General features: G+C 36.4%; 6 protein-coding genes across 10 annotated transcripts; 5 read left to right on the forward strand and 1 right to left on the reverse strand.

The window, feature by feature from the left end:
* The first annotated feature begins 594 nt into the window (after nt 1-594).
* Nucleotides 595-10,137, forward strand: LOC140157266 (ER lumen protein-retaining receptor 2). Its single transcript, XM_072180397.1, has 5 exons — nt 595-796; nt 2,634-2,893; nt 3,665-3,737; nt 4,836-5,015; nt 6,948-10,137. Exons 1-5 carry the CDS (start codon nt 706-708, stop codon nt 6,980-6,982), a joined length of 639 nt encoding a protein of 212 aa, XP_072036498.1. The 5' UTR covers nt 595-705; the 3' UTR covers nt 6,983-10,137.
* A 4,326-nt stretch (nt 10,138-14,463) lies between these two features.
* LOC140167527 (uncharacterized) lies at nt 14,464-26,401 on the forward strand. The gene is made up of 6 exons (XM_072190834.1): nt 14,464-14,576; nt 22,440-22,545; nt 23,054-23,089; nt 23,223-23,375; nt 24,887-25,032; nt 26,101-26,401. The coding sequence occupies exons 2-6, from the start codon at nt 22,455-22,457 to the stop codon at nt 26,152-26,154; spliced, it is 480 nt and encodes a 159-aa protein (XP_072046935.1). The 5' UTR covers nt 14,464-14,576; nt 22,440-22,454; the 3' UTR covers nt 26,155-26,401.
* Nucleotides 26,402-32,586: 6,185 nt separating this feature from the next.
* On the reverse strand, nt 32,587-110,195 carry LOC140157336 (N-acetylglucosamine-1-phosphotransferase subunit gamma-like). Of its 3 annotated transcripts, XM_072180502.1 has the most exons (12): nt 50,279-50,408; nt 48,629-48,686; nt 48,258-48,322; nt 47,478-47,532; nt 46,689-46,772; nt 45,235-45,328; nt 44,582-44,696; nt 44,005-44,087; nt 43,126-43,272; nt 42,567-42,633; nt 41,524-41,571; nt 32,587-32,880 (listed from the first exon to the last, which is right to left on the reverse strand). In XM_072180502.1, the coding sequence occupies exons 1-11, from the start codon at nt 50,352-50,354 to the stop codon at nt 41,561-41,563; spliced, it is 855 nt and encodes a 284-aa protein (XP_072036603.1). In that variant the 5' UTR covers nt 50,355-50,408; the 3' UTR covers nt 32,587-32,880; nt 41,524-41,560. The 3 variants fall into 3 exon arrangements, with proteins under 3 accessions (XP_072036603.1, XP_072036612.1, XP_072036594.1); XM_072180511.1 differs by lacking the exons at nt 41,524-41,571; nt 50,279-50,408 and adding an exon at nt 110,077-110,195; XM_072180493.1 differs by lacking the exon at nt 41,524-41,571.
* LOC140157287 (7-dehydrocholesterol reductase-like) lies at nt 52,430-63,840 on the forward strand. The gene is made up of 7 exons (XM_072180432.1): nt 52,430-52,557; nt 56,128-56,256; nt 56,439-56,661; nt 58,318-58,459; nt 58,974-59,338; nt 61,324-61,455; nt 62,879-63,840. The coding sequence occupies exons 2-7, from the start codon at nt 56,129-56,131 to the stop codon at nt 63,344-63,346; spliced, it is 1,458 nt and encodes a 485-aa protein (XP_072036533.1). The 5' UTR covers nt 52,430-52,557; nt 56,128; the 3' UTR covers nt 63,347-63,840.
* On the forward strand, nt 67,866-75,187 carry LOC140168680 (7-dehydrocholesterol reductase-like). Its single transcript, XM_072192094.1, has 5 exons — nt 67,866-67,996; nt 70,703-70,925; nt 72,248-72,389; nt 72,926-73,422; nt 73,758-75,187. The coding sequence occupies exons 1-5, from the start codon at nt 67,866-67,868 to the stop codon at nt 74,220-74,222; spliced, it is 1,458 nt and encodes a 485-aa protein (XP_072048195.1). The 3' UTR covers nt 74,223-75,187.
* LOC140157317 (uncharacterized) lies at nt 78,428-102,718 on the forward strand. Of its 3 annotated transcripts, none has more exons than XM_072180480.1 (3): nt 78,428-78,634; nt 80,567-82,148; nt 102,517-102,718. In XM_072180480.1, the coding sequence occupies exons 2-3, from the start codon at nt 80,635-80,637 to the stop codon at nt 102,656-102,658; spliced, it is 1,656 nt and encodes a 551-aa protein (XP_072036581.1). In that variant the 5' UTR covers nt 78,428-78,634; nt 80,567-80,634; the 3' UTR covers nt 102,659-102,718. The 3 variants fall into 3 exon arrangements, with proteins under 3 accessions (XP_072036581.1, XP_072036564.1, XP_072036572.1); XM_072180463.1 differs by lacking the exon at nt 102,517-102,718 and adding an exon at nt 82,860-83,792 and having other exon boundaries at nt 78,430-78,634; XM_072180471.1 differs by lacking the exons at nt 78,428-78,634; nt 102,517-102,718 and adding exons at nt 79,511-79,732; nt 82,860-83,792.
* Nucleotides 110,196-114,813: the final 4,618 nt, after the last annotated feature.

Raw genomic sequence — 114,813 nt, forward strand, 5'->3', positions numbered from 1 at the left:
GCGTAGATCGAGGGGGGGGGGTCTAGTATTTTGATAGGGGGTGCTCCATACAATGGCAGCTCCTCCAATGTTGATTTCTAACCAAAATGAACCTCAATTTGGCTATTTTAGAATAAAAGTGCCACTTATCAACCCAGCTACATAGTAAATATCATTAAGTTTACAAAGTTTACTTTGAGGACTGTTTTAAATAACAATATAAAACTATGAGCTAAAAATTATTTTTTTTAAATCAATTTTATGCCATAACATGTGTTTCATATCGCGAGTTTCAAAAAGAAAAAAAATTGATGAGAAGAACAGTACAATAAGAAAAAATTCCTCGTATTCAGAATGTAATTCGATATGTCTGACGCTCTCATGTCACACAAAAAATACTGTCCAAAGTTAACGTTGCTACAGGAGCCCTTAATTGAAATAAATATGTGAAATGCTTGTAAATTAGACGTGAATGCATGGAATCAAAAGGGCATGGTGTTCACGAAACAAAACAAAAAAAAGTGTAGGCCCTATCTATTATATTTTGGAAGTTGAGCGATTTCCGAATGAATTTTAAGGGCAAGACATCATCGCTAATAGGTAAAAATAGGCTGGCAACTTCGCTCCTCGGACACGTCTCGCCACGTCAACGTGTTTAACATTTCCATAGGTGCAGACTTTGGACATTAGTGTTTATCAAATAAATTTGTCCTTCTGCCGCTCAAAATGAATATCTTCCGTCTTGTAGGAGATTTATGTCATTTATTAGCAATTCTTATTTTATTATGGAAAATATGGAAGACGAGGTCTTGTGCAGGTAAGTGATATGAAGTGATGCTTGCTTTATTATTATTTTTAAGCTTACCTGTTCGTTGACTGTCATGACTGTGTTTATGTGTTGAAAAATAATGTAAACATGACCATGTCAAGCTTCTCTATATAGTATTCAACAAGGTCCTTCATGTCCTTCAGCAGCACCCGACTGCTCTCCCTGATTATGGCGTAAAACATGTAAAAAGAGCAAGGTCCCGCCAGGTTGAGGTTCAATGCATGTGATGTGTTGGCAGTTGCATGCCATTGCCATTGCTGGAGGCCCCAGTCCAATTCAAATTCAAGTTGAATACATGTACTTCTCAATGCCTTATTAGGGCCAGGCAAGAAGGATTTTGGTGTGCGCTGCGTGAAACGATGTTATGCTGTGACTTCTTTCCTGTAACTGTAATTCACTCTGCTTTTTAGCGCTCCCAACAATTACAATGCCCCCCCCGAAAAAATTCCCCATGGTGCCGCCACTGGAATAAAGTCAGTTTCCTCATAATTTCCTAAATTCTTAAATGTTGGAGCTGACCATCGCTATGCATGTACCCCGGCCCTGTTTGTGTAATAGTTTGATTTTTTGTTCCACGTCATTGGCTCAGATTGGAATGATTCAGGAAGTATTAATTAGTTTTAAACTACGTTGCCCAGTTTCCTGATTGCACTTGCACCTGCTGCTTTATAACCTTAAATGTATGATTATAGTTGAAATTAAAAACAAAAATATAGTTGAGGTACCGGTACCGGTATAAGGCTAACTCAAGTTTAAGTTCTGTGCATGTGGAATGAAAACCTGTAAAATGCCAAAGACGTTTTTTAATTCTGTTTTTTTTTTCAGTTTAAAAAATTTAGAGTGAGGGTGAAAATACCATTTTTCATTGTTAAATTACTTTAGTGCAGAGTAGGTTCTAAGATTTAAGGTAATTAATTTAATTTGAGGAAAATTATAAATTGATTTTCAGGATAAGTGATTTCATATTGCCTGTAATCCAATTTATGATCGATAAAAATATTAAGGGGGTACTACACCCCTGCCCAATTGTGTGCCTATTTTTGCATTTTTCTCAAAAAAAATATTATAGTGCATTGGGGACAAGTAAGATACGATAGGGGCAAGGACTACAACTACTTCACTGGAAATTTTATTTCAGCACAGGCCACAGGCCACAGACAACAGTTGTGGAGTTACAGTCAAAAATGAGGGAAAACCAATATTTGATCAATTCAATCAATAACTACTTGCTTTGAGTGACTGAATTTTCAGTACAGTAGTTGTAGTCCTTGCCCCTATAATATACATATCTTACTTGTCACCAATGTGCTATAATTTTGAGAAAAATGCAAAATAGGCACAAAATTGGCCAGGGTGTGTAGTACCCCTTGCTTAAAACAAAAATTTTTGAAACTAAATTTTTCAGTATTTCTCAAATCAGAAATTGAAATAGGGGTAAAATTGCTCCCAAAAATGAAATGTGCGCACTGCCGCACCTAGTCACCTACAGGAAACAAACTTTTGTTGTTTTAAGCCTTCATGATACTTAACATTTAATGTGTCATACAATGTATGCTTGGCAAATTATCATGCATGAACAAAGGCCAACATGTTTTTCTTGGGAACATTATTACAAAGAAATGTAAATTACTAGAAAGATAAACCAAATATTATTTACCCCCATATTTCCTGGGATGATTTGCAGTCCTGTGGTAGTAGTGGTTATGCTAGGCCCACAAAATGTGATATAATGTAAATTGTAAAATTCATCTGACTTTGTTTCATTTTAAAACATTTTGGTTACCCCCATATTTAACTAGCTATGATGTTGTGTTGTTTCTTACAGGTATCTCTGGCAAAAGCCAGGTCATGTTTGCCCTAGTCTTCACTGCACGTTACCTGGATCTCTTCACAAACTTTATATCTGTGTATAACACCAGCATGAAAGTCATCTACATTTCATGTGCCTTTGCCACTGTCTATCTTATTTACATTAAGTTTAAAGCTACTTATGACAGCAACAGTGACACTTTCCGCATGGAATTTCTGATCGTACCTGTGGGTGGGCTTGCGTTTCTGGTTAACCATGATTTTAGCCCCCTTGAGGTAAGTACTTAATATGCAGAACATTCACAAGACTTTCTGGATTGAACCTAAGTTTTCAATTCTGGAAGAAAATAACAGAGAACTGAGTCATTCCATCTCAACTCACTCAATGGGTTGGCTGGTCACCCTCTCATATTTTGTTTTAAATCACTTATATATCAATGCCCTACGGGTCAAATGAACACATTTCAAATTGTAGGTCTCAACTCTTTGTCGTTGAGTCCTACCGTTTGAAGTGTGTTCATTTGGTCCATAGGGTTATGAATATGATATAAGTGATTTTAAACAAAATCTGAGAGGGTGACCAGCCAACCTTTTCTGAAAATTGGGTGAGTTGATATGGAATGACTCAATTGGATTTTGCAACTTGCAAATATTTAGACTGATAGAATTGAACAAATAGTCCACAAAGACACAAAATTCTTTTATTATTGGCATTGGTAAACAATACAAGAGTTGATTTATAAACTTTTCATGTGCTATGTTGTAGATAGGAGTTTTAACGAAAAACCAAGAATATGAGAACCTTTTTCTTGTGAAATGTGGCATCTGGAATAAAAAATTCAGGGGTCCATGACAAAGATTTATGATTCATCTTACATGGATGTGGTATATCAATCATAAGATCCATTGTAAGGCTTTGTTCATGAGACACGGGGCCCAGGTCTGAATGAGGAATTTGGTTAATTTGGGTTAAATGAGGAATGTGGAAGTGTATTACAAATAAACCACTATGCAGTTTGCTCACCATGCATTCCATTTCTCTTATAGATCTTGTGGACATTCTCCATCTATTTGGAATCTGTTGCTATCTTGCCTCAGCTATTCATGATCAGCAAAACAGGTAAGTAAAATGGCCGAATTCTCAAGGGATCTAGATGCCTGAAAAGCTAGTAAATGAGTGAGCCCTCTCAAGGGATCTAGGTGCCTGAAAAACTAGTAAATGGGTGATTCCTCTCAAAGGATCTAGGTGGATGAACACTACATGCCTTTCATTTGTGCTGTGCTATAGAGAAGTTGCCCTGCACGTATCTTTGAAGATTGCTATTCAAAGAATTCACAAACTTGATTCTATTAATTAGGGAGAGAACAAGTAGAAGAACTTGTTCTTGTCCATACAATCCCCAACAATAGGGTTACTTGGCTGACATTTTTGGCTATGCAAAATATCTAATTCTCAATCATGAGAGGATACCTTCTGCGTCAGCGTACTTTTTGTGGAATAATACGATCACGCGACCTACATGTACATGACCGAAACCTGACTTTGCCTAGTGACGACCGTATACAAAAAACATGATTGGTCAGTTCACAAAAGCTGTGTTTGTGCTGTAAGTGTGTGGTCATTGACTAGTACATTCGTTGCAAATATCTGCATACCCAAGTTGGCTCGCATGATCGAAAATTAGATATTTTGCCTATACATGTAGTAGATAAAATGTAGCAAGTGCTATTATTTTAGATAAACTTAATTCAGTTCCTTTAATGGTAAATTTGGAATTTAACCATGAGAGTGCTCTGCCCCTAGTATGTGATATGTCCCAATAGATCCTAATTAAATGCATCCAAGGTGACCGATATATGAAAAGCAACACTTAGACACTGATTAACATGTCAATAAATCTACCAAAGAAAAGACAGAATGAACTAACTGTGATGTAATTTGTAATGAAGGTGACTACATGTATTATCTGGAATTTGCTTGAAATTTGTGCATAGACAATTGGATGCTCGATCCTGTTGTTAGGTCAACATTGGGAAAAAATGGCAAATCAATGTTACTTCTGAAGTTCTGACTGTATGAAGTACAAATTAATGGATTTGATATGTATTTTACCTTTCACTACATTCAGTTTTAGTTGAAGACAATCAACTTGCCTTACTAAAAATCTATCTTTGAAGTATAGATGTTTGAAAGCTTTCTTTCATCTCAACCATACAGGTGAAGCTGAGACAATAACCAGTCACTACCTATTTGCACTTGGAGCATACCGTGGTCTCTACATTGTCAACTGGGTTTACCGCTTTTACTTTGAAGGTTTCTTTGATCTGATTGCAATTGTGGCTGGATGTGTACAGACGATACTTTACTGTGACTTTTTCTATCTCTATATTACCAAAGGTGAGATCAAGATGGGCCATTTGTTATCATCCGACAAACAACCTGCCACTTCATCTAATCAAGCTAAGCAACTGGAGATAGTGTAGCATATATTGCGTATAGATACGCAGTGTTTATACCGTTGTGGGTTTATCATACTGACAAATTCCAGCTAACTAAAGACCATCCCTTTATATTATACTGACTGTAGAGGGCGACATGGTCCCTACCTGTGTTCCTGAATTGGAAAAGGTATATGTTATATAGGGACAGGTTATAGTATGGAATTCATCAGTATGCGCAAAACTCAATGTATACAATTAGTAATCAAACTATACAAAATTTAATTTTGAACAAATTAAAAACAGTATTCACTGGGAACTTTTCAAGGAAGTTAGTGTGCCCTTGTAGTGTTTTTTCCATGAAAATGTGTGGTTTCAGACTTCAAAATTCAGAGAGTCCACCTTAGAAGCCATGCCTATGTTGCCCTTAGTGTACTGAGTTCAATGAGTTGGCTCTGGTGTTCCTCGATTCAAAGTGGGCTTCATGCCCTTTGCCCATTAGCCATGAAAATGAGTGCCCTTGAAAAATTAATTTTGAGGCCTGTGTGGGTTCATTGGTGAGAAAAGAACAAGTCCAGAATTCTGTTGTGTTTGCTTAAATTGTATATAATAATGTATGTAGATCTATATAACTTTAAAGTGTGTGTCACAAACTTAATTTTACACTGTTGGTAGGAAGTAGTTTTTCTGTATCTTGTTCCAGTTTGGAATACTATTTTGTTTGGTGCTATTGATCTTTTATAATGAGAATCCAAGTACCTCTAACCTCAATGAATTAGCACCTTCATGACTCCTGTTGTTATGTCCATGACTCCCAGCATGACCTGAATTGACTAACTTCTGTTATACATGTAGTTGTTGGCAAAGATAAACTCAGAATATTGCGTCTGACATCTCATCAAGCGGACGAAATAGTCAGTAATGCACAGATTGGCAATCAGTCACATGACAGCACGCCTCTGCCCTGACGTTTGACACAACATTCCAAGTTTATCTCTGATGGCAACTATAGATCCAGCCATACTCCCCTGATCATTGCATGTAAACCCTAGCCTTGCCAGCATGTTTTCCTGATTGATGTGTATGAATCCCAGCATGTTAACATCATATGAATGTGAAGATCACAGCAGAATTGCAACTACTACTTTACCAATGACAGGTTATGGGAAGTAATTTTGTGTCTTGCATGCTGTGACAGTGAGTGTCATTAAATTTGATTGCTCGATTTAATTACCCCATCGACTCCAACTTGTCGCCTTACAGTGTCGAAGCCAGTGCCTTCACCTGTCACTGCCGGGCCCTGATATATTTTTTTTGCAGTAGTGCAAGCAAGTATGCTTGCCAATCATTAACCACCCTTGTAAGTGTTCTCCAGGTACTGTCACTGATTTTCCTACACATCAAAAATTTACCACTTTCCCCTAAATGTGACAAGTGGTAAATGGTAATGAGTAATGCATGCCTTTTGTCTGTGTGTGATTAATATTATCATTCCTTGTTTCCTAATAATTCCTTCCCTAACAATCCCTAACCAACAAATGTGACATGGGTGGTTTGTTACTAAAATTGATTTTGAGATAAAATTTCAAAGAAGGGTTGAACTACTTTTTTGCAATTTTAATATCAAGAATTTTCAGTTACGGGGCCAGAATATAAAGTGAAAAATTACTTGCCTTAAAATCCAATAGGGAAAGTGATCTGGAAGATGGAAGTAACCTTTCAGTTTTCAAGTACTTGGTTGAAGGGTATTTTTCTGATATATCAACCAGTTTTGAGTCTGGATTGATCTCTAAAAAGCCCTTTAAAGCCTAGGGTCATAAATTTGTTGCTCACCACCATTTGTACATTTCACTAACTTTCTGTCCTTGTTCTCTGTTCTGCTTTTTTCCAGTTCTTCAAGGGAAGAAGCTCTCATTACCTGCATAAGTCCGGCTAACACTCCCGCCTGGAGCATGCTTTAGACCATCATCGCTAACCTAGCAGCACACCAATGTGACACTTACTTTGTTTATCATATGGTCCTTAAAAAAGACAGGTTGTTACATTTTTTGTTAACCTTGCCAACGATGTTTTTCTTTTGTTTGTATTATGTAATGTTTTTAGTACCATGATAAGTGGTGGAAGTCATTTCCTCTTTGAATCTATTAGCTGATTATTATTTTCCATATTCAGTGAATATGGAAAATTATTCACTAGCATGATTATACAAACTGTACAATCAAGAGAAAATAATTATCCAAGATGTGTGATGAGCACTAAAGGTGGAAGAATATCCTGAATAACTGCACTTGTATCACATTAGCAAGATTGTGATATATTTCATTATTAATTTATTTTAGTTAAAATAATTTAGGCTGAACTTGCTATCAAACTTTATTTTTAAGAGGACTGTCTTCCATCATTCCAAGGCCAGGGGCCCATTTCACAAAGTTATGATGCGTCATAAGTTTTCAAGTCCATCAAAAGTTGCAATAAATCATAAGTCCATTTGGCAGAATTGACAATTGATGGCAAATTGTGAGTAGTTGAGGTTCGTTACATATATACAAAAAGAAAGCTCACAAGTGGTTTCTTTAATGTGGTGCATTGAAAACTTTGTGAAGTGGACCTCAAGGCTCAATAAGGAATGGTTTTAGTGGTTGCTGTGAGCTCAAGGAAACACAGCATGCTGAGGAAGTTGCACCTTTGAATCATTAATTTGAGTTGCCAGTGAGATAAGTTGCAATGCCTCTGTGATACCTGGTCTTCATGGATATTTCTGTCAAATTACAGAAGTATAACTTCTAAGGGTCTGGAAGAAATCTCTTTATTTTTTAAATTTAATAGCTCATATGACAACAATGTTTGAGAATTATGCTATCAGGTACAACCTTGAGAACCTTTATAAATTCACATTTGTATTTGAAGAATATCATGGTCGTTCCATACAGTTTTCATTTTTCATACAGGCGGTTCACAGGGCTAATGCATTGTTTGTCTGTAGCATGATTCTTGTAGCACTATTTCCTTATTTTGTTGTTATCTTTTATTGGTGCTTGGACCATAAAACAAGTTGTCATCAGTGATGTGTCAACTTAAAAGTGTGTAAAAAATTGCATGAATATTGGTGAATTTTCCATAGGGCATCATGTGATTTCTACTTATGTGATATTGTACAGAAAACCAAATTTGTAGGTATGTAGGTATGCTTTCTGTTCTTGATTTTATGTTTTTTATTGCACTGAGGCCACAAGAAAGTCTCATTAAGGTGTAAACATGTCTTACAAACATACTTTTTAAAGAAATATGCTGTTGTTAGTTTAAATCCAAGTTAGTACACAATGCCCTCTAGGGGAACAAAACATTTTTGCACAAAACAATGTAGACTTCAGTAGTAAAGTTTTACCAGGGGTTAAATTTGGTTAAAAAATTGCTTCTTGTATCACCGATATATTGTGGTTTTTAGGAAATCAAATTGATTCTCACAAAACTGCTGTCAGAATCATTACAAGAACCAATTTCTGCCAAATTTGAACTAGTTCCCTCTTTGGAATCAACTGTAAGAGTTGTTCGACTCAGTGTGCTTCGCAAGTATACATTTTACAACATTTTCATTATAATATCAACCTGCTATTCAGTGTGCATAAACTAGTAAATACAAAATAACAAAATAAACCGACACCTCCTTTAACTTAGTTCTTACAATAATTGCATCTGTGAAGGATGGTCAGTCGTATGCATTTCAAACTGTTATAAGCTTCCTTTAAGTCCTGTTCTATTTTGATTATTATCTTATGTTTTAAAGTTGGTTAAATTTGCAAGGCATTTTGGTCCAGTAACATTAATTTTTCCTGATTAATATCATTTGGAATTCCAAACTGTGAAGAAGAATTTTGTGATTCACAGAAAATAGGGTGATTGGCACTGAAACAAGTTTGCAAGTAAATTAACTGCGAAGTAAAATATATTTAAGTTACAAGAATCAACTTTGATGCACTAAAATCTGTTACATGTGTAACCAACTTCGGAGAGAATTCAACACCAAATTTCTTACTGTATTTCCCGTATTAAGAAACAATATATTTTAATATTTTATCTTGATAATTTGACAATAAGGATGAATAATTTTCTCAGTGTATCATACTATGTTGTGACATATCTATTTTTTGTATTGTGACAAGGTTTCAAATGTGTGGCACAGTTGCTTGGATCAGAAAGAACAAAATGTTCACTTGTAATATCTGTGAATGCTCAAAATAAACATGAAATGCATGACAATAATAGCTGAGAACGTCTGTGGGTTGTGCTGCAGTGTGATCATATCTGATCAAATAGTGGCCATTTAAGTATGCAAAACATATTCCAAAATGGTAACTAATAAATAATAAAATACCAAGTATCGTTAAATCAATTCTATACTACTTGAATTCCAGCATTGCTTTATACTGTTTGTCAGTATTTTATATACATGTGAAAGCTTTATTATTGCAGTTTTGTACATAATTCCACAATATTGTTATTCGTTACCTAAATCATCTAAGTTATGTAAAGTTTGTACATAATATGCATGTGCTGTGCTGGGATACCTGCCTTCTAAAAGTCTTTTTTTTATGTAGATGACTTAATTTCATCAAGGGATTTGTTTCATGTAGTTGTACTATACTGCCCTACCATAGCAAAGACACATAACTGACTTTTTATGAACATTTTCATCGTAGAGAGGTAACAACTGTTTCTACAGAATATCTCAAAGCATCCAATGTCAAACCTTATTCAACTCCTTTGAAATTGGTTTTCATGTATACGTTGATGGAAGCTGGGCATAGTTTTGTTCTTTATCTCAAAATGATAAATATTCCAGTGTGCCCTTTGCTGTGGTAGGGCAGTTTTATTATAACTTCAATTGCTTACAATATTATAAGCACTTTGTAATAGGTTGTAAGATATAATATCAGTAAAACAGGCAAACACATATTTTGTGTTGATCCCGTCTTGGCACAGGTGGAAAATGTTGTGCTTGTTTCTTTTCCCATGCTGATGCATGTAAATCTTGAGTGACGCCAAGGTTTTATTGTTTCCTTTTCTACATTGTTAAATTAATACACCTTGCACTCGTAATATGCCTATTTGGGAAAAGGAATTCTGGCAAATATTTAAATATTGTTAATATTAGTTCATCTCATTCTATTGGAAAGGGTTGTGAAGTCATTAAAAAGGACCATGTTCTTGTTGAACATGCAACAAATGGTACATGTTTACATTAAATTTTGAACATGAAAGTAAGATATTAGTGTCTAGCTCCTGTGGACTAATAACCTAGAGTGGATTCCTAGCCGGGCTGTAACTTAATACCCACCTGCACACAAGCCCACCCATCTGACAATTAACTTGAGATCAGTATTGGATTGTCAGAGTGTCGGGCTGGTATTGAGCTGGTTATAGTAAAGAATTGCAGCCCAACTGACTACTGTTAAAAAGATCAGGTACAGTAGAATATCCAGCAATAGAGAGCTTGCGAAATGGCGTTACTTTAACTTTAACTTTAACGTCTAGAGGATTATAGAGGATTATGTATTCAAAACCACCGTGGTTTTGAATACATAATCTCTATAATCCTCTAGACGCTAAAGTTAAAGTTAAAAACGCCATTTCGCAAACTCTAATGGCTAGTTTTGGAAGTTACTTTCAGAATAAATCAAATAACTTCAATGTATAGTTACATAAATTTGTGAAGTGTCAATTGAGGTAAAGGTCAAGGAATTATCCTGTAAGTAATTGTACAACTGCAGCTGGATTGGACACCAAGGGTAAAGTTATTAAAGGAGCATATTTGATAATAAATACTTGGTTATTGTGTGATTATTTGTGTTGTACGAGGGGCAGTCAGTATGTTTTAAGAGTTGTCTCGTGACGTCATTTATGGATTGTTTTCATAGCATTTCTCAATGATTACATAAATACTGTACCTTTGTCTTTCATACAACACATGTAAAAATTATATCATACACATGATTACGTAACAGCATTAGCATAAAATCAATAGTCTAGGGACACTGCCAAATCACGGAAAAAGGCGGGCCTTTTAAATTACAGAAAATACACGTGTTTACGATGTCCGAGAACAGCAAAAGTACAAGGTGCATATGGCTAGCTTTGGGCAGGAATAAATAGTAGGTCCTCAGTTTGCATTTGGTAAAATATGAGACTTGTCATTAAACTTTGGTGGAAATGGGGCGTCTGGAAACTTCAACAACTTTAGGGCTTGAATGGAAGCGAAATTATTCTGCAAAAATGGCGAAAATGAAAAAGCAGTTATTACAAATGACATCAATTATCTCCCAAATTAAACATACTAAAATATAATGACTGGTCACGTGTGAGAGCTGGTACTCAGTGCGATGATAACTGGTGCAAATTAAACAACAATCTGCGCATGCGTAGGTGGGATGACCGATACAACATGGTGGAAATGCACAAAAATTGCAAAATTCCATGTAAATAGGGCCTAAAATATTACAAAATGCTATGAAAATTGTAATTTAAATATTCATATGAATTTTTATGGATGATCTCAACCTGAAATGAACAGAAAAGTTTAAAAATTAATTTCTCATTCAAGCGATGGTCTCTCTCTTTGTACCACTACTTTTTGTATAAATGTAACAATGGTAGAATAACAGTTATTTTTTATTCTCGGATTCAAATATTTTCTAGGGAGACTCCAGTTTAAATGTTTAGAGATTAGTCAACAGAACTGGTAAAAAAAATTTAAATTTCCACGTTTGCTATTTTTGGCAATATCAAGATTTTTAAAGAAAGAAAAGCCTTGTTTTTGTCAAAAATAAGACATATTTGACCACGCATTTTAAATAAACTAAAACCTTTCCAGCCCAACAAACATGGTTTAATGAACTGGTAGTTTGTGTTCTATTACTGTTCCAAACGGCAGCATTCTCCATTCTTTAATTACCGAGAAAATATAGAAAATACAACAATACCTCATTTCGGCCTCTTATTTCCCTTAACAAAAACGACTCAATTTCACCAGGTGACTCTAGACCATTGATTTTATGCTAATGCTGTTACGTAATCATGTGTGTGATATAATTTTTACATGTGTTGTTTGAAAGACAAAGGTACAGTGTTTATGTAATCATTGAGAAATGCCATGAAAACGATCCACAAATGACGTCACGAGTCAACTCTTAAAACATACTGACTGCCCCTCGTATTGTTTATATTACATATTGATCTTGGGTCACCTCGGTAGCACCTATTGAGTGCTTGGAGCACAGACCTGTTGCATGCATTTTAAATCAGTCAGTCACCACCTGCCAAGGGCATCAAACATTTCTAATCAGACATTGGGAAAATGTTTGATGCCCTTTGCAATGCTTATGTATCAATGGCCTAGTAATTGAGTGTATATACAAGCGACCAATTTGAAAATGCACGTAACATTTGCACTCCAAGCAGTCAATATTGTATGGTGGTGTATGTTACATACATGCCTTTTTGTCTCCAATCAAAATACACCATTCAATTTGCCATACAAGATTCCAGTTGATCATGGGTTTTGGAAAAATTGGACCAATTACATTCTCCAGAATAGAGGATACTTTGATCTTTAGGTGCTTATTCCACAATTTGTTTTGTGCTGTTTAGTTATGTATTCTCTTCATTTATCTTCATTTATCTTGATGGGATCATAAATTTAATCCAGTCTACCACATGTGATACATTATTTGCAAATTCTATTATCTCTTGTACGCCAAGTGTCTAACCAATTCTCTAATGGGGTTGCCTTTTATAGCTTTCAATCACAAGAAGTAGTGTCCTTGACATAGAGAAATATCCTAGGTGATTTGTTGGATCTATCCACAAAATCATTGATATTTTGTTGCAATGATAATGATCATGAATGTCAAGAGGCTTGCTCTTTTCTTAGAAATAGCACACCTTTGACCGACCAATGCTCCTGGGGTGTATTTGGCTCAACTCAGCCTTTGGGTTTTATCTCTGGGGTTTTATTGGATTAAAGGCCCTTTCAGTGATTTCACAGGAACATTAAAAAAAATGGAATTTTGTCAGAGTTGCTTAGAAATAAAGAATAAGTCTACAGAATTTCATTAAACCACTTTTCCCTGAATACATCGACAAATTAGTCAAAAACAGAAGTTTTAGAAAGGTTTTCTACTTCAACTCTGAGAAAATCGAGATTTTCGTACAGTCGCCACCAATCGACTGGAAAAACTTCCTAGTCCAGTGTTTCTAACACGGGGAAGTAGAGTCTAAATTGATTTAAAACAGGCGCTTTTAAGCTACAATTTTGTAGTAGAAAACAAAATAAGCAATTAAAGGTCACCGAGGCAAACTAACGGTCAATTCAAATATGAAAAACAGTTAAAATTGTGTATTTTGTTTAAAATAGTAGCTACTGGTGTAATAAGTAGTAGAAACAATACACAACGCGTGTTGTTACGGTGGAGAGTGAGCTTCTTTAAATCTCGAGTCGGACTTTTTGTACTGTCAGTATCAAAAGTCCAGAATCATGCAAATGCTTTATTTTGTCTAAAATACACGGCTTTCGACCGAACCACTAGCAGGCTATGTTAGCACATCTATGCCAATTACAAAGGTACCAAAATCTGAATTTTGATGATTTTTACGATCGTCCGGATGAGCAAATCACTGAATGGGCCTTTAAATGTTAGTGGCTACCAACAATGGGGGTTTTATTTTTATGATGATTAATGAATAAAATGAATTGATCAAATTATTATTAATTTTTATTATTTAGCCCCACCCTTCCTGCTAGAGACTAAAAAGTAGACAATTTAAGAAAATTAATATTTATAGTTATGATATATTTTTAAAAAATCTCAACCCATTGGATCAGATGGGTGAATCTACAGGTGTAGTACAAAAAATAAAATGTTGAAAGTCCAAACACTTCTTTTTAGGTTTATAGGCTTTTGTGATTTTCTTCCATTTTAATATCAATTTTCATGTGTATGCAAGTTTATTTTCTGATGCGCTCTTCTACTCTGTGAAATGCAGAGCATGTACTATACAAAAGTCATGTAATTGTAATGTTTACACAACTTTGTCAATGATTAACTACAGGCTGTGCCTGAGACGTGGACCAATCAAAATCGTGACTCATAATTAATAGACTTGGATCAAGTCGGGCAAATTAGTCCGGCTAGTAAAGTGAAGTTCAATATAAATTATTCTTCCAAAAATTCACTTATATTACTTTGATCAATTCTTGATCTTGTTCATTTATGTTCAATTGCAAATAGAAATATTTAGATAATCTCGCGTGCAAATCAAGAGGCGAGGTTTTGCAACTACTACATGTTCATCTTTGCACAAGACTTCGCCAAGTCTATGGGGAAAACGCCGGTTGTATTTACAGCACGTAGGACAATATCAGCTGTGCAAACTGAATGACTCAAATTGTGCACTGATTGTATACCAGTTTCCACTGATCGCAGGAAGTTGCAGTGCTTGGACAATTGCGATTGCTTCTAACTAGGTAAGTTAGCGTTATAGGATATGTATTGTCAATCCATCATGTATGAAGCCACATGTGATAATAAAGGACATGATGATGAGCTGAGTGACATCAGACAAGGCCCAAGGCTCACAAGCAGTACTACTACTACTACATGTACTAGATTGTACACTAGTGACTAGCATAGCATGAGTAGTGTATGTACTAGGGGTGTCAGGACGTTTCGCCCCACACCAGTACATACCACTACCAGTTCGCCCCAATACACGTACATACCGCGACCAGCTCGCCCCAATACACGTACATACCACGACAAGTTCGCCCCAATTGACTCACTGTGTAAACTGTAAAGTGCCGTGAATGCAGTGCATGCGGTCATATGGCCAATCAATACAACTTCCAATTGTTTGCATTTATATTCATGTATTATGGAATAATCAATACGACCTATTCATATATAATAATAATTAATACGGTATTATAGTAAAAATTATAGTATTATTATTATTTTCTTATGATAACAATAAAAAAATAACTATCATTTTAATATTATTAATAGTACTAGTATATATTAATCATATCTTAATTATTATTATATTATTGAATCACTTTACATTGTGTTGTTTAATTTGTTTATTTACTGTAGGCCTATGTCTTTGTAAACAAATTTGGCGGTGTTCTATGAATTTTATGCCATTAAAATGTATTTTTGTATTTTATGAATTTGTCATGTTTTTACAATCCATTGTTCGTAACTAATTGTATTTTCAGTAGACAGTATGCAGTGCTGTTTTTAAATAAATGTTGAGTATTTGTAACAATTTGGCTGGTGATAGGCCTATATATAAACGTGTAATGCTATGAATTTGTTTAGAAACCCTTGTGATTCAGCCCCGAGATTCAGTTGAGCTGACTATGTTTATGTTATGAAAACATTTTATTTTTGATCATGTACTTTTCCATCCATATGGGTTTTTGTTACTTATCTATTTTATCGAGTATGTTTCACGACCCGAGAATTACGGGCCGTGTTTTGAAATTGTGGCGTAGGCCTATTATTGGGAGGCATGCGAAGAAGAAAAAGTTGGGATTTTGTTTGCAAAACTGATTAAAGCCCAGTAGGCCTATTAAAGGAGTGTTTCGTGATCTTAGCAATCTCTTTTTATGACATTATTCAGTAGATATCCACGAAAAAGCCTATTCCCAAAATTTCAGTTGATTCCGATTTTGCGTTTGCGAGTTATGCACGATTATGTGTATTACACTGCTCCATAGACAATGCGTTGTAATTTCGTTCTGGTGCACCAGAACGAAATTCAAATTTCACCGATATCTTTGCAAAACGAATTAATCTGCAAGAAATATTTTGTACATAAACATTATGTAGCCAGAGGTTTCCAGTGATATAAAAATCTCAACTTTTTTGAGAAAAAGTGGGGATGAGGCTGTGGATCACGAAATGCCCCTTTAATACGATTTCGGTCAAATTTTAATTTGGTTATCCTTTGGCAAAATATTATTAGTAACGAGCTCCTTTACCCACATCCAAAGACCCGTCCTTCTTTTTTTCACGCAAAAGGCAAATTTTTGCTCCCAAGACCATTTTGTGGTCAGCCAAAAGATTTAATGGTGTCTTGCAGTGCATGCAGCATGCGTTTGAACGTACATACATTATTACATATCATCATGCATGGTACTGTATACTTTTAATGTAGGAGTGGGATTTTTGACGCTCTAGGCATATAACGTTTAACAATAACACCCCTCCACACCCTGCCCCGCCCATACTGAAGCTCACCTTCATTCAGCAGTATAAACACACTGAAATACTAGAAGAATTGAGCGCCTTGAAATGAAAAATGTCACTTTTAGCATAAATCTGAATTCTTTCTCCAATAATTCAAAATGGAAAATCTTTCCCAAATAATTTTGTTTCTTTGCTTGGTTAGCTATTCTCTATACAACCACACCCGGTATACCCCCCCCCACACACACACCCCACACACACACAACACACATCGTCATGATCGGTCACCCATATACTCAAACTTGAAATTTGGCGCAGAAATGGAAAATCACTTTGACACTTTGACAAATGTTATTGAAATCTAAAACCAAAGAAAACAACAAGATATTTATTTTAATTTAAGACCAGAGGAAAAAGCTGAACTTCTGGTATGGAAGAATGGAGTTTCCAACATTAGGCCTACTCGTGATATTAAATGGTGTCTTCCATGCATGCAGCATGTATTATAGACATTATTATATCTTCATGCATGGTAATGTATCCGGTAATGTATAGGCTACTTTTCATGCAAGAATGGGATTTCTGACGTTGCAGGCATACTAAACCTTTTAAAAACAACTATTTTATACACCCTCCACCCCAAGTTACACAACGCACACCTTCATGAACAGTATTGAACAGAATAAAAGAATTGAGCGCTGAATTGGAAAATGTTCCTTTTGCGCGCATAAACCCGAATGTGTTTTCTTTCCGCTATAATTGAAATGGAAAATATTTCCCATTTAATTCTTTTACAACATAATATAGGCTAAAGCCACGATTTCTCCATGTTACTGAAATTAAAATTCCGTGTTACAAATTGGACGATTTCCGTGATTTTCCGTTTTCCAATAATTATAAAGCACTGAAAATTGAAAACAAACATGTTTTATAAGTGTATTTTGTATTACCCTTTACTGTAGTAGGCCTAGAATTAATGCTAAAATGGGTTGTTTAATGGTTGATTACTGCCAAATAATCACTTTTCTTTGTTTTAGATTTTGCAAATCAACACAACAGTTAGACATTTTACACAGTTTTTACAATTTTGTGGCATTTTCAAATTTCCGTGGGCAAACCCCGATTTCCGTGAATTTTTCCGTTTTTCCGTATCACGGAGAAATCGTGGCTTTAATATAGGCCTAATACAATATTTCACACAAGAGATATTCAATTTATTTATTCTCTGAGAACAAACTTATGTGTGCAATGTACCATGAACAAACAATTACGTAATAGTATTGACTTGGTCTCTGCTCCTACTATAATTACTGTTTAAGTGGTAATTTTCGTGTACAGTTATTTTTGCGATTTGGAGTTACAGAATCATTTTTGCAATTGTTATTTTCGCGATGCTTAGTCTTGCCCTATACTTGTAATACATTATTATATATACTAGTATTCACGAGGTGTTAATTTCATGGATGGAACTCCATTCGCGAAATCCGCTAAAATAAAACCCTCGCGAAGTCGCTTGCTTTCTGTGAACCTGGTTGACAATCTCATCCCCCACTCAGTTACCTCATCAAAATGCTGATTTTGGTCAAGTATCAGATGAAAGCTCATATTTTTCTCATAAACATATTGACATTTGGCGTTCCAAATTGTTATATTTCTGTAGAAATCATCAAAAAACTGTCAAATTAGTCTCAAATATGGTATACCATATTTTGAGACTAATTAGGCAGTTTTTTGATGATATCTTCAGAAATACACTGAGTTGGAACTTCTAATTTCAATATGTTTATGAGAAAAATAGGGCCTTTCACTTGAAATCAATATATTACATAATCATGATGATTATCATTAATAAAAACACTGTAGACTACCAATATCATGCTGTATAAATGTCCGTAATTCCATTAGGAATTAGGCATATTGACAAAAAACATACATGTTCTTTTTGCATGAGTGCTTGAAAGGGATGACATTTTATATTATACATAAGTTTTAAAGAATTTGATTTTCCAAATATATCAGGGCACCTTCCTTTAAGGTAGTGTACTTGTTTTAAGCTGTTTCTTTACTCAATGAAACTTTCCCCCGGGAAACTTTCATTAATTGAGTAAAGAAACAGCTTATTTTCAGGGCAACCATTTTCTTGGGGGGGTGACTTCATTTGAAATCTACACCCCCTGTGTGAGAGACTAAAGTAATGTCTTCCATACAGGGTGTATGTCTTTCAACTGGAATAGCCTAAAATGTATATCATATACCTGGTATATGGCCGGGTTTGCCTTTTGATGGTCCTGTGGGCAAGGCAACATGATTGTCGCAGATCTACTCACTCAAATGGCTTTACCAAGATTGTGCATAGAAGTGCGGCAATTTGGCATTTAATACTAAATGGGCCAATCTAGGGTTAATTTTGGTCTAAAATATACCAAAAGGGAGATGCAAATTGTAAATTTTGTCACAAAATATCTGTCAACTGAGTAGGGGAGGGGTCTGATTCGCCACCCTGCGACTTGTTTCCCGTCAAGTTAGTGTACCTTGCTCTTTTTCTTTCTTACTAATAATTAAGGCTTACTCAACAAGAATGTTGGTTGTCATGGCTGTCAATCATGATGATTATAACTAGTACCCACCACCAACTTGTGGGGTGGGAGAAAACACCCCCAACATACATATGCACATACATAATGACAAATTGCATTGAACTGGAAGAGAATGGAATTCCTGATATCTATTTGCACAAAAGGCTGGAAATCCCGACAAATTACTAACAAAACCATCTGGAATTCCAGCAACTCAATGGACAAAAATATGGATTATTTTGTTGACCAGAGGCAAAAAAGTCTGGAAATCCAACCAAGGATAAACACAATAAACCTGGAATTCCAACACCCTCTATGCCTTCAGACTAACAAAACGGTGGAAAAATCTGGAAATTTTGGCGCCAAGCATAGGCAGAATAGGCTGGAATTTGGAACAGCATAAGTAGAATAGGCTGGAATTCCGAGCCCCAAAGACCACCAAAAAATCTGGATTTCCGTTGCCCTCTATAGGGGGGGTGCATGTTTTATCTGGAATAGCCCAATGTAAGATGTCCCGTGGTGTTTAAATCAATCATAATTAGTCTGTGATTGACAGGCAAGTTGCAGAAATTAAGAACAAAATGAATCATGATAACTGTCAATTACAATGTACAATATATCTGAAACATTATAAAATTATGATTATATAATTAAAATAATAGCATTTCAATTAAAGATATATATAATAATAAGTTATTGTAAAGAGTTGTATGCGCGCATATCAAGCTATATGAGGATGAATATATAATTATCTGAGACTAATATTTAAAATTGTTATATCTTTGATTATTTTAGAACATCACAGTTTAGAATGACCAGAAAACTTTCGTGACAGTTGTTACTATAATAATATTTGGCAAAGAATAACCAAATTAAAATTTGACAGAAATCGTATTAATACTGGACTTTAACCAGTTTTGCAAACAAAATCATTGCATTTTTCTTCTTTGTGGCACTACCTCCGGTCTTAATCAAATTGAGAGCATACTAGGCCTACTTGTCAAGCAATCGATCGTACATCAGTGTGTAAGGCACACGGTCAAGGGCCCGGGACTTGTCAAGCAAGGTGCGCCGTCGGTGTGTTCTGGCACTTTTATGTGCTTTGGTCACGGTACCATTGATTGAACCAGGATTGAACACATATCACACCCGGCGTTTTCGCGGAAGTGGCAGCAAATATCCGCCGCTTACACGCGGTGCAAAAAGCGGGCAAAAGTCAGTGTACAGCCCGGGTGCACAGCACGGAACCCACAAAACATCTCAAAGCTGCTGCTGGCGTTTGTTTTGCTAGTTGTACGCAAAATTGCCAAATATATTTTTTTTCAGTCCTTTTAATAGTTTCATTATGTCAAAGAAGATCTTCTCTGATTTAATATGTTTATAGGACTGCAAGTTTTGAAAGTTTTGAACATCTCAAACTTATTTTAACTGAGTTTGAGTCGGTAAAATAAAAATACACAAAACTCGCAAGAGTAAGAGTTTTTGTTGTTTTTATTTTCTTTTATATAATGTTTTGCTTTGCCATATATTATATAAATTATTACACTGGCGATTTATAAGTAATTTACATCATGTTTAACACTACTAGTACCCCAGCAAACACAAAAACGTTTTAAAAACGTTTTAAATAAGTTATATTTTGGCTTTTGGTTTAGGTAAAAACGTTTTAATAACATTAAACTGTCGGGTTATATAAAGGTCATGATAACGTTTTAAAACGTTTTGTATGAAAACACACTACAACAATATTTTTAAATGTTTTCAAAAAATGTTATTGTAAACTATTTTTGCAAACATTTTGCCAAATATTGTGTCAATACTTAAATAACATTATGTTAAAATGTTTGAACCCAGCAAACACAGAAATGTTCTTAAAATATTTTTGTCAAAACCTTTTAATAACATTTAAATGTCGGGTTATATAAAGGTCATGAAAACGTTTTTAAAACGTTATTGAAAATATTTTGGGCAAACATTTTTCGCAAAATATTTTTTCAACCCCAAAATAACATTCTGTTTGGAATGTTTTGTATCAAGTGTTCAAGAATGTTTTTTGAATGTTATTAAAACGTTTTTATACCCTTTATATAACCCGACATTTAAGCGTTTTCTGTAAAACATTTTTGTTTGCTGAGCAGTAGATTATCAAAAATGTTTTTAAGGTTATGAAAACGTTTTATACTCTTAATATACCCTTTATATAACCCGACATTTAAACGTTTTCTGACAACCTTTTATAACCTTTTTGCGAATGATGGCGAAAACGTTTTGTGTTTGCTGGGACTATGCACGCTACGGCAACGTTATACACGGTGAGTCAATTGGGGCGAACTGGTCGTGGTATGTACGTGTATTGGGGCGAACTGGTCGTGGTATGTAATGTGTATTGGGTGAACTTTTTTGGGGCGAATAGGTTTCGGGGTGAGACGTCTCGCATTCGTACTAGGTTGTGTAGATAAGCTTACTTTTTCAGTTAATATCAGTACTGTATATTTCTGTAGTCCGAATAATCAGACCCAGAACAAAATATTAATTTCTGACATGATCGTGTACTGGGTCTGAACTGTTTCCATATGAAATCTTGATGGCAAATTGGACAATAGAAGCACATGGTTCTACGTGACAGCTTTTTAATCCCTATTCAGGTTACGTGAATCACGCTATTGTGGACCATCCTTCTGATACTTGAGTGTTTGGACAAGCGGAGCGGTTTTTGTCTACCTCTCTGTTTGTAAACAAACCAGGAGGTCAAAAAATCCTCCTCGCCGAATACTGAAAGTCAGCGTAATAGTACGGCACTGATATTTCTGGTACCGTAAATCCCATAACATAATTCCTTTCGTTAGACCCCAGATGTGATCGTTTGATGTCATGCCATCTTGCAATGCGCCGTAGCAATGTTTGCTAAAAAAATGGTGTGCGATCTTAGGGGCTATCTTTTTTTTTCCAAAGGGGGGAGGTCCCAAATATAAGGGGGTGGGTTTTTTTTTGTTTTATTTCTTCTTTAACCTGGGACACTCAATCAGTTGAAAACACAATTAATCATCTGTTCTTCCTTGAGGCCCAGGGGTCATAAATATTTGGAAAAAACTGTGGGGGGTCATAAAATATCTGATGACCAAAATATAGTGACTCACAAGATGATGACCATGACCACAGATAGGGTGTTTATTTTATTCAAAAAGACTGATTTCAATACACCAGTTTTTATCCTGTTTAGAGGTGTATCAGTGGTTGGGGGGGGGGGAGTCATAAAATGTTGTGCCAAAATAGGGGTTGTTTTATAAAGTTTCTTCAGAAAAATTGCCCCTGTTCCATTGAATTTTCTCATTTTATGGGGGTTAGAAAATAGGGGGAGGGGTGGATTGCCCCTCTTTGAGCCCTGGCCCTATACTTGTTGAACTTGAAAACAAATTGCAATGATTGTTTATAACAGTACCATGAATCAAGCTAATACCAACATTAAGTGATAAAAAATCCATATACCATTAGTATTCCAGAAATTTAAACTGAATGTTGTCACAATCAATTAAGTCTCATCAGTCTCGTTTTATTTTACAGTGGTTGATCACCAGCATGATGCTTAGACTTGTAGTTCAATTGCTAACCATTGCTGTACTGGCTGCTGTAGTTAGTTGTAAACTCAAACCAACTAACTATGGCAAAGGTAAGTTAGCTTGGTTGGGTACAGTAAGAAATTGGGCCTCCATGTATATTGAGTTAGTTTTTCTCAGCAAAATGTCGACTTACAATGAGCTGTATATAATTGAAGACCGAATTAAAAAGACTAGTTTATGTCTGACGTCGGGGCAAAGGCGCGATGTGATTGGTTGCTGACATGTGCAGTACAGCATTTTTGGCGTGGCTGACAGGACTTCATACACAAACTAATCTTTTTATTTCGGTCTTCAATTATAGGATTATAGTTGTCATTGAAGGTGAGAAGTATTATAATTATTCAATTTTAGCAGTTTAAAGGAATGCAAGTTTTCTTGCTTTTACTCTCTGGATTTCAAATTTTATTCAATACATTAAATTTTGTTGTCAGTTATGGTATTTGTTTTAGTAGGTTCTTTTTGATGTTTTGGTTTAAAAAAAAAATTAAATTGGTGTAAATATTTTGTAAATTATGCATAATTTACCCATTTTATTGTTTTTTAAAATTATTTATACAGAGGTGTTGTGTGAAGGATGCCATGCAGCAATATCAGGTAAGAAACACTTCATGAAAATTTGAGCAATTTTTCCACAAAATTTAGCAAAAAAGTGACTAAATATGAGATTTTCTGCACCTATGAGTTTTCTGCTAGGGATAACTAAATGTACTGTCTTGTTTACTTGCAGAATTAAACAAATTTCTAGAAAGATCTAAGAAACACAATGATCCAGTTGATAGGAGGGTGAATGATGCAATAAAACGTGCCTGTGTGATTGATCACCTTCGTGCCTATGAATTTAGCCCACCAACAATGAAAAAAGTCTGTGATTATTGGACAGGTGAGTGTGCTATTTAATTAATTGACACTATAGACAAGCATTGCTTTCTAGGAGTATAAAGACTGAAGACATGGACACTTAAGAAGTTACAAACTTTAGTTAAGAGATGGCATCAAAGCCCAACAGCTGGTCGGCTGCAGGTGCCCTAGCAGATGTAGTGATTGAGCTAGATAACCCAATTGCTGGTGCCCTAGCAGAAGTGGTAATTTAGCCAGATACCCCAACTGCTGGTCAACTGCAGGTGCCCTAGCAGAAGTGGTAATTTAGCCAGATACCCCAACTGCTGGTGCCCTAGCAGAAGTGGTAATTTAGCCAGATATCCCAACTGCTGGTCAACTGCAGGTGCCCTAGCAGAAGTGGTAATTTAGCCAGATACCTCAACTGCTGGTCAACTGCAGGTGCCCTAGCAGAAGTGATGACAGACCCAGCTAACCCAACTGCTGGTTGACTGCCAGTGCCCCCGCTAAACTTGCGATTAGACCAGATTTTTGTTTGGAACAATAGAATCAGACCCAATCATCAGTCCTGCCAGGGCATTCAGCTGGCGGTTGGGTTTTGAAGCCTTCCCTAAACTCAGGATGCATTATCTGGTTGTATGTGCAGTTGTTATAGAGCAGTTGTTGTTATAGAGGCTAATGCTACAGCCATGATCTAGAAAACTACAGAATGAATCCACATAGCATAATTTATTTCATGGGTGCTTCACAAATATGTTATATAGTAATCAGACTGCATTTTCAAATGGTTATGAGATTCACTTTACTGCATGTTTATGAAAATTTTACAAGAATTGGTTCACAAGAGTCACAGAAATTCTAACACTGCATTATGTTTCAAATTCATTTTTCAGTTGATTATAAGGATGAATTAATTGATGTTGAACATCTCACATTGATGACAAAGTATAATGCATTTCACCCGGTGGGGTCACTCCCTGGCAGGGGGGACGCATAGGACCGTTACCACAAGTACAAATTACCCCCTTTCGCAGTCGATTTCAAGGACAAATCATGAAATTTTACCCCTTTTTACTCCAAAACAAGGACAAAATGGTACTCTGAAACACCCCTATTTTTTAGATTCCGAGGACACATTTGCAATTTTGACCCTATTTCAACCCCTTCAACATTTCAAGGAAGGGATTTTTAGGCCTATGAATTTTTTTTTCAGTAATTAACAAGGGCATCACAGAATTCAAGTAGTACCCCTTGCATATAAATCAGAACCGAGAACAATATTGATCACGGGATGAGTACAAAGTAGGAAACCAAATTTATTCCTGTGATTTTTTTATCTGGCCACAGGATCAGGAAAAAATAATAAGAACCCCTTTTTCAATTTCGCAGACATTTGTGTAATAAAACACCCCTATTTTTCCAATTTCACGGACAATTTTGTCCGCGGACATGCCCTAAAAATGACCCCTTTTTCCTTCATTTTGGTAACGATCGTGCGGTCAGTATTGCAAGTTGAGTGACCCCACCGGGGCATTTCATTGTTTCAATTTTCAGTTGATTATAAGGAAGAGTTAATTGATGTTGTAAAAGCTCACATTGATGACAAAGTAGAACAGGAACTACAACTTTGCTTTGAGGTCACAGATGTCTGTGTGGGAGTAGATAGAGGACAATTCCGTATCAATAAATACAAGGGACCCGTAAGTATATTGTGTGGGACTTTATCAAGGTATAACTCTCTGGTACACTTGTGACATCGTCGTTCAATTTAGTGGGCAATCAAAGACCCTATAAACAATCTACCATTGTGCTCTGTACACTATCATTAATAGGGCACAGTGGTAGATTTTGATTATAGGGCCTTTGATATTGCCTAATAAAATTGAAGTTGTATAGGCCACATTACACAGTGCATGTACAAATAGGTTGTTACTGTCAATTGAGATGTGTGCATTTTGATCTAAAAAGTTAAGCATCAGTAAATTGACAGTGAGATTAATTTGATGTGAACTAGAGGAGCAGCATGAGGTATTGATGCATGGTGCTATCAGATTACTGTTCTCTAAATCAAAACATTTGATGCAATGTGTAATGTAATAAATCATGAATTTTACAAAGTGACAAATAGCTTTGCAAAAGTTGCAAGGAATATTTTGACCTGCACAATGTATACGTAACATATTTTTCTTTTTCAACTGTTTTGTGGAATCAGCTTCAACATGCAGTTGGGCAAGTTGAGTATTTTTCTTTGTTTAAATCTCAAGTGTTGGAATTTTTGGAATCTGATTTTGCTTCAAATTTGTTACTTCCATTACATGCACCTGGGGTTGTACGTGTTTGCAAGTGTTCAAATTTAGGCTACTATAATTTCCCCCTCTTGGATCTTAAGTTGGGATGGTCTTAGTGGTGATAATGCACCTGTTTGTCCCAGCCTTTTTGCAGATTTATAAAATTATGTGTTCATATTCTATTGATACTATGTGCAGTAGATTGAATTTCTTTATAAGTATGCTTGATGTATTTGAATACCAGGGATGAAGTCCAATAAATAAATAATAAAATGTAGTACGTAAAGCAGTACCACAGGAAAAATACAGTTTACAAAACTGCCTCCCAGAAACCAAAAAGACTCGGCTTCTTTGTTGCAATTAGCTGAATAAAACCAAGCATTTGATTTTTTAAGTGCCAATCTGCAAATACTTTTCAACTGCACACTAGATTCAGGGCCACTACTTTAATTTCTTCAATGTTTGTTATTTGTTTTTCAGAGGAGGCGTAAAGCACCCAAATCGGACAAGAACAGGAAGAAAACAGAGTTATAGAGGGATGCCTGTGTGGTGGTATTTTGCAAGATATGGTTGTAACTTGAACTTTACCAAATTTGAACATTTTTTACTTGTATATGAATCCATATTTGAAAAGCCTAAATGCAATGAGTGGTACTCTTTGTACTATTAAATCTGCATGTAGCAAAAGGTGGATTCATAACTGTTTTGACACACAGTACTACAGAAATTTTTAACTACATTTATTTTGATAGTAATATGTTCAGTGGCAGCACCAGGATTTTTTTTTTTGTGGGGGATTGGGGAAAAGTGAATTTCAGGGGGGGGAAAAATTGCCACAAAAGTTGAAATTTACATAATTTTAGGGGTTTTGCTGTATACTTTCAGCACTCTAGTAAAGTAGATGATCATGTTAAATATGATGGTACTTAGGCATCTGCTTGCAAATTCACAATGGATGTGAACTTAATATGTGACATGAACTGGTCCATAGAGGCCAAAGGCATTTTTGAAAATTTAGTGACTATAATTATTTATCATTTATTGCATACTTGATTCTGAAGTTATGAAGTTTTGTGATGTCCATTTTCTTATGTATTTTATTGTTTTTTACACCATATTTTCGCTTTTATCTCAATTTCAAATTTGCCGCCTTTGGCCTCCATGGACCAGCTAATGTCACATTATACTTCAGTGGAATTCCAGACTTTCCATTGGGGCCAATAAGAAAACACTAATTGTAATACTTAGTATATCGATTAAACACAATTGAGAATGCTATTATCCCACCAATGTTGCTCTATGCATTCTAAAGCAAGGTACCTATATGTAGATATAAATTCTGAAATTTTCCAATCAGCAAATATTATTGATTATGCAACTGTGATTGTGCAATATAATAAATTTGAAATTGAAATGAGTTTTTAAAGCATTTTGTAAGAAATTGGAATAAATAAATGAGTCCATAAAGGATTATCAAATCAATCTGCATTGTATGCATTATGGCTATTCTGTTTGACTTGATTGATGTACAATATATATACCCTGGGTTTCTCCTGGTCAGTTTGACTGAATTCCTCCCCACAATACAATATGAGCATAACAAAGGAGATGAGTTCCTTTAAAACAAACAAACAAACAAGCTATTGCATAACAAAGGAGATGGACCTCATGGTATGCGCATATTACCTTGTGAGAAGGAATTTCGGTAAAACCGACTTTTGGTAGAGAAACCCAGGATCCACATACTCTGTATTCATGCAATAATGATGATGAATTTACCCACGGGCAAGCTCAAGGTGGGTGCTATGATGTTAGTTAAAATCCATACTTAAAATCCATAAAACTTAAATGTTCCTTTATACCATTTTTTTTTCAAATTAATTCTTTTTATTGATTTTCATAATTGATGTCACACATACTGACATTTGAATAAGTTTCCCCAAGTCCCTAAATACAAAATTCTACAAAAAAGAGAAAAAAATAGTCTGAGAATTTCTATTACTTTAATTAAAAATTTTTAATAAAAAGGATTTTTTTACCCTTTTCCCAAAAACAGAAATATTGAAATTAAGAATCACATGTGCTTTTATATTTTAAACCTTGCAAATTGAGTCTTATTTTAAGTTTGAAAAGTATTGTGCTATCCTTGTGAATTTCAAACACGTCTCTACCGGAAATCGCCCAATGTGCTTATAAATCATAATTGATGCTTCCCAATAAACATGTCAATGAAAACAAAGATTCATACAAGCAAGTTCTTTTTATGTTATATTTAATTTTCCACAATCTTAAATAGTAACATTAGAAAATATGTATAAAACCTCTTCATATCCTATGATATTCTTTTTTATGCCAAATTTATTTTTGATACTGGGTACCCTTCCAAGGATTTTATCTAAATTATGAGTCTAAATCCATGTTACTTGGAACCCATTGAACTATTCCAGTTGAAATCCATACACACCTTAATATCCAAACAGGGGTGTGGATTTCAAATTGAGTCCCCCATTCAGTAACTCAATTTGAAATTCACACTCCCTGTGTGTCTTCCATACAGGGTGTATGGATTTTAACTGAAATATTCCATTCCTATATGTAATAAATATTGCTTTCTTAGGGACCGTTCATTATTTCTACCGGAGGGGGGGCCGGGAGCAGAGAGAAAGTCACTGCCGAAAACTATATGACCCCCTTCTCCGATAATAAAAACCATATGACCCCCCCCCTCCGAGCTACATGAAAATCATATGACCCCCCACCAACCAAAATAGAAAGTATTGGATCAGCTGCCTCAACGCATCACATGACTGCCACATCAGGCTGAAAAATAATGCCTTTAGTGTGTTTGCCACCCGGTACCAATTTTTCATAAAAAGCACCTAAATTTTATACCCTAATTGCAGTATTGGTCAAATATTGGTCAAAAACCAAATATTGGTCTTTACTGAATAGCCACCCATCAATATACCAAAATCGCTGAAAAGGACCCCAAAATCGTGGCACATCCTCATGTACCTTCAACTTGGAACTTGGTAGAACCCCACAGGGTATTTTAACTTGTTTTATTTATTTTTCTAAAATATTGTTTATTTCACATGCATGTACACAGTTTTTGGTTCAAACTGCCACCCTGTGCTCCAGCTAGTACATGTACTTCAATACCACAGGTCCCTGAACAAACCACAGTGATATTATCCAGTACAGTTTTTTGCACCAAGAACAATCTTTCAAGTGGCAGGTTTGGAAACTTGGGGTCAAAATTATTATAATTCATTAGTTTTAGGTAATTAGGCTAAAATGGCTGTAAAACGAATTTATTTTATTTTTTAAGTTGTAATTTAATTCAATCATACAGAATATAAAAAAAATCCAGCTGATTTATTAATTTTCAATCTCTTAAATTGTAAATATGCATCAACTTCTCATACATGTTGATACTGGGTGCAGTACATAGCCCCCTTTGGTGTAAAATGAATGAGTTGCAAAATCTTCTTCATCAGTATATATATAAAAAGGAATAAAAACTAGTTTGTGACATCTTATCATAAATCAGTGATGTATAGTGGCGTAGATTTCTTTTTGACATTGGAGGGGGGATGGGGTTGGAAAAAATTCTTGAAGTATAGTGAATCCAGCACCTTTTGGCGCAGAAATTTGCACTTTTGGGGTTAAAATGGGCAAATATGTGGTCAGAAACCTATATTCAGGGGTCAACATTGGGGGGGGGGTTGTATGGAGCATCCCCCTGGCAAAATATTGGGGGGATCTACGCCTATGGTGATGTATCGATCGGACTCAAGTCCACTTTTTGCCGGACTCGGACACAAACAGACTCGGTTCGGCTCAAACTTGGACACAGAAAGTCCAATTAGATCCATGTAAAATGTGAAATGATTATCTAAAAATGTCAAAATAGATCTCAAATTTGATTCAAAATTTGTTGTCATAATATCCAACATAATCCACAAAATTATTTAGATTTATCTGTCAATTCCCAGAATCATTACTGTTATCGTTAATGAAATAATTGATAATTATACATATTTTAATTAATATTTTGACTATATAAAGATATCTAAAATTTCTTTCATGGAACTCTCTAATTCATTAAACTCTTGAAAGAGAGAAAACATGCACACAGACATGTACACCCCATCCATAGGGCTAGGGTGGCTGTGGTTTGTGTGTGTTCACTACTCAGTGGCAGTCACTGCACATTTGTCCGAACATTTGTCCATCACACAACCATAATATAATTTCTAAAAGGGTGAATTTCTATTAGTATTATTATTATTATGATGATGATAATGACGACGACGACGACGACGATGTTATTTTTCTATAATGTATTTGAATACATTGCCCCAAGTTTACTGTCATGGTAAGTCTTTTAACTGGGGTATGGAAATGACACCTGTGTGGGGTGGGGTTTGATAGTGGAGCGGTTTGGGGTAGTGTAGTTGTCTCTTTTCATTGTAAATGTTTTACCCAATGACCCATTTTTTCAAAATGTTATAATAAATTACTTTTGGTGCAAATATATGTCAATTCACACTGTGGCAGGTGAAAAACAGGTGAGGCCTGACTTAAATCCGGACTAGGACCAAAGTGTCGGCCGACATGCAAAGCGCAAATCTAATGGTCAGGGTCCAGGGCAATGTTCTAGATGGGGGTCCAGGGGGCGAAGCTCCAGGATTTTTGAGATGCAAAACCATCTGACCCCCCCTTTCAATAACTAAAAAGCCATCTGACCCCCCGTTTTGCCTGACAAAAACCTTCTGACACCACCATGTATTCTCCCGGCCCCCCCTCCGTGGAAATAATGAACGGTCCTTAAAACTTAAGGGGTACTACACCCTGTGGTAAATTTGTGACTATTTTTGCATTTTTCTCAAAAATAATAACACACTGGTAACAAAAGTTATGTATATTATTGGGGCAAGGAATCCAATTACTGAACTGGAATTTCAGTGACTAGAGACGAGCGGTTCGTTATTTATGATAAGAAAAGAGGTACATCCTAGCGGTACCTTATTTCTTATCATAAATAACAAACCACTTGTCTTGGGTCACTGAAATTCCAGTGTAGTAATTGGATTCCTTGCCCCTATAATATACATAATTTTTAAGTGTGTTATTAGTTTTTGAGAAAAATGCAAAAATAGACACAAATTTATCGAGGGGTGTAGTACCCCCTTAACCAAACATACAAGAATGAAAATAAAACACATAGGGCCTACAACTCTGTGACTTGCCTACAGTACATTTACAAAATAAATAGATGATATCCCGGGGATGATAGTACATATGAGCATTTCAACCGATTTCACTTTTTTATGAGCATGTTATTAAAATTAATTTCAAAAAGTTGACAAGAGCTGTACATAGAGAGGTTAAATGGAGGAAAGTATGCCCAAAATATTGTGGCACGACTTTTATTGGTGCACTCGGCATTGGAAATAAGGCATGCCCTCAGACCAAATGCCTGCAGGCTAGTGAAAGCTTGATACCAAAGTCAGCAAAAGACACTTGTTTTTCAGAAATCACTCAATTTGGAAGGAAACTTAAAACATTTATGATCTCACACCACCAAATCAGAGTCCCATAGAGATATGGAGATAAAGAAAACGTCATTTTTTCTTCACAGGAGCGACTCAGTTTTAAGCGACAGCTATGATGGTTGAAATCAGCCCTTGCCTGATCCCTCTGGCTGGGAAAAAATATAGGTTGACCGTCATTATTTTTTACGACTGGCCCTCAAAGTCTACGATGTCTGGGAATTTCCTATTTTTCAGGCAAAACCATGCCGGTGTTTCTGTAAAGAAAAGGCTGCTTAAAATCATTAAAAGTTATTCGATCTCTCCCATCTGTGGTACACTTGCAGGAATTAATATTACTAATCATGACCAATCCAAATTTGGCTAAAATTATGCAAATTTCTGCTCATTTTAATGCTTAAATTCAGAATCAATGGGTTTTTCTGAGAAGTGAAATTCAAGGGTGCACAACCATATATACTATTTGGTGGTGTGAAATTTCAGATCTCACACCACCAAATCAGAGTCCCATAGAGATATGTGCTAAATTTGCCTTAAGAAAACATCATTTTTTCTTCACAGGAGCGACTCAGTTTTAAGCGACAGCTATGATGGTTGAAATCAGCCCTTGCCTGATCCCTCTGGCTGGGAAAAAATATAGGTTGACCATCATTATTTTTTTACGACTGGCCCTCAAAGTCTACGATGTCTGGGAATTTCCTATTTTTTAGGCAAAACCATGCCGGTGTTTCTGTAAAGAAAAGGCTGCTTAAAATCATTAAAAGTTATTCGATCTCTCCCATCTGTGGTACACTTGCAGGAATTAATATTACTAATCATGACCAATCCAAATTTGGCTAAAATTATGCAAATTTCTGCTCATTTTAATGCTTAAATTCAGAATCAATGGGTTTTTCTGTGAAGTGAAATTCAAGGGTGCACAACCATATATACTATTTGGTGGTGTGAAATCTGAAAAAGTGATTGTTTGTCTGTTGGACAAAGGCTTGTGATTTTAACCATTATTATAAAAAGATTACATAAAAACCATCATGCCGCCATGGGCACCTTTGGGTGAATATCGGTGCTATGGCCAATATTATTATTATTCACCCTCTTGGTGCATACCCTCCACTAATATTGGTTGAAAATTGAAAAGCTGTGGTGCTGGATGTCCCTTTCACATCTTAAAGCGATAAACTCCAATACTGAATAGCTATCAGTAGAAAAGAATAATTAATTGAAACCAGTGACTTTCTGATGTCATCCAGTACATCACATGGGTAATAAAGTTCTCACTTCTATACTTAATTCAACTGGTAGTAGACAAACCTCACAACATCATGGGTTGATACTGAATGGTGTACACACACTTACGCACAGCAGCTATATGCCATGTGCATGTTGTGTATTGTATGACTGGTGGATATCAGTGAGCATAACTTCATTGATGTGTTCAGTAACAAAACAAATGAGCTGTGCCTATTACTGCACATAAGAGAATTCATTTGTAAAAACTTCATATTTTAATGTCAAATAGTTCTGGTTGCATTATGGCAGCGATTCAAATCCTCTGTGATATGTAGCATTACACCATGAAGTGTCATTATAAAGTCCTATCAGTGTAATAGATACCAGGTGATGCTGCAATATTGATCAGGGAATCATTCATACGGATCATACTCTTTGAATAAATGATCCTGATTTATTGACAGTCCGTTATCTGCAAAACAAAATATCACAGAAAATAATTGATTAATAATTCATTTATTAAGATGTAAAACTTTTTTGAACTGGCTGGGTCCAATTTCACAAGTACCATGCTAGAAAACATTGAGGGGTCAGAGCCAAAAGGCCCTACATGCATTTTTTGGCAAAATCGGGCACAACACTGGACACCTTACAATTGCATAGCCATAATCAAGCTATAGCCACAAACAGTGAAAATGTAAAGCCCTATGTGCAACACTGTGCATGAAATGTGTGAGAGCCAGAAGGCCCCAAGTACAAAAATACCTGTATCTCAAAATGGCATTTTTGCACATAGGGCTGTGACTGTCTGATACCACAATAATCCTTGCAACACAATGCCCCTTATGATTGTATACCATAAACAAGTTATAGCCACAGAAACTGTTATCAGCAAAAATGTAAAGCCCTAAGTGCAACACTACATACATGTACTATGCATGAAATGTGTGAGAGCCAGAAGTCCCCAAGTACAAAAACGCCTGTATCATTACATGTCGTTTTTGTACTTGGGGCCTTTTGGTTCTGACCCCTCAACGATTTATAATTACCCATCCCATGGCAAGTCCCGCAACTCTCCCATAATGACAATGAAACATTCCTTGTTCCCTGTAATATTTCTTTTAATGAGGTTATTCAGTAAAATGTTTAAAAAAAGGTTTTTTGAAAAATACTTTACAATTATAATTTTTAAAAAAGAAACAAATCAAACAAAATGAATAAACAAATCACACATTAACTCCTTGTGAAATTGATTCATTAGTTTATCTATTGGTGTCAACAACACCGATACTTATATGCCTGTGGGAAAACGAAGATGCTTGTTACATTCTATCACTCTGCTGCTGCCAAAAATGCAGCAGTGGTGGCCACAAATGCATCATTGTTTTTGCTGAAGCATTTTGTTTGCTGAGTGATCAGGAGATATGAATAGAGAGAGCAAAACTGCAATGGAAAGCAGGAAGTTTGCAAGCCTGGCTTGAGCAATCTGCTTGCACCTGGTCCCATCAGGACCCAAGAGTGTCAGACCAGACCGACTGGTTATAAACAAACAAGCAGTAAGAGAAAAATAGATTCCATGTGTGATATCTATCTAAAATTCTGCATTTATCCCAACAAGTGTCAGAGTATGAAGAGCTACTCTTCATACAAATGTTTGTTGTAAAGAAGGAACAGATTCAAGGTCAAATTTACATGGAAATCAGGCTTGTAACCAGGAATTATCTTGAGGAAGGGTGGAATTTAAAAAAAGTTGTTTTTTTTGGTGACGTCACCCAAAATTGGTTGGATTCTGGTGGAAATTGTGGGTGTTTGACCGTGTAGGATTTGGGGGCATCATACCCCCTCCTCTGGCTATGGGAATTTTGGAATTGGTTCTTGTATTTACCCTTTGTGAATACTAATAGCATGCACACAATGCTTGAAAACAAAACATGTTCATTACGATTTTATGAATGAAAATAGTAATTGATGAATGAAACCGAGTACGCTGTCCAAAATGACACATGGTTTACATTTTAATGGTAAAATATATTAGTATACAATTAGAATTTTGGCGTACACTGTGAGGAACAATCATGATTCTTAGTAACAACTTTTGCAGAAATCAAAGACTTACAAAATTGACCACATATGACTGCTTTAAATTCTGGATTAATCTGGATCAAAGCTTTTTATGGGAATTCATCATCTACTACTGATTCACAGATTTGTGCCAAAATTCTAAACCTGCAGTGAACATGGTAACTATTGTATTTTAACATACCTGCCAACTACTCCGATTTTCATGCGGAGTTACTCCGATTTCGAGTTTTAAACCCCGAAAATCGGAGTACTCGATTTTCTGGAAAAAATTTAAAAATTTTTTTTTTTTTTTTTAAATAATTTTTTTTAAATTTCTTTTCCAAAGTTTTCGGCGACTTTAGAGAACCACTGGACCTATTCTGAAGTGCTAGGATCATTCACAGTTAATTTGAAAACAATTGGAAAAAAATTACAACAAAATTACAGTTTGTTATCCTTAATATGCAAACCACTAACTAATGTTTACCTCTTCATCTAGCACATATTATAAATGCATGGAAAACCAATGCATGTATAATAATGTGATAGATGAAGAGGTAAACATTAGTTAGTGGTTTCCATATTAAAGATAACAAACTGTAATTTATTTGTTATTTTTTCCCAATTTTTTTCAAATTAACTGTGAATGATCCTAGCACTTCAGAATACGTCTAGACAAACCGTTCAAACCCAAGGGAACGTCCTTTATTATTATAATACTAGTTCTTTGTTATTATTTACCTAATCCTCTAAACGCCGTCTTGGCATGGATGCCTAGATGTTTATGATGGGTTTTGATCGATTGGCTGTCACTCAATTAATATTTAGTTATATGTTTAGTTATAACAGTTATTTTATAATTTTCAGTGGAGAAATAAGTTTGATAATATTATGAAAAATAACACGATATAAATGAATGGGATGAATGTTTTTGTTTTTGTTTTTTTGTAATCAATATTATTTTTAAACATATTACTGCACTATTTATTATTATTTATTATTAATTTATATTATCTATTATTGTTATTTTTATTTATTACTATTATAATTATTATTAAATTATTATTATAAATATTAATCATTATTTTATTATTATTATTATTTATTATTATTACTAGAAAGATTCGAGCCAGGTATACCAACTTGGTGTGGGAACAAAGACAAAGACAAGATAAAAACTAATGCAGTATGTAAACCAGAATGGTGTACATGCACTACTACGAATGCATTAGAAAAATCCAAAACCACAGGGATGGTAGACGTGTTAACAAAAAATCAACCTTTGCGTTTACTGAGTTCTAGATAAACTTGCTCTTCTTTTTGACTTGAAACAAAATATAAAAATTGCAAACAACGAAAACTACATACTGTAACTGTTTTCGTTTGTTTTAAAAACAATTTGTCTGTAAAAAGAAAATTCAAGTCAAAAACTGAAGGCAAGTTCAAATAGAACTCAGTAGCAAACAAAGCTCAGAGCAAAATAATGCAGTCTTACCTCTATGACAATTCTGGTTTACTACTGAACCGTAGTTTTTTCATCTTGTCTTTGTCTTTTTCCCACACCAAGTTGGTATACCTGGCTCGAATCTTTCTGTTTTTATAAATTCTAGGTATCCTCTTGTATCATCCTTTGATCCTTGGTGTGTTTTGTACCTTGTCCGTTGGAGGCACCATTACCTACTTTGTATTATTACTAGACTTAATATTATTATTACTATTTATTATTTAATATCATTATCTTGTTTTATATTTGTAAAAATACAATTAAAAAGTAGGCCTTCACTGAATTCATTTCAGATTTTTTCTTTATCTTTATCTTTTTCTTTTTATCTAGGCCTTTTCGTTTATTTGTACAGCTAAGTATATATTATTTATATTATTATTTTCGTTAATTTCTTCAGGTAACTTTCATTCATTTATCATTCATGAATTAATTTAAATTTATTTAGATGGTACTGTAGGCTAGCATAGTAGCATAATTTTAATTTTATAAGTTTGTCATGATTTATTAAAATGACGACTTTATTTGTTTATTATTTTACATGATTAATCTCTAATACTAATAATTCCTGTATTTTTTTTTTTTTAAAAATCATATCACGATTCATTTTCATTTATAATAAATGTATTTTTATTTATTTTTAAATCTGCTAAAATAATGTCAGCTGACCGTGGGTGATGGTACTCAAGTACTTGTGGCTTTTGATACCAAGGAATAATCGAAGTCAAGTGGTGACTTCCATATAAGGCTCATATATAATGGATGTTCCCTTGGGTTTGAACGGTTTGTACGTCTAGTGGTTCTCCAAAGTCAACAAAAAATTTGACATGTTTTTTTTAAATGTTTTTTTTCTGAATTTCTAACTTTGTATTGTGCATCATATCAGTGTCGTATCAGTCACGTAGGCCTTGTTATAAAGCCAAAAAATCGCTTCAACGAATGATCATTATGTACAAAAGTATAGGAAACTGCATTTTTAAAAGCACATTTTCTATGTGAAGGAAGCATATTTTTCAAACTTGTAAAAACAGGTCCCAGAATGTCTTTTCACATTTTTTCAAAGGTTGCAGTCATCAAATATGTGTTGAAATTGTTGCCAGATATGGAGTATAAATCCCTCCTCAAATGCAAACCTTCAGAATAGGTCTAGAGGGTCTCTAAAGTTGCCAAAAACTTTGAAAAAAATTAAGAAAAAAATGATTTTTTTTTAATTTTCACCTTTGTATTGTGCATCATATCAATGTCCTATCAGTCACGTAGGCCTTGTTATAAAAAAAAAAATTGCTTCAACGAATGATCGTTATGTACAAAAGTATAGGAAACTGCATTTTAAAAGCACATTTTCTGTGTGAAGGAAGCATATTTTTCAAACTCATAAAAACAGGTCCTAGAATGTTTTTTCACATTTTTTTCAAAGGTTGTAGTTGAAATTGTTGCTAGATAAGGTCATGTTTTTTATACTGGGTACCAATTGCGTGACATGTGCATTTTTCAAGCAAATCACATGCTTTTACAGGTTTGGTCCTATAACTCAATAGGTGTACATGAGAACCCTATAAAAGTATATATATTCTGAGAGCATATACTCAAGCGATATCAAAAATTATACAATGGGAGTCATTATACAGGGTGACTCATATAATATACAGGGTGTAACAAAAAAAAATAGGACAAAAATATTAATTCAGTTATGGGGTCACCCCTGAACATACATTAATAATGTAAAGTTTTGACACATGTTTAATACATCTAACTCAATTGCCCACCCAGTCATATGGAACTTTTACGGTCAAGTACTTTGATTATGTAGATACAGGGTGGTCAAAAATGTGTCAATAATTTACATGAAAAATAATGGTCAAATTAACAATTCTTTGATTTTGAATATTGCAAAGTAAAGATTGGCAGAAAATCATTTGGATGAAGCTTTATGCATATTCATATTCACAGCAACTGTATACTTTTCATATAAAAACATGAAATCTCACTTAGAGGGTGGCCCAAACAACATGTGTTGTATTATTACCGTATAGTTAGAATGCAAAATTTCAAACTTAAATTGTGTGAGCCACTTATGGATCACTAAACATTGTACCTGTATTTTTGATTCACTAATCAAGTTAATTAGGTAATTTACATGTTTATATTCTTTTACCCCAGTGATACATAAACTTTTTTAAATGTATTATTACTTTTGCTAATACACCATTTTTACATTTCGTAGTATCTGTATGCTGCGGTGGTTTAATTTATTTATTTAATGATTCCATTAATTAATTTGATTTAATATATATTATAAATACTTCCAAAATATTATTTACTCATTGAACAATGTTTAGTGTGCCATTTTAGGCTAATCATACCAATATACTGTTCATTGTAAAATCAAACATCCAAACATCATCCTGCTCATCTCTCCTGCTCCGCCACCTCCTGCTCCGCCACCCCTGCCTAATTCCACTTAACAAGCTTTACTAATTAGTCAAAGTGAATTGTTTTAGTTTTTTCCTCTGATTCTTTTAGCCTGTTAAATTGCTGAAAAAATAAGACCAAAACCAGGTCTCTGTGATGTAGGACTATACTGTTCATTGTAAAATCAAACATCCAAACATCATCCTGCTTTCGTCTCTCCTGCTCCGCCACCACCTGCTCCGCCACCACAACCACCCCTGCCTAATTCCACTTAACGAGCTTTACTAATTAGTCAAAGTGAATTGTTTTAATTTTTTCCTCTGATTCTTTTAGCCTGCTAAACTGCTTTAAAAATAAGACCAAAACCAGGTCCCTGTGATGTAGGACTAGAAAAATATCAACATCTTAAGTGCGAAATTTGTTCTTGCATGTCACAAAACCACCATATTTGGGGTCCCAACATAAAAAACATGACCATATGGAGTATAAATCCCTCCTCAAAGTGTATAAAGCCTAGGGCTTCATTTTCACTTTGTTCTTTATTGTTGTTTTCTATAAAATGTGTCTTCTGTGAAGGGGGTTATAAGGGTTTTTACAGTGTAGAAGCCCTCTAGCTTTGGGGGGCTTCGCCCCCTCAACCCCCACCGGGGCTTTGCCCTGGAATGGACCCCACCAGGGGTCCTTGGGCGGGCCCCTGGACCCCCCGCCGTCAGAGGCGATACTACGGCCGCTTCGCGCCCTACGTTCGCCATGTACTCTGTTTTCTACGTTTTCAATGTTGGCAGGTATGTTTTAATATAATACATCAATGAATGGCAGAATATGGTTTGAAATTCTGCATTATATAACTCCAAAGTACTATTCATACCCTGTGTTAGGGTTATGGCTGGAAATGGATTAAGTGTTATGATAAGGGTATGTTTAGGGTTATATTTAGGTTTAGGGTTATATTTAGGTTCAGGGTGCAGGTATTTTGGAGTTATTCATAATATTGTTATCAGTTTGGCAGATGGATGAGTCAGGATTTGTCTTTTTGTTAAATTCATGTTACGCATGAATTACCATAATTTGAATTAGCAAAGAGGGGACCAGCAGCAAAGACAGCAGCATATTAATTTTTGACTGTGCTACGCTACACTGTTAGCTATCCCTGCATGCTGCCCTTTTTCGCCTACTTACCACACTGACCACTGTTAAAAAATGACGTGTTGCCCTTTAGACTAGAGCTTAAGCACTGATCCCTTCTCTAATTCAAAATAATTCATGTTGAACATGAAGTTAACACAAAAAAATGAATCCGGATTCAGCCATCTGACAAATATAACGATACATAGTACAAAAACTCTTATTACATAACTCATTACATGTGAGGAGGATACTTCATTAACCCACTACTTTGCCAATCCACATAAGCATTGCATTACTCTAACAATTCATTATAATATTACACAATTTGCTTATCATGCATAACTTTGGCAAATAATGATTTTTTGACAGGAATTTGCTCCCACACATTTTTCAAACTTCTTTCTCCAACAGTCTGTAATGCCTTATTTAATGACAATTTTGAGTTAAAAATGAACTCCCCCCACCCCATTCCTGACTGCTTAGTTGTGTTACACTGGTGACCATAGCCATCCAACCTTTGCAGGAAAAAAGTTGTTTTTGGGTGGTTTTTTTTAAATGACCCTTTAATACTAAATAAGTTAAGGGAAGGGGTATGAACGTTTGGACAGTATTTATTGTGGGACATTAGAGCACATCAGACATATCGAATTGCATTCTGAATACGAAGAATGTCCTGATGATATCAAATAATTTTGATTTTTTGAAATTCGCAATGTAATACACATTTTATGGCAAATCATTAAAAATTGATATTTTTGATATTTAACAGTACTTGAAGTAAACATAAATCTGATGATTTATACTTAAAGTGTATGTAGGTGGCATGAAAAGCCGACGATCAATTGAAAATCTTGACCTTTCGTATTGAAGATATGGATTTTTTTCCCCAAAACACCCAAAAAAAATAGGTCTTTTGGGAAAATAATCCATATCTTCAATATAAAAGGTCAAAATTTTCAATTGATCGTCGGCTTTTCCTCCCAGCTACATACACTTTAAGAATATATCATTAGATTTATAAAATTTATTTCGAGGACTGTTATATATCAAAATTTGAAAAATATCAAATTTTAATAATTTGTCATAAAATTTGTATTATATCGTGAATTTCAAAAATGAAAATTATTTGATATCAGAAAGACATGCTTCAGATTCAGAATGCAATTCGACACGCCTGAGGTGCTCTCATGTCCCACAAAAAAATACTGTCGAAACGCCATAAACGCCATTCTAGATCCCTTAAGAATACTGTTGTGAATTTGTATACACATGTTGGAATGAAATGTGTAGAAACAACAACCTGTCGAAATATCATCATGTACACATGGGATTGCATGGTTAATAATTGCTGCATATGAGTGAGGGGTTATGATGCACAGACAGAAACAATCTCAACATTCATGGGCAATTTTATGTCATCAATTATCTGCTTGCATTCATTATTGCTATATGCACTTCTTCTTGTTAGTGATGGGTTAGTTTGTAAGGGAAACATACATGTACATGATCATGAGTAGAATATGAACAGTGGCTTGGTTAGAATAAGATTTGAACTTAGCAAAGATATCTTCAAACTGCCCTTATATAAAACACTACTCCCTGCAGATAAGCAACTAAAATAGGTCTGCTTCTCAAAAGTTTGTTATATGTGGCATGCAGGCCAAATCTATAGCATTCTACGTTTTAGGGAAGCAACAACTTCAGGTTATTTCCTTTTAAGCCCTAGCATATGTTTCTCAGTTTAGACGCTCTTAGGAGTATATTTTGAAGGATGTTTAAGTTCCAGTAGTTACTGAATATAACCATTTTAATAGCACTAGTCTTGTATTTGTACCATTAATTTAAATTATATCACTTCTGAAAATCACCAAAATAAAAGTGACAATTGAGAAAATGCATTAAAACCATTTGCGAAAAATTACTTTAGCATGCTCTGTTATTTGTTCCAAATTGGCATGCTAGTATTTGTCACATGTTTTTTCAGTTAATCAATAATCCCCTAAGTTATCATACCAGCAAAGAGTTCCGCTTCAAAGACTGTGTATAGAGACTACACAAGATCTGAGAGGATACAAGAATTAATGGAATGGACAGGAAAAAAGATAGAATACAGTGTTAAAAACAAAGTTGTTACACTGTCACATATAAACAAGGTTATCAAGTTAAGGGGTTGAATTCTGCCTCATCTCACATCTCAAAACCAGTGGGAAACCACATTTTTATCAATTTTGTCAAACACACCCTTTGCACAAATTTTCATCAAATAATACCACCCTTTTCCGAAATGAGAACATTTTTTATCATATCATATATCATATCATATCATATCAATATCATTCACATAATTTTAGGCACAAAATGACTGTGTGCCAGTTTTGGAAAAAAACTTACTTTTATACATCTACCAAATATATATGAACAACAGCCCCAAATTATTGCTTACGGAAGGTGTTCACTGTCCACTACCCCATCACCACCACCTACCCTATTAGTTGAGTATTTACAATCATTCCCCATGAATATATTACAAACATTTCTGGAGCATTTTTGTTAGAGCAATTGTGTTAATATTTATTTGACTAGTTGTTTATGACCATAAATTTTATTATAAATTAAAAGTAATATAAAATGCATAGAGAATTTAGTGAGCGACAGCATCATTCCTCATAGGTGACTAGAATAGTTCCCAATTTTAATGACTGAATAAAAATTCTGTGTAAATTTGACACAGTGCTGTCCGTATTGACAGTCTATCTAGGGTCAGCGCTGGTCCTTACCAAATGATGACAAAGGCTAAATGCCATTCACTCAAGGTGAGTGTATGTCAATTTTATTTGAAGTTGAATCTGCAATGTCTGGAATTTCATTCATTTGTTAAAATCTAGACAATTGTACATTTTCCTTAGAAACTGCAGCTCACATATTTTGCACTCGTTTGGATCTATTTGATTCCTTTTGTCTTTTAATTTTTTTAAAACCTATTACCACTCAAAGCAGCATGGACTGTGTGGTGCTTTTTAGCATTACCTTTTTCAGCATAAGTTACATGACCTTACCTTGTGGATTTTGTGCAACTAAAAGGCCTTGCAATCTTTCAACTTCTTGCTTTAAGGTCTGGTAAGCCTATAATAGATCACAAGTATGATCAAGAACAATTTAGTAAAATTACAAACCATTAACATAAACCTTGCAATCTTTCAACTTCTTGCTTTAAGGTGAGCCTATAATAGATCAGAAATGACAATGCTTGACCAAAGCAATTGAGTAAAATTACAACCATTAACATAAGCATGAACCTTATACAGAGCAACGAAATGGAGTTATTATAATGTGCATTACACTACCAAGTATACACAACAAGCTATTTACAAACATGAGAAGCTATGTAACGTTACATTACTATAATAATCACTAGTAAAGGTAAGAACAACAAAGCAACAATGCATAAACACCATCATATTGAACACATGAGCTTAGTAAGGGCAATATACTATCAGAGTTAAGTTTAGATACATGAGGAAATTTGATCATCAAACAGGTTGTTATATCCTGGAGAACTCTACTGAAATTAGTATTACAGTTGTCAGATGAAATAAGAGCACAGCTTTATCTTACCTCTTTACATGAATCTAGTGTTTGGAAATCTTCTGAATTCTCATCATGATGTTGATCATTAGCTTCTTGGGCTGGCTCTGGTTTGGTCTTTGGATCTAACATATAACCTGCTTCTTCAAAGATTTTGTGCAATCTTTTATTATAACCCTGTAAGGAAATGAAGTATTTTAAAAAGAGATTACATATAAATACTTAAGTTTCACATTCCATAAATAAGAAGTTGCTCTCTATGTCCTACGTTGGATTAAACCCTCTATAATGTACCTCGTCTCAAGTTGAGAGTAAAGTCATGTTGGATTTCCAAGTGGCCGTTTTGAATCGTGTGTGCTACCCTAATCCCAGTGGGCGTATACACACAGGTAGAATTTGTGCCAACGCTGGTAATGCAATCACATACCTCGCACTGATGGCATGCCGAGCCACCCTCAACAGCTCTCAACTTAAGACCACACACAGTATAGCTATACTATATTTATTATTGCAGCGTCTTTAAACGTATGTATGCGAACGCTCGCAATTTTAAAGCTCCTGCCAACGATATGCAACCCGATGTCACTAGCGAAGGTAAAAAATAGTATACCACCAGAGCAAATATACTGGGCTCATTGGCAGCTCATATGGCAAATTATAGTATTTGTATCTAAAATAGAGATGTAACTGACAAAATTATGAAAATGAGTGTATTTTTTGGTCACAAAAGATTTGTGTTCTCTATGAAAATCTCTACCTGAGTCAGCAGGCAATCTGAATTGGCCAAAACGAAGTGGTGCATGGAATCGGGTGTTTTTAATGGCATTATTAATACTTTATTACAGACATTCTGATAAAAAACCATACTGCTGTTGCTGCTCTCCTGACGTGAATTTAAACATCTCTCACCTGTTGTGTAATTTCTTCATAAAATAACTCAGCCTCAAGATCATCCCATCGTCTCTGAAGCTCTTCTGATAAGGTGGGATATACTGCAAGAAACATGTATGAAATGTCTTAAAACAATTGAAATACACACAATAAGTGGGGCTGTTTGGTGAGGGTTGGTGTGGATTTTAAATCAAACAGCCCAATCCATAAAGGACTGGTAATATTTACTTGTGTGGTAGCCAGTGGTGTAGCATCATAGGGGCTACCTCCCCAATCGATTTGAAAATTTATGAAATCCCATAGCAAATTGCCGAAAAACAGCTTGTGACCCCCATCAAGTCCAGTGCCCCCAATCATGGTCGATGCCCTCCCCCCATAGGATGACTCACGCTATACCACTCACTGTTGGTAGCTTTTCAGAATAACCAACTTAACTTGTAAAGAGAGTTTATTTTAATACAACCCTGGATCTATAAAAATGAACAGAATAATAGGATCATTTGAGTTTTACGCTCTTTCACTTTTAAATCCATGATTAAATTAAACTTCACAAGAATTATGCATATCCCTACCATGGCAAAGAAATATGTCTTACCTAGTAGTGAGTGCTGGTGACATACTAAAGGAGTTTTGAAAATCATTTTATATTGACACCTATCTGGCTCAGAAACATCACCAATTTCATTCTTCTTGCCACATTCTAGATGAACCTGAAACAGGAAAGTAGATATGTTATATTTTAGAGATAAACATTGCCCAAATTCATTGGAAGCATTGAGCTACCATTGTTGAGGATCTTTAAAAATAGAGAGCGTAAGTCCATATATCACTATTACAAATGCTCAATATTCAACAGTTAGTATATCCCAACTAAACACATCCAAAAAAAAAAAGAAAAGTCCTCACTTGATTGGATGTCATTACTTAGAACAAAATTAATTGTGGATACCGGTATACATATGCTATATACACTTTTAAAGATATCTGAAACAACAGTGCACAAAAAAGGCCAGAAATAGTTGACTCAAATACATGTATAAAATCTAAATATTCAATACTGAAATAATTTGGATTTTCTTGACTGCACTGAAAAAATCATATGCTCATTCTTATATTTAAATATTTAAGACATCTTAGTACTGCATATTTATCAACTCAGTTTGAATTTGCTTGAATCAGTTTGAAATACCTATTTTGTGCTCTATGAGCGACACCTACAAACATGGTGGAGTCCATAATAATACTCACTGCTACTTGTCTACTTCTTTCACCACAGGTGTCTCCATCTTTCATCATCATGGCATAGAATGTATTATTGCGTATATCCCATTCTTCCCAAATACTAAATGTAACAGATCAAACAAAACAAGAGCTATAGATATATCTTAGAGAAAAAGGGTGTAGCTCATCATATGTGAGTAATAATGCAATGCACGTATGTAACTGTGACATGACAAAACATAGATAACAGCTGTATAACTAGAAAGGGACACACAATGCCTACAAATAAAGCCAATTTAAGATTATAGTCATATTATTTGCACAGGACAAATCTTCAATATAAAGGATTTTGCTTGCTTGACCCTGATAGGTTGACTTATGCACCTGATCGTATTAGGCTAATGATCATCTTTTCCAATACATTCCAAATCATGTTGTAGGGGTAAGGCTATGGGAGATGTTAATAATCATATTATCAACTTTATTGACAACAAAAGAGATTTACAGAATAATATGCATTATATGCCCTTGCCGATTGTCCTCACAAATTAAGCTGAATTTATATTTGATCTTGCTTTTATTAATTTTGTACTTTCCAGTGCAACAGAAACAGCACTGCATGTGCATGATATTGGAATGGGCTAACTTGACTTGTCAACATATGATGGACTTCCTGTATCAATATATATCACAAAGTGATTTATGGTAAAGTTGTTTTCTTTAAACTTCCGTGGTCGTGCCTGTGCGAATCGCGTACACGAGCGTAAACACAAAAGCAATAAACAATCACGCTGATTGGTTGATCAATGCACTTGACAACAAGCCGGCTGACCCATTGGTCTTGGGCGCGGCGCGTAGTAGGCGACCTTGTCACTTCTACGCGATCGCAATTCACCAGCGCGTTTCCGGACCACGGAAGTTTAAAGAAAACAACTTTAGTTAGTTGTACCTGTGATGATTAAAGGAACAGCATTCAGGTGTTTAAAATCATTTCAGTTTGACGAACTGATACTTTTAAGTATCTCAATCTATAGTTATCTGATTTCACTCACTATTCTTTTAAGAATGATGAGTGAAATCAGACAACAATTAAGAATAAGCCTTTTTGAAATATGGCGGGCACAAAAGGAGAGGGCGTACTTTGAAGTGAGTAATCTTTTGTTCGGCTGAGAAGAATACAAAAGATTACTCACTTCAAAGTTCAAAGTACGCCCTCTTCTTTTGTGCCCGCCATATTTTAAAAAAGGCTTATAGTGAGTGAAATCAGACAACAATAGATTAAGATGGAAAGCAGTCATTGGTCAATGCAGGTCACATGATGACTCGAGAGTTGAAAATTTTCAAACTGGAGAAGAAACAAAGATTTTGAAAAAGCAATGGGTGTTTGCTCTATGAACTCAAAAACTGTTTTTATATTTATTTTTGGTCAAATGCAATCAGGTATAAATTCAGCTTTAAACCAATTATTATTGATTTCTTACCCTAATATTCCACTGTATGGATTCCATCGTAACGTCTGCTCATATTGTGTGACATTTTTAAAGGGACAGAATTCATATTTATACCTGCAGGATACAAACAAATATCAACAATTCAATCACGTTTGCTGTAGCACAAATTATTTTTGTTTTCTTTTCATCTTATTTATATTTACAGAAAGTTGTTAGGCCTAAATCAGGATTATCCATCTATCGTTTTTATTTGAACCTACAGATGTTTCTCCAAAATCTCTTTATTTAATGTTAACATGTCATCATGGTTATACATCCACACATTTTTTGATCACAAATCACCATCTATATCAGTTAATATAACAGACTGAAAGCACAAACAAAATTTAACATTGTCAGAACATACCTGGGCTAAATATCCCAAATCGCCCTTTGCACAGATCTTGCAACCAAAAGGAGGTTCTCCCTGCAAATGCATGCGCACAAAGTGCATTTTTATTTCTTGCGCTATTCCAGTATTAACCAGAACACTTTTGAAAAGTGTAAGCGGTAATTAAAGCACACATTTGATACCTGACTGGAAACTCCTTGCAATAGATGCAATGCATCATGCATTTCTAACAACTTTATTTGAACCTGAAACTATATCAAAACTGTTTGTTTTATTTCTTCTATAACGTGGGTTACGCATTCAGTAATCATCTGTTCTTCTGTACAATAACTGTAGCTATTGATAGCCACCCTTGGTCGACGTATATCACTTGAATCAGTACTTTTTTCATTTGGATTTGATTATAATCTATATACTAAGTTACTTACGAAGAATCAGATTTCTCAAAACATTTTCCATATAATCTTCTTAAATGTGGTGGCCCTGTACACCATAAAACACACACAAACAAAGACATTAAATGATTATTATTAATAAATGATCTTTTGCTACAAATGACAAACTAATGAACAAGTTAATGTAAGCACCTAGTTGATTTCTAGACAAATGCAGTGTCTGCAATAAGTGCGTAGCAGTAGCAAAATGCTACACAATTTTCATCATTTGCTACACAATTTTGGAATGTGTAGCAATTTTGTTCCATTCATAAGCATTAGCTCCCAAATTTGGTGAGCATTTTTGCTACACAAATAAAATTGCTTAATGCGGACCCTGGACAAATGTACAAATTTATTGTAGTTTGGTAAAATTAGACAATTGAAAAAAGGACAAATTTCTTTTTTCTGTTTTCCAAGGAAATTTTCTTTTGCTAGAACATTAATTTAATGTTCCAATCATGCTATAATACTTTTGGCTTCCTTGAGACAGTGATGTCAGTGCCTACTCCAGTGGGTGTAGTACTTTTAGTAGCATTGCCGTTGACTTGTTCTAAACATGTGTGATCAAAGGCAGTACATCTGTATATATGCACATACATGTAGTAACTAAAGACAAAGTACTGATGTCCCTGTCTCAAGAAAGCAAAATGGACTATAAGCCTAATCAGCTAGGTTCCAACTACTACTATGTAACTAGCAGATTTAAGCACTAGGTATTGTTCATGCTTTTGAACCATGGCAATATACACATGAATGCCTCTAGTTTCTCACCTGAAAAATTTGCTGATTTAACTTTAGGTATTAATGCTTTTGGTTCTTCTGCATTCCAGTTTTGTCTGCATAAAGAAACAAATATACAATATATTAATATGTGAACTCACTGATTGTTAATATCAGTCACCACACAATAGTTCTTACAATCCACTGCAGCCACACATGTTTGAGTTTGTTTTGTTTTTTTGCCTTAAAGTGGATGTGGTGAAGGTTTGAAGACTCACTGACCCTAAATGTAAGTTAACTTTGGTCATTTAAATGCTTCTTACAATCTACATGTAGAAGCATTATTCATGAACTGTGGCCATGTGCAGTCATTTGTCAGTAACACACACACACCCCAGTACCCCATACACATAAATTCTTACCCTAGATTTACAGGTTCTTCAACCATCCGCATTCTGATTTCATCTCCATTTGTAACATCTGAAAATAACATGATAATCAAATTAAAATATATTAGCATTTTCGGTCCGGTCAGGATGCCATACGCAAACTAGGGGGGGGCACACATCAATAATTTTTGATGGGTATTTACCCCCGGAATTTTGAGGTGGTGGGTCTTTAGGAACTGACCGGTAAAAGGGGGTCTAGCTGCAAACCCCCGTGCAAACCAGACTGCGAACAAGTAAAATGGGGTCTTTTGGAGCTGCGAACAGTCAAAATCAAGGGTCTTTCTTGGTTTTTTGGTTGAAAATAGCCAGAAAAAACCAGTAATATGAGAAATTTTTGGGTCTTATCTCTGAAATTATCAAAATCAAGGACAACAAGGCCAGGGTCTTTCGGAGCTCTATTTTGGTCAAAGGGGGTCTTTCGGATCTGCGAAATCCAAGGGGGTCTTGTCCAGGGCAGGGGAACATACCCGTATGGTCATTTGTGTTGAGTGCCCCCGGATCATTCGCACTGTAATGTTTTTGGATATACGCACATTGCACCTGTCGGTACTCCGAACACACACCCGTTAAATACTCGGAGATACCACATGGCACATCGTCATTGCGTAAGCGCATTGGCGCCCCACGCGCATGCGATAGCACATGGACAGAGAGACGGACGGACATTTTGTTATTAGTATCATGATTGTGGTTTTTTTTGCCCCTGTCAAGTGTCATTATTTTAGAAGACAACTAGCTTGAGATACTCTAGCTAAAATACAGGTTTACATTTACTATCTTACATTATCTTGCTGTATTTCAGCTAGAGCGCTAGACGACAAGCTTCCGGGTTTTTTTGGAGCACAATACTGTTACGTAAGATGAAGAAGAAACCCGCCTCGGAGCCCGCCCTACTCATTATTTCATTGTACTTATTGCAATTTGCCTCCACACATTACGTAATCAAGACAACACAAAGCTTTTGTGAGGATTAGTGAGTGGATAAGAAATTGACAGTGGAGGATACGAAGGACACGCCGATTGTTAGTTGTCAATCATGAATTGCCGCAACGTATTAATATTTTACTACACGGCATTCCGCAAACACCAAGACAAATTATGCCGTATTTTTCCAAAGATCATCTCATATGAAGTAAGCTGAATGCGATCTGTACTTTTGTAACATTCCGATCACTTTTGATCACCTATTATCGTAGTCCGAGGTGCTCTGACGATAACACTCCGATCGCCAGGCAATCTACGTTTATGAAGTAGGCCAGTGCCAGTGGGACAACGACGTCAACGTTGACGAAACCGCTACGTGAACGAGCTACTCGGCGAATTTGCTTGAAAACACGTGAGTTCATGTTGTGTAAACATAATTAGCATAGACACAAATGAAATTACGATGCAATACAATGCAATTTGAATGCGCAGCAGATGTATAGAAATAACGTTGCCCGGTTTTATGCAGAATTAGACCCTGTCTGAAGACAACTGACAAGCAAGCCTGAGGAATTCGACAGCCATGACAGCCACATCCCACGACCGACCTAAGCCGACCACGCTACTATTTAATATCCCTACTACAATAAAAGACATATTATATGTTAACGACATACAAATCATAATATATAAACTTACATGGGCACAAAAGACAAAAAATTATTACAAGAAGCGACGCCGACGAGTCGAAATCTCTCCACGTATTAATCGCCATGTCTAAACCAGGAAGGAAAATAAACACGGCTAATTGATAGAGCTACAGAGGGCGCAAATTAAGATGAAAAACATCCCCACAGGGTGCAGGCCTGATATCGAGAAAGAAGGCTGAAAAAAGGGAAGGAAGAAAGAGAGAAAGAGAAGAAAGAACGAACAAAAAAGTAAAAGGACTTTGAAGACCGGGAAGGATGAAGACTAAGGGCTGTGCAATAATTATGAGCCCAGAAAGTGCTATCCAATTATGAGCCCTGGTGGGAGGGTAAAATGGGGGGGGGGGGGGGTTTTGGCGAGCCTAGTTTTAATAGCTCAAGATGAAGCTGTAAAAGGATTACACTACCAAGTAGGGGAGGGGGAAGCAATTTTTGGCTTAGGAAAACAGTACGCAAGCAACAGTATGTTAAAATATTCGCACCCAGCAAACACAGAAATGTTCCTAAAATGTTTTTTTAACGGTGATGCAAATATTTTGGGCAAACATTTTTGCAAAATATTTTTCACCCCCCAAAAAAAAACCACCCCATTATATGTTTAGAATGTTTTGTATCAAGTTTTCAAAAAAAAATTGGAATGTTATTAAAATGATTTTATACCCTTTATATAGGCCTACCCGATATTTAAACGTATTCTGAAAAAATATTTTGTGTTTGCTGGGCAGTAGATTATGTTTTTTAATGTTATGAAAACGTTTCATACACTTTATATAACCCGGCATAACCCTGGGGTGGTGGAAAAATGGAATCAGCTGCCAGAAAGTGCTATCCAATCACCCACGTCACACTCAGCCCCCAAACCCTGCGCACTATCATCATCTCCAAGAAGATAGTGGTGTGGCATCAAAGGTATGTCTATACGCTGACGAAGTTACGTAATAATCGGATTATTTTTGCCCAAATTTCAATTTGTTGCATAATATTTCTCAAAGATGTTCAAAATTCAAAATGAATTTTAAAAAACGTGCCGGATGCCGTAGATATTTTGATCTAGTTTTTAAAAATTAATAAATTTTCTTTTTACTGAAGAATAATTACGTGGGCCGACTGCAAAAATTTGGGAAAAAAAAAACCCCCACCCATTTGGGGGCGGGATTTTCTCCAAAAATGAGTATTTTTGACCTCACAGATGAATTTATCAAGTCTTTGTCTTTCCAAATATGTATACCTTTATTACTATTAGTTTTATATACTTTTGACCAACAATTTAGCAGTTATGAGGCCCAAAAGTTTCCGCAATTCCAGATTTAAGACCACCCTTTAATATAATTAACCATTCATTCATTCATTCATTCACTTATTCCCGCATTCATTCATTCTTTAATTAATTAATTAATTAATTAGTTGCACCTCAACCAAGATAATTTAATTCTTCAGCATAAGTTCATAATGTATTAATTAATTAATTAATTAATTAATTAACTAATTAATTAATTAGTTAATTAATTAATTAAAGGAGGATAACGAAATTCAAATTTGACGATATTTTTGCAAAACTAATGAATCTGCAAGAAATTTTTGGGACATAAACATTATGTAGCCAGAGGTTTCCAGTGGTATAAAAATCTCAACTTTTTTTTGAGAAGAGTGGGGGGATGAGGCTGTGGATCACGAAATGCCCTTTTAAATTCATTCATTCATTCAACAATAAATTTTATTCATTCATTCATTCATTCATTCATTCATTCATTCATTCATTCATTCATTCATTCATTGCTTGTTTATTCAATTAATTATAGGCCTATGCTTTACAGTATAATTTATTGTTTCTTTCAGATTACTGTTCAATATTTCATTTAGAACAGGAAAACTGTGTACTGGTTCAATGAAAGACCAATATTTGTGCACTTTGAAATAAATCTCCTTGAAGGGCCAAAGACAAAAAAAAATATTTTGCGTGTATTTATTTTTTGCATTCTCTCAACTAGTCAAAATAAATACTCTTTGTTGGGTATAGTTCAATTATATTTTTTACTCCCCACTTCTCTGCCCCTGAAATTGTAGTTTCTTTGTATTCATTCACATAGACCAAGATCCTTTGTTGTTGATTGGTCGAGTCCCACGAGTTCACAGTAAATTGACCTTATTATATCGAGGTCTCGTATACATATTATAATACCGTGTCATGCATAGAGCGAGGACAGTCTTCAACAACGCCATCATCAGCAGTAGATAACGAAGACGGCACAGTATCCGGTTTTCAGCTGTTAGGTAAGTACATTGAATCACAATAAACTCGTAATGAATAATGATTTCAATATTGTTGCAAGTTATATTATTATATTATGGCGGGTTTCATGTGCACAGACATGTACTCTGGTTAATGTACGTTTGCGAGCTTTCTAAAAAGATCGACATGAGAATTTGACTGTACATGTTCGAGTATAAGCTTATCATCGCTCTGTTAATTAATATAGCTTTTCCTTATTTTATGTAAGGAAATTCGATGTGATTCTGTTAAACGGAAAATGCTATTATAATGTGCCGGGTGTATGTAACCGTTTGTGCAGGTTTGCTTGTATTGTTAAATTGAAATAGTAACAATACATTTTGTTATATGCCTATATCGTTAGGTTAATGTAAATATAAGGACACAAATCTCACACTACAATTCAAAATTCCATGTTGTTGTAGGTATGTTGGCGACGCATGGGCGCGAATATTTCTATTATTTAATTATATATTTATTCACTCACTGCCAAAATAAAACTGGTTCAGTCTGATAATTCAGTCACCAAAGTTCAAATTCAAATTAAATTACTTTAAGATTCGGATATATTAATCAAGAACTTCCTTCTTTACAAGGCTAGAATTGTATGCATTAAACTTTAATACGCATTATAGTATAGCCTACTCCATATCATTACACTCCGTATCTCTTCCATGTCCTTGAAATGCAAAATAAATAGCAGATAATACGGTAGGCTGAATTTTTATCTGTCGTGTACAGTACGACCCTTAGACTCGTGAATATCCAGTAGAATTGTTTGCTTTACACAATATGTACAATACAATGTTCATTCAGATGTAATATCGAGGACAGATTGGTGTTAAGAAAGTTAAATCTCTAGCATTTAAACACTTTAATGTTTAGACATCTAAACACATAATCATATAATAATAATAATAATAATAATAATGAAATGTTTTTACATTAAAGTGTTTAAGTAATAGACATATTGTTGACGAACTAGCAAGAAGGTATAGCAGTAAACAAGCTTATCTCACAGAGAGACGTCTGCCACTTTGAATCTGATATCAAATAGGCCTACTTTTATAAATATTACATCTGAATTGTGCATTATTGCGTAAAGCAAACGATTCATGAGTGTAAGGGTCGTATTCATTTTATATTAGGCCTACTATAGGTCTATGTAGGCCTATCCATATTACAGGTATAGGGCCTATCACAGCAAAATACTGTTTAGGAATCGAGGACAGATTGGTGTTTAGAACTGAGTGAAATCTCTAGCATTTAAACATTTTTAAACATTAAAATGTTTAAATTGTAAACATCTAAACACATAATCATATGAAATGTGTTAAGGATCTAAACATTAAAGTGTTTTTAAAAATGCTAGACATTTAACTTTCTAAACACCAATCTGTCCTCGATTTCTAAACACTAGCAAACAGGTAGGGGGCCAATACATTATCATAAAATTAATATTTAATATTACCGTTTAACTTTTCAAAAGTCTCTTTTAAGACTATTCGATATTTTGAAGCATAAAGTCATACGAGGTGCTGTAGCTATAAAATCAATGCCGGGGATCAATGATCATAATCATGATAATAGGTCATATCTATTCAAAAGACAAAAGTCAATATATAATCAGCCCATTTTACAGGTTTTATCAGGGAACATGCTTACGGACGTATGTCATGATGTACTATTCGCTACTTGCACGGTTCCGCCATTATGCACTATGTGCGGGAGAGCCTCGAACTGGCAGCATACATGAATGGGAATTGAACTAGTCATAACGTTCTGTGTAAGGTTACATAATTCTTCCTTTCATGTATGCTGCCAGTTCGAGGCTCTCCCGCACATAGTGCATAATGGCGGAACCGTGCAAGTAGCGAATACCTCGATGATTAGTATACAATCAATCATATTTCTAATATTAGCATTTATTTAAATAAAAGGCACATTCAGTGATTTGCTCATCGGGAGGATCGTAAAAATCATCCAAATTCAGGCACATTAATTACTGTCATGTGCTAAAGTGTTAAGCTGAATACCGCGTATTGAAGACAATAGAATTAGACATTTTACACGAATCTAAAATGCTATATGCATGTTTTAAACAGAATAATTGAGTAGGGCAAAGAACACTGGTATAATTGCCAAATGTGGAGAAGACCCAGTGGCGTAGCCAGCACTTTTTCTAGGGTGTGCAAAGGGGGCATGAAAACCTTCAAGGGGGACTTTGACGAATATGGGCTAAAATGGGCTAAAAAGTACCCAAAAGCCTAAAAATATCAGGGTGGCCAGCTTCACACGGGGGGGGGGGGGGCATGGCAAGACTTATTTAATACAGCACCTTTGTTCCATAACCATTAAGGTATAGGACATTTTTGTTTTTGCTATAGACCCCGAATGAAATGTATTTAATTATGTTTGGACTCACTCAGGTAGCATTGTGTGTGAATTTTACATCCGAACTAAGTGCTATTCTTTTTATGGGCATTTTAGTGTCTAAAATGGCCCAAAATGAGGGTTTTCAATATTGCCGTCCATTTCTAATCGTCACCCTCATAGACTTTACATGTCGAATAAAAAGGCTCATAAAAAATTAATTACTTAGTTCGGATGTAAAATTCACTCAAAATGTTTTTTGAGTGATTTCAAAGATAATTAAATACTTTTCATTCGGGGGCTATGTGTAATTTTTTTTTAATGTGTTCCTTGTACAATGACATTTCACAATAAAATGTCCATTGGAAACAAAGGTGACAGGGGCAGCTGCCTTCCTTTGACCCATCTTGTCTACGCCACTGATGATGACCACCACTTTTCGAACTTTCAAGAAGCCTGATATTGCGATATAACATACTAAACACAGTATTATAATATTTTTTTTAAAGAAACACAATATTTAATAGTTGGCTAAAAATATTTTGATTTCATGTTCCGGTGAAAACATAAGCTCAGAGAAGCCATGACCTTAATGTTTAATGTTAAGTGGGTTCACAATTTTCATATTAACCTGTATTAACCCGCGTACGTTTATTTCCGTCTCTTAAGGGTAGACGAGGTATTGTTGGTCGAAGCAGCCAAAAAATAAATTCGATTTTCATTAACTAAATCAATATATTATTGAAAAATAACACTTTGAAGTTTTGCAAAAGTTCATTCTACAAATCATATATATACTTTGAAAACTTGCTTGATTTATTGTTGTTAATGAGTTATGTACGTTTTACAAAAGTGTTGTTCTTTTAGTCCTCTTTACAACAAAACTCAAGAACCACAGGTTCTACAACTGAAGTATATCTGTAATATTTGAATTCTTCTATACACACTCGCTATGAATTGATCAATGCAATTTTTGCCAAAGCTCACTACCATTCACAAGATGCTGTGAACTACCAAATCACAACAGTTTAAAATAGTGGCTAACCTTAAAATCACCGAGTCATTTTTGCTGATGTTTCATATTTCATACGTACATTAATGTTTAAGCTTTTTTTGCGAGCGGAGTAATTTACAAGGTTGTATTCATCTTTTGGTATAGTGTGTAGTCGAAATTGAGTTTTCCCTTTTTTTTTCGAAAGAATGCCAGTGACTACTCGATCAAGCAGTTCAAAGCAGAAATCTGCGACCTCTAAGCCAATGAGAAATGGCCATGACGACTCCAACGAATTAGACGATGGCAGGAAACATGGACAATGGGGAAGAGCATGGTAAGGAACAACAACAACAATAAAAATGATAATAATGATATTTTGTCTTTTGCTCCGTGGCAATTCCTGCTCCATCATGTCCATGTTGGAATCATTTTATTAGGTCTAATATAATTCTCCACCTTTAAAATTCACCCTTGCGTATAATGTGCACGGTTTATCTGATCTCTTTTTAAATTTAGGGAGGTGGATATTCTCAGCTTGGTTTCTGTCATTTGTCTCCTCACATTTTGTCCTCTGATGGTCTTCTATTTCTACGTATCATGTAACCACTACGACTGCGCACTCTCAGCACCATTATTGGGCATTTTAAATGGTGACGTCACTCTGGGGCAGTTTTGGAGCCAGCTTCCGCCAATTACTGCCGATGGTTTCAAAATAGTCTTATCATGGGTAGCTTTTCAGGTAAGTATTATTCAAACCGGCATAAAGAATACTTTGGGTTCATAATTAAAACCTCTACCGCACAGTGTCATCGCCCCGATATCTTCATGGCAGAAATCGCCATGATAGGTTGAATCCACAGCCACGCATGGCCATTTTGTTCCGACCTTTGAGACGCATAATGAGCCGAGGGACATCCGACTAAGGCTACTGACAGTAGCCTGGTAATTGACCTCTCTGTGTGTGAGTGAGCATGTATACGCCATGATGAGGTCAATGGTCATACACTGCCTCCACGAGTGAGTGGAGCTAGCCTACGCTGCGCTATAGTTCGGCACATATAAAATCAGAATTTTTGTAAGTTTTTGAGTTCAAGACGCAAGCTTCTTTCTCAAGACGCAAGCTAACGACTATCATATCCGTTCAACACATATATTCAAGTGCAAGGAACAAAATCTGGCTTCTTTAGACAAAATAAATTACGGGAGATATCCAAAGATTTATCGTCTGAATATCAAATCGTGCATAGCACATTCACGTGTCGATCCCGGGTATTCATTTCAGTGTCTCTGCTGTATAATGTAATTATTAACCGGGCGATGTCGGTGTGTACCGTGACCCTTAAGATTTCATGAAAATTGTTTCATCATAGCCTTTTTTCTTATAACATGATTGATTTTAATTAGTTACTAGTGCCTCTCCCCAACTTTCAGAACGGTGCGATGCCCATGGAGGAGACCTTTACATTATTATTGTTAACCACTGTTCATAATAAGAAGTGATAACAGAACTATGTGTTGTATTAGGTTCATCTGGGTGTCAATTTCAACTGTTTGATGGGAAGTCATACTATTAAATCCATTTTTGATGGCATACCTTGTTATAGTTTCATGCTGCTACGACCGAGTACTTCATCAGACTGGCAAGCTTGCTTCGTCTTAAAGGGAGTCTCCAGCAATCATAACATTATGCCTCATATGTTAGAAAAATAATTATCAAGCACGAATCACGTGGTTTTATTTAAAACAAACTCATATTGACCATAAAAACAAATAAAAACAGTAGTCTTTCAACACGCGATATTCAAAATTCCCGCGCCGAAATTGTCTAAGTGCAATGACGTAATGGTTGTGCTCAATTGTCATCAGCCTTCATTGTATTACTGGGACGTCATTGCACTCGACAATTTCGGCGCCCGGGAATTTTGAATACATCGCGTGTTGAGAGATGGATGTTTTCCCGTCTTTTATTAAACACTGATAATTATTATTACTATTAGAATAGTGCCCCTCTCTCAACTTTCAGAACGGTTCGACGCACCCCACGGAGGATACCTTTAGGCCTATAATTTTATTAACATAAATAGCTACATATAAATATCTACATGTATTATTCCATTGTGTCATCGAACCAAGATCTGCAAAGTATGGTGTTTATCCACAGTGGTGTTTATCAAATTGTACATACCATGATTGCAAACAAGAACTGTCTTTAAAAAGACACCGTGTGTACCACTAGCTTGACAATATAATCCAGATGCACCTATACAAAAAGACACCGCGAGTATTTTTAAATTGGTGACCAATTCTTTGAAAAAGTACCAATATCGAATTATCGATTATGCTAATCAAATTGCTGACTGGTAATATTTCTGATTATGACTGTTTTTCTTATCAGGTTTTTCTGAACTATCTTCCCGATTTGTTTCACAAATGTGTACCTGGTTATGTCGGTGGGATCCAACCTGGTGCCATCACTCCGTCCGGTGTTCAGCTTCTCTACAGAGTCAATGGACTTCAAGCTTGGTTTATTTCAAATGGTAAACAAAAGGGATTTTAATAATTTAAATAACAGCTATCGTTAACATCCGGCGGGTTTTTTTTTTTCAAACATGTTGCAAAGTAATTTTTTTAAATTTTAAATCTTAAAATATCTTATTTGGATTATACAATTTTTTCTCGAAATTCTATCGGTTCGATGCATGCACACAGTTTTTGCAACCTGTTCATCATGTTCATTGCCTCATATGTACTAACTGATATCTTAACACTGCTTAAGATGAATACACTGAACAACAGGCATTCGCCATTTTTACATTTTTGCACAAAGTTTGCCCAGTCAAGTTGTGGGCACAACCAGCCTCGCTTCAGTGTGGCAAGAAAGGGTATGTCTTCAAGGATCGGTGCTAACTCTGAATCAGATCACTAATCCTTGATTCTTGCCAACTGGCACCGAATCCAGATCCTCGTTGTCCAGTAAAACCTGTTCGTTATTAAACCCAAAATGCAGCAAGCAGGAACTTAATAATTTGCACTTTTAATCACTTTAAACAGGTTTATTTCTTCTTAATGGTCTGGTATTTAAATGGGTTTCTCCAACCATTGTCTTCGATCATTGGGGTGAGATGCTTTGGGTTGCTAACATCCTGGGCTACATTGTCTCTGTATTCGTCTACATCAAGGCTTACCACTTTCCATCTGGTGCTAAAGATTGCAAATTCTCAGGCAACTTCCTCTACGACTTCATGATGGGCATCGAATTCAATCCTCGCATTGGAAAATGGTTTGATTTCAAATTATTCTTCAACGGTAGACCTGGAATTGTGGCGTGGACTATTATCAACATGTCCTATGCGTTCTATCAGTACCATACTTACGGTTATGTGACGAATTCGATGTGGATTGTGAATATACTGCAGGTAAGTGCAATGATGATTCACTTTGATTTGTCCACATGCATCTCAGTTAATCTCGGGCCCAGACTGCGTATGACTCAATCGCAACATATCAGGAGGGGGTGGGTTGGGGTGGTGGGGGCAGGGGGACCAGTGTCCCTTCCACTTTTTCGACCGGGAGCTTGGCTCCCACTTTAATTAAAGTCACAATCCACAATGTGATGTATGTCACATAAATAATTAAATCTCTATTCTAAACCCTGAAATAAATGTAAATTGATGCACCAAATGGCTTCAATTGGGTGTATCCTTCGTGTGAGAGAATACCAAACAAATCACAACTCTAATTCTAACCCAAACCTTAACCCTAATCCTACCCTAACCCTTACCCTAACCTTAACCCTTAATCCTAACCCTAACTCTAATCCTATTAGTATTTCGTGCTCTCTTACACTAAGGACATGAAGGATAAACCTTCAATTGGACCTTCATTTTGCAAATTTTTCAAACCCTGTGTATGGATAAACAAATCCCGTTTTGCTTCTGCTCTGAACACCCAAAACTAAAATGTTTAAAGCAATAATTTTTTGCGAAAACTTGTCCACGAATGGCTTCAATTTGGACTTTCATTTTACCTATTTTCGGATTTTTCAAACTAAAATTATACACAATAACATTGTCAAAATGGTCCACCAAATGGCTTCAATTAGGGTTTTTTTTATTTTCTTTTATTTTTTATTCGCCCTTTTGTTTCTGCTTTGGAAAGCCGACACCTATAACCCTAGAACTACTGAGCCATATTTTTTTAACACAAACTACGAAGAGGGGTGTTTTTGCACTCCCCTAATTTTCAATTCTAAATGTTATATTTGGTACTAACCCAGCAAACACAAAACAGTTTCGACATCATTCGCAAAAGGCTAGAAAAGTTTCCCAGAAAACGTTTAAATGTCGGGTTATACAAAGGGTATATAAAGGGTATAAAACGTTTTCATAACATTCAAAACCGTTTTTTGATAACTTACTGCAAATATTCGAACATAATGGTATTTAAGTGTTGACAAAATAACATTGTTAATGTTTTATGTTTTCATATATCAAGTTTAGTACAGGTTGAATTTAGCCAAAACAGCCAAAAGTCCCGAACATTTGTTTTAAAATCGACGTAATGATAATACAAATTTTTGGATTGATGGGCAATAAGAAGATATATTTTTCAAAATAGGCACGTTTTTTACTCAAAAAATATTCCTGGGATAGTCACTTTTGTGCTTCTTCCACTGCTTGTAAGGTATCGGCAACACTGACTGAGCGAGATGGGTTCAAATGAGGTTTTCTCGCGGGGTCATATGGATGTGCACATAATGTCGACATGACGTCATTATGTGAGGGCGCCAATGCAAATTCTGGCTATCAAAAGTATAGGCAAAATTGATTTTCACCGAATTTTCCCCTAAATATATAAGAAAATGACTATTTTCACCTAACTTAGAAGTAAAAGGTCAGTAGCTCTTGGAACAATTTCACAAGAGCGAAATGAAAATCATTTGGGCCTCAACACCCCCCCCCCTCTATGGTCATCTTTGATGGCTAATCCTACCCACGGGTAAGGTGCTCAGGTAAAAATTTTACCACTAACATGACCGCAAAGGATGGATCTACGATTAGCTAAGGTCGCTTGGCGTTTGGGCGTAACCGCGGGGGGGGGGGGCGTAAACGCGTGCGTTTTTTATGACTGATAAACAATCGAATCGTAGTTCTAGGGTTAATGTTTATAGCAATGATTTATACAATTAATAATCATAATAGTGAGAAGTTGTCCACGAATGGCTTTAATTCGGCCTTCATTTCATTTTATTTATTATAAAAGGAGATTAGGAATCTTTATGAAAACTCCATTAAACCATAGTACCAAACTAATCTGGTAATGGGTAATGCCCAAATCTAAGAAAAGGAGATCAATTGCTGCATAGTTCATGTGTTATTAATGTGTTTAACCCAATTAACAGGCAATGTACGTGGTTGACTATTTCTGGAATGAAGCTTGGTACTTGAATACCATCGATATTCACCATGATCATTTTGGCTGGATGCTGGGATGGGGAGACTGCGTGTGGTTGCCATGGATGTATACGTTACAGGTAAGTTTTGCTTTTCGATAATACTTCACATACACACATTCACCACGGCTAAATGTTGGGACGCGTCGACGCAGGGTTGTATTATATAATTGAAGACAAAGATAAAAAGACTAGTTTGCGTCTGACGTCACTGTCAATCAAATTCTGTACGATCCTTGATTGGTTAATTAGCGCGTAAAAGGAAGGTCTATTTATCTGGTGCTGATCGGAGAAAAGGAATAGCAGTGAATGGCGAAAAATTACGTACTTTTACAAGGCAAAAAGCAACTTTTATAGGCATTGTTGACATGGTGCCTTCGCGAAAGAAAGTTTCCTAGTATAAAGACCTAACTTTTGAGATGGTTTGTATAGCTTTGTATGTTTGAAGGTGCAAAATTAACAATAAGGCGCCCGGTTTTACCGCCGCACACCGACACCGCCTGGCTAATAATTATTTGGTGCAGCAGAGACACTAAAATGAATACACGGGATCGATACACGTGAATTGCTATGCACGATTTTGATATCAGACGAAAATCTTCGGATACCGGGTTAGAAAATGATGAATATCTCCCGTAAATGAATTTTTCTCAAGAAACCAGATGTGGTCTCATACACTTGAAAATACGTGTTGAACAGATATGATGGTCGCTAGAATGCGCTTTGAAAATTGGCCGTGCGCTTTGAACTCAAAATCGGACCAAAACTCTAATTTTATATTGCGTTGGTCCTGTATGGACTACATCGTGTAGTACAGCTGCACTCACTACTGGGCAGTATAAAAGTCGATGACCATTGACCTCAATGGGGTACACAAGCTTATTCACGCACAACCAAGATCAATTACCCGGCTATTGTGAGTAGCCTTAGTCATGTCCCTCGACTAATTATTCGTCTCAAAGAGCTTCAAAGGTCTGAACCAAATGGCCAGTCGTGGCTGTGGATTCAACCTACCATGGCGATTTCTGCTATGAAGATATAGGGTCGATGACACTGTGCGCCGTGTTCAGCAACTCATATCATTACGACACTTGTTAACAAACCGTTTGTTTGTTTGTTTGTTTGTTTGTTTGTTTGTTTTATTTCTTCTTTAACCTGGGACACTCAATCAGTTGAAAACACAATTAATCATCTGTTCTTCCTTGAGGCCCGTGCTCGACTTTGATTGACAGATGACGTCAGACGCAAACTAGTCTTTTTATCTTTGTCTTTTATTATAGTTCGATGGGTACAGATACATGCACTCATATTTATTGTGTATAGGAACCATTTGAACCCCTCAAATATCAAGTACTTCAGTAGGCAATGTTCTTAAGTTATAACAATTTTATTCTCGAACGCTCTTTTCCATGCGTTGGGGTCTAAAATCATATTTACTCCTAATCATACACAAGCTCATTACTAAATTCTGTCGAATTGTTCATTTGCTTTCTTTTTTCTTTAGGGTTTTTACTTGGCTTACAAGCCGGTTGATCTTCCACTGCCTGTAGCAGCCGCAGTTCTTGCCCTGGGATTGGCTGGTTACTTCATCTTCCGCGCTGTGAATGCCCAAAAAGATTACTTCCGTCGTACTAACGGCCAAGGACTCATCTGGGGTGCTAAACCGAAGTACCTAGAAGCCACCTACTACAGCAGTGACGGCACGGAGAGGAAGAGTAAACTCCTCTTATCCGGATGGTGGGGAGTCACGCGTCATATGAACTATACTGGAGATTTGATGGGTTCTGCCGCATATTGCCTGGCCTGTGGTTTTGAGGGGGATATCTTGCCATATTTTTACATAGTGTTTATGTTTATTTTGTTGACCCATCGATGTATTCGTGACGAAGCCCGTTGTAAAGCAAAGTATGGCAAGGTTTGGGATGAGTACATGACAAAAGTACCGCGCAGACTCATACCAGGAGTATTTTAAACAGATTAAAAGTAGTAGCCTAATCATGGTTATCATTGTTAGAAATAAGAAAGATTTCCAGGGCCAATCAAGCCCTTGGGTTTGATTATCTCAGCGGCCGAACTAAAATTGCAAAATTGGTACAAACAAACAGTGGATGATTTCAATGCAACTCAACAAAATTTCACGACGAGATTTTGTTTGGGCTTCCTCGCCTTATTTCTAACACTGATGGGAATGCTTTCTAACATGACATTTTATGACATTTTATTACATTAACAGTAATGACATTTTATAACTTTAACAGTAATGACATTTTATAAAATTAAGAGTTATGGCATTCTTTAATATTAACAGTGATGACTTTTTATAACATTTGTATAATTTATTAACAGTAATGCAATTGTCTTGTTGGAAATATTGAACTGTTAAGCTGTTTTATAAAACAAATATGCATGAGTTAATGATTGACAAAAACAACAATACCTTCTTGCCTATGAATAATGAATCGTTCAGATCAACATTGCAATTTCAATTTTAAATGGAAATAGGTAATTGGACACACTCCGGCCGCAGTCATCAATATATTAGTACCACCCAGGGTGAGGCCGCAGTCGTCAATATATTAGTACCACCCAGGGTGAGGCCAAACTGGGACCTGCTGCGGCCAGAGTGGGTCAATTGGTGTTGGAACGCAGGTATCATTTCACTTAAGTAAATACTGTTTAAAGAGGAAACAACGTATCTGGATTTATTCATAAAGTCTCTTATATTTCTCACCAATTTATGGCGATGCATAATCCATAATAATTGAAATGTCCAACTTGCCAAGGTCCAGACCATTGTCAAAGAACATTGTGATATGTTAGGACAAGGTCACCTACCCATATCCTAGTACAAACATTTAGTAATTGATACTGCCAACTCCCTGGCTAGTTGGCATGGCCAAAGATGTTTCCTCTAAATTGGGTTTGTAAATATCTACCAGATTTAAGTGGAGCCAGAATGGGTCGGCCCCAGTAGAGTGAGACTGGTTTGTGTTCTCATACCTATTTTATCCGGTTTGCTTCTGTCGTGTATCTATTGTTTCATATAACATGATGGGGCCAGAGTAGGTCGGCCCCAGTAGAGTGAGACTGGTTTGTGTTCTCATACCTATTTTATCCGGTTTGCCTCTGTCGTGTATCTATTGTTTCATATAACATGATGGAGCCAGAGTGGGTCGGCCCCAGTAGAGTGAGGCTGGTTTGTGTTCTCATACCTATTTTATCCGATAAGCCTCTGTCGTGTATCTATTGTTTCATATAACATGATGGAGCCAGAATGGGTCGGCCCCAGTAGAGTGAGGCTGGTTTGTGTTCTCCACCTATTTTATCCGATAAGCCTCTGTCGTGTATCTATTGTTTCATATAACATGATGGAGCCAGAGTGGGTCGGCTCCAGTAGAGTGAGGCTGGTTTGTGTTCTCATACCTATTGTATCCGGTTTGCTTCTGTCGTGTATCTATTGTTTCATATCATGATGGAGCCAGAGTGGGTCGGCCCCAATAGAGTGAGGCTGGTTTGTGTTCTCATACCTATTTTATCCGGTTTGCTTCTGTCGTGTATCTATTGTTTCATATAACATGATGGGGCCAGAGTAGGTCGGCCCCAGTAGAGTGAGAATGGGTTGTGTTCTCATACCTATTTTATCCGGTTTGCTTCTGTCGTGCATCTATAGTTTCATATAACATGATGGAGCCAGAGTAGGTCAGCCCCAGTAGAGTGAGACTGGGTTGTGTTCTCATACCTATTTCATCCGGTTTGCTTCTGTCGTGTATCTATTGTTTCATATAACATGATGGAGCCAGAGTAGGTCGGCTCCAGTAGAGTGAGGCTGGTTTGTGTTCTCATACCTATTTTATCCGGTTTGTCTCTGTCGTGTATCTATTGTTTCATATAACATGATGGAGCCAGAGTGGGTCGGCCCCAGTAGAGTGAGAATGGGTTGTGTTCTCATACTTATATTTTATCCGGTTTGCCTCATATAAAATGATGGTACCTTTACGATGTTTACACCAGTCTTCGGCCACGTTGTTATAATGATGTGATAACTTGATAAGACACTCTAGATGGATGACAGATGCTAACAACAACTTGTACTTTAAGTCTCTAAAATAACCGTTTCCGTTGTGAAAGGCATATTAACCATATGTTAACCATGTTAACTTGAAATGTCTTTCCATCAAAAGAAAGAGAAACATTCGTGTGTTTAGTGCAATATTTTTGTTGTCGCGTCTGAATGCTTCCCATTTTTTCTTGTTACTTTATGACCTTGTCTATTATACTAAAGTATATTTTTCAGCATTATATCAGTTGCTTGAAAATGTGTAAGATAAATTCAAATGTTTTAGAGTCGGCGTATTTGCATATATTAAAATTGCATTTATCACTTTACACTGGTATTTAAACTAGTAGTAGTTGACGAGAATGATTTAATGTATAATTATCATACATTTCATCCGATATTAATGTATAATTCGAAACTGAAACTAATCCACATGTTTTGGGTATGTTTGTAATGTTATGTGGCGTGTGGTTATTGAAGTTATAGCTTATTGTTTATGTTGTAATCTTTCAAAACCATGGGCATTACTTTAAAAAAAAATTATGTGCTTTGTATTGTTGACCATTTATACTGTTTGAATAAAATCGTTTGAAATAAATGAAACAGAATCTGGGTGAATTTATTTTGCATACACACAAGGCCAAGATCGCATAAATATATGAACTATATAGTTTACTGATTCAATTCATTTTGCAGTTTTACTGTCGTGACGAACCCAAGAATTAATGGTAAATTGATAGGGATAGGGCAGTGCTCGGTGAGGTGTTTTGACAAGTATGCAACAGCATCAACTAGTCAGCAAACACCAAAATGTTTTTAAAGTGTTATTAACGTGTTATAGGGCCTATACGTTTTGGTTTTGGTCAAAATATTAAATAACATTTAAATGTCGGGTTATATGGTCATAAAAGCATTTAGAAAACGTTTTATACGAAAAAACAACCACTGCAAGAGCATTTGTGACCGTCCACGGCGAATGAGCCGTAAATTCCTCCCCCGGTCAATTTTGTTTTATTTCGTGTTTAAAAAATGAACATCATAAACTTAAAAATGGTATATCATTTGACTTCAAACGATATCCAGAAGCGGGGTTATGGTTTGTTAAACTTTGCTCCTTCAACAAAATTATAGCTTTTTACGTTTTTACATATGTCTCTTTTTCCACATTGTTGGCAATAAATATCAAACAGTCATAAATAAATTGGCGGTCATTTCAAATCATCCCCAAGTCAACGAGGTTTAAGAAAGTTCTCTCATTGTTAATTGTTGGTTATGCATACCTGTACAAAATACAATGCCTGGTAACCCACCACTTGAACAGGATTTAGCAATATAAGCAAACAAAGACCAGAGCTATTAAAAGTTCTATAGCCATCTAAGGTAGAAGCTTATTATCCACTTCAACAATAGGATTATTGATTAGTTTTTCACTATCGAAATGAGACGGATGTCGGGCCAGCTTAAGTTACCGATGAATATGACCTTCGTACACATTTTACACCGTAACTCAGAATACAATTTAGGGAATTTACGGCTCATTTGTGCTGCCGAGTCACACAAATGTTGTCAAAATGTTATTGTAAAATATTTGGTGAAATCTAACACCGTCATATTTTTTTGACATATCGTACCGTATATATTTTTGTAGACCTTAGCATTTTTAATTTTGCTTGATAAGCGTCAAAAATTATATCTTGATAAGCGTCAAAAGTACACGTTTCCATGCACAACGCAGTCCATCATGCATTCTGGTGTTACTAGCATCAATAAAACAGACTGTACTTCAGACCTGATATGGTGGAGTGGTACCTGTAGGCTGCGCATGCGATAATCCGCTGATAAATAAGGTAAGCAATTTTGTGCTACAGACCGTGTACCTATATTAACGGGGAGATAAATATTTCATAAAGATTTATGAAATAGGACCAAGATATATCATTATTATTTTCCTTTTGCGTTTAATTTAGATGAAAAACCTAAGTATATACATCCATGTGCTCTATTTGTGCTAATTAAAGTTAAAAAACGCAAAAAAAAAAAGTTCTCAACGATCGAGTGTCCTAATATTCTCTTTTAGGGTCTATTTCTTATTTTACAGCTCCTGTTAATTTGAAAATGGTATTAAAATGGGTGGCTTCTATGCTACTAGTATTCTATTAATTACACGATACATGTCTATAATTATTATCGCACCTGATGTAACGACCCTTTTTGATATTCCCGATATAGTAAGTTGTTTTATTTTAGTACTACCTATCGAAAGAAGATAACCTAAACAAATAATTCACTTTTGTCTCCTGCCATTGTTATCAGTAAGTTAGATAAATATCTCTTTTGCGATCTGACCTATTGAGTTTAAACTATATAATACTGCCTGTTCATGTCCACTAAATTGGAATATATTTGTCACATACAGAAGCTTACAGAATCAAGCATGGCACGTTCCAAGGCGACCGCGACGCATTCCAAAGCGACAAAGCGAGGAACCGTGAAATCAAAACGCGACGCCGATACAAATGGTAACCTTGATGACGGACGTAAAGCTGGGGAATGGGGACGAGCATGGTAAGGGAGTAAAAAACGACATGACATTATCATTTTGGTTTTTGATTCCAAAAATTCCTTCATCTTGCATTCTTGTCAGCATAACTATTTTCAGCTTGTCGTCTTGTATTTACCATTATCTCGTGCGCTAGTCTGCATTGTTTGAATGTTTCCATGTTCCGGTGTATAATGCGTAAGCCTCTTCTCTTGTTTGTTTGATTATATTAAAAGGGCCATACTGCAGTTACTGTCCGTTTTCCTATACACAATACACAGTGCTCTCACCATTGACGCGTGACCCCTACAAATGATGTATGTTGGGAGAATGGACACTTGCCTAGTTAACATCACTGTGTGAAAAATAACCAGCCAATATTTTATTTATTCTCCAAAACTTCTAGCAAATATATTTCTCTAACATGACCTAAAATTACAGCTAGGTTAGATGTTCAGAAATGGTCGTACTTTTGTAAAATATGAGTGAGGGCAAGGCATAGCTAGCCAACTCCCCGTGTTATTTGAATGGAGATTTGACCGAAAATATTGGTATCGGACCGCTCACTTCTGAAGGATGCCACAAAAAACCGGTAAAAGCTACATTTAAATTATTCTAAATAGGTTCTAGAAAATAAAGTTTTGTAACATGTCCTAAATTTTTAGCTAATTTAGGTGTTTGGAGAGGGTCGTACTTTTGTGTTTTAGGAAGGACATGTAAACGACAGATAACACCAAAAATATGAAGAAATTATTTCTAAACCGTGTTAAGTCAAAAATCATTATGTTGCTCATTTTCAAGAATGCTGGTTTACAAAAAGCACGACATTGTCTGATTTCGTGAACAAAGCCACACATAACATTGTTTCCTTTCGTTTCCTTTATAATCGGTTACCCAACTGAAGCTATGAATACCAGCTTTATTGCGATATCGCACATGAAAACAGTCACTTGTGCACAACCAGAGAAGATCCGATTTAATCAGTTGAGCTGTTTCAATGAGTGTTATCTTGGTTTAATAGCTTTTAATGGGGTTAAGTCCTGCAAAGGTCGATATGAATTCTACTGTAGACATGACTGCATCATGCATTTCGTGATCCACAGCCTCATTCCCCCACTTTTCTCAAAAAAAGTTGAGATTGTTATATCACTGGAAACCTCTGGCTACATAATGTTTATGTACAAAATATTTCTTGCAGATTAATTCGTTTAGCAAAGATATCGTGAAATTTGAATTTCGTTCTGGTGCACCAGAACGAAATTACAACGCATTGTCTATGGAGCAGTGTAATACACCATGGAAGAAAGAGATGAGAAGGAACCACAACGACTTCGATCGGCCAAGTTTTAATCCGCTTATCTATTGACACATGAAAAGAAAAGCTATCAATGGTACTTACTTTCATGTATGATCCATTTACCGCGATCGATGCTTGGCAAAATCATTACTGGAAAATTTTTATAACAAACCCATCCACGAACAAACAAACGCTACCCAGAAGTAATATTATGGAATTTCACTGATGCTCTGAACATGTATAGTAGCTTTGTTTTGGGATCTACAGTCAAACTGTTTTCTTGATCGTGTTGTGTAGAAAATGTCCTATAAAACATCGAAAAGGTAATCAAAATCGGCCGTTTTTTTGCTGAGTTTCATCTTTAGCAAATAAGGTAAGATTTTGGTGACTTTTTCGATGAAAAATAGATGTAAAATGTTCTTAAATAATGCACAATGTTCCGGTTGAGTCCGGTACATAAAACCTGTTTAATTTAATAGTTTATATGTGTATAATCGTAACTAGCCAACTCGTTTCAGTGCCAAAGACTGCCAACTCTGAGAAAAAAGTCATCAAAGTTCGGAAAAATTGGGCAAAATGGAAGAAAAAGATGTAAGCCATCAATGACCGGAAGGTCATTAGTTCAAATCATCCTTCACACACGCTCCAGAAGACATGCAAATACATGGAATACAATACCAATCACCTATTTAACGCGGGGTATTGATCAAAGTAAATCCTCATGAATAACAATGTCAACTAAATGTCGGTAAAGGGAGTGGACAAAGTGAATGCGTTCGTTGTGGTTCCTTCTTATCTCTTTCTTCCATGAATACACATAATCATGCATAACTCGCGAACGCAAAATCGGAATCAACTGAAATTTTGGGAATAGGTTTTTTTTCGTGGATAGCTAATGAAAAATGACATAAATAGAGGATGCTAGGATCACGAAATACTCCTTTAATTGATCTCGTACATGTAACACTGGTATGTAATGTGCTGTTTGTACTGTTTTCCCTGACTGCTCATATCCATAAGAACCAGACTTAATTGGGTCCTGTTTATCAAGGACAGTCTGTGTAGCTCAGTGGTTAGAGCGCTCGCCCGACAAGCGAGAGGTTTGGGGTTCAACTCATTCGCACAGGCAGGCAGGGGCATGTCCGAAGCTTTTACGCTGGTATATCTGCCTATGCAAGTCATGTCTCCATTTGTAAATTCATGTTTAAATGTGCTAGTGTGCTATGCGTAGTTCCTCTTTCCCCTGTATATTGTATTATCGTTCTTTATAAGGCCTACAGTTTTTCTCTTGACATTCATGATCATGTCAGTTAGCTCAAGAAAAGACCCCGGTTTCTTGCAGATTCTGCGAAGAGCACATTAGTTTTAAGTAAATCAAATAATTTTTTCTGATAATTATTAGTCTCCTTCGAACGTTTTGTATTTCTCTTTACAGGGATATTGATGTATTCAGCATAGTCTCTGTTATCACCCTCCTTACAACCTGCCCACTGATGGTATTCTACTTTCATGTCGCCTGTACTCATTACGACTGTGCCTTGTCGTCACCAATATTAGGTCTCTTCAAAGGAGACATCACATTAACTGACTTCTTCAACCAACTACCGCCTGTCACACTTGATGGTTTTCAAATCGTGCTTCCCTGGGTTGCGTTCCAGGTAAGATAATACTACAGACCAAGATTTTCTTCAGGTAGATTTGGAGCTAGGTATAAATCAGTTTAATAATACCTCTCTCAAATCAGTAGGAGGAACATAAATTGAAAATAAACTCCTAGACAAAAGTTTGGAAAGTTTTTTCAAGCATCTATATCATTTTGTGACATGTTCATATCATGTTGCATATCAATTAACCGTTTACTTATTCCCCTTTACAATGACACCGCTTTTGAAACAATCACCTTTTACACGACTGAGCACACGTCTTGTGAATGTAATGGGTCTCAAACAGAATGTGCCAAATTGACCATTATTCTGTGCAGCAAGCTGCAATTCCATATCATCGCAATCTGGGACCTAATGCAATCCTTCAAGATGACAACGCTCGCCCCAACAGGGCCAGGGTAATCAACGACTACCTACAGAATATATAGAGAGCTAGAGAAAATGGAATGGCTTACTATCAGCCCAGACGCGATTGAACACATGTGGGACCAGCTTGGTCGTGTCAAAGTAGCCAATGCAACCTCATGGAATGACCTTGCGACGAATCCTGAACAAAAAATGAGATGCAATCACACAGCAACGTGTGACCAGGTTGGTGCGCAGTATGAGGAAGAGGTGCCAGGCTTTTGTGGCTATGTATGTTTTTTTATTGAGATTAGCTACTTGTGTTGTTTGAGCACAGAATATTGATTAATTTGACATTCTGTTTGAGACCCAACTACATTCACAAGACGTGTACGCAGCCGTGAAAAGGTGATTGTTTCAAATATGGTATCAATGTAAAGGGGAACAAATTACCTGTCCAATGATATGCAACACGATATAAGTATGTCACTGAGATATAGATGCTTGAAAAAAAATTCAAAACCATTCCGTGAGGAGATTTGATAATAGAGTTTTAACAACTAACTTATTAAATGTTTGTGCAATTGGGCCTTTGAGTGGCTACGATATCGTACCTTATCCTACGTGCATTTGCAGGCCGACTGTTGATATGTCGGCAATTGGTTGACATGTGAAAAGATTGTGTTGACAAAGTTAACGCTTGTCTATTTCATTTTCAAAATATCGGTCCATGCTTTTTAATATATGTATGAGAGCGTGGCACACTGAGTGGTTATGGTACTCTCATCTGGTGCATGAGGTTCCATGTCCAACCCCAGCGGTAGATACTTGATAAGGTTGGCTTGTAGATTAATTTCAGACACATGAGTGCATGAGTATTATTGCTTCAAATTTTCGTTCAATCTGCATTTTCGTTTGTCCAAGCGATGGGCTAAAAGTCTTCAACTTCTCATATATTTTGTTTGTTGTAGGTGTTTCTTTACTATGTTCCCGATCTCCTGCATTATGTCTTACCTGGTTACGTCGGTGGTATATGTCCTGGAGCTATCACTCCATCAGGTGTTCAGCTACAGTACCAGGTCAATGGATTGCAGGCTTGGGCAATCTCAAATGGTTAGTACAATCTGTGGACTAATAAGCCCAATCGCCATTATAACTTTCGGTATTTGAGAGCAGTTTTGGGACACTTTGACCTCTGACATATCTGGGAAATTGCAGTAATTATTATTAATTAATTTATTATTGTCATAATGAATATCATTAAAAATACTTGAATATTTCATTTATTCAATAATAAAATTTTTTGGGTTTGTTTTCTTTCTTGTAAAACATTTTAGATTATATTTTGTACGCACAAAAACCAGTTTTCTGAATTTTCCCAATAGGTCAGAGGGCAAAGTGTCCCAAAACTGCAAAAACTGTCCCACAATGCTTTGCAAACTTCCAATGCCGATTTGGCTTATTAAATCTACCACAAAATCGGACCATTTCGGTTATATTGTTTAAAATGTGTTATAACTATACTTGTAAATCATTTAAAGTGTCAATAATTCGGAAACTTTTATATTGTTTGCTTTTGTATTGTTACTTTAATATAAATCAAGAAGACATTGAATAATGATACATATGTTTGTATGCTATAATTGCAGGTTTGTTTCTTGCCAACGGGTTGTACTTCAACTGGTTTCCTTCAACCATCATTTTTGATCACTGGGGAGAGATGCTCTGGGTTGCCAATATCCTTGGTTACGTTGTCGCCATCTTTGTCTTTATCAAAGCTTACAACTTTCCATCTGGAGCAAAGGATTGTAAATTCTCTAATAACATATTTTACGACTTCATGATGGGCATCGAATTCAATCCTCGCATTGGAAAATGGTTTGATTTCAAATTGTTCTTCAACGGTAGACCTGGAATTGCAGCGTGGACTATCATCAATATGTCCTATGCGTTCTATCAGTATCATACTTACGGTTATGTGACCAACTCGATGTGGATTGTGAACATTCTACACGCAATGTATGTTGTGGATTTCTTCTGGAATGAGGCTTGGTATCTGAATACAATCGATATTCATCATGATCATTTTGGATGGTATTTGGCTTGGGGTGATTGTGTGTGGCTACCATGGATGTACACTCTTCAAGTGAGTCAATTTGATGTGATATATGAAAACTAATGTTGGTTGTCATGTTGTGTAGATATACCTCTGTTTATTGATTTTTGTTCTCAACTCTTTCAACTCTTTCATTGCTCCTGATTAGATACAAACAATAAAAATTCATTTTTGTTTCTTCCTACTTAAAATGTAATCAAAAATCGATAATTTTCATGAATGTTTTGTCACATTATGTTGTTTGTCAGAGTATAGCAATCGCTTTTTCATATTATGAATTAGTAATTTAAAGCACATTTCCAGTAATTTCTGTATTAGAAAAACTAGTCATTTAATTTATCATATTACCTTTACCTTTTAAACAGGGGTTCTATCTTGCGTATAAGCCAGTTGATCTTCCACAACCTGTTGCTTTGGGAATAATGGCCCTCGGTTTAGCTGGATACTTCATCTTCCGAGCCGTCAACCATCAGAAAGATTACTTCAGACGTACTAACGGAGAAGGTCTGATCTGGGGTAAGAAGCCAGAGTACCTAGAAGCCAGATACTACAGCGGTGACGGCAAACAGAGGAAGAGTAAGCTGCTTTTATCTGGATGGTGGGGAGTTACGCGTCATATGAACTATACCGGAGATTTGATGGGTTGTTGTGCCTACTGTCTGGCCTGTGGGTTCGATCATATTTTGCCATATTTCTATTTAGTATTTATGTTTATACTATTGACACATAGATGTATTCGAGATGAGCATAGATGTAAAGCTAAGTATGGCAAGGTTTGGGATGAATACACGTCTCGGGTTCCCCATAGACTTATACCGGGTGTGTTTTAAGTGGCTGTCTATAACTGTACCTTAAAAGGACATTTCGTGATCCATCCCCCACTTTTCTGTTTTTATACCACTGCAAACCTCTGACTACATAATGTTTCTGTACAAACATTTTCTTGCAGCTTAATTCGTTTAGCAAAATTATCGCCAAATTTGATTTACATTCTGTTACACCAGAACGAAATTACAACACTAGCCTACAGAGCAGTGTAATACACATAATCATGCATAACTCGCAATCGCAAAATCGGAATCAACTGAAAATTTTGGGAATAAGTTTTCTTTCGCGGATATCTACAGACAAATGCTATAATAAAGAGTATGTTAGGATCACAAAATATTCCTTTGAGTTCAATGACTTATTGAAAATCAAATATTTGCTTATTCAAGATCACATTGGATCCAGTATATTCTACTATTCTATTTAATCTGGAATGGAATAAAACGGATCAAAGGGTGCACTACATATCTACGTAACTTATGAATTATGTTATGATACGTTTAGAAGTTTAGAACAGGAAAACAACAGTGAATGGAATGAAATAATCATGAAGCCCATCAGTCACCTTTGGGTAATTCCCAGAGTCCTTTGCAAATAAAAACAAAAGCTTCTTCGTCGATGCGCAGATCGTTACTTCGCAGGTTGAACTGCGCAGTAGTTAGAGTAGTAACGATCTGCGCATCGACGATGACGAGTCTTGGTTTCTTTTGCAACGGCTTTCGATAATAACACTTTTCAGGAGCACCTTTACGAAATTACCGATCATGTGAGACCATCAAAAGTTCAAAACCTATTCAAAGAATCAATTTCTGGCGATTTGAACGCATATTCGATGCAGTTGACGCCAAGTTTAGTAAAGATTAACGCGGCGGTATCGTTTATAGCCACGCGCTAATTGAATGTGCTGTCGCCAATTTGTGATTGGTTGAGACTTTCAATTTGGTCTTACTCGGAACGCGATCATATCTTTCTGTCTACTACCGACAGGCAACAATCAACTTTGGTTTTGAGTAGTATTATACAAGATATCTGTAGACATCAAAACATTCCATTCCTAAATAAAACAACCCAGAATTACAATAAAATACTATTTTAAGAACGTAACTGTTTAATGTAGTTCTTTGTGTAATGGCGAACCATTGTTTATACATTTTCTAATGTTTTATAAACACAAAAGTAATATGCATAACTCAATAACTATGTCCTGGATAATGTGTGAAATAAATTTAAAACAAAACGAAAAAAACAAAAACAATAATGGACAGTGCATGTGGTGCAGTGAATAGGGTACGGTACCGTACATTGCAAGGTACCTGGTTCAATTGCAGGCGGTGTCAACTTGCTCGGGGACAGTGGCCTGGGGGAAAACTAATAACAAGCTATAGGTAGAAATTAACAAGATAGCATAGACGGATTTTCAAACCTATTGAAATGGAAGATTAGTAATTCGGACGAATGCTGTTTCTGCAATTGTCGTGAGGACTATGAACACTTTTTCATATCATGCAGGAAAAATACATCATTTTGGATTTTCTTTAAAGAATGCGTGTTAATTACAACACACACACATTTGAACGTGTCTCTAGAACATATTATTTATGGTTGGAACAAGAAAGACTCACATTTTGATTTTGTAAACCTGCTCTTAATTATAGCATCGTTTTCAGTTTACAACTTAAATACAAGGCCAAAATAAGATATAGTGAAACCAATATATTTACTCCTATACCACTGCTCTTTATTAATGAAGTAGAAAGATTGAATGAAATAACAACAAATGCAGAAAATGTGCCAACAATTATAAAAGAAAATCAAAATGTCTGGGATGAACTTAAGGTTCATTTGAATATACTGTAATAAGTTATACATAATGTTTTGATAATGTTAATTTACATGTCGTGGCTTTTGAGCCGCAATATTGTGGAATAGCAAGTTTTTGAGCTTGATATATAAACTAAATAAAATAAAGGCGTTTCGCCAAGCTCACTGAGGTATAAAGAAAAAAAATAGACGGATTTTATACTCACTCTCCTCATCGTACATAGATTGTATAAATTTGGGACCATTCGGAGGGACGCTAAGCCGCCATCAGTAGATATTAGCGCGCATAAAATACCTGACTGTCCAATATCCGCGCAGATCTTCCTTGCATGAACCCATTTCAATAGTCTGGTGCCTAAGCCAAAAACCTGAAAGTAGCGTCAGCACAATGTTTGATTGTGTTTTCTATATCTCTGAGACCTACCTATTCAGAATCTGGCGGTGCCACCCTGTCAAATAAGTGTTCAAATATCACTTCAAAGAATATCAAGTTATTCGTCTACGCCAAAGTATTACAAATATGTAATTTTTTCTCAATACGACCTTCATATGAAAAGGTTTGGCTACAAAACGATTCCCTTTTTAAAAAAATGCAAGCACATCGAGTCTAGCCGCTACGCAGTCCGTTACTACACGGTTGAGTACATAGCATCATAAGAGCTGTGTGAGATCTGGTGGAAAATATTCATCAGTGATTGGTTTTTGTCAAAACCTCAAGTGTTCCCTTCACCCAATCATATTTTTTTTTTATATCGAACGAAAGCTAACACTTCCCTCTGAAAACACTTTTTTCATTACGTCAACAGATAATGGAATCAATGTTTATAGCAAGGTGTCGGAACGAGGTAAATCTGTTGAACGACCTATCCCAGCACAATTTTTGACCAAAATGTAGGTTTTAAAAGTCAAATTTTATGTCAATTTATGTCAAATTTTATGAAAATTATTTGAAAGAGCACATTTATATTGTCCATATATTGTCCATATACTATTACTAGCTTCATTTCAATAAGCAATGGCCAATTCTCTTTAAAATACTTGTGCAAAAATTTACTATTTTTGTCTGTTTTGTCATTTGGTTGTAAATTCAATGAACTAGTGATTTTGCTAAAGAGCGCTTACAAATTGATATGTGGTTCAAAAGACCAAGGTGGTCACTCCCATTGTGGCCTGTACACCATCCGCGATAATCAACTTTTGAAAAGCACCCTAAACAAGGATTTAACCCTTGGCTAAAACGATAAGGTAACACGTACCTGTTTTCACATCCTAAACAGGATTTTTATTTTATCAAATTTCATATCCTAAATTTCATTTCCGCGGATTTAGCAATTGCAATTTTGCTACCCTTTTTTCCAATTTTTCATGTTTTTGACACCCTAAACACGATACGCGCGTATCGTGCCTACCCACGAAAAACTACCCTTTTTACGCGTTTTTATTATCGCGGATGGTGTACAGGCCAAAATGGGAGTAACCCACTCCCCGGGTTCAAAAATAATATGCCACAACGGGTCAAGGGTCAATTTCCAGTTTGCATAGGGGTCAAAAATCTCTACGGCTCAGCGTCCCCTCCATTGTAGATAGTGCAAACTATTATGTTTCTGAATTCCTTTTGGTAGATGAACAAGTTTCTACAACTGTTATAAAAATAATTTAATTTAAGGGGCTGTGCAATAATTATCAGCCCCCCGGGGGGGTAACATTTCCGAACGGCTCGCCAAAAATCGCGTGCCCCCCCTCTCGGCCCGCCAAAATCGCTTGCCCCCCCCTCTCGGCCCGCCAAAATTCTTTGCCCCCCCCTTGAACATGCCAAATTTTGGGATCCCAAATTCAAACTTTAAATGGTCTAGATGTATGTTGCGAGCGCAGCGAGCAGGAAAATTTGCATATTTAAGCGTTTCCGTAATTCCGTACCGTTTTCCTAAGCCTTTTTAAAGCATTTTATTAAAAAGGTGCCCCGTGAATGCGTGCCAAAAATCGCTTGCCCCCTCTCGGCTTGCCAAAATTGCTTGCCCCCCCCCTTTCGTCTCGCCAAAATTTCTTGCCCCCCCAATTTTACCCTCCCCCAGGGCTCATAATTATTGCACAGCCCCTAACTAGAAATTGACCCTTAACCTGTTGCGGCACATAATTTCTCCCGGTAACTTCTGAACCATAGGCCCGGACCATAGGTCGCGTTGAGAGAATATAATATGCTTTAAAAGAACACTCCGACAATCACAAAATTATGCCTTCGTATCAATTTGTAAATGGAAAGTCCCTAAATCTAGTAAATTCGTGCCGCACACTAGTCCTGTAAACGACGGTCAACGTGTAGGTTAGTGCGCCTCCATTTATTTTTTTCATTGCGTCGTGTTGCTTTCGGTCAAAGGTGAAGGTCAAAGTAATGGTTGATGTTCTATCAAAACAAACCCGGACATGCCGCCGGAAAACAACATCGCGATGATCGACGCCAACGCCCTGTGTGACAAAACAACGTTGACATGATAATCGCAGAAAATAATTATACATCAGTCGAATCGACAGTGTGGGACATCAGCTGATAATGCGACAACTTGACTGGTATCCGAATTCTGCTTGGTAGCTCTTGGTGAGAATATAGGTTTAACTAAGAGGGTTTAACTAAAGCTTACCAAATTAGTTTGTATTCTATTCGGCGACGTCGAATATTTAATACAACCAGTACAAATCAGATCAATTCTTTTTCTTTCTTTTTTCTTTTTTTTCTTACTACATTTTGTTAACAAAAAACAATTAGGCCTATGTCGTCGAATATTTGGTGCAAATATATAAATATTAGTATTACCTAAATATCGGTATTACGTATATCCCTGCGTCGTTAGTTAGTCACTGTTTTGTTGTAAACTCATTCAATGATAGCGTGAGGTTGTCATTTTCTGCTTTAGGGTGGTCAATTTAGACCAGATATCGCGAGCTAAAATCTTTTATGACTCCTCCATCTCGGATTGAACCATCCCCCCCCCGTTTTTTTCGCCCCACACGCACTCACAAATTATTCATTGTTGGAACTAAGTTAAAAGGCGCAGTTCGCCAAAATATTTTAATCACAGCCCTAATAATTTTTTTATCCACCCCCTGTTTTTGGTATAAAAATTCTATGACCTCCATTATATTCATGACTTCCCACTTCTGAAGAAAATAACAGTTTAATGACGAAATATAAATCTTTTTAAAGGATCTAGGAATTTGTATTGCAAACTACAGTTACCAGGATTTTCCGTGTCAGTGACCACATAAAAGGAAATGCGCAACCAGCATAAAGCAATTCTATACAAACTAATGTTACTGTGCCAACAAATTCTCCACGCTTTTGCACTTTGATATAGGCTGTTGCCCGATTATTTTGGTATTCTGCAATACGGAAATTCCTTTCCGAGATCACAAGTTGTAAGCTGACTACACCACTCTTATCTCTTTCTTCCATGATTACACTATTTCAGATTTTAATGCTGCTGGATATTGTGATTTCTATCAATTTTAAGTGCTATATAAATTCTGAATAGTATTCTTGGAACAAGTTCATTAGCAATGTTGAACTCTGTGAATTATGTTTCAGCACCACTACACTTAGTGATTTTCAACACACTTGCAACTAATTAGTTATCACACCAGACTACTTCCTTTTATGGGCAACAGGAGCCACTATGTAGTGTAGAAATGTTATTAAGTGAGTCATACATCTTCATTTTAATTGGAATTGTTCAAAATGAACAAAATTCACAGCTATATAGTATTGACCCGTATAGAGTCATGGCTATTAATCAAGTTAATACCTGTAGAAGTAGTGTTCGATGCAGGACCGTATTACTTACTGAATCAACATTAAATATTTTACCGACTACGAGTAAACTGGTATTATGCAATTTGTTTGCGTTGTACTTAACTTGGCAAATCTCTAAGTTCGGTTATTCAGATCATAGTCCACATAACAAGGCTATTATAATGACAGGTTTTGTATGACCAAAAACGCAATAATTTTGTTGATAGCTACATACAGGGTGAATCAAAATGAAGTAAACTCATGTTTATGGCATTTTTGTACGAAATCTAGAAGGAATCCACTGTAAGTGAAGAGATCATTGAAAAAGCAGATGTTATACTCATTTAAATAAAAACACCCATTTTTGTAGCTGCATACGCTTTCACTTACCTAGACTTCTCCGTAGTCCACTTGCCCATTTTGCATACTCTGGCTATTACAATTAAGCATAAAACTCTGCACCATTTGACTGCCAGGTTGGGCTGAAGTTTTTGAAGAAACTTCTCCCACTACGAGATGTGCCAAAAACAAAGATTTTTTTCCCACTTAACCAACAAATCCCCACCTAACTGTGTATACAATAATAATGAAACAAGACAGCGGGCCAATACCTAGTCCAAAAAACATAAATCACCCTACCCAACTTCCAGCCTTCCCCCCTGAAAGCCAAATGGTACGCTTTGGTGCTTTAAAGTTGCTGGCCTATAATGGTGTTTCGTATTTTAATATTTACCTTTTCAGATCTTTGATGAAAGTGTTGGCACTACCAAATTTGACGTACTTACACCATTGTACACTAATAAGTAGAAATGGGTGTCGGACTTAGAAGACGTGGTCGTGCTGGCCACAGAAGAAGGGCCGGGGCAAGGGCCCGTCGACGTCGCCATCATGTCCATCATCATCACCGCCGGCATAACCACCGAACAAGACACCATGGTCGCACAGGAAACAGAGGACTCGTTATCTTCCGTACTGGTCAACAAACATCTTCGCAGACGCTGAATACTAGTGCGTCTGGACAAAACGCGGGTGCTCGCATTTGTGGATTCATATTCGGTATATTTTGTTGCTTTCCTGGTATATTCTTAACATGTTTTGGATATTCTTCTGAACTGTTAAGCTCGGGTATGAGAATTGCTGGTCCCGTTCTTCTTGGGCTTGGAAGCACATTGATCTTGAGTTCAGCTGTAATAGGATTTAGGAAAGACTGGAAAGGCAACACTCCAAATTCTACCAGCTGGAATCAGCGAATACGAAATGATTTTAGAGCCCTGAATATTATTTTTGAACTAATGGGTTTAGTCCTAGCATGTGTAGGGTTTGGGACCAACGCGATCATCTTGATTATAACTGGGTGTTCTCTTTTCGGATTTGGATTGTTATTATTGGTATTTGGATTATTAATATCACGATATGGAAGCTTCGAGGAAGATGATGATCTTAATACTACAGATAATCCAAGCGCTACAAACACCGTTCCCACTAGCGAAACAGGAACAGAATCACTTCCTACCGATAGCGCAGTCAACCCTGATCCTGATCCTACCCCTAACCCAACATCAAATCCTGATATAGAAGATTCCGAGGAGACAACATTGCCCAATGATTTGGACGTTATCGGTTGGGCATTGTTTGTTCCCGGTATATGTTTTTCATGTATTGGGTGGACAAAAAGTTACGATGATCCCTATCGTTTAAGATGTGGAATTCTCGGTGCTGTTTGCCTGACATCAGGTGGCTTATTGCTCATTATTTCTACTATTACACGTCTGTGTAGCGATTCAACTCTAAATCGAGGTGCTCTTTATCGCATTTTTGGAATGTGCTTTGTTTGTGGAATTATTATGACCGCTGTAGGTTTCACACATCAGCCGTATGGATTCGCACTAGGCGTAGCAGGTGCATGTCTTTTAGGTATCGCGGTACTTACCTGTATTTGTAATAGGCCTACATGCCAGACTTTCCCTGAACCAAGTCCAGGCGATGCTGAACTTGGACAAACAACTTTTAATACACAAAATGCCAACATTACAACTTCAGGAACAAACCCGGTTGCTACCCTCTTCACATCCAACGCGACACACAGTGCAGGGCAAACAACATTCGTAACTTTTAATACACAAAATGCCAACGGGGCCCCCTCAGGAGCAAGCCCGTTTACGACACTCTTCACCTCTAACCCAACACACAGTACACACCCTGCTTATCCACCAACGTTTACAGTACCGTCAGATATACCACCACCAACAGGTGATCTACCAAGCTATGCCCAGTCAGTGCCTATGCCTACCCCAGAATTCCAGTCAGGCCTATCGGGCAATACGTAAGTGAACTTCGTAATTTAGTTGCTTTGCACATAAACCCTACATGTAACCCTGTCGGGGTGGTTTGGGTGAGGTGCTGTTTTTGTTATACCCTGCCCTCGTTCCGGGAAAGGTACCCAGGGTGTGGATTTTGTCACCCCATTTACTATGCTGTTCCAAATGGTCAGTTTTGTATATTGTTTTCTATATATCCATGATATAGCTAGCTTTTTATGAATGTTGAAAACAATCTGTAGGTAAAAAAAAAAGCATTTCGCATAATTAAATTAGCATTGACAAGATGGAAAATGACAAAAAATCTCAGTTGATCTACTTTAAACAAGAAACAAGTTTCGTGTGATAGAAGACAAGTGACCACTTTCCTAGTAACGTATATGATCAGTGATTTTTTACACTGGCTATCTGTAATTTATATGTGTGGAGACTTGTGTTACAAATCTTTCTCATAATATATAAGATCTCACACACTCTGATTTTTAGTCGAATTTAACATGATTTCTAGTCAAATTTGACATGATTTCTAGAAATCTAGTGAGCTTTGTTGCGTTAACGATGATGGCTATTTCAGGTTGATCCAGTTGTTGTGCATTAAAGTGAGAGAAACATTGCGTTATAACCATTCATCATGTTCATTATTAACTGAACAGCCATTTATATGATATTTCATAGTAAATGTTGACATTGACATTTTATATTCCATTTTCTTTTAGACCAAGTGCTCCTCCAGTAGCAGACTACAATCCGTCTTTCATAGCGCCACCTGGTGACGGCGGCGATGTCAAGGAAGAAGACTTACCTCCGCCACCTTCCTACGATGAGGTCACTGCAGGCGCCTTTGACGTCACAAAGTCGTAGTCTGCATGTTTAAAACCACTATTTCTCAGTTCACATTCTGGTGTTTCAAGTGGTGGCTTTAAGAACTATAATTATTTTACTTAGCACATAAAAAAACCTTTTTCACGTCATTTGACAGGAAATAAACTGAACTGAACAGTCGACACCTTCATAATCTAGACAAAATATCTATAATTCAGCTTTCATACGGCATTTCTTAGTCAAAGTTGATAACCTAGGTATCACTGTCAAATCCTATTGAATTACTAAAGAATATATATTCATAATGTGTAAAAATATATCTTAAGAATTACAACACATGAATAGTATCATGTAGGAGACAAAATGGCACTTATGCTCGGTAGGACTGTCCTATTCAGCCTCATATAGACTTGGTATACCACTTAGGAATGCGTGACTTTTTGTCACTCGCCCTTCCCGGATAGTAATAGTAGTTCCCTGGACCCTGGTTTAGTGGCTCTCTTATATGGTTGTAACAGTGTATGTACAACAGTACTCGTAATATACAAAATGTTACGCTTTTCTTTTCTGAATTAACTTCTGTTGCAAACAGGGTTTCGAGAGTTGAGAACCAGAAAGCCTTTATAAATCACAAAGGAATCCTTTGTGAGTTATGGCTTTCTGGCTCTCAGCCCTCGAGTTGTTCAAACCAGGGTTCGAACTAGACTATGCCATTGTCGATTTTTGATAAACAAAAATGTGTTATTAATATTAATCATGATGAACGCATTCCGTTGAACTCAAAATTTTACTGATGTTTATCAAAATTAAAGTGTTCAATAGTAAAATGGTCATAAAGAGTTTATATAATCAGTGACAGTAAAAGTAAAATACGCTAAATGTACATCCATGCACCAAATGAGAGTTTAACTTTCGCGCCAGCACTTTCACATATTGTTGTGGATGATGTAGTGAATGGTAATGGCACGTGCCAGGAGGGATTAAACCATAGCGAGATCTGGGCGACCAATCACAAGTCAGATCCATTTAAAGATGCATTACATCATGGCCATTGAGACCCGTGTTAAGAATGTCAACCGCAATCCAAAGTAAGTGGTCCACTTTGGAAGCTAACAAACAGAGGGAGTACGGTGACTGAAAAGATCAGAGTTTCATGCTTAAATGTAATACCCAGAGTATGCAAAACGGGCAAGTGGACTAAGCAGAAGTCCAGGGTTCGAGCTCCCAATCTGTTGGCGACTCGTGTGGCATAGTGTTGCACTCTCTTGACAATGAAGCAACAGTGTTGCGTCATTGTCATTGCCTGTATTTGGGTTTCTGACCAACTTAACCTCATATTTGGCCATTTTAGCCCCAAAAGTGCCAATTTTTGCGCGCTTCGCGCGAATATATTCTACTTTTGCACCATATTCATAATTTTAATTTCAATATGGCAAAAATGTTCGCGCGCCGTTTGTACCATTAACTTATTTGGACGCAAAAGGTGCTGGATTCACTATACACCAAGAAATTTTTTCCAACCCCATCCCCCAATTTCAAAAAGAAATCTACACCACTGGTCAAGAGAGTGCACCACTATGCCACACGAGTCGTTCTGGCTAAATGACGGTCGTTTATCATACGAAGTATTACTTACGGAATAAGCGCATACGCCGATGTACTATTGCTAACGCAAATGTATATAAAAAGGGGCAGTGTAAAGTTTGCGAAATGAAGTTTGAAAATTTACTTTAACTTCCACAGAAACTTCAAATATATCGATTGAATATCTTATTCAGATTTACTTCAACGCGAATGTCTGATTGGTTACTGCACCAACAGCGCCTTGTCGGTTTAACTCGGAACATGTGTTTCAATGGGAGATCAAAAGAAGGGCAAATGTTAGCGACTGCATCCCCGGATTGCATCAAACTTTCTCCCGTTTGTCTGGTCAAGTGGGTTATTGCTGACACTTGAACACAAAAGACCGTAGCTTAGGGGCGTCGTTTGAATGAACATGAATGAACTCGCAAGGCGATGAGCTTCTTAACAGGGACCCAGCTTCTTGTCCGGAACCAACGCTAATCTCTTTATCATATTATTTGTAAACTAGCTATATGTTTCAATTAATATTCTTACGATAGTTGATCTGTATTATTCAATAAATGCTTAATTATTTAACCTCAGCTTTGACAATTTCATATTTCCATTTGACAACAGAAAGCGTAATGAAACACCAATTTTTTTTAAAAATTTCCCCTTCTCAATCTCTTTCCCCTTCCCCTCCTGCATCTCCACCCCCTTCCTTTCCGATATTCTCTCCCCTCCTCTCCATCTATCCTCGCTCTCTCAAACTTTACTCCCTCTATAATAAACTCCCACTCCAGGGCACTCCAGTTTCCCCTTCCCCAATGGTGTTGTCAGGGTGACAGGGTTTTTCTTTTAGGAGGGAGTGGGGGAGGTTACTTTCAAGGAGAAACATAATTGACATATATGGGCAAAAAGGCCTAAAATGTAAAATATCACGGCGGCCAGCATCCAACAGAGGCACCCGCAGAGGGAGGGTAAAGTATGAGGACAAGATGTCCCATGGGGGAGCTGTCCCTCCACTTCCAATGCCCTCCCTCTCCTTCTCACTAATCCCTTTCTTTCCAGACACAACCAATGACATGTTCTATTATTATATGCACCTACTATACTCTTCCAGAAGTGTGCCACACTGCTCGCTCCAGTAAAACCAGACCATTTATACGGGAACTTAATCCCAATCAGCAAGTTACTAGGGCGGTTTTGGCCTGTAACGCAACCGTTCATTTCAAATGACCGAAGCTCAAATGACCGTTACACAGAGTGAGGGATGATCGAGGTCAAATGCTTTCGAACTAAATTTCTCACAGAATATTTTTTTCAAATTTTCAGACAAGTCTGTTTTCCGAGGGTGGGTTTTCAACACTGCAACAAACTGGAACTTAGAAAGACTCTGAACTTTTTAATGATTGAAATGGAAAATGAGCCCATTTTGTTTATTGTGAACAGTAATAACACTTGTTTCATGTAGACATGTAAATATGTTAATCGTGAGCATTGCATGTAGTGTGTGATATACATTAGATGAGTAATACGTGCACATGTTTCAAACTAAACTACAAGATCATTACTGTATTAATATTACTAATGTGTGAACATATGTTGCCAATTATATGATTTGACGTGACAAATCTACATTAGGGCAACACAAAAATATGAAAGAGGCGTAGGTTTTGGAACAAGTAACAAGCGTAATTTTACGTGTTGTTGATATCTGCATATTTCGCCGATGTTCTGAATGTATTGAAATTGGTGAGTTCAATTTTTTGAGCTGCATACAGTAAACGAGAAAGGTGCCGATATTCACATGATATTTGAAATGATGGCAAGATAATTTATCTTGATAACTATATTAACCATGTTAACATAAAGAAGTATTTTGATAACAATATTATTTTGCATTCAAGTGAAAGCCATTGAAGGTCTATTAAAACTTGTGTTTTCATGTTCTCTCATCCGATCATGTTCAGTCCGAGTTTAATTATCATTGTAGCTATGCTTCGGAGGCAAGCATGAATACGCTGTTTTGTAGCATACTTATGGATGAGCTAGTGTTATTTCGATTCAGATAATGAATTTCAATTCAATTCAGATTCAATTCTTATTTTATAAAATCTTTTTGATGCAATTTCAATTCAATTCTTCTCTGATTTAAATCATTTTGATTCAATTCCAATTCAATGAATTGAAATTAACTGCTAACCAATTTCAATTCCAATTGACAGTATTTGAATTCAATTTATATTCTAATTCAATTCTTATAACAAACACTGATACATTTTACCGGGCATTTGGCTAAAAGCAGTTCAGGGCGAAAGTTTATTCTAACTGATAAGCTGACAGTACAGGTGAAATGACAGAATCAAAATACATGCTGCATGCATTTTCGATTTAATGAATTGAATTGAAATGAACAAAAAACACATTTTGATTCAATGCATTGAATTGAAATGAAAGAATAAAAACATTTCGATTTAATGAATTGAATTGAAATGAAAAACCCAAACATTTCGATTCAATTCACTGAATTGAATTGAAAAATGGCCAAAATCAAATTCAATTCAATTCCTATTCCAATGCATTGAAATAACACTAGATGAGACCAATATCGAATAGTAAACGAAGATGCTTTTGAGATTATTAAGCCTATATGACCATTTTAAGACATGTCAGTATCCCGGTCAGTACCGAAAATAGTCCTAAGATTGCGAACCTGATAAGTGAGAAAGGGATGAAAATTTGTCTTAAAGGAGATTTCGTGATCCTAGCATCCTCTTTTTATGACATTTTTCAGTACATATCCACGAAAAAAGCATATTCCCAAAATTCCAGTTGATTCCGATTTTGCGTTTGCGAGCTATGCATGATTATGTGTATTACACTGCTCCATAGACAATACGTCGTCAAATTTCGCGATATCCTTGCTAAACGAATTAATCTGCAAGAAATATTTTGTACATCATTATGTAGCCAGAGTATTCCAGTGATATAAAAATCTCAACTTTTTTTGAGAAAAGTGGCGGGGGGGGGGGTGAGGCTGTGGATCACGAAATGCCCTTTTAAGTAAAGACGTAATGGAAGTAAGAGTTTAAAAGAGCAATCGGTGGGTGGAATTTCGTGACGATGACGGTTGGACCTAGGACCTCTGTATTGCTAGATATAGGTATTGTCGAGTCATGTATTGTCGGGACATGTTCAGGAACATGTAATTGGAAATATTTGTATTGATCGCCTATGCAGAAAGGCTAGGCCACTAAAAGGATATCTGTACTTTAGTTATAGCCAAAATTACAAATTCTCGATCATGAGAGGATGTACCTTCTGCGTCAGCGTATTTTTCATAGAATAACACGATCGCGCGACCTGCATGACCGAACCTTGACCTTGCCTAGCAACGACCGCGTGATTGGTAAATTCTCAAAAGCTGTGTTTGCGCCGTAAGCGCCGGTCTTTGCGTATTACGCTCGACGCAAATAACTGTGCGTACCCAAGTTGGCTCTCATGATAGAGAATTAATTATTTTAGCTATAGCATTGGGTTTACTTACTTCCACTTTTGTTTTGGACAATGTAGTTATTCTTTCCTTTACCGGCAACCAGTGTCAATCGAAACAAAATGTTTCAGGTGCGAGTCATGGGTAAGGCCGTGTAAAATTAATATTTTGGTTCTCGTCCCTCCCTCCTCAATTTCTGGGATTTGTCAGATTTTTTTTTTTTTTTAGATTTTCAATTTTTTTAGACTTTGGAATGATTTATGAGATCTTCATACATATAAACATGGAAGAAAGAGATAAGAAGGAACCACAACGAACGCATTCACTTTGTCCACTCCCTTTACCGACATTTAGTTGACATTGTTATTCATGAGGATTTACTTTGATCAATACCCCGCGTTAAATAGGTGATTGGTATTGTATTCCATGTATTTGCATGTCTTCTGGAGCGTGTGTGAAGGATGATTTGAACTAATGACCTTCCGTGCAAGCACCCTATAGGATTTTCTTTGGTGACGTGATCATCGGTCATTGATGGCCTACATCTTTTTCTTCCATTTTGCCCAATTTTTCCGAACTTTGATGACTTTTTTCTCAGAGTTGGCAGTCTTTGGCACTGAAACGAGTTAGCTAGTTACGATTATACACATATAAACTATTAAATTAAATAGGTTTTATGTACCGGACTCAACCGGAACATTGTGCATTATTTAAGAACATTTTACATCTATTTTTCATCGAAAAAGTCACCAAAATCTTACCTTATTTGCTAAAGATGAAACTCAGCAAAAACACGGCCGATTTTGATTACCTTTTCGATGTTTTATAGGACATTTTCTACACAACACGATCAAGAAAACAGTTTGACTGTAGATCCCAAAACAAAGCTACTATACATGTTCAGAGCATCAGTGAAATTCCATAATCTTACTTCTGGGTAGCGTTTGTTTGTTCGTGGATGGGTTTGTTATAAAATTTTTCCAGTAATGATTTTGCCAAGCATCAATCGCGGTAAATGGATCATACATGAAAGTAAGTACCATTGATAGCTTTTCTTTTCATGCGTCAATAGATAAGCGGATTAAAACTTGGCCGATCGAAGTCGTTGTGGTTCCTTCTCATCTCTTTCTTCCATGATATAAATAAGTTTATTAGAGAACAAGCATCACTTCCAAGTCTTTTGTGGTACTCTAGGGGTTTATCCTCAGAATCTCACATTTGAAAAAAAAAAAAAAAAAAAAAAAAAGGCCTCATCGTTTCCTCGAGCACTGTTGGAGAAGACCGAAAACTACTGACAATGCTAATTTTACATTGGAAAAAACAAACAAACAAAAACACCTCCCTCCCTCATCAATTCATGAAAATCCTCTGGACGAGAACCAAAACATTAATTTTATACGGCCTAATTACCAAGGACATGGAAAACAAGATCAATGCATTTGCAACATCTTGCTACAGAGTCATGTTAAACATCAAGCGTGTGGATCGGATTCCAATGAAACATCTACAACCTGACCAACAGCACTCCACTGGTTGCCAAAGTCAAGATTCATCAACTCAAATTTCTCGGCCATATACTATACTGCGTCTTGAAGATGGCGAGCCTGTGAAAGAATATGCGCTTTATATTCCACCACATGGGAAGAGGAAACCGGGACGGCCGCGCACACTGTACTTACATAGATACTGAAGGGATGCTGCAGCCGAACAAAATTGTTTCGCTTGCCCAAGATCGCATTAGTTGGAGAAAGCTTGTAGTCGCCTGATCCGCAGCCGATGAGTGGAGATCGGACAACATGGGGAAGTGTGTTCGCGTTTGAGATTGTTGAGACATGATGGAAACATCATTTCAGCAACAAAAACAAACAGCACAGAGGTTGCGGATGCTATAGTGGTTACATCCCCAACTGTTAACATGGTGATGTCAGACTCAGAGAGGGACTGAGTGTTTTGGTTTGAAGCAACCAGAATAATTCTGTTTTCCGTTTGTTTAGTTGTAGTTTACTTGATTTCAGTTTCTTGCAGTTTGAAAAGGACAACTGGGATTATCTGTGTATTCAGTAATACCTTGGCAAGTATTCTTGTTATTTCCTGCTTAATGAAATGAGCAAAATCATTGCTGAGATTGATTGGGAAGTCACAAATAGAAAGAGTTTTTTAATCTCTGTCGAGGAGAGTATTCCCCGGGAGTATTCATGGTTTGAAAGATCATCTTGTGGGAGAGAGAGAACTTATATTAGTTTAACATAATTCAGAATGTTTGATATTCATATTTGCCATTTCAGATCTTTTTGATTTAAAGTGTGGACAATACAAAAGTTTGAGCACCCTAACAACAACTGATTAAAAATGGGTGTTGGACACTGCACAGGACACACAATATATACCACCATGGCCGCACATGAAACGGTTAACAACCATCTAGTCGGTAATTACATTTGTGGATGCTTGTGCGGTGCAATGTGTAGCTTTCCAGGTATATTCTTAACATGTACTGGATATGCTTCTGTGCATATGGCAGACTTTTTTCAGGTCCCGAGCTACCTCCACCACTTCTAACCCACCATATGCAGACCCTGGTTATCCACCAATATTCACAACGAGATCGGTTATGTCACCATCAACAGGGCCAACAGATGATCTACCAAGTATACCCAGTCAGTGCCTACCCCAGATTTCCAGTCAAGCTTATCATGCTTGTCGAGCAATACATAAGTGATCAGTATACAAATATTGAATGTTTATGAGTACAATTGTAAGAATATTTTCATGAGATGAAACATGGACTGTTCCATCTATTGAGTCTTTTTTGGCTCTCACCCAAAGATCCCATTAAAAAAAAAGCATTATTCTCACCCAATGCCCCCTAATTTAGGTACAAACGGTCCGTCTCTCACTCATTGACCTCATTTTTTGTACATTTTGCTCTCTCCCAATGCCCAAATTGTGCTCTCACCCAATGACCCATATTTTTTTAATATTTTGCTCTCACCGAATGCCTCTTATTGTCAAAGTGAGCCCCGGGCGTTGACACCAATGTTTATATAAATTAGTCACATTTAATAATAATAATAATAAATAAAATTTATAAAGCGCCTTATAATGTAAAAACATTTATCATGTGTAGCATCATCTAAACAACATTTCGCAGTAAATTCTGTTGACATTGTTATTCCATTTTCATTCAGAACAACTGAAGATTACAGTCCATCTTTCGTAGCGACACCTGGCATGCCTGGTGACGTTGGTGATGTCAAAGAAGATTTACCTCCGCCACCCTACTACGATAAGGTCATTATTAAGGCGCCTTTTTAGTCTGAGGTGTTTGAACTCATATATTGAGACTAATAAAGCTGGCACACAAGAGGAATGCTATGGGTTGTATTGTTTCCATACTCAAGAACTGTAATTAAGACCCGGTGAATGATAAATGGACTTATTTGCTTCCTTGACCAGTTCAGGAATAATCGTTTATAGGACCTTTCGTGGTGCGAAATCCCGCAATGGTCTGCGAATTTGTTTCTCCGTGCAATCTCCCCTACCAAATGTCAGATTCGGCTGTTTCGCTCGCGAAAAATGAAATGACATGTAAATCCCTAGCTGTTACACTTTTTAAACACGTTAGGCGTTTAGCCATTTTTTTTTACTATTGTCTGCCTTTTCAGAAAAGGGTTTCATATTTTGAAACATATTCTCCACGTTCTCCCACACATCACAAATGCAAAATAAAATCAACACCGTCCCTTTCGTTCACAGGTTTATCGCACTTTGAATGTATATCTAAAACGCATACATTTGCTACCCTTTGATGATAATGGGCTGACTCGTTAGCGAAGTAATAATTTATTTTGGTATATGATTTGCATCACGGAATCACTATTTCGGGATCACAAGCTGAAAGGGGATAAATGTATAATTCTGATACGTACGCATGTATTTATCGGGTGGGGGGCACTGACATAAAAATGTGGTGGTACGGATGATATGTGTGTTCTGTAGTCCCATCAGTTGATTAAGACTCCAAAAAGTTATAGCGCCACAACCTATATTTTGGACCATTAGTTAAAACGGACCCAAAATATGTTAAGATGAGGTTTCAGAAGCCCATACTATTTCGCCGGAATACCAAAATGAAAATTGGATGAACTAATTCAAGATGTTGGGCATTTATCCTATTTCAAATCACAGACCCTGTGTTCAAACACTGGATTTGGGTTCCCATTTTGGTTATCACTATCATAAAAGCAATGTTCGTTATTAAAATGATATGTGACCCGTTCTGACAAAACCAAAAACAAGTCGTATTTTTGATATTTCAAGTTTTTAATTCAAATGTAAGCACGGGACAATAAGCTTCAAAATGATACCAAAATTATATACATAGCATCTATACTTTTCGAGATATGGATAATTTTGTAAATGATACCTTGATATAATTGCCGAACGGAGTCTGGATATGGGCTCATTAGTTTCCTGCTTTACACAGGATTGAATAGGGATTATCATAGTTCAACTGTTAATTATTGATTAAATAATTCTCTTTTTAATAAGTAATTTTAAAAATTCCAAAATTAAATTTAAATCTTTAAAAGCCTATTCAAAAACATGCCTGGCGACTTGTTCCGGATTTTGTTGGAGCTGGTCACATATGTTAATGCAGGACCATATAAATAAATGTACTGATTCAACATTAAAATATTTTTAGACTTAAAGTAATTACGTAATTTGTTTGCGTTGTGCTTGACTCAGTAAATCTCAAGAAGTACAGTCATTCGGGTCAGCTAATTACACAGTACATAAAGTAAATATGCTTAAGGTAAGCATTGCAAGTATTGTGTTTGGAACAACAAGCAATTTTGTTGATATGTAGCTAAGCTATATAACTTCAGCTATTATTCATACTGGCTTTGGATATATCTCGCCAATGTTCTGGACTCATTGGTCTTCTTATTTTGGTAAGTTTAATTTTAATGTTACTGGATATTTAAGCCAGCTAAACATTGCAAATATACTCGGCCTACGTCGCATATGAGCTCACATAAGGCTATAGGAACCGTATGAACTGTGTATAGAAGGATAGGGTAGCGTTTTTGTCTTGACTTTATACTAAATGTATTTTTTTATTATTATTACGGGGGGGGGGGGGGGTATCAATACGGCAACACCACACGAGGAACTCTGCATGCGCTGTTCTATTTTTAGTACATGTACCAAGGGATAGCTGTGGGGTCTACGCCTCCATCATATACAGGAAGAAGTATTACCAGTTTTATGACGTTAAAAGAGTTTGTCTGATTCTAGTATCCTATTCAACAGATACCACGAATAAAGATAATTCCCAAAATTTCAGTTTATTCCAATTTTGCGAGTTATGCATGATTATGCATAAATTACGCTGCTAACAGTCCTCGAAGTAAACTTTATAATAAATCTAATGATATGTACTTAAAGTATATGCAGCTATGAAGAAAAGTCATCATATTAAAATGTTGACCTTTCGTATTGAAGTTTGAAGATACATATTTGTCCTTTTTGGGGAAAAATTGTATATCTGGTCAAACTTTTCATATGATGGGACTTTTTAATTGTAGATATATCCTTTGCGCTCATTGCGTTAGGCAATTTTTTTTTATGATTGCCCTCGATCTCAAGACAAAATTTTGGAGGGTCGGTACGTCTATCCTCTTTTTTTATGGGCTCTTCCTACATTTTACGGTAAAACATTGTGCTTTTGTGGATAAATTAAATGGAAATATTTCTTGTTTTTAATCAAATATGCATGTAGTGAATAACATGAGTGAATAACAAATACAAAATGTCATTGATACTGTCAAAATATACGGTTTCATTAAAAAAAAGTGATTGAAAAATATAATAAAATATTAAACCAGCACCTTATCCGGGGGTAATTTGACTATCACATGAGTTTTATTTTGCTTTTGAGAAATTATTTATATTGGACTTTAAACTTGGTGGTTGGGTTAAAATTGTAATTTCCTTTGATATTTGAGAGAGACAGAGAGAGGGGAGGGGAAGAGACACGAGGGAGATGGAGAGAAAAAGGAGAGCGATGGAGAAAGAGAGAGATAAAGTGAGGGAGAGAGAGAGGGAGGGAGAGGGAGAGAAAAAGGGGGGAGGGAGAGAGGGGAGGGAGGGTGAGAGCATTGTTTAAGATCGTAAGATGCTTTTAAGTTGTAGTGATGTTTCATTTCTAATACTTGCCTTTTCAGATCTTTGTTTTTGTAAGTGTTGGCACTTAATGTTGAAGCATACCAACATCAACTTATAATAAATGGGTGTCGGACTCAGAAGAGGTGGTCGTGCTGGCCGCAGAAGAAGAGCAAGGGCCCGTCGACGCCGCAATCATATCCACCATCACCATAGAGCAAGGCATAGAACAGGACACCATGGACGGCAAGTAAATAGGCTCGTTATCTTCAGTACTGGTCAACAAACATCTTCGCAGACGATGAATACTTGTGCGTCTGGACAAAACTCGGGTGCTCGCAATCGTGGATTCATGATCGGTGTAATGATAACCTTTGCCGGTATATTCATAACATGCTTTGCATATTGTTTCTATTTGAGCTTAGGCATGAGAATTGCTGGACCTATACTTCTTGGAATTGGAAGCACACTGATCTTGAGTTCAGTTGCAATAGGATTTTGGAAAGATTGGAAAGGCAATACTCCAAATTCGACCAGCTGGAATGAGCGAATACGAAATGATTTTAGAGCTCTAAATTTTATGTTTGAGTTAATGGGTTTAGTCCTAGCATGTGTCGGGTTTGGAACCTACGCGACTATCTTGGTTATAATGGGGTGTTCTGTCTTCGGATTTGGATTGTTATTATTGGTATTTGGATTATTAATATCAAGATATGGAAGCATTGAGAAAGATGAAGATCATAATTCTACAGATAATCCAAGCACTGCAAACACAAGTTCTAGCGAAACAGGAACAGGATCACTTCCTAACAATACTGAAAGCAACCCTAATCCTGGCCATACCAGTGAAGAAGATTCCGAGGAGGCGACAATACCTGATGATCTTGACGTTATGGGTTGGGCATTGCTTGTTCCCGGTATTTGTTATTCTTGTGTTGGTTGGATAAAAAGTTACTATGATCCCTATCGCTTAAGCTGTGGAGTACTCGGGGCCGTTTGCCTGACAACTGGAGGCTCATTGCTCATTATTTCTGTTATTACACGTCTGTGTAGCGATTCAACTCAAGTTCGAGGCGCCATTTATCGCATATCTGGAATGTGCTTTCTTTGTGGAATTATTATGACCGCTGTAGGCTTCACAAATCCGCCTTATGGGTCTACATTAGGCATAGCAGGTGCATGTCTTTTAGGAATCGCCGTGCTTACCTGTATTTGTAGCAGGCCTACAAACCAGACACCCCAGGAACAAAGTACGGTCGTTGCTGAATTGGGACAGACAACATTCGCAACTGATAATACACAAAATGTCAACATAACATCTTCAGGAACAAACCCGATGCCGATTGGGACCCTCTTCAATCCCAATCCTTCCTACCCACCACATAGTGCGGACCCTGCTTATCCACCTACAGAGTTCACAATAACATCAGATATGCAGCCACCAACAGGACCAACAGGTGATTTACCTAACTATGTCCAGGCAGTGCCTATGCCTTCTGCAGATTTCCACCCAGGCTTATCGGGCAATACGTAAGTGATAATGTCATGATATACCGTAGAATAATCTATAAGCATATGCCTTTTAAAGAATGTTTGTGACAAAAGAGACGAAAGGCAAGCTAATACAGACGCCGTCCACAAAATGACAATATTAATTTGGGCTTTCAGCAAATTAATTACCAATACAAGCAGCTGTACAAGCAAGTATTAATGTAATTTATTAATTTGTCTTTCGTCTCTTTTGTCAAAAACACTCATTAAGAGGAATAATCATGATAATATTTCTTTGCAGATGGATTTCTTCGGTAGTTTTTTTGTATTGAGGGGTTACCATTTTCTTACACATTACCCATAAACAGGCTAAAATAGTGTTAAAATCAGTCTTTTTTAATACAATAAAAACACTACCTGTGGTCATCTTGTGACTCCCTACATTTTGGTTATCAAAACTTTTATGACCCCACGTATATTTGAGACCCTCCTGTCCTTTCGAAGCAAATGATAGCCCCAAGTAACACAGACGTAATGCAGACAATAACTGACATTCAAAGATAATTTGTAAATGATTTGTATATTGTGTTCTATATCTATTAAAGCGTTATGTCCGGAGGCACTCGAGGAGCCTTTTCAAGTTTATGTTTTCTGGGGTCCATTTCACTAAACCTTTAACCCTTCGTAACTCAAATTTTGGGAAACATACATTACTGATAGATAGACCGGCACACATAAATTTGTGATAAACAGAAAATAAATGTTTTCTTTTAACAAGTGCCTTATCTTGATACCCTACACAAAACCTCCTCTGGCTCATACATGAGGCAATTAGACATGTTAGATGCAGAAAGGCTAAACAGGGAAAACAGAAGACGGAAGTTAGATGTTGTGTCAAAGGTCAAGACACGACATCTAGCCCCAGAGGGCACTGGTCTATCGTAATTATTGTTTTGAGAAACATACATTACTGATAGACCAGCACACAGAAAATAAATTGTTTATTTTAACAAGTGCCCCATAGAGAAAATTTACTCAAAGTGCATGACACAATGATGTTCACATTTCATTTTCACCGTGCAGTTTGCACAAAAACTCATTTACAAATGAAGTTCAGCTTTCAAGTTCCTGTCAATTCTGCTCAAAAAGCTTATTTACTTATTTATAGGGGTTCGCGAGTGCACCTAATAGTCATAAAACACCGAGGGGCATTCCCATCGTCCAATCTTTCGTGCAATGGCCTGATCACAACCGGATTCAATGACAATAGTTGCTGCTGTAGGGCGGAACGACTTTGCAGAAAAACCCTGATTGTCCAAACCTGCTAAATTTATCGCGTTATATAATTGATCCGCGTCAGTTCCTGCTGAAATTGCTCCAAACGGTGGTCTCAATGAAACAAACAAAGGGTTGTTGTCACATTATTATCTATGTGGCATAGACTTCTGAATAATAGACCCGTAGACAGTCAACAGGGTCAACAAATTTGTTCTCTGCTGGGGGAATTGTCACCACATAGCCTTTTCGGTGCAAATCGTTCTTTATGCCGAAAAGTTGAATAGATAAATTTCCATTTTCGCGATAATACCATCGGTTTCACTGATCCTTCCGAAGAAAAATACACTCCTTTTGGTGCAAGATCTGAGGGCCGAGCCATAATAGCGAGTGGCTTTTAGACGCAACCGTTTTAATTCCAGATTATTATTCTCACCCCAAGACTGAAATAATGTCACAAATGGTTGCACTGGCATAACCGACGAGCGTGTCATGGGCTCCTGCGTATTTGTTTTTTCAAGAGCAGTTATCAGTCTCTTGATCTGAACACAGTCCATCGGATTTACACCATCAGACACCTGGTACATGGCTGTCATTGCTGATATTGTACACCTTAACATTGACCTTGGCTTTGATTATGATAAATCTGCTATATTACACAGATATTCTGCAACTCTCCCAGAGTTACGAGGTGGAAAGTCAATTTGCTTACTTTTAAAAAACTCGTTCAACTTTTGTAGATGGCGGTTGTAATTTTGAACTGTAGACGGAGCCCAACTTTAAGTGCATTGTATCTGTGCACGCACGGGCCATTCATACTGCAGTTACTGTCCGTTTTCCTATACACAATACACAGTGCTCTCACCATTGACGCGCGACCTTTACAAATAGTGTATGTTAGAAGTATATTGCATTTGCCTAGTTAACATCACTGTGTGAAAAATAACCGGCCAATATTTAAACTATTCTCCAAACTTCTAGCAAATATATTTCTCTAACATGACCTAAAATTACAGCTAGGTTAGATGTTCAGAAGGGGTCGCACTTTCGTAGAATATGAGTGAGGGCAAAGCATAGCTAGCTCATAGCTAGCCAACTCCCCGTGTTAATTGAATGGAGATTTGACCGAAAATATTGAGCTATATTATATTGGTAACGGACCGCTCCGTTCTGAAGGATGCCACAAAAAAAAACAGTACAAGCTACATTTAAACTATTCTATGAAATTCTAGAAAATATAGTTTTGTAACATGTCCTAAATTTTTAGCTAATTTAGGTGTTTGGAGAGGGTCGCACTTTTGTGTTTTAGGAAGGATATGTAAACGACAGATAACACCAAAAATATGAAGAAATTATTTCCAAACCGTGTTAAGTCAACAATCATTATGTTGCTCATTTTCAAGAATGCTGGTTAACAAAAAGCAGGCCATTGTCTCATTTCGTGAACAAAGGTCCACATACCATTGTTTCCTTCCGTTTCCTTTATAATCGGTTACCCAACTGAAGCTATAATACCAGCTTTATTGTGATATCGCACATGTAAAACAGACACATGTGCACAACCAGAGAAGATCCGATTTAATCAGTTGAGCTGTTTCAATGAGTGTTATCTTGGTTTAATAGCTTTTAATGGGGTTTAAGTCCTGCAAAGGTCGAGATGAATTCTACTGTAGACATGACTGCATCATGTGCAGCTGGTTTAAATGTTCGCGCCAGATATTCTCCAGGCAATAAGTTTCCACTAGGGGTTCCTGAGAGGTTCTGGTATTGGTCCTGCAGACCACATTGTTCGATGGTCTGTGTGAAGCATGATTGGTTTTGCGAAGGCCATGCTTTTTAGAGTCTGAAACCAGAACTGACCTGGCCAATGAGGGGTGATCACTGTTGCTGTTGCTTTTTGTTGTTTCAAAAGTTCGATGACCTGCGGAATAAGTCGAAATGGGGGATTGACAAAATTGTTTTCTATTGTCCAATTTTGTTGCGCTAGAGCGCCCACACCCTCTGATTTTGGGTCGAAGAAGCGACTGTTGTATCGCGGTAGTTGTGTGTTGGTCATGGTGGCAAAGCGGTCGATGCTGTGGATGCTATATTTTGTCGATCCATTGGGTGCAGTCTCCATTCGTACTTTAAGCTCAGTCAGGAGAGTTGATCCGCCAGCACATTTTCTTTGCCCGCTAAATAGCGAGCGGATATTTGAATACCGTGGTGGAACGCGAGGGACCAAATGGCTTTTGCCATGTTCAAAAGATCCTGGGCTGCACCTCCTGTTGAAATGTTACTTGAACAGATTTTCCCTTTATGACTGGCATAAAGAAGTGCAGGCCCATTAGCACTGCCGTCGGTTCTCTGTAATTCGAAGGCATGTTTTGAAGTCTTTTGTTCCAGAAACCAGCCGCTTGTAGGTCCTGGAGTCATGCTCCCGAGCCGCTTAATGATGCATCTGTGAACATTTGCATTTTTATTGGACGCTTGTGAAGGGATCGATTGTTCCATTTCAAATCTTCGCGTGCTGATTATGTCTGTGTTAACATGTCGTACCAAGAGTTTTTGAGTGCTAATACCCGATACACATTTCTCAGAAGTAAATTTTCTGGCATTATCACCTCTGCCATTGAAACACACTGTCAGGCTATTTGGGCCAATGCCTTTGCTTATACATGTTTTGCGCAGCGCCCTCACAATATCTTTGCGAACCTTATGAATCCTGTCTTGGGGAATACATATCACAGGTTCAGAGTGTTTTCTATCAGTAGAGCAACTTTTTTTTTTTAATTCGGACTATAGAGCCTATTTTCATATTCGGACTAAAGAACCGTTTTTAAAATTCGGACTATAGAAACTTTGAAATAAAGAACCGTCGGAATAAAGAACCTCTTTTCAAATTTTTTTCGGACTAGAGAACCTCTTTTAAAATTCGGATTAGCGAATGTTATGAACCCATGTTCGGACTAGCGAACCTTCGGACTAAAGAAGCTTCGGATTGTAGAAGCATCGGATTATAGAGCAGCCCCCCTTTAGAGCCACTGGAACGTGATAAAACCCATTTTTGAGATCAGGCGTAACAAACAAATCATTTTCATGAGAAGAAATCACATTAATTTTCTCATTGGAAAATTTTAGAGCATCAATACAAGAATTGATCTTCCGAAGATCAATAATTAAACGCTATTGGTTTTTGCCCTTTTTTTGGCACAACATTCAAAGGTGAATATGGTGAAACAACAATAGGTTTTTTCTTAACACTTTTGATAATACCAGAATTCACAAGATTTTTTGGTCTGGTAGTTCCGAAGGTTCAGGCAATTTGGTAAATGGAAGCAGGACAGCATTTTCAATCCAATTAATAACAGTTTTGGAGGCCCCAATTTCGTTCCATTTATCAAAATTTGACAACGGCATTTGATTAATCAGTGCCTTTATTTAGATGGAGGATAACCAGAACCTGACAAATCATGGAACACATCCGTCCGTCCGTTGCCTATGGTAACTGTTACTAAAACATCTGCCCCTACCTCTACATGTATGCCTCCTATAACTACCATAGAAATGAGGGCGCTGCGATTGACCACCGCGATTTTGTGCACTATTGTTTTGCCCCTTAATAGCCGCTAATTCTGATGCTAGCTGGTTTACACCATCTGACGTGAAACAAGATGAAGTGGCGATTTTACGCAGGGAAAACACAAGACGGAAATTAGATGTCGTGTCAAAGGTCAAGACACGACATCTAGCCCCAGAGGGCACTGGTCTATCGTAATTATACTGTAACCATTCGTAAAGTTACGAATACCCGTATGAATACGTAACTTCACAAAGGGTCCCTCTCTGTAGTAAATCCCTATTACTTACGAAGGGTACCTTCGTAAGTAAGTTTAGTAAAGTACCACTTACGACTAGTCGTAAGTAACGAACGATTTCGAGACTTACGAAGCTTCGTAAAGTTGAGTAAAATGGACCCCTGATTTGTACCAGGACCATCACCCAAACATTACAAAAATTAGAAAATGATAAAAACAACAACCACAGGGGACTGTGTACTTGATCAAAAACGGTACCTTGAGTGGCCCCGGGCTTTATGTGAATATTGAAAACAATCTGTGTCAAAATAGTTATCCACCATTTTGCAATATTAGCATTGAAAATCTTAATATGAAAAGAAAATAATATTCGATCCACTTGAAACCACAAATAGGTTTTCGTTCATGAAAGTTCATCTGTGTTGGTATAAATCATGATTTTGATTTAAACTTTTGATCCAAACACAAGGAATTAATTCCTACCTCGGAATTTTCAGATGGTACTCCATCTTTCATCAGCGAGTGAGTGACTGTATCAGGTCGTGATTTTCTTGACCTTTGACCTGATAACAGACTCGTAGACTCCTGAAAGCTTGAACCGGCCCCCGTATTTGTTAAGAGAAGTCAAAGAAGAACGTGGAGTCAAAGAAGCAGTTCACATCAAAGCCAACCAACCATCTCTCAACAAAGACGGGGGCCGGTTCAAGCTTTCAGGAGTCTACGAGTCTGTTATCAGGTCAAAATCACGACCTGATACAGTCACTCACTCGCTGATGAAAGATGGAGTACCATCTGAAAATTCGAGGTAGGAATTAAGGATCTGGAATGAGCGTTTTGAGCGTTTCGACAGTATTTTTTGTGGGACATGAGAGCACATAAGACATATCGAATTGCATTCTGAATACGAAGAATGTCTTTCTGATATCAAATAATTTTCATTTTTGAAATTCACGATATAATACAAATTTTATGACAAATTATTAAAATTTGATATTTTTCACATTTTGACTTTTTTCACAGTCCTCGAAGTAAATTTTATAAATTTAATGACATGTTCTTAAAGTGTATGTAGCTGGGAGGAAAAGCCGACGATCAATTGAAAATGTTGACCTTTCATATTGAAGATATGGATTTTTTCCCAAAAGACCTATTTTTTTTGTGTTTTGGGAAAAAAATCCATATCTTCAATACGAAAGGTCAACATTTTCAATTGATCGTCGGCTTTTCATACGACCTACACACACTTTAAGTATAAATCATCAGATTTATAAAGATTACTTCAAGTTCTGTTAAATATCAAAAATATCAATTTTTAATCATTTGCCATAAAATGTGTATTACATTGCGAATTTCAAAAATCAAAATTATTTAATATCAGAAGGACATTCTTCGTATTCAGAATGCAATTCGATATGTCTGATGTGCTCTAATGTCCCACAATAAATACTGACCAAACGTTCATACCCCACCCCTTAATTCCTTGTGTTTGGATGAAAAGTTTAAATCAAAATCACAAATAGGTTTTGTTTGATGAAAAGTATTTGCGTACAAGATGAAGACCATTTTACGTGGATCCCGGGTTGGATTTTGAAGTGAAAATAAGCATCGCGTACCCGTATGCCTATATTGTACACAATTATAGAAATCATGTTGATGTAAACTGTAGTCCACTTATCGTCAACATGTTAGCATAAACTAAGCATTTATATGATATTTCATAGTAAATGTTGACATTGACATTTTTATTCCATTTTCTTTCAGACCAAGTGCTCCTCCAGCTGCAGAATACAATCCGTCTTTCATATCGACACATGGTGACGGCATTGATGTCAAGGAAGAAGACTTACCTCCGCCACCTTCCTACGATGAGGTCATTAAAGGCGCATTTTCCGAAACTCACTGACTTACACATTCCTGTAAATGGTGCTGACCAATGTCTGAAACGCTGGATTCAGGTGGTACTACACCCCTTGATAAATTTGTGACTATTTTTGCATTTTTCTCAAGAAGTAATAACACACTGGTAACTACACTGGAATTTCAGTGACCCAAGACAAGCGGTACGTTATTTATGATAAAAAAAAGAGGTACCGCTAGTGAACCACTTGTCTTGAATCACTGAAATTGCAGTGAAGTAATTGATTTCCTTGCCCCTATACATAACTTTTGTTATCAGTGTGTAGTTAATTTATGAGAAAAATGCAAAATTAGTCACAAAATGTATCAGGGGGTGTAGTACCACTTTAAAAGAACAGATTTTGTGTATCTCAAAGTTACGTTTCAGTGTTTAGTGTGCTGCAGCCGTAGTCACTGTACTCTAAAGCATGTTAAAAGTCAAATTGCACTCAACGTTAATCTGAATGTGCTGGAACATCATTGACAGTAGTAAGTAGAGATTTTGCGAAATAAAGTTTGAAAATTTGCTTCAAATTTAACAGCAACTGTCTGCACATGAATTTTTTGCTCAGCTTTACTTTTAACACGAACGTCTGGTTGAATACTGTACCAAATAAGAAATTTTTTAATGCTAATTTATTGCACATTCTAGGGAAGCCTGATTACCTTTTTGAAATAGCCGAGGATTTCAAGGTTTTGTGTGTAAAACCTGAAGCATCCTATGTATAAAAGAATATATGAATATTGACTGTACATTATATATAACGATTCGTGGTACCAAAGCGTGCTACAGTTTATGTAGTTTAGGAGGCAGAGAATTTAACTTTAATTTTGTATACGTCAAAATATTATTTTAATTTAGTAAAAAATAAGACAGAAAAATGTTGAAAATTATATGTAAAAATTACATTAGACACCGGTTTTATGGTAATCTAATCTTTAATTTTCTGAAATAAACTTTGGGGTCTAATGTGGATTTTCTATATAAATCGAAAAATCCAGCAACGTCTATACAAGGAAAATACTGATCTATATAGCCACGTGCAGTCCGCCTAGAGAGCAGGCAGGTTTCAGAGAGGGCTTTTCACAGTAGCGTAGCCAGCGGGGGGGGGGGGCAAAAAATGAAAGAAAAAGTGCCCCTCTGACAAAAAAATGAAAGAGAAAATTAGGAGGGCAAAGTAAAAGAAAAAGGGCAAGGAGCCCCTTTTCTAGCAAAATTCAGGGCCCAAATAGTGTAAAATACAAAAATTTTCCGCGCTACGCGCGCACATTGTAACAATAAAGCCCTTTTTTAGCCGGACAATGGGCGAAAATAGTATAAAATACCATTTTCTTCGCGCTACTCTCGCACATCATCCCAATAAGGCCCTTTTCGGGAATCTCGAAGACATACAGTCTCTATGTATTGTATGATACAACTGCAATTTTTTTTTTTTTTTTTCCCAAAAATTTATCCTCCCCCCCCTGCCCCCGTAAGCTGGCTACGCCCCTGGCTTTTCAACAACTGATCATCTGCATGCTTTGAACCAACTGATTGAGAAAGCAAATGAGTATCAGCTGAAGCTTTGTATAGGCTATATAGATTATGGGAAAAATCTTTTGATTCGGTGGAACATAGTGATTTATTTGCAGCCTTTAGAATGATTGGAGTTAACAAAGGGTATGTTAAGATTCTAGAAGACATTTACACAAACGCCACAGCTACAATCCACATAGATAAGGATGTCTTCAAGCCTATCCACATACAGAGGGGAGTACGGCAAGGGGACCCAATCTCTCCAAATATATTCACAGCTGCCATGGAACCAATTTTCAAACAACTAGATTTAGAAGAAAGAGGTATTAACATCGATGACCTGAGGTTTGCAGATGATGTAGCCCTTACATCACCATCCGTCAAAGACTTGGAAGTTCAGCTAAATAGTTTGAACACTGAGAGCAGGAAAATTGGACTAAAAATACACACAAGGGGAAACGAAATACATGACCAACTTTGACAATAGAGAGTCCATTGAAATTGACAATGAACCGATAGAGAAAGTAGATAGATAGTATCTGGGCAAGACAGTCAAAATGGAGGACAACACAAGAGAGGAAGTCTTACTGAGAATCAAGGCTGGCTGGTGTTGTTTTGGCAGGTACAAAGACATCTTTTGTGATAAAAAGCTACCAATGGCATTGAGGAGGCGTATGTGTGATCAATGTGTGTTACCCACCATGACTTACGGCGCTGAAACCTGGTCGACAACTAAAGATCTAGAACAAAAACTCACCACGACACAGCAAGCCATGGAAAGACGTATGCTGAACATAATCAGAATCAGAAACAGTGACCTAAGAAGTAAAACTGGAGTCAAAGACATCATGGAAAGGATCGGTGAAGCAAAATGGAGATGGGCAGGACATGTGGCAAGAAAAAACAGATGGACAAAAAGAGTCACCGAGTGCCAACCAAGAACAGGAAAGCGTAGAAGAGTAAGACAAAGACGAAGATGGCGAGACGACAGCATATAGAGGCACCACTTAGGCAAGGGATGCGCAAGACGACAGAAATGGAAGATTCTTGAAGAGGGCTTCATACTACAGAGGATGAAACAGCCTAGGTTAGGTGAGGTGAGGTGAGTCCGCCCGGGCAGTCTGTAGAGTCAAAATCGATAATGTATTGTGCATGTATATAGGTCATGTATTGTCAAATTTATGTATGTGGAACACACAATTATCAACAATTTAGCGCTATAATACACATTAATGTTTTTAAGCGGATAAAATATGGTACGTTTTCTGTCTTTGCTTCTTTGTGGTATATTGCGATTATATCATGTATATGTTCAAATAAGCTTCAAGATGGCTACCATCAAATTTGGTAGCTGAGCGGTCCAAGGCGCTGGAAGTAGGCCGATGCTGTATGGTAATTGATAGCGGCACCGCGTAGGTTCGAACCCCACCTCTGTCATACTTTCCTTTTTATTTTAATTTCCTACATAATAGGGAAATATGGCTGAGAGGAGTGGCCGCATTATGCATTGTTAAGTTTCTTCCACCATTGGATGTGTAAGCTTGTGTACCCTGTATATTCCAATGGCTTAGATAAACATAGATAGCTGAGCTCGAGCTGGTACGTTGCCGTTTCATTGAAAATCACACACTGAGCAACCCGTTACGAAATGCAGGGACTTAACAAAAACAGCACCAAATACTATTAAAGTGGTAGCTGAATTTACTTTAGTATGTATGGATAAATGAATTTAAATGAATATCATAATTATATTAGCATATTCAACTTTACTGTGCACCAATATTTTAGCGTGCAACTGTTGTAAAAAAGTAAGGTTTGTTTCAAACACTAATGGTGACCCATTGCAAGGAGCAGCTTAATCAGCGCCAATATCGCAACATTGAAACAAGCAACTATACAAACATCCAACCCCACCAATCGTAGGCAATGAGGATAATGTGCCTTGCCCGGGGACACAACACGTTGACATGAGTGGGGTTCGAACCAACCTATGGATTATGAATCGAGCGCCTTGTCCACTCGGCCACACGTGTAAATAAAGATAAGCACACTCCTAAATCTAGTTCATTCGTCCTGTTGCCCGATCATCTAGACTACTTATGGAAATGAAGACGAAAATGTCGCAAAGTAGTCCAGATGATCGGGCTACACTGACGAAACCTACATTACACTAGATTTAGAGGATGTACGCACATTCCTTTAATTTAGCAATAATTACATAAAATAAGAATCCACTAGGAAATTTAATGCGTTTAAATATATAATTTGTTCAAATTCGTCTATCTTTACACAAAAGAGTAGATCTCTTGTCTAAATTGGTAAGATTTGATGCTGCTTTTGGAACGCTTTGTTATTTCATAGCGGGTATTCATGGTTTGATTTATAACGAACCGGCAACAAGCAATCTTGAGCAGACGACTCATTGGTTTGGGAAGCAGAGCGCTCTATCCTTATCTGCCTCGATGGCGTATTCCTGTAAAGCAATCCTCTTTACGCCATTCATAAATTCGCCTAGTCCCATTTCCTGAAATTTTCAAAAGTTACACTTGGCTGAGGTGGGGCTCAAACCCATGCCGCACATTACCGCTTTCGAAATACTACCAGGTTAATAGTACACGTGTGCGCACAAACCAGTTGGCCATCGATTCTTACGTAGCCGCCTTGAAACCTTAACTTATATACATAACTTACCGTGTATAGAATTAAATATTATCAACATTATGTGTATGGCTAGTATATTGACAATATTTTGTTGTTAATTGTGTGTTTCTCACTGCATACAGAAAATATGATAGAACCAGGACCTTATTATCAACTTCATGGCGGACATGCTGTAGGATTTGACCTGATTTCATACGGCGGAGCTCTCAACTTGGTACATATTTTACAGTGTTGTGATATACAATTTCTACAAGTTTAAACTGACTTTCAGCATAAAAATTTAACTAACCTTGAAGTTTCTATGTGTGACACACATCTTCATCAGAAGAAGTCCTGTGACGTTGCAAGTCCATCACAACATCGTACATGACTTCTTCTGATGAAACTGTGTCACACATCGAAAATTCAAGGTTAGTTGAATTTTTGTACTGAAAGTCAGTTTAAACTTTTAGAAAATACATATCACCTATCATTAAACTTTACGGCGTGACTTTTATTAGCGCACTTTTTGAGTTCGGTACAATCTACATCATAAAATGCTAACATCGTGGACCTACGTTCAATATTGCTTCTTTGAATGTTAAGAAAAATATTAACATGGCAAAACCAATACTTTGATCAAATTATAAGTTTATTTATTTAATTCTTGATAATGGTGTCTTCAATTTAGTTTCAGGTCATCCAATTATGCAGCTTGTTAAATATCAATGCTCCATACAGGTCAAACGGGCTATGGGTCAAACCAATCATTCGTCATTCCTATCATTTGACTATGACGATGGTTGTTTACCTCGCACATTCCAATGTCAAAACAAACAATCACTAATACAATTTGAAACAACTAATGTTTGTTATCTTATATTCTAATTCACCAAACTTGAACACCATTTTGCGTGGTATTAATGAAATTACAGATATAATTCATGAAAAATATCTAAATTGATAAATAAATATAATGGATTTAGAGCAATCGGGACTTTACTTACTTTATAAATAAGAATACTTACTTAGCCTGCTTTGGGAATGACACAGATTTATTGCAAAAGAAAACATAAGCAGTATGTCGGACTCCCGTTGAGTCGTAAATACCAGGCTATGATTAAATATCAAGTTCTCTTAAGGTCAGTTAAAGTACAAGTAAAACATTGGGACGCACTATTTGACTTCCAGGGGACTGGGAGGTAAGGTCAGGACACAGAATTAAAGAGGGTCGGGATTAGGTATTTGCCAGGTGCTTTAAAAAAAAAATTTGATGGGTAATTTTCTTTTTCAATACCTTCTAGTCCACCCCTGGAAATATTATGATGCGTCACTAAGTGGGATGAAATAAAACAAGTCATTCAAAATATCGTACAACTTTCAAGTTTTGACTATTATCAAACAGTCCGAGTTGAGCTGATGAGTTGTGCAAACTAACGAAACGTGCTTGATGCTCCACTTTTTAAGGGTCACTCACTGTGACAGCGTTTCGTCATATTGTTGGCCTCTATCATTCTTATATCGGATGTCGCACACAACATATGCAAGCTGTCTGCTCCTCTCTTTAAACGCCTTTAACATTCTTAACATTTGCTATAAAGTTCATACACTGTTCTTTAACATTCAAATGCTTCATTTGTTTTTATATCAGCAGTATACTAGCAAAGAGGAGGCTGGGTCAAACGATTTGCGAATATAAAATCCCGAGAGACTTAATTCGTGTGATTGGTTGTTGCCCATAATTATAGATTTTTTTAGCACCTGTCATTTTTTTCGGTCCACGCATTTCCATTTTCATGTCACTTTTTGGCAAATATTTATAGTTTCTTTTTTTAGGTATACCTTATTATGTGCATTGATTTAGCAATAAAACATTTCTAAAAGCCTCATATGATATTGATATTCATTCATCTTAATCACATACAATGTTCACGTTTCAAGAATAAACTATTTTTGTTTCACGCAATTCGTCGGTCGCAACACATAGTGGCGTAGAGTGATTTTCCAAACTTTCCGTTTCACATAGTGGCGTATAGCTTTAGAGCTAACTATTATCCTATAACAGTTATTCCTTGTTAACTATTAAAGACATAGTTTAATAGTTTGAACCTTAAACTTCAATTTCAAATGGAATCGGGCCACTGAGAGATAACAGTGGAGAAGTATAGACCCCGTTACTAGTAGCATATCCTTCAAAAACGGTTTGTTCGGAAACGTATTTTGTCCTTCACGTACGCCACTATGTGTTGCGACCGACGAATTGACTAATTTTAGTAATTCCATCACGATGGCAATATACTTGTTTTATCCGCGCAATTCTACTCAAAGTGCCATTTATTCCAGTATAGTGCAAGTTGCATTTTTTTACTCGCACACCGTCAGGCCCTGGTCAGTAACTGTTGACTGTTTTACTTGAGGCATGTGATGATGTGATCTCTCAACATTGATGCAGAATACCGATTAAGAAGTTGATTAATTTGTCTTGTCTTGTGATCTCTGACTGCATGGCATTGGTTTACCGCCAGTGGCAAGTTGTGCCCTGACACAATTTTAATGCATCATTTAATGTTCTCATGCCTCAACACTTTACTTATACCCTACACTCTTAGAAGAAGAAAAAAGATTCCAAGTATAAGGTTCTTGTGCTGTCCTGTATGCAGAACTTTATATAGTTCTACAAAGAACTAAAAATGTTCTAAAAAGGCCAGAAAGAATAACAAAGTTCTGTTAAAGGCTAGAAAGAACCATTTTCGGGTTCTTGTAATTTACTAGAGCCCCAGCTGTCCTGTATGTAGAACCAGTGGAACTTTTTCTTAAAATGGTGGTGAGCATCGAACAGTCAAACATATCACTTTTGTTTTTTACTAATAAATACAATTATTGAGTACAATGTCTAACTTGCCGAAGTTTATTCTTTGTGATTTGGAAGCCTTATTGGTTTTTTGGCTGTTTATTCATATATATATATAGTACTACAGCTTGACTTTTCTTAACATTTTGTTGTATTCTTATTCGATATATTGAAATCCTGAAATAAAAAATATGTAAAGACAAAAAACAAATCAACAATTAAAATTATCACCCCAATATATCACTGTAGCCGAAATAGATAAAGACTCGTTTTAGATCACGTGCGTTTTCAATCTTAAAAGTTGTTATTTCCAAAGCTATCCTTAAAACAATAATCTAAGTAAATGGATGCATTTGTTGGATTGTAGATAAATATTTCAAACATTTTGCTTGGAAAAGCCAATGAAAAAGTAACTCACTACTTGAGCTTTCGCCATCTGGGCTGACTTCTTGATCACAAGTGTCTTGGTCCACTGCTTTTCCCGCGAAACTACTGTACTTGTTGACATTTCTCTGAAGTGATGATGTTCAGCAGTGGATCGTGATACCTTCGTCGCAGTAGTTCCTTCCTCTATTCTTCCGGTGAATGCGTTTGAGTCATCAAGAAGGTATAATCTCTCTCGATCACGCATACGATCCACACTGCTCAAAACAAAAACATCGTCACTTCCGGGAAATGTTAACAAGGCGTTTCGCGGGAAAAGCAGTGGATCAAGACACTTGTGATGAAACCATCAGCCCAGATGGCGAAAGCTAAAGTAGTGAATTACTTTTACATTGGATTTGCCTAGGGAAATGTTTGAATTAATAATCCACGTAATTTCTCTGTTCATCGTCTACATTGTTAGGTGTAACAATTTGGTATAATTTGTAAACATTGATGTGACCCACTTGAAACTTCTACTCCGTATAGAAATAATTTAACTTCTTTTCTCAATTCTGAAAATATAATACTATGTATTGAAGGACAATCATACCAATAACACAATCTGTGGTAAAATAGGCAATTTGTTAATCATTTAAACATTTATTTATTTCAATTGACTGCAAGAAAGATTCTATACATGACAAACAGAATGTTCTATACAAAGCTTACAAATATCTACAAGAGAATATATTATACACGTCAATGTTATCTTCTGTCAATTTATTTTGAAACTGATTATCAAATCATTTAACGTTTATTGAAATTATACTCTGCTTTTAATGTGAGAAACATAATTCTATAGATTCATATCAATATGATAAATCATATATACTACTCACCATAACTATCATGATTATGAAAAGGCAGAAGTCATTTTTAAATTTACAGTTAGAAAATACCCAACCTTCAGTAGTGTTATACTGATTAAATAAATATCAAGAAAATGTTAAGAAGGATTACAATAAATCACAAAACAAGGATCAAGCTCTTCTGAAATATAGCTTGGAATTCCCCATTATGATATTGACATTTGCGTCATTAGCTTCTTTGTTAAAAGAAAGAAAATAAAACAAGCTTCAAATGTGTATTAAAGATAAGAATCCACTGGTAAGCCATGCAATTAGAAAAGGACATTATTCTGCGAAAATATCAAAAGAAAATACGCTATACATCTGATCTTGAATTAGCTCAACCGTACCCCGGAACACTATACCAACATCTCAATAATCTATTATTAATTACTAGAATTCGTGACATAAAGAAAAAAATAAATTAAAACAATGAACAATAATAATAATAAAAATACCATATTTATATTTGTAATGTAATGTAATATGTAGCTTTACTAATGTAGTCTATATTTCCAAGTCAATCGAAGTCTAAAATCATTATCTTTGTATATTCCCGCTGCTGCGTGATCGATCCGTAGAAGGTTATTGTTCTAGTGCTTCTAGTTATAATTGGGACGATTTGGCTTTCAAGAGTTAGAACTTAGTTGGGATAATAACTTTATATAAATGGTAGAGTACAGGGTGTAACAATAAATTTTTGATAATAGAATGATACAAGTATGCCGCTTACTTTTTGGTTTGATATTTATATGTCTATCAAGATCATTTCTTTAGCCACCAGATAAGCTTTGTTCCAATAAAATCGATGGTATGCAAGTGAAGATATGACCAATTATGTCTTAAAACCGCTTGGACAAAAGTGACTGAATAGAGTTGAACCATGGACCAGTTGGGCGGTGCTCTTATGATAGGTAGTTTTGAACAATGGGGTATTCGAAGTGGTAGAAATGATTACATAATAGAATATCTCCTTGAGTTTTTGAAAGTCACAACTAAGCACTAGTAATTGTGGCTGCAGCTCAACAACTTCAACCCCAATTCACGTTGGGAGAGCGTATTTTTGTGACATTCGGTAGCACATGGCGTCAAGCAGAAACCATACGATTGTTTATAGCTCATTTTCCAAACTCACGTCTTCCATCAAGACATACAATTACATAGAACTATGAGAAGTATGTAGAATTTGTTAACAGAAACGCTGGCAATAGTGGTCGCCCCAGAACAGCTAGAAGCCCAGCTGAACTTAATTTCAAAATTTTATTGTTTTGTACTTTTCTCAGTTTTACCAATGATATATCAGGGATATGAGAAATTACTTTATAAAATTATTTGAAAGAAATGTCATTACTTCTTTTATTTTAAAGAAATATCATATCATTATTAAGTTCATGTTAAGTATATGAAGAAACACCACTTATAACTCTTTTGTGTCAGTTATTTGATGTGTAATACACGATAAGCATATCTATTCGGTTCAACTTTAAATGCTCAAACATGTCAAAAGTGGCCCAACACGTTTTCTGGACAATTTAATTAATTGGACATAACTTTTGAACCCAAGCTAGTAAAGAAACCAACTAAACGTCTTCTTTTAGCCAAGATATTACTAATTGTATTGCATATAACATTTGTGCCATAACTCTTTTAGTTTTTTCCTGAGAAGTCAAAATGCAATTGTATAAACTTTATTGTTACACCCTGTAGTTCCACCAATCTTGATTTTTCTGGCTCGTTTCGAGGCTGACTCTGACCCTTACCCTTACGCACAATATAAGGACCCGAAGTCCCGAACGCATAAACTTAAAAGGATTGCGTGCTTTTAAAATTCGCTCCAAATTAAATACGTATAATGAAAAGTGAAGCGGCCATAACACTGTTACTTCAAGAGTGTCAATATACCAATTTTTTGAACATTACAAATACTACGATCACCCCATTTTCACTATTAAAATTGCACAACATGGATCGATCACTCTGCATCGTAATAATATAGAGATTACCATGCTAGCAAATTATTGTACGAGTTACAGAAAAATACATTGTACATCTTTTAACACATGGTACAAACATGTGGTACGTCTGCATCATCGCTGAAACAATTACCTAATAATGTTGCGTAACAATACGTGACAACAGGTTTGCATCAAGAATATTGTACACTTTCCTCATTATGTTAAAAGAATGATTCTCCTTCTCATATTCATAAATATTCTCCGTAATAATATTTGTACATGTGTTAAAATTGTACTTTAATTGAGACCGATTCCATACAGCGTATTATAAGTAGGTCACCACAATGGGATCCAAATATAGAGTAAGACAAATTAAAATCAATAAAATACAAAAAGGTATAGAGTGTCGTGTCATTGATTGGATTATGATTATACTTACTGCGAGTAAGTCGAGTAAGTCGGTAAAAGACAGGTGCAAATTGGTTCACATTAATACACAGAAACATTCCTATGGTGACTGTTAACCAGTTTTGCCAACCTATATTCTCTGAAATCGACATCTGGTCACGATAAAATTACACTATTATGAAATGTAAATAATTCATCCGTGTGGAAGGAAGAGTTTGCTGAAACAAATTACGGCATGATGCTGCTCGTAGTTTGTATGTCAGTACAGATTACAAGATTTGGGATGTGTTGGTTCTTAGAATAGTTGCCACCAGGCCCGTACGCAGGGGGGGTGCGGGGGTGCGACTGCACCTCCCCAAATTTGCAAAAGTATTCAAAAAGTTCCAAAATCTAAGAATTTGGGAGCGTAGCGAGCAAAAAATTCATGTTTTTTACGTTTTTTTGGTCAAAAAAGGTCAAAATTTGGGGGAAAAAGTCCACTTTTCACAAAATCGCCCCCCCTTTGGGAAAAAAGTCCACTTTTTCAAAATCAGCACCCCCCAAAAAAATCCTGCGTACGGGCCTGGTTGCCACATCTGTGTCACATCATTTGTTTGTTTGGGCGGTATTCCAGGTAGCGGTAAAACGTACAGTACTAGTAACATTGTCATTAAGATTTCCAACGAAGTTAACAGGCCACAGGTTTTAAGTTACTACATGTATATACGTAGTTGTCATCAAGATGCTATTGCGTGCTCGACAATTTCGTCAGATTTCATGTTATTCGTACTGTTCTCAGAAATATATGGTACACTTTCTATGTGTCGTAAAAAGTATATACAATATTTAGAGTTAAATATAAATTTAAATAGAAATGTCAGTGCTCAATTAAAGTTGCAAAACTCAGCCCACGAAACACATTATTTATTGCAATCAGTGGTAATAAATAATAGTGTTGGCAGTGATTTTTTAAAAATATCATAAGGATCAAGCGCATGTGTAAAATGCTGTAATTCCATTTACCGCATAAGGTATATCAAACAATACAGCAGAATAGATACAAAACAAGGTATAATAAAAAAAATTTAAAAATGTCTAAGACGTCTCTTCTATCGTCTTTTTCAGCCACCGTGTCATCTCGTCAGATTCTATGGACCTTTGGATGTATTGAAAAAGGTTATAGGCTTTTATTTCTAAAATGAATATACCTCGGCTTCAGGGCTGGGTAATAACATTCAACATAGGCACGTGTTCCCCTTCCGTGAATACCATACCCATGACAAAATAAAGTATATCGTTTAAAAAAATACCACTAGATTAAAACAGTATGAGGCATTTGGTCAAAATGCTATTGTTGACAACTGAATCAGCATCTTGTCCTCCTATAACTGTAATATCACTGGCGTTTGACCATTAATATTTTTGCGAGCTGAGTAAAAATGCAGTTGAAGTCAAATCAAAGCAACATAAAAATCACATGTTTAACCACTTTAGTTACAGTAAATTGACAGTCTTAGTCTTCCACCAGAGCATGGATGG

Source organism: Amphiura filiformis, chromosome 1 (genome assembly GCF_039555335.1).
Source record: "Amphiura filiformis chromosome 1, Afil_fr2py, whole genome shotgun sequence".
Lineage (NCBI taxonomy): Eukaryota > Metazoa > Echinodermata > Ophiuroidea > Amphilepidida > Amphiuridae > Amphiura > Amphiura filiformis.

Coding starts and splice junctions, on each gene's coding strand:
- LOC140157266 (XM_072180397.1), top strand. CDS start 706: ATGAATATCTTCCGTCTTGTAGGAGATTTATGTCATTTATTAGCAATT. Junction 2,894..3,664: donor ATGATTTTAGCCCCCTTGAG/GTAAGTACTTAA, acceptor TTTCTCTTATAG/ATCTTGTGGACATTCTCCAT. Junction 3,738..4,835: donor ATTCATGATCAGCAAAACAG/GTAAGTAAAATG, acceptor TCAACCATACAG/GTGAAGCTGAGACAATAACC.
- LOC140167527 (XM_072190834.1), top strand. CDS start 22,455: ATGATGCTTAGACTTGTAGTTCAATTGCTAACCATTGCTGTACTGGCT. Junction 23,090..23,222: donor ATGCCATGCAGCAATATCAG/GTAAGAAACACT, acceptor GTTTACTTGCAG/AATTAAACAAATTTCTAGAA. Junction 23,376..24,886: donor AGTCTGTGATTATTGGACAG/GTGAGTGTGCTA, acceptor TTCAATTTTCAG/TTGATTATAAGGAAGAGTTA.
- LOC140157336 (XM_072180493.1), bottom strand. CDS start 50,354: ATGGCGATTAATACGTGGAGAGATTTCGACTCGTCGGCGTCGCTTCTT. Junction 48,687..50,278: donor TTTTTGTCTTTTGTGCCCAT/GTAAGTTTATAT, acceptor TGTTATTTTCAG/ATGTTACAAATGGAGATGAA. Junction 44,088..44,581: donor TCACCAGCACTCACTACTAG/GTAAGACATATT, acceptor TGTTTCTTGCAG/TATATCCCACCTTATCAGAA.
- LOC140157287 (XM_072180432.1), top strand. CDS start 56,129: ATGCCAGTGACTACTCGATCAAGCAGTTCAAAGCAGAAATCTGCGACC. Junction 56,662..58,317: donor TATCATGGGTAGCTTTTCAG/GTAAGTATTATT, acceptor TTTTCTTATCAG/GTTTTTCTGAACTATCTTCC. Junction 59,339..61,323: donor GGATTGTGAATATACTGCAG/GTAAGTGCAATG, acceptor CCCAATTAACAG/GCAATGTACGTGGTTGACTA.
- LOC140168680 (XM_072192094.1), top strand. CDS start 67,866: ATGGCACGTTCCAAGGCGACCGCGACGCATTCCAAAGCGACAAAGCGA. Junction 72,390..72,925: donor GGCTTGGGCAATCTCAAATG/GTTAGTACAATC, acceptor CTATAATTGCAG/GTTTGTTTCTTGCCAACGGG. Junction 73,423..73,757: donor CATGGATGTACACTCTTCAA/GTGAGTCAATTT, acceptor CCTTTTAAACAG/GGGTTCTATCTTGCGTATAA.
- LOC140157317 (XM_072180463.1), top strand. CDS start 80,635: ATGGGTGTCGGACTTAGAAGACGTGGTCGTGCTGGCCACAGAAGAAGG. Junction 82,149..82,859: donor TCAGGCCTATCGGGCAATAC/GTAAGTGAACTT, acceptor ATTTTCTTTTAG/ACCAAGTGCTCCTCCAGTAG.